This window comes from Mustela nivalis (genome assembly GCF_964662115.1).
Source record: "Mustela nivalis genome assembly, chromosome: 15".
In the NCBI taxonomy this organism is placed as follows: domain Eukaryota; kingdom Metazoa; phylum Chordata; class Mammalia; order Carnivora; family Mustelidae; genus Mustela; species Mustela nivalis.
In genome coordinates, this window is record NC_139034.1 from 88,992,734 (window position 1) to 89,130,910 (window position 138,177).

At 59.7% G+C, this 138,177-nt stretch overlaps 2 protein-coding genes and 3 long non-coding RNA genes across 22 annotated transcripts; 3 read left to right on the forward strand and 2 right to left on the reverse strand.

Moving 5' to 3' along the window:
- Positions 1-3,940: 3,940 nt before the first annotated feature.
- LOC309849025 lies at positions 3,941-7,299 on the reverse strand. Its single transcript, XR_014303430.1, has 2 exons — positions 7,219-7,299; positions 3,941-5,591 (listed from the first exon to the last, which is right to left on the reverse strand). It is a non-coding gene; the product is annotated as an uncharacterized lncRNA (long non-coding RNA).
- On the forward strand, positions 6,228-96,876 carry TMEM255B (transmembrane protein 255B; the record flags this gene model as incomplete). 16 transcript variants are annotated; one of them, XM_082701189.1, is made up of 9 exons in its annotated part: positions 6,228-6,453; positions 14,378-14,520; positions 15,789-15,851; positions 25,683-25,772; positions 33,233-33,313; positions 33,818-33,903; positions 34,980-35,139; positions 37,437-37,580; positions 51,742-51,891. In XM_082701189.1, exons 1-9 carry the CDS (start codon positions 6,408-6,410, stop codon positions 51,889-51,891), a joined length of 963 nt encoding a protein of 320 aa, XP_082557315.1. In that variant the 5' UTR covers positions 6,228-6,407. The 16 variants fall into 16 exon arrangements, 15 of the variants coding, with proteins under 15 accessions (XP_082557315.1, XP_082557320.1, XP_082557311.1 ...); XR_014303409.1 differs by lacking the exons at positions 25,683-25,772; positions 51,742-51,891 and adding exons at positions 41,362-42,032; positions 42,591-48,492 and having other exon boundaries at positions 6,326-6,453; XM_082701185.1 differs by lacking the exon at positions 51,742-51,891 and adding an exon at positions 96,528-96,876 and having other exon boundaries at positions 6,326-6,453.
- GAS6 (growth arrest specific 6) lies at positions 48,412-80,438 on the reverse strand. Of its 3 annotated transcripts, none has more exons than XR_014303394.1 (15): positions 79,751-80,438; positions 78,905-79,071; positions 69,063-69,087; positions 67,700-67,762; positions 62,491-62,613; positions 61,742-61,864; positions 58,836-58,958; positions 57,931-58,052; positions 57,413-57,531; positions 56,926-57,115; positions 55,412-55,576; positions 54,291-54,459; positions 51,311-52,765; positions 49,736-49,964; positions 48,412-48,855 (listed from the first exon to the last, which is right to left on the reverse strand). XR_014303394.1 is itself a non-coding variant. In XM_082701152.1 (15 exons), exons 1-15 carry the CDS (start codon positions 79,827-79,829, stop codon positions 48,701-48,703), a joined length of 2,025 nt encoding a protein of 674 aa, XP_082557278.1. In that variant the 5' UTR covers positions 79,830-80,058; the 3' UTR covers positions 48,412-48,700. The 3 variants fall into 3 exon arrangements, 2 of the variants coding, with proteins under 2 accessions (XP_082557278.1, XP_082557279.1); XM_082701152.1 differs by having other exon boundaries at positions 51,311-51,483; positions 79,751-80,058; XM_082701153.1 differs by lacking the exons at positions 48,412-48,855; positions 49,736-49,964 and adding an exon at positions 50,495-51,064 and having other exon boundaries at positions 51,311-51,483; positions 79,751-80,062.
- On the forward strand, positions 84,940-96,518 carry LOC309849019. The gene is made up of 4 exons (XR_014303423.1): positions 84,940-85,132; positions 92,645-93,382; positions 93,516-94,086; positions 94,639-96,518. It is a non-coding gene; the product is annotated as an uncharacterized lncRNA (long non-coding RNA).
- Positions 96,877-132,585: 35,709 nt separating the features above from the next.
- On the forward strand, positions 132,586-138,088 carry LOC309849024. The gene is made up of 2 exons (XR_014303429.1): positions 132,586-132,756; positions 137,360-138,088. It is a non-coding gene; the product is annotated as an uncharacterized lncRNA (long non-coding RNA).
- The last annotated feature ends 89 nt before the right edge of the window (positions 138,089-138,177 follow it).

Genomic DNA, 138,177 nt, shown 5'->3' on the forward strand with positions numbered 1-138,177 from the left:
TCCCGGGACCTACGCCAGGCACAGGCGAGGCCGCCATAGGCACAAAGGAAAGCAGCCCCGGGGGGAGTGGCTCTCCAGCCAGAGGGCCCTGAGGGAGCCGGCCCAGTGAGGCCGGGCCCACGAGGGACATGCACGGCCCTGTCCCCGGCGCCAGCACGGCAGAGTGGACCCTGGACCTCCACCCTCCCTCGTCCGCGACAAGGCTCTGAGCCCCGCACCCCGCGGAAATGAGACCCTCCCCACCCCTCCTCCCTGTGTCCCCCTGGTGTGGACAGTGAGAGGAGCAGAGAGCCGGTGGCCGCCCCCGTGGGCACTGTGTTGGAGCACAGCAGCACAGATCCCTTCCTGCAGGGAGACCCAGTGTTCCTAACATGGCACCGGAGGCCCAGAGTGCAGCGGACAGTCCCTTGCACACCATGACGCAGACGGACGTCTGGAACGGCCATCGCGTGGCATGGATGCCGGGACCACCCAGCACGGCCGAGAGTGTCTGCGGGCACTGGTGGCCCCGCATGTCCGGCCAACACCCGTGCTGGGCTTCCCAGGCCCCCTCACGGCCAGCGGGCGGCCGCTTGTTTGCGGTCTCCTTAGATTAGCTCCCTCGACCCCGGGCGCCCCACTGACGCCCCCCTCCAGGGCTCCCTCCTCGCCGCCAGGGAGCTCGCTCGGGCCGCCTGGCCCGGGAGAGCGGGGCCGAGCCCAGGCCAGGCCAGCGGACAGCAGGCGGCTCATAAGGCAGACCTCAACCTGAAAGTGCGGAATTAAACGCAAGCCTGAGGTGGGCTCAGGCGCTCCCCAGACCACGTAAGACGCAGACAAGGGGCTTGCTTTGGGTTTGTGAAAACCGAACCTCACCCCCAGTTACATGGAGAAAAGGTGTTTCTACGGTCAGGCTTCTTCCTCCAGGGTCAGCGGGGACCTCGGAGGCCGTCGGGGGCCAGGCTGTGACCCCCGTGTGATGAGAGGAGCCGCGTGGAGTGCTGCTGTCCGCCTTCCAACGCCCAGGCCAGGTCCCCGCTCGCCGTGCGGTTCCCTGGGTGCAGCCTCCAGGTTGGGGAAGCCGGGGGTGCGCTGTCCTTCCCCCGAGCGCCACAGCTGTGCCGGGAGACTGCCGCGGGCACGTGTACTTTGCAGGTCGTCTCCCCGAAACAGGGGACACTGGGCGAGCCTGTGTTTGCCGAATCTGCAGCGGGAAGGCCGTTCCTGCTCCCCGGACTCGTGGGTGGGCCTCAGGCTTCTGGGGTGGGCGGCGTGTGAGCGCAGGGACCATGAGACGGGAGCTCCTGGGGACGCAGGGAGCCTTCCTGCCCAGGTCGTTAGAGAGATAGTGCTCACAGGCCCTCCTGGCAAAGCCCGGAGAGTGTTTTTAATTTAAAAAATTCATGTGTCTGAGAAGGTCTCCTGTCCTGTCCCACCTCCCCCGTGAGGACAGACAAGGACTGACACCCGCGCTCGGCTTGCCGGTCTACATTATTCATTCCCCGAGCTTCGTTTCAGGGTCATTCGGTTACAGGAGGGAGTCGGGTTTTGCTGTGTGCACTTCACTCCCGGGAGATGAGAGCCAGGCTGTGTCCACACGCGGGCCCCCTGCCCAGGCCCATGGTTCTAGAGCCAATGGGAGGAAACAGACTGTCTGTGGATGAGAAAGGCGGCTCCGGGCTAATTTCTGTCTCTTCTCTATTTAAGCTGGGAATGCCCCACCCCATCCTCACGTCCTCCCTGCCCGCCGGCCCCGTCTGCTCCAATAAACTGCTTTTCCTGCCAATCAGACTCATGCGAGGTCTCCAGCGAGTCCTACTGCAGAAGACGGCCTGGCGGGGGGCCCAGCGAGGGGGGATCATGTGACCAGCACGCACCCCGACCTGGCAGGAAGCAGCGCTAACTGCTGTGCGGAAGTCACGTTTGTGCTGGCTTCCCTCCGCAGGTGCCCTCGGAGTGCCTGCCTCGAGATGGACGCTGCTCTGAGCCCACGACTGTCCGTGTGAACGGATTTCCCAGGAAAGCCACCATGTGCTGCGGTCACCCTGCGCCCCAGGGCTGCCCACCCCGCTTTTGTCCAAAAGAGGCAAAGCTTTTGGTTCTTGGTGCCTTTGAAGGCTGGTTGCCTGGGTTCTGAGCCCCGGCTGCCCCGCCGGGCTCCACGGCCATGCGGGGCCCCACGCTTCTCCTTCTCGGGTGGCCTGCTCATGTGTTTTTAACTCACTGAGACTGTAATTCAAGATACGAAATTCTGTTTTCTTCTTCTACTTCCTTCTTTGATCAGGATCAGCGGCCTCAGGGAGGGGCCTGTGGCAGGAGGGACGGGCAGAGACCCCCAGGCCAGGAGGGACGGGCAGAGACCCCCAGGCCTTTTCCATCTTTGCTCCGGCAGGGGCTCCCGCAGGAAACGGACCGGCAGTAAGAGAGGCGTGGGGGAGGTCAGCCGGCCCCAGCAGGACCCACACAGCCCACCAGTGCCCTCCCCCCACCCGGCAGGGAGGAGGTGGGTCTTGGGGACCGTCACGAGGGGGGTGACCAGATGCCCCCTGCCACACGCTGTCTCCCATCTGCACACGTCGGTGTGTACACACGTGTGCCCATGTGTGCGAGTGTGCACATGTACGTGTGTGTGTGTCCATGCGCGTGTGTGCACGCGGGGCCCCGAGGACGAGCCCCCTGCTGGGAAGTCAGGGGTGGAGGGGAGGTGTCCCGGGTCTGGGTTCCCGCGGGGGCCGGGGTGGGTCTGCCGCTGGGGCGCCGGGTGTCCCTCGCTGGACCCGTCCACGGACCCCTGCTAGCATGGCGACCTGGCCAGCGCTCGGACCATCGAGCGGATGGCCTGCTCTAGTCCTGCTTTCTCCGCAAGGCCGCCGTGCTCGGAACGCGCCGGTCGGCACGGCCCTTCTGTGCGGCTCTCCTCCTGTCTTGTGCACAGATGGACCCCAAGAGACCTTTGCTGGTCGTGGGAATGAAAGATTGAATTAAATGTCTGTAGTCAGGTCAATACGCCCTTTCCCTCGCGGAGGCTGAGATCCGGCTGACCTGGCTCAGATCTGGTTTCTGCCATTGAACAGATTCTTGACTTTGGAAAAATTATTTAAGTTCTTGCGGCCTGTTTCTTCATTTGTGAAATGATATTATGAAGATTAAATAAGGCCTCGGGGAGAAGCTGTGACCACGGGGGCGGGGGGCGTGGCAGGGGTGCGCGTGGCCCGGGCTCAGCCAGGGAGAGCTGCCGCCCAGCATGCTCGTGGTCTGAAGGGACACGGGCTCAGAGGGCTGCGGTGGCTCCGGGAGAGCCGCTCGGGTGGGGGGACTCGGGTGTTTCCGGGGGTGCACTGGGACCCGTGCTCGCGCAGGGGGAGGTCGCGGCGGGCGCGCCGAGGGCGCGTCCGCTGCAGCCACTGTCACAGGCGCCTTCGCACGCCGTGTGTTTTCCCTCACGACAGGGACTGATGAAATCAGCGGCTCAGAAAGCCTCGCCGGTGCCATCGTCACTAACGGAACACGGGGGCTCGTTCGCCAGCGAAGGGAGATACCTAACGTTCCAGAGCGCCAAGGAGACCCTTCCTCGGGGCCGGGACACCCCACGGCGCTTCCCTGGCCACGGACAGGTCCATCGGACGCCCCCAAACCCGAGCCCACGCTGGGGCTGCCGCCAGCAGGGCGCCTCTCCCCGGCCCCCGCGTCTGAGGGGCTCATCTTTCACGATCGAACCCCAGGCTCGTCCCTCCTGCTGCCGGACCTTCTGCACGGGGTCCTCCTCGCCGAGGGTCGAACGTCCTCACGTGACCGAGGGATGACGCGGTGCCCCCGCGGTGTGCACCCTGGCCCTTGACGAGGGGGCGCGGCGGGGCACGACCGTCTGCGCCACGTCGACCTCGCTCCCACCCAGTGCCAGCAGCCATGTGAGCGGCTTCAAGCGTCGAAACTCTCACCGGGGGCATGGAGGTTCCCCATCTTTTCTGTTTTTGTTTTTAAATATTTCATTTACTTATTTGACAGAGACAGAGAGAGAGACTGAGCGCAAGCAGGGGAGGGGCAGAGGGAGAAGAGGCTCCCGCCCAGCAGGGAGCCTGACGTGGGGCTCGATCCCAGGACCCCGAGATCACAACCCGAGTGAAGGCAGACGCTCAACGACCGAGCTGCCGGCGCCCTGAGCGGTGCCACTCTTAACGTTACTCACACGCCAGCTCCGTGTCCGCTTCGGTCCTACACGAAGACACAGAAGTGGCAGGCAAGGAAGCTGTGACACCGGTCTCGGGGGCGTGGGCAGCAGAGAAGACAGCGGGAGCTACAACGTCCTGCATGGCCTTCGGCGTCCCCACATGCCCTGCACGACCACCCCCGGGACCCTGTGTGTCTCCCATGACCAACCCCCAGATCCAGCGCCCCCCTGCACCCACTCCCTGGGACCCCAACACTGCCATGAGCCCCCCACAGCGACCCCACCTCCCTTCTTTCGTGCTTCGCTCCGCTGTGGCGCGCCCGTCAGCGAAGGCGATCGGTCTTGCACTTGCAGTGAAATCCGCACATCTGGGGCCGCGGAGGCCAACCCTGGGCGCCTTCCCTGTGGTGTGGTGTGTCCTCCAGTGACTTTCCAGACCCTGCGTCTGTCTCCAGGACCCGGGCCCCGCAAGTCTCCCAGAAGCCGCATTGCTGGCGGCAAATACGTCTTTGCTGATGCAGGGCCCGGCCCCTCATGCCTGTCGCCTTCCTGTCCTTGCGGCCGCCACCCCGGCTGCCTGGACGTCCCAGCAGGTCTGCCGTGGAGGGTGCGCCTGTGTGGCAGGACTCAGAGCCCCGCTGGCTGAGTCTGTGTCTACGTGATCTTCTTAACGTCAATAAGGATTTGTCCAGTCCCCTGATGATCTTCAGACGGGAAGAGGGCCGATTCCTCTTAATTGTCTTAGCAAGAGCTAAATTAAATGACATTTAAAAAAACCCTGATCCCAGGCCATTGCTATCTGCTGAGGTCAGCTTGCTGCGGGCCGCAGTGTCCCCTCGAGGTGGGCCAGCCCGTGGTCAGTGGGCACCATGGCACAGGAGCTAAGTCACACCAGGCGGGGAGGAGGTCCAAGGAGTGGCTTGTGGGGTCCCTCCCCGCAGTGACAGGTGAAGGGTTTGGAAGAATTCTAGATCTGCCCTTGGTCATGCACTTAGCCTCCTGGGGCCTCGGTTTCCCCATCTGTGCAAGGGATCAGCGTTGGGATTGCCTGAGGCCACCACAGTGTGGATGGGATGGGCTGTGTGGGCTACTGCTCCCCGCCAGGCGCCCGGGGGGCCCTCTGACCCCCTCGCTGGCTCCCCGGGCTGGGTCTGCCTCCCTGGCACAGCGTCCGAATGGTGGCCTGCTCGCAGGCGTCACCTTCACAGGGAGACCCATGTGGTGACCCCTCCTGCCGCCACTATGTCCCTATTTTGTCGGAGCCCCCCTGCCGATGGGAGCGCCCGGCTGTGCCTGTTTTGCTGTGGCCGCAGGTGGGGCCGAGCTGTGTGTCCGTGTTAGCGGCGGGCACAGCGTTGGCCCCCGGAGAGTGGTGGCCTTCGTCACAAATGGTGCATCCACAGAGTTGGGGTTGGGGGTCAAGGTCAAGCTCAGGGTCCCAGTTCTGTAAGACACAGGTTTTCGACGACAGCAGTGGGTAGTCTGGGCTCGTGGGCGCGTCCTTGGGGAGGAAGGGCCGGGACCTAGTCCAAGTCCAAGTCCCTGCCTCGCCACTGACCGGCCAACCCCGTGGGGGCACAGTGCTGCTTCCCACGACACTCCCCTGATTCCCAGGGAGGCCAGGAGCTCTGCCTCAGGGGCCGGCTCTGACACCAACGGTCATGGCACCTATGGTCTTTGCAAGACCCTCTCCTTGCCGCCAAGCGAGGCAATGGGTCCTGGAACCCCGTTCTCTGGCTCCTCCCATCCTAACCGGGGGTTTTACTCAGTGCCAGCCTGACGGGGGTGAAGGTGAGTGGGTGGGGGGTGTGACAGGGTGAAGGCGAGCAGGGGAGGGGTGTGACGGGGCCTGCATTCCTTTGTCCAAGGGGAGTGGCCCTAACCCTAACCCCTCTGGACAGGGGCAGGGGCAGCTGCGGCAGCCCGTGAGGGCAGGTGGGCCGGCCCCCCCGCGTCCGTCCCTAACAAGGCACACCCCGCAGCCCCGCAGCCCCGCAGCCCCGCAGCCCCGCAGCCCTGACCAGAGATCCTGCAGGAGTCCCCAGCTGGTCTCCCTCTAGCCCTCCACTTCCTCCCCCACCCCCATCCCGAGTATCCGGACCTGCGGCGGCAGGGGGAGGGAGGGAGTGCAGGTAGGAAGGAGGCGGTCCGTACAGAGAGGGGGCGGGGCTCAGGGCCTCCGATCCTGATCCTGGGGGAACCCTGCCAGCCCAGACAGCCTCCGTGCCCTGGGCACCCGGACGGCAGGCCCTCCCCCGGGATGCAGCCGCCGGCGCCTGGGCCCCTGGCCCTGCTGGACACAACAGGTGAGAGAGCCGCTGGCATCCTGGCTGTGCTGGGACAGGCCGCGGGCTGCAGTCCTGGGCGGGGGTTGAGGGCAGGGTCGAGGGACCTCCCTGTCACCCAGTCTGTTACCAGAGATCCTGCCCGCTGCCTCCCCTGCCCTAGCCCAGGCGTTACTAGACCTTGTTCAAGGGATGGTGGCGGCTGCCCTAGTTTGGCCGCAGCTCTGTTCCGACCCCCCACAGCCTTCTGCCCCACAAGTTCCTGGAACCCTGTTCTTTGGCCAGACCTGCCGCGGCCTGGAGGAGGCTCAGGGGCCAGAAGAGAGGGTGTGTTTTCCTCAGGGGGGTCCGGGCAGACTCTGAAAGGGGCAGCGAGACTTGCTTCCCAGTGGAGACCTGCAGGACAGGCCCTGTGCGCCTCCTAGGCTCCCTGCGGGGGGTGGGGGGGGTCCCACTGGACGTGCCCGGCTGCCTGTGGCACCTTTGGGGCGTCTCTTATTAAAAGCCAGAGGGGTTGATGTTGTTTGATTGTTAAATAATGAATGACAAAAGAATCTGGCTTCTTGGTTGAAAGAAACAGACGCACCCTACCCTCCACGCTCGGTGCTCCGTGAGCCTGTTTTCTCCTCCAGACCCCGCTTACTCCCTGGGCGCTTCCTTACCAGCGTTGGTGACAATGAGGGCTGTCACTGCTTGTTACTATGTCCTCACCCTGCAGTGACGGCTGGTTCGAAGAGCACTTCGTTTTCCCTCTGATGAGGGGTTCTACCGGGATTGGGCTCTTACCTAAAGCACAGACACTGGGGCAGCTGGCTGGCCTTCTGAGTCCTGTCCCTCGATGTTTCTGCAGTCAGCACGCTGCCCCTGTCCCCCATAAGATCAGGAAACAGAAAGCAGGTGGCTGAGTCGCAGGGTTCTGCACGGGTCTCTTTCCCCAGGGGACGTCACTTTGCCTCTGGGACCAGGTGTCCCCACGTGGCTTCTCTCCGGGAGGCCAAGGCCCTGTTTCAGGGAGACCGTGACCCGGGACGCTTCCCAGCTGCAGCCCCCGGTCTCCGGGACAGGATCTGCTCCGCCGGGATGCGGCCAGGCTTCCCCAGGAGCCGTGGCAGGGAGAGGGCTCGGGCAGGGTAACGGGGAGATGCCACTGGTGGCCTTCAGCGTCACCCCTCAAACGCCTCTCCCAGAGGGAGGAAAGCCGGTTAACAGCACCCGCTACCTGTCGCAATGTGCTCTCCACCCGCGATGAGCCTGTCCCGACCTCCCTGCGCCCCCAGCTCTCTCGTGCTCTCTCTGCCACTTGCAGCATTGAGGGCCGGGTAAAGCCGCTGGCTGTCACTGCCTCTCCTGTCCAGGGCAGGAAACTGAGGTCAGGGCCTCCAGGCCACACTCAGAAAGCTGCCTGTCGGTCTGAGCCGGGTGTGGGCTCCAGCAGCAAACAGGGCAGACAGATCCTGCTTCACGGGCCTCCCCCCCGGGCGGCTGGAGGCCACCCGGCCGGTCTGGGCAGCTGTCCGTGGGGTAGAAAGCAGACAGGAGAGATCTTGGTCGAGGTGGGACCCATCGCTCGTAGCAGCGCACATGCTGACAGTCTGGAGACGGGCAGGAGGACTCAGCGGCTGGTCTGGGGGCTCTGCGGTCTTCCTCCAGTGCAGGACCATTTTGTCTCCCAAACCAGATCGTTTTCGCATGTCTTAGGGTAATTATAAAGATGTCCTACCTTCCTTCCTTGAGTTTCTCTCTCGTTCCCTTATTTTTATGTCATGTCCTGTGTTGAGAAACAGTGTGTACGGCAGGAGTCTTCTCCTTGCTACCTGTGTTGTGCGTGGGGTCAGGACACCGCCGCTGGCCGGCGCCGAGCTTCCCGCCCCCGCGTGGGCCCCGCCGCTGTCCTTCCGGGCCCCGGCTCACCTGGGGACTGTCCGGGAGCGAGGCCGAAGCGGCGCCTCCTGGAGCCGCAGCCTCGGAGGGAAGGTCAGACCCGGGACAAAGCGGAGGGCGCGGGAAGGCCCGGGGAGCCGTGCTTGGCTTCTGGCTCCGTGAGCGGCCACGGGAGCGTCCCTGCGGGCTCGGACCGGGACGTGCTGCCAGGCGGGTGTGCGAGGCGCTGCGAGGCCGCGGCAGGTGCGCCGCAGGGAGCGGACGCCGGACCGTCAGACGCCTTGGGCCTAACGTGTGCGATACACAAACTGAGGAAAAAGCACCCGAAAGTGTTTGAGGAGGAGGACGTGCGTGTGAGCTCACGGGACGACTCGCTTCTGCGTGTGTAAGTCCCCGTCGCGGGGGCTGCACCTGGGCTTGCCATTGAGCTTCGTGGAGCCACCAGAGGTGTGCACAGTCACACCCAAAGCGTCGGGGGCGTCACGTGAGTGTGTGCAGCGGTCGGCCCGGAGTTGGGCTCAGATCCGCGGCCGCTCCCCCACAAACACACACGATGTTGACTGAAGAACTGGGAGTGCAATGAAACACCCGATTTTGTCTTTTCCTTTTTTATTAACATACAATGTAGCATTAGCCCCAGGGGCTCAGGTCTGTGAATCTCCAGGTTTACACACTTCACAGCACTCAGCATAGCACATACCCTCCCCAATGTCCATAACCCCACCCCCTCTCCCCGCCCCCCTCCTCCCTGCAACCCTCTGTTTGTTCTGTGAGATGAAGAGTCTCTTACAGTTTGTCTCCCTCCCAATCCCATCTTGTTTCATTTTTCCCTCCCTTCCCCCCAAACCCCCCACCCTGCCTCTCAACTTCCTCATATCAGAGAGATCATATGATCATTGTCTTTCTCTGATGGACTCATTTCACTCAGCTTAATACCCTCTAGTTCCATCCACGTCATTGCAAATGGCAAGATTTCATTTCTTTTGATGGCTGCATAGTATTCCATTGTGTATATGAACCACGTCTTCTTGATCCATTCATCTGTGGATGGACATCTAGGTTCTCTCCATAGTTTGGCTGTTGTGGACATTGCTGCTGTGAACATTCGGGTGCACGTGCCCCTTCGGATCACTGCATTTGTTATCTTTAGGGTAAATACCTAGTAGTGCGATTGCTGGGTCATAGGGTAGCTCTATTTTCAACTTTTTGAGGAACCTCCAGAGTGGCTGTACCAGCTTGCATTCCCACCAACAGTGCAGGAGGGTTCCTCTTTCTCCCCATCCTCGCCAGCATCTGTTGTCTCCTGACTGGTTAATTTTAGCCATTCTGACTGGTGTGAGGTGGTATCTCAATGTGGTTTGGATTTGTGTTTCCCTGATGCCGAGTGATGTGGAGCACTTTTTCATGGGTCTGTTGGCCATCTGGATGTCTTCTCTGCAGAAATGTCGTTCATGTCCTCTGCCCATTTCTTAATTGGATTATTTGTTCTTTGGGTGTTGAGTTTGATAAGTTCTTTATAGATTTTGGATACTAGCCCTTTATCTGATATGTCGTTTGCAAATATCTTAGTTGTCTTTTGGTTTTATTGACTCTTTCTTTTGCTTGGATGATCTCTCCATTTCAGTGAGGGAGGTGTTAAAGTCCCCTACTATTACTGTATTATTGTCAATATGTTTCTTTGATTTTGTTATTAATTGGTTTATATAATTGGCTGCTCCCATGTTAGAGGCACAGATATTTGAAATTATTAAATCTTCTTGTTGGACAGACCCTTTATGTATGATATAGTGTCCTTTCTCATCTCTTTTTATAGCCTTTGGCTTAAAATCTAAATTATCTGAAATAAGGATTGCCACCCCAGCTTTCTTTTCATGTCCATTAGCCTGGCAAATTGTTTCCCACCCCTCACTTTAAATCTGGAGGTGTCTTTGGGTTTAAAGTGAGTTTCTTGCAGTTGGCATATTGATTTTTTTTTTTTTTAATCCATTCTGACACCTTGTGTCCTTTGATTGGGGCATTTAGCCCATTCACATTCAGGGTAACTATTGAGAGATGAATTTAGTGCCATTGTATTGCCTGTCAGGCGACTGTTACTGCATATTCTCTGTTCCTTTCTGGTCTACTAATTTTAGGCTCTCTCTTTGTTTAGAGGAGCCCTTTCAATATTTCCTATAGAGCTGGTTTGGTGTTTGCAAGTTCTCTCAATTTTTGTTTGTCCTAGAAGGTTTTTATCTCTCCTTCTCTATTTGGTGACAGTCTAGCTGGATATAGTATTCTTGGCTGCATGTTTTTCTCATTTAGTGCTCTGAGTACATCATGCCAGCTCTTTCTGGCCTGCCAGCTCCCTGTGGATAGGTATGCTGACAATCTAATATTCTTACCATTGTATGTTACAGACTCTTGTCCTGAGCTGCTTTCAGGATTTTTTTCTTTGTCACTGAGACTTGTAAATTTTACTATTAGATGATGGAGTGTGGACCTATTTTTATTGAGTTGAGCGGGATTCTCTGTGCATCCTAGATTTTGGTGCTTGTTCCCGTCACCAAATTAGGGAAGTCCTCTGCTATAATTTGCTCCAATATACCTTCTGCCCCCCACCTCTTTCTTCTTCTTCTGGAATCCCAATTATTCTAATGTTGTTTTGTCTTATGGTATCACTTATCTCTCGAATTCTCCCCTTGTGGTCTAATAGTTGTTTGTCTGTCTTTTGCTCAGCTTCTTAATTTTCTGTCATTTGGTCTTCTGTATCACCAATTCTCTCTTCTGCCTCATTCATCCTAGCAGTGAGAGCCTCCATTTTTATTGCATCTCATTAATAGCTTTTTAAATTACAACTTGGTTAGATTTTAGTTCTTTTATTTCTCCAGAAAGGGCTTCTCTAGTATCTTCCAAGCCTTTCTCGAGCCCAGCAAGCTCCTTGAGAATCGTCATTCTGAACTCTGGTTCTGATATATTACTCATGTCCGTATTGATTAGGTCCCTAGACTTCGGTACTGCTTCTTGTTCTTTTATTTATTATTTTTTGTGTGGTTTTTCTGCCTTATCATTTTATCCACATAAGAATAGATGGATGAGAGAACAAAATACTAAAAGCGAAGCAATGACCCCAGAAAAATATACACTAACCAGATCAGAAGAGACCAAAAACTGGGGGGTGAAAAAAACTGGGAAAAAAGAAAAAAATATACATATATTAGACTGGTGAGTAGAACATAGCCAAACACTTGGTTTTGGGTATTTTGGTCTGTTAGAAGAAACTACCTCCCAAAATTTTAAAGAAAGAAAAACTTACATGTATGCAGAAGAAGAAGGGTAAACACGACGAGGGGATGGAATCTGACTGTGAAGATAAAAATTTAAAAAGATTCTAAAAAAGGAATTTATATATATGAAGTTGGTTGAAAAAGGAGTAAGAAGAGGGGTGTCTGGGTGGGTCAACTGTTAAGCCTCTGCCTTTGGCTCAGATCATAATCCCAGGGTCTTGGGATCGAGCCCCGCTTTGGGCTCCCAGCTCCACCAGAGGCCTGTTTCTCCCACTCACGCTCCCCTTGCTTGTGCTCCCTCTCTCGCTGTCTCTCTCTGTCCAATAAATAAGTAAAAATCTTCTTTAAAAATGAACAAAGAAAACAGAAAAAGAGGAAAGTATGTGATCAGGCTGGAGACTAGAACAAAGCCTTGTGCTACATTTAAAGTATATTTTGATCTATTAGAAGAAATTGTATCCCAAATTTTTAAAGAAAAAGAACCTATATGTATTCTAAAATAAGGTTAAATACAATGAAGGGATAGAATATGCCTATAACAATGGAAAGTTAAAAAGATTTCTAAAGATAAAATAATTTGAAAGGTTAAAATAGGAAAGAGGAAAAGTTAAAAAATAGAGTAAGCAGAAATCAAATTTAAAAAAATTTAACTGTGCAATACTAATGGATCATGGGAAAAACCATGAATTCTCTGCATTGCTTTCCCCAGCTCTGGAGTTTGCAGTTCTCCTTGATTGGTGAGCTTGGCCATGGCTGGATGTTCTTGCTGATCTTGGGGAGGGGCCCGTTGCTCTGATTCTCAAGTGTCTTTGCCTGAGGCGGAATTGCACCACCCTTGCCAGGGGTCGGGCTAAGCCATCTGCTCGGGTTCGCTCTCGGAGCTTTTGTTCCCCGAACAATTTCCGTAGAATTTCATTCCGGGAATGGAAATGGTGGGCTCCCTATCTCCAGCCAGGAGGAGGTGAGAGCCCGGGGCCCCCTCCTCTGTGCCCCTGCCGAGAGAAGCCGTCGGTCCCTCCCGTGTCCCTGGTCTCTGGCTGCGCTCTGAACTCCCCTGGTTTGTGACCGAGCGTCTCTGTCTCTGGCGCGCAGTCCCGTTTGGAGTCTCCAAACCCAGCACATTCCGGCCGCAGGCTCCTGAGCCACTCCCCCTGGGAGATCTGCCACCTGTGGGGTCCCTGCTTGAAGGGCAGTGGCCCGACTGTGCCTCGGGTCACGGTTTAAGGTCACCCTGACCTGAGAACCGACCCCTTGGCTCCCTCTCTGCAGCCGGCTTTCCTACTCTGATACCTGCGAGCTCTGCCTCACTCAGGCACCCCCGATCCTCTGGTGACCCTGTGGGACCTGAGACCATGCTGTCCCTGCGAGGGCTCCACTCTTCTCTTAGCCTCTGGAGTGACGTCCCTCCATGGAGCCGACTTCTAGAAGTTCAGATTTTGTGCTCCGCTGCTCCGCTGCTCCGCTGCTTGCCGGGAGCTGGCCCCTCCCCCACAGTCTATCTTCCCATTACGTTGGATTAACATCTCCGCACGTCCTACCTTACAGAAGGTGGTCGATTTTCTGTTCCTAGAATCGCAGCTCTTCTTCTCTTCGATCTCCTGTTGAGTGTGTCGGTGTTCAGAATGGTCTGATAACTGTCCAGCTGATCGCCTGCGAGCTGATGTCGTCTCGGTCTCCTGCCCCCTGCCACCCCGTTTTTCTTTCAGCCTGATTTCATTTTGGAATCACAGGGAGATAGTTAAGCTTTGAAAAAGCGAAACCCCAACAGCGTGTCTGCACTCGGCGTGGATTCTCTCCTGGCCGGCTGCCTCGGCTGGGCAGCCCCCGCTGCTGCGCTTGCCGTGGGTGCCTGTGTGTGAACGGTGCCTGGAAGGGAGGCCTCCCTGCCTTCCCCGAGACACACCCCAGGGAAGAACGTTAGATGAATGAGAAACCCAGACGTCAAGACTCGAGGCAGAAGGTCTCCTTTATGGCTGCTTTCCAGAGTTCCATGACATCTAGAATGATGTTTGCCCAGATCCTGGGACTCCCAAAGTGGTGGCTGTGGTCCGAGACCTTATTCTGCTTACGTGAGTTTGGAGGTAGACAGCCCAGGCCTGTCTTCCAGCTCCGCCATCCTGTAAGTGTGGCCTCCATTTGCAAGGTGCCCTCCGGGCCCAGAATGACCTCTGGGGCTTTATGGTCCTATTCCAGCAGCAGAAAGGCTGACAGGGACAAAGGCCGAGGGACGGGCTCCTCCGAGAGATTTCCTGCAGGTCCTAATGAACACTCTTTGCTTCGCGGGATGATAAATGGTCAGGCACGACCTCTGCCGAGGGCTTCCAGGATGAAGGCTCTGGGGGCATTGGTTTGGGGGTGAGCCCTGGGGGCACCATCTCTGAGGCAAGAGGGCAGGGCAGGGAGAGAACGTCCCCGCTCACCCTCCTGGGGTCAGCACTGGGGGGTCCGATGTCGGGTGTTGAATCCTGGAGCAACGGGGGCTGAAGGGAGTCGGCGGCCGGCGGCTCCCGCTTCCCGCTGTGGGAACACGGAACTGCGAGCGAGGCTGCGTGGTGCCGACGCGTGTCCTTAGGAAAGACATCCAGGAGCCGGGTGGGGACCTCTCATGTGGGGTGCGTGGGGAGGGACGCCCTGATTTCCTGCCCTGGAAAGAGGCATCCGTGTCTGTGGGTGGGCTGGGGCCTTCCAGAGGCCACTTCGGTCACCTGAGGAGGGAGTGGCCTGGGCAGAAAGTGGGTCTGGGGGGACCCCGCTCCGAACCCAACCTGTTGCTGATGGTTCCTCGTTTGTACTCCTTCTAGAAGGGTTTGCAAGGAGAAAAAAGGACGCCCTTTGGTTTGTGGGGTCTCTGCTTGGGGTCTCTGCCGCCATTCTGACCGTCGGCCTCGCCGCCACCACCAGGACGGAGAACGTGACCGTGGGGGGCTACTACCCAGGGATCATCGTGAGTGCTGTTGCCCTTGGAGCCTGTTGGGAGGGCCACGGGGGTTACAGTCTCTACTCCAGCTCATGGGGTTGGAGCGTAAGGCGGGGAAGCCACTGTGGGTGGTCGTGGTCAGCAGAATCTGCCCCCGGAGGCACCTGTATCCTCCCTGGGCCCTGTGGCTGTGCTGGCTGCAGGCTGGCCAGCCCCAAGAGACACCGTCATCCTGCCTCGTGTGGCTGGGGTGGCGTGAGCACGGGGGGCCCATGCGAGTGCAGGAGGACAGGTGCACGGTCGGAGCTGGAGAGGGGGGAGGTGCTGGTGGTGGAGGATGCCCAAGCTGGTCATGGCCTGGGCGCTCGAGCAGGACAGACCCTGGCCTGGACTTAGCCCAGGACCTCCGGATTGAACCCACCCCAAAACAGCTGACCGCACCCCGTCTGGGAGAACAGACACGCGTCTTAGGGGAGGCCGGCCGAGGAGCCCCAGCGGTGGTTGTGCCGGTCAGTCCCTCTCCTGGGGCAGCAGGAGGGCCGCCATCCACGCCGCACTTAGTGCTGCGGGCAGGAACGTCCCCGGCAGACAGGACAGCGACTGAGATCCCGCAGGAAGTGCTCCCAGCTCAGGATGGTCGAGGGTTGTGCATTCACGCGCACTGCCGCCGCAGCAGACTCCGCTCCAGGCACTGCCGCCGCAGCAGACTCCGCTCCAGGCACTGCCGCCGCAGCAGACTCCGCTCCAGGCACTGCCGCCGCAGCAGACTCCGCTCCAGGGTCCCCACCGCACCTCCTTTATTTTATTTACGATCTGCGGGATCTGCCCGTGCGGTGTTTGAGGCCACATACATGGAGTGTTTGTGCAGAGAAAGTCTCACCAGTGAAGGCTTCAGAGCTGCCTGTATTCCAGGGGCCCCACCTTTCTGCCGGGGGTGGGGGGTGAGGGGACCCCGGACACGGGGCTGTCCCCCCATGCCGGCTGAGGGAGCCCATGCGACGCTCCTTTCTGTGATCAGGACTTGAAGCAGTTGAACATGGAAGTTGAGACGCGTCAGGTTTTGGCAACCTCGATTCCAGTCACCGGCATAGCCTGAGCCCGAGAAGCCCACCGCAGTGGGCAGGGGCCTGTCTGCTTCTCCGTGGTCAGGGTGTCAGGGGGGCGGGACCAGTGGCCTTGTCCCTTGGCCGAAAGCCTTCTAAGGGTGACAATGTCCTGGGCGTTGCTTGCGTGAGGGCTGGCCGGCAGCTCGGGCGCTAACCAGAGGCTTTCCCCCCGTTCTTCTTTCTGGGCAGCTTGGCGTCGGAGCTTTCTTAGGAATCATTGGCCTCAACCTGGTGGAGAATAGAAAGCAAATGGTAAGAATGTTCATGGTTTCTTTTGAACGCGGGGTCATAAGGGTGTGCTCTGACCAGAGTGTGTTACGGCTATGGATGGGCGTCCTAGGAAAGCCGCCCACCCCAGTCCAGCAACCTAGGATCTGGGCTCACGTTCCCCAGGCTGTGCACTGCGCAAGTGTGGACTCAGGGATGAGTGGGTGCCCTTCACAGTTAGTCTGAGTGAGCGGGCTTCCAGGATCCTGGGTGCCTCCGACCACCTAGCCGCTGACGTTGAGGCTCAGGAAGAAAAGTTCAGGGTGTGGGGTGTGTTGGGAATGGGCTCTCCCCAGCTGAGGAGAGACGGGGAGTCGCTGGACAAGCAGAGGGGCCCAGGGCTGGGACGGGCTTTACAGAGGAGGAGAGATACGGGGCGTATGAATGCCAACCTCGATCAGTTTTCCGAACACTGTACCTTGATTCATGATTTCAGTGTCGTGTCTGTTTGCTGATGTGCTGTTCAGGGCCAGAGCCCCAAGAATAGTCGGTCACTTTCCTAGTCCACGGTGGCAGCGAGTGTTGCATTTTGAGAGGTTTTCAGAGGGGTTTGGGGCCACGTGGCTGTGTCTGCTCTCCAGCCACAGCCTCTCGGGCTCTCACGGCGTGCGACAGCTGCGGCAGAGGACCCTACATGTCCCTGCTCCTGGCTGACGGCGAAGGTCTGTGGCTGAGCCGTGGTGGCCACTGTCGTCACCCACACCGAGGGAACGGCCCCTGGGGCAGAAGGGGTGAGGGGCAGGTCCTGGGATGGGGCTGGGGAGCGAGCAGGTCAGAGAGGTCTGGGTTCTGGCAAAAACAAGAGTTTTATCCTTAGTATTGGGGTGGGCGGCACCTGCTCTGGGCCGCTGGCTGCACAGTGGTGGACAGGGGGCCCCGGGGCTTCTGTCACATGTCTGGGGGGCATGAGACCCCACCCTGCTTGCCTTGCACAGGCCCCCCTCTGCCCAGAGTCTCTCGCAGGTGGGGGGAGAGGCAGGACCCAAGAAACAGAAGCACCCTGGCTCCTGGGTCTGCCCAAGGACACCCTGGAGGGGTCCCCTAGAGATTCCCATGAGACCCTTTCCGTGTCCTCCCCGAAGCGACGTTTAAGAACCTTTAGCAGGAGAAACAGATTTCCTTCCGTGCTGAACCCCACTAACACGTGACTGTCCCTGGGGAGGTCAGAGGCTCACAGCTGCACGAAGGGTGTAAGGCACAGGGCTTGGAAAGAGGCTCCCGGCCACGGCCACGCGGGGAGAAGCTGCAGCCCTGGTGTCCGCTGTCTGGGGTCGCCGTCCCCTGGGGGGCCCTCCTCCGCCCTGCCCAGCTCTACCTTCCTGCCGAGGTGGCTGGCGTCGGCAGCCCCTGACCGCTTCTCCGCACCATTTCCCCATGGGCGGGGCTGGCTGTGACGCGGTGGGCGGCGGCAGCCTCGTGGGCCGAGCGGACCCAACCTGCTCATGGGCGCCTGTTTCCTCCCCCCTTTAGGAGAGCGTTACCGAGCCATAATTCACACATTTAATGTGCTAAACTCCGTGACTGTTAGCCATTAGTGGGTACGCCACTGTCACCAGAGCCAACGGGAGGACGTTCCGCCCTGTCAGCCAGAAACCTGCGCGGCCAGCCTTGGGTCCTCGTCCCCCATCTGCAGCCTCAGGCGCCCGCGACCAGCTTTAGGTCTGGACCGCACTGTACCCGGTTCCTGTCACGCAGGCTCAGCTGCTCTGTGGCCGTGTCAGGACAACGTGGCTTTGTGGCTGAGTCGCGTTCCAGCAAACGGGTGGCCACCGTGTACACCGTCATCAGTGATGGGCTCGGTGGCCATTGCCGCCTGGGGCGCTGGTGAACAGGCCGCTGTGGACGTTCAAAGACCCATGTTTTCGTGGCTAGGAGTGGGACGGCTGAGTCCATGGCAGTCATTGACAGAACCACCAGCCCGTTTCCCAGAGCGGCTGTGCCACCCCATGTCCCCAGCTGCCGCGCACGAGGGTTCCGGGCTCCTCAAGCCGGCCGACACGCGGGCTCAGCTGTCTGGTGGGCATGACATGGGGTCTCGTAGGTTCCACTGGTGACCTGTGGCTTCCTTCCTGGGCTCCCTGGCCTTTTCTCTGTGTAGGCAAATGGCCGTGCACATCCTCGGCTGATTTTGAAGTTGTGACTTGTCTTTGCATCACGGACTTGTCAGAGTCCTTCACATGTTCTCTGGGAACACCCTTCTCGTGCGCCCGGGTAGGTAAGGGTGCTTTCTTCTTTCCTGGTTTCTTTTCACTTTCCTCCGATAGACATTTTAAGCGTCTGCAAAAGTAGGCAGAGGAAGTAAGTGGACCTCGTGGTCATCTTGGCTCCCACCCCGTTCTTCCCATTTTGTTTGGAGCAAATACCAGACATAGTACTGTTTCTTCTATAAATAGTTTACCCTGTCGGAAGGTTCGGGGTAGAACCTGTGAGCGTGGCCTTGCCATCACCTCCGCCCGCCTCTAGTGAGTCTCCTGCGATGTCTTAAGAATGCCCAGAATGAGCCAGCTTTTCACATTTTTCTATTAATGGTGAGTTACTGCCTTCTCCTGCCCTGGACGGATGCACGAGTCATCGATTTCACCGCCCGCTCTGCCGTCCACACGGCACCAGAGCCAGGAGGACACTCCAGGGACCAAGAGCGCGTGTGAACCACCTCATCTGCCCCTGTACGTGTGAGACCCGTGCAGACACACAGACACACGTAGACACACACACAGACATGGCAGCCCTCCTGGGACCTGGTGTAAAGTCCATGGAACCCATCAGGCTTCTGGGAGTCGACATGCAGAGAAATGTCTCCTGCCGCGAGTTAGGACCCCAGGCGGCCTTCGTCCGGTCCAGGGGAGCCGGTCTTGCTGTGTCGTGTGATGGGGCCCCGGCTCCGCCCCTCACCTCTTCTGCTTTGGGTCTGGATAACGCGAGACCCCCGCCAGCCTTACTGGGGGGCGTCCCCTTAGCTCCGCACACAGAAGCCAAAGCAGCGGGTCCCCAGGACCCGCCTGGGACGCCCTTTGCGGCACCGAGAAGCCCGAACGAACATGGACACGGGAAGGTGCCCCGGGGGCGGTGCAGGGTGGACCCTCCCTGCAGCGTCTGACCGGCCCCTCCCGGCATGGGAACCCACGGCTCTTTCACCCTTCTCCTCTCCGACTCCTTGGGCCGTGTCGGGGGGTGGTTGAAGGACAAGGGTGACCACTTCTTCCGGCAGAGACGCCACCACCTACACCCTCCAGAAGTCTGGTTCGTGTTGGGAGAAGGGCAGGCAAGCGGGGGGAAGCTGCTGGAGCTGCCCCGACCCCCACCACGGGCCCCACGGGGGCTTGTGATGGGAAAGTAGGTCCAGCTCCGGTTTTGAAGCCCGGGAGCTGAGGCCTGGGACCGTCAGGACCTGCTTCCCAGCAGCCGTGATCACGTGAGGACTGTTCTGGGCGGAGCTGCCCGTTTGGGGCTCCACCGGGGCCACCTGCCAGCTCCACCCCGTCACCCCCCTCTGTGCCGCCTGCACGGCCTCCTTCTTCCTGCGCAGCACCGGCGGCAGGGGTAGGGTGCGGAGAGCCACGCAGGGGCTGCGTGCGTCGGGGGCTGGACGGCACTTGCCGCTCTAGAGGGAGCATCCCGCGACCCTTAGCTTTCCTGCGTCCTCCGTGACTCCCCCTCGCTGGCCCTGCGAGCCAACATCCGGGGTCGCTCATCCCGCCGACCAGACTGGGTGCTCCTGGGTGTCCGCTTCCACGGGTTCGTGCTCACAAAGGGGCTGGGATTTGTTTCCGCTGCCACGTGTCCCCACGACGCCTGCCTGGGAGATCTGAGTAGTTTCTGGACGGGTGCAGATATGTCCCCGTCTAGAAAGGGCCTGGGAACCTTCTGCTGGAGAGCCACAGCCGGTGTGTTGTGGCCGCCCGGCCACAGAGAGCAAGGGAACAGGCATGACTGATTTCACCTCAAAGCAGTCACACCGGCAGGAACGGCCACTGCTGCTTAGAGGGCATGGGTCTCCCTCGTGCGTCCTCTGTCCTGTGCGGGGACTTCTGTTTCTTGCCCTGCGCACAGCAGGCTGGGCACCGGGACAGGCTCCGGTCCCCATGGCAGATAGGGTGCCCGCTGGGGGCCGCGCTGGGAGTCGCGGTGGAGGCCGAGGAGGCTCAGAAGGGCTGGTCCCGAGGCTGGGACGGGGGGTTGGAAGTACCAAGTGGGCTGGAGCCGGAAGGTGAGCTCGCCGTGTGGACTAGGCCCCTGGGGCGGTGTGTGCCCGGGCTCTGCCCCGGGCACGGGTCCCGACGGTCTTAGCTCGGCCCCGTCTGCGGACCTGCTGGCGTCTCCCCTGTGGTTCCCGTGGCTGACTCTGTCTCACTTGGTGTGAGATCTGCGGTTTCCTCTCGCCCCGTGCGGGTGATTTCTGCTTCCAGGAATCGGATCGTCTCCGTGGCCACAGTTGTTGGCACAGTAGTTCTCCGGCTCTTCTTATAATCCCTGTAATTTCCGCAAAGTTGATAACGATGTTCCCAAGTTCACTTCTGATTTTAGTCATCTGGTTTTTGGCTCCTGTCCTCTGAGTTCAGCTACGGACGTGGCAGCTGTGTTGACGTGTTCAAAGAGCCGACTTCCGGGAACACTGCTTGTCGCGGCTTTCCCTCCCCGGGCTTCCTCTCCGCGCCGACCTCTGCCCTTCCCGCGGCCGCCTGGGAGCTGGCGTCCGGGGCCTGACCAGAGCCGCCTGCTCCGTCCGTGTGTTGGCAGCCGAGAGTCCCGCCGACCTGCGGCTGCTCCCTGAGCTCTCGATTTCAACCCGTTCACCTCCACCTGGGTCCGGCCTCCCTGCCGACGTCTTTGGCCCACGGCTGTGCGAGGCTGTGACGCTTGGCTTCCACGCAGGTGCGGACTTTCCGTTTTTCCACCGGGGGTTGATTTCCAGCGCCATCCTTGTGGTTGGAAACAGGAAGACGTGGACGGCGGGGTGTGCATGGCCTGCAGCCTGGGGGCACGGGGGAGGCGGGGGTCCGTGTGGCGACGCGCACCAGGGCGAGGCTCAGGGCCGCAGGGTTGCGGCAGCGGGGTAGATAGTACAGAGGCGACGAGGGACGTACGGGGACAAGGGACACCTGGGGGGACGGCCCAGGAATCCTGGCCCCTGCTTCGGGGTGTGAGGATGGCCCGCGGGCGCCCTGTGAGGCCTGGTGACGTCCTCCGGGGCAGGCCACGTCCCCGCCACCCTCGCCCACCGAGTGCCCCTGGGCGGCGGAGGGAGCCCCTGCACCTGCGCCGGGGGCCATCTGCTCCTTCTGATTAACCCCCTTCTGTCGGCACAGATGTCTCCCTGAGCCCGTGGCCTGACCACTCTGCCAGGCCCGTGTCCCCTACAGGTGTCACCCGCAGACCAGCCCTTGCTCCGCACCAGTTCCCAGCCTGGTCTTCACGTGCTGGGGTCATCGTCCCCGGGAGTCCCCCGTCCCCTCCCCACCTGCCCCCTTCCACCCCTGCAAACAGGGGGCTCTTAAGCCCCAAGGCCGGCCTTCACAAACCCTCCTGAGCGCGCCGCTGGCCCAGCAAGACCTGACCCCACGGCAGCCCTGAGTAGTCCCTGGGTGTGTCTCGTGCCCCGTCGAAGGTCTGTCCACGACAGGTTGACAAGCTCTCACCCACTTTTTTCTCTTTCTCCCGCATTATCAACACGACTTTATCCACTGGTGTCCGGTTTTTCATCTGGCTTTTCTATTGCCGTGTAACTCTGCAAGCCCAGAGGTGCCCTTCCTCTTCTCCAGGTGGGGGGACCAGGGCGCGGAGGCCCGTCTCCCCTGTCCTCACGGGCTCATGGCCCTGTGCTGAGGGTTTACCTCCGTCCTTGTGGGCTCAGGGCTCCCGTGCCAAGTGCTTGTGCCGTGGCCCCATGTGGTGTGGAGCGCAATGCTGGCCGGGGCAGTGACTTTGTGAGGGCGGTGGGCAGAGAGGCTGGGCCGGTCGACACTGATGAGAGCCTTCAAGGGACAGGGCAGTTTGTGGGAGAGCTGACCAGACGTGTCTGCTGGTGGATGGCCAAGGGCAGCCAGGCAGCGGCCAAGGGCGTCCTGCATGTTCTCAGTGGAACTGGGCAGAGATGTCGTGGGAGGTCACTGGGCCACCGTGGGGTCAGAGCCGGTCCCATGGCAGGACGTGGAGTGTGGCCTCCTCCGGGGGCTGCCGAGTCCGTGCAAGAGGAGCTCGCTGGGCAGTTGGCGACGCCTGCGGTGAGACATAGCGGCTGCCAGCGGTCAGGCGCGGAGCTGCTTCTGGAAGCTTCTCAGACAAGTGGCCAGTGCTTGGTGGATGTACTGGCCGGCACCTGAGCCCAGTGTGGGAGCACGAGGTGGGGGCACCCACTTCCGACAAGAACCCAGCAGCCAGGTTGTCCCCAGGCCCCACCGGACTCTAGGAGTGTCGTCACTGGGTACAGTCCAGCTCCTTGAGGACCCCAGAGTGGCCTGGGGGGATGGTTGGGGCTGAGAGATGCAGACGCAGAAGTGGGGAGGGTGCCACGGAAAGAGAGTTGATGCCGTGGCTGTGTGGCCCGTGTAGTCCAGGGTGCCCTGCAGTCTAGAGCACCATGGGCCGTGTGCTCAGGGGTGCTTGGCGGCATTCTCACTGGGGAGTGGGCTTTGGGTTTGTGTCAGGGCATCTGCCCCCCTTCCTGAGACCACAGGGCTTGGGAGACCCGGTGGAGGGCACAGGGCTGCGTCCCAAGGTCCTGAAATTGCAGGCAGGTTGGCCTACCCTGCAGATGACCATAAGGTCATAGCCGTCAGGACGTGATGGACACACGTGCTCACGGCCTGTGAGCTCGAAGGTGACACTGTTCATGCTCAGGCCCCTGGTTGGGGACCAGCCCCAAGGGACATGGTGGGCCCTTTTTGACAACGGTCTGTCCCTGGGAGCCGCAAGGCTGCCCCCGGAGCAGGAGCCAGGGATGGGGCCCGATGCTGAACGGGGCTGGGCCGCCTCGGGTTTCGGGCCAGTAGGAGCAGATCAGCCTGTCCTCCCTGAAGGCCCGAGCTGGGCAAGGCCAGGCCACGTTGCTCGGGGACCAGCCGGGCAGGCAAAGCAGGAAGCTCGAGGGCCCGGCTGTCAAAGTAGGTGTTTCTCGTTCATTCATTTATGTATTTTGGGAAATGAGGTGCCTGGCCTCCCTTCCAGGAAACTTGGAAACTGCCGGCTGTATCTTTTTAGATGTTTTAATGCACTTTTCACAGCAGCAGTATGAATGCAGGGAAATCTGGTGCCAGGTAACTTCTGCAGACGACGTGCCGGGACTTTCCCATCCTGGCCACTGTGCGCAGGAGTTTCCCGAGGATGAAGCCCTGGGGCTTCCCGGTCCCACCGGGACGAAGGAGGCACTCTTGCCTCTGGCCACCTTGCAGGGTCAGTGGGGCGACAGCGCAGCCCTGCCCGGTGCCACGGTCCTCATGGGCCCCCCGCTGGGCCTGGTCGTCGTGACGAAGCTGTTTGCAGGAGAGCTGGTTTAGGCGCCGCCCCGGGCCACGGTGTCACAGTTCTTTGTTGTTTGGAGGAACAGTGGGCCGCGCTTACTGCGCGCCCCCTCCCCGCGCCCCCCGCCCCCCCCCCTCCACGGGCCCGGCCTTCAATGAGTTCGTCACGGACCGTCAGCAACGTCGGACTGTGGGGACGAGCCGGCAACCTCGGCTTCGTCACGTCTTTGACAGAGTCCAAGGACACGCTCCAGAAGGATCTGTTCAGGCAAGAGTGAGTCGGGGCCAGCACCTCTGTCTCCAGATGGGGAAACTGAGGACCAGACAGTCACCAGCTCACCGGCCCTTGTGAAGTCAGGGAACCACTTCTCCTGGGTGCTGGCGGGGCTGGGATCCAGGGTGAGCCACAAAGCTGGCCCTCGCCCCGGCCCCTGAGTGGCCTTCCCGCCCCCACTCTGTGCCCTGGAGTGTCAGGCAGGTGGCATTTCATACCGGCTGCCTGGGCTTTGTTGGACAAATAAATAATTCAGGCTGATGAGGGCGAAGAGGCCGCGGGCCCCATGCAGCAGCGGCCGGTGGCCTGACTTCTGCCCGAAGCCATTCGCGCCACAGGGGGGCAAATGCACGAACAACCTGGGGAAGAAGCCCCAAGCCCACGTCTGGGCTGAGAGCCGGAGAGCCGCTCGCCAACGCTGCGGCCTGGTCCCCCCAACGCTGCGGCCTGGTCCCGCCAATGCTGCAGCCTGGTCCCCCCAACCCTGCGGCCTGGTCCCGCCAACGCCAATCCCAGCTCTGCTGTTCCTGCTCCCTTGAGGCAGAGCCCTGGAGCCAGTCCACGCACACACCCGCTGGCTGGTGCGGGAGCCGTGCTCGGGGAGAGGTGACCGGCCAGGGCTGGGCTGCGGTGCCGGTGACGTGAGTCCTGGGGAGCTGCAGGCGCAACCGGGGGCTCTTCACACCGTTTGTGTTCCTCGTTTCAGTTCGTTTAAAATTATTCCACAAAACATTCTAAAAGTTTAAAGAAATGTCCAACAAATGCAAGAAAAGGTTCTTAGCTGCATGGAAATGCAAGTGGAAATACTGGCGACCTGTTCGCCCTCAGACGGCAGCATCCGAATGGGTACTAAGAGGAAGCATCTTTCTGGTTTGGGGACACCCGTGCTAGACGGTGGGAGTAAACACTGGCAAAGCCTCTTTCATGGACAAGCGCCCCTTCTCTGACGCCGAGGTGCAGAGACCGGTGCGTCCTCCCTGAACGGGTGGGGTCTTGTGGGCTCAGGGTCCGTCCTGTGGAGAGTCCCTCACGGAAAACCAGCTTTGGACGCAGAACGTACTCGGGGTCTTTGTCACAGAGTTTGTAATTGCACGAAATTGCAGACCATTTAATAATCTGCGTATTCATGGGGCGTGTACAGAGGACCCGGGGCTAGAAGATCCCTGTCTACAATGTGGAAGAACTGGAAAGAATGCAGCCCCCTGGGTCGGCCGAGTCGGGGCAGGGGTGTGTAGGGGAGAGAGGCCCCGAGCCCCTCGTGTTGGCTGAGTCGGGGCAGGGGTGTGTGTTGGAGAGAGGCCCCGAGCCCCGGGTCGGCCGAGTCAGGGCAGGGGTGTGTATGGGAGAGGGGCCCTGAGCCTCCTGGGTCAGCAGAGTCGGGGCAGGGGTGTGTGGGGGAGAGAGACCCTGAGCCCCTCATGTTGGCTGAGTCGGGGCAGGGGTGTGTGGGGGAGAGAGGCCCCGAACCTCTCGTGTTGGCTGAGTCGGGGCAGGGGTGTGTATGGGAGAGAGGCCCTGAGCCCCCTGGGTCAGCAGAGTTGGGGCAGGGGTGTGTGGGGGAGAGAGGCCCTGAGCCCCTCATGTTGGCTGAGTCGGGGCAGGGGTGTGTGTTGGAGAGAGGCCCCGAGCCCCTCATGTTGGCTGAGTCGGGGCAGGGGTGTGTGGGGGAGAGAGGCCCCGAATCCCTCGTGTTGGCTGAGTCGGGGCAGGGGTGTGTATGGGAGAGAGGCCCCGAGCCCCCTGGGTCGGCAGAGTTGGGGCAGGGGTGTGTGGGGGAGAGAGGCCCCGAGCCCCGGGTCGGCCGAGTCAGGGCAGGGGTGTGTATGGGAGAGAGGCCCCGAGCCCCCTGGGTCAGCATAGTTGGGGCAGGGGTGTGTATGGGAGAGAGGCCCCGAGCCCCCTGGGTCGGCAGAGTTGGGGCAGGGGTGTGTGGGGGAGAGAGGCTCCGAGCCCCCGGGGCGGCCGAGTCGGGGCGGTGCAGGCGGGGAGAGGCCGGAGGCGGTGGCAGGGGCATTGGACCGTGTGCGGGCGGCGTGGCTGTCGGGGCCGCGTGACGCCCACTCGCTTCTCTGCCCTCTGCCCCAGCTGGTCGCGGCCATCGTGTTCGTCAGCTTCGGCGTGGTGGCGGCCTTCTGCTGCGCCCTCGTGGACGGCGTGTTCGCGGCCCGGCACATAGTGAGTCTCCCTCCTTTTGCTCTCCGTGGCTGTCGGGGCTCAGACACACCCGCAGAATCGCAGCCCCGGCCGCGGGCCTTGTGGCTCCTCCCTCCACGGCCTGCCGATGCCGGGTCCTCCTGCAAATGCGTTTCCTCGTTCCCTGCAAAGCGGACCCAGCACGCGTGTGCACGTGCCCGTGAGCGAGCACATGCATGCGCACACACATGCACACGACTCACAGGCACACACAGTGCATCACGCCCTTGTGTGTTTCCCACGCACACGGGCTCGTACGCACACTCACACGCACGCACACGTGCGCACACAGACACAGGCACACACTCATCTGTGTGCCGTGCACGCTCACACCGCGCACGCATACGTATACACCGGCACACTCACGTGCTACTGTGCAAGTGTACATTCAGGCACACACTCACGCACACATGCTCACGTGCGTGTGTCCACACTGACACACGCATGCGTACAGACACCCTGGCGTACACGCGTGCACACACGCGCACTGACAGGCCTCGGCATCTCGGCTGGGGTCCCTGTCTGCAGCTCACAGCTCTGACGCCTCTGCCGAGCACGTAGGTCTCATTCGTGTCTCCAGTGATCGTGGAGCATTTTGTCGCTGGTGCGGTGGCTGTGAGACCCGTTCCCTCCGCTTCCTGTCACAGTGGGAGGCCCAAGCTGAAGTGTCCGTCAGTGTCCCTTAAGGCACAGAAGCCCGGGTGCTTGCCGTGGAGCTGTGGCTCTCACGTGGCTGTGGCTCGGAGCCCGGCTCACTCTGTTGGTGACGATCAGGTTCCAAGGGAAAGAGAAGTCAGAGCCACGAGGACGATGAGTGGGACAGTGTTAGAGCCACTAGAGTCGGCCGGGTGACCTGGCGAAGGCCCACAGGACAGCTGTTGTCAGGGTAGGTAGGATCCTTCCGAGACCTGCCTGCCGGTTTACGAGAGCTTTGTTGCAATGTCTGGAAACGGCTCTTGCTTCAAACTGACCTGTCCTCGGCCCACATTTCTTCTGAAACAAGAGGCCGATCATGCGCGGCTGCTTTGACCTTGGCTGCTGGACACGGGAGCCGGTGGGGCTGGTGTGGCTTGGCCCCTACAGTCCACCAGGCGAGCCGTGTTGATCTCCCAGTGTCGTGTCCTGCTGAAGAACAACAAACTGCCGGCCGCTCCCTGAGACCCTGTGACAGACGCCTACAGCCTGAGGAGCACTGGGCGGGGAGCAGACAGACATCGCGTGCCTGCTCCCCCGGCTCCGAGCTCACCAGTGAGGACCCCACTCGGCTGCGGCGCTGGGACTGTGCCCCCATGGAGGGCTCTGTCACCACAAATCCTCATGTGGAAACCTGGCCCCCAGGCGACAGTGGGGCACAGCCTTTGGGAGGTCACGGGGTGGAGCCTCCGTGAAGGGACTTCCTCCTCCTCGCGGGTGAGCCCTGCTGTCCCTGAACCCAGATGGGGCGGCCCCTGACTTTGGACTTCCAGCCGCCAGTGTGAGGACCCCATGTGCGGCGCCCACTAACCCCCAGCTTAGGCGATTCATGGCAGCGGGCCACATGGATGGAGAGTGGGGTGCTGCCTGGGGTCCTCTGGCCGAGCAAGGCCCCTGTGGGGTGGGGGAGGCGCCCGTCCTCCGCTTCGGTGCCCTGGGGCTTGTGCCTCTGCCAACGGGTGCGGGCGGGGGAGGGGCCTCCCAGGAGAGCCCAGGCCTGCGGACATGGCTGGGTGCCCGCAGGGCTCACCCGCGGCCCCGGGCCAGGGGGGCGCTGCCGGCGTCTGGCAGGGGTGAGGCCAGAACCCGGCTGCAGCCCGAATTGTCCCTCCGTGTTCCCGCTTGCTGGGTGCTGACAGCTTTAGGTGTTTCTGTCTACTCTGCCCCAGACTTCTGCTTCTCAGTGTCTGTTCCTGGGGAGATCACTTGAGCTGTGAGGCCTGGCCGGGGTTGCTGCCATGGTTGTGGGGCACTTTCCTCGCGTAATCCGGATCTGGTTCCCACCCCAAGTCTGTGGCTGCCGTCAGCGGCCAGCAGCACTTGGCGGGGCTCCCTGAGCCGGGTCTCCCCAAGCCGGGCACCAAGGTGGGGGAAGGGCCTGTGTGTCGGGGCTCAGAACATGCCGCTGGGGTGCTTATTCCGAGTCCTTCTCCGGAGGAGCCCCCCCAGCTGTGCGCCCCCAGGATGCCGCTGTGAGGACGGGTGTGCGTGGGGGGCAGCGTCAGCAGACTGACCCGGAGGTCAGTGGACGGGACGCATGTGTGACCCCTTGAGGCCCCGCCTAAAGCCAGGTGCCGGGCTGAAGGGGCTGGCCGGTGGGAGCAGCACCGGGCAACTCCGGGCCGCGCGTCTGCCGCACAGGCCCATTCCTCTCCCAGCAGAGGTGGAGTGCGACCCGCCGGTCAGTGAGGTCCTGAGCACAGCCGTCAAGGTCAGCTGACTCTTCCCCCCCCCCACCCAAACCGAGTCGAGGCAGCTCCCGGCGCACAGAAAACAGCTTCTCAGAAGTTAAGTCCCTCAGGCTCCCCACCGCCCGCTCAGGGACGAGCCGGTCAGAGAGTTTAGGAATGTCGAGGAGCCTGCACGCCTCACGCGGGGCGTCCGCCGGGGGCAGAGTGGGGAGCGCCGACCGGCCTGGCCGCACACTGGGGCCAGCGGGTCCCTCTCTTCCAGGGAAGCGTCTCCCAGACTAACGAGCCTTCTTCAGAACATCATCCTGTTGCAAAGAGGGTGAGCGGTGGTTTTTTCTTGTGTGCCAGGGGCGCGGAGAGGGGCGTCTGTTCCACTCAGGCCCCGTGGGCAGAGAACAGTGTCCCTTGTGGGGAGAGGGCAGGCTGGCAGAGCCTGGGGGGGCAGAGGCCACCCTTCCCACCAGAGCCCAGCAATCTGGTCCGCAGGCCTTCATGGCTCCGCGGGGCCTCTCTGCCCACTGAGCCGAACACCGCCATGCTCGAGGCCTCAGAGCCTATATGCGGAAGGTTCTAAGTGCCCTTTCCTCTAAAGATGCACACCTGGCATATTTTGAGAAGAAAACAAGATGATTCCCCCTGTGGTTTGGGGGCTCCCGCCGTGCCGGGAAGGTCTGCATACGGGGGGCTCCCGCCGTGCCGGGAAGGTCTGCATACGGGGGGCTCCCGCCGTGCCGGGAAGGACAGGCAATCCCTGGAGGACGTCACCTCGCCCTGTGACCCAAGCTGCTGGCAGAAGGAGACCCGCAGTCAGCCCCAGTGGGGACACGCCCAGAGTCCCACGGGCGAAAGGAAGTGAAGCCTGACGGCAGTGAGATGTCCGAGCAGTGACTTGAGTCACCGGCCCGAGTGATGACGCGGAAGTGTTGTCGGGGTCACCGCCCTACACGGAGACTCTGAGCGCGTCTGTACACGGCACGGAGGCGCCGAGGCAGGGCTTACCAATAAAGGCGAAGAAAGCAGAAGTTTAGGAGTGAGTCGTCTGAGTCGTGCTCCCCCGGGGGGACCTGCTGGTTCTCCTGAACCCACCCACCTCGCAGGACTCGCCCCCTTCCCGGGGAAGACGCTTTTCAGGCGCTGACGCGGGGGACGGGTGGCACGTCCCCACCGGAGGTCGAGTGCTGGGGACATTCTTCGTCTCCAGCGCGTCCTTAGTTGACAGGACACCCGAGGGCGTCCGATCCCTGGGACCGTTTTCCCGCGCCGAGGACCCGCGGCGCTTCAGCCTTGCCGCCTCGGCACAGCGCCGTCGGAAGAGGCGGCCTGGACTCAGGAAGGGGAAGGTCTTGGGTCGGAGCCGCGCACCTCTGGGCGGCCAGTAGGCAAGCCGCAGACTGTCGCCTGGAGCCCGTGCGAGGGCCCGCGGCCGGGGAGTCTGGGAGTCCGGGGAAGTTCGAGGGGAGCGGTGCGGGCTTTTCGGCCAGAGGAACCCGGGCGCAGAGTGCGCGCTTGGGCCGGTTTCCTGCTTGCAGTGGGCGACGCTCCTTCCCTGGGGTGGGGTGGCCTGGACTCACGCAGGCCTTTTAGGTCTGTCAAGTCAGGGAAACCCACCCTGCCCTGGGCAGATCCTGTTCTTGACGTTGAAACGGGATGTGGACTTTTGGCGACCTGTAGGGAGTCTGGTCAGAGGGCTTCCCGGGCCCGACAGAGCCAGCAACAGCAGGGTCTCCCGAGACGTGGTGACATGGTGTTTGAAGACAGGGTCTCTTCACTGGGCCCCAGATCCTGCCTGGCTGGTGACAGGGGAGAGGTAGGGGCTGGGGGAGCGTGGACGGGGTCGGGCATGGGGCTGACACACCTCTCCTTGTTCGTCCTGAAGGGCGTTCCAAGAGAGGCACAGTGGCTCTGGGTTCCCAGCCGGAGGCCCAGCCGCCAGGGGTGGAACCAGTGGGGGAGCAGGAGCCTGGCGCCCCATTTCTGCCCTGAGAAGGCAAAGCCATCAGCACGTCCCTAAGGCTCCAACACGTCCTGCATAAACTTGAATGCTTCTTAGGTCTTTAAAAAGGGCCGACACCTGGTGTTAATCTGAGGCTGTCGAGTTTGCCTGTTCTTTCCACTTTTCCGTAAGTTTGCAATTATTTCTGAATAAAAGGTTTAAAATGCTAGGACCAAGCGCATGGCTTCACTCTCCCTGATCAGGGGCTCACAGTGAGTGCTGGCGGCGCTGTGGGCCCAGCCCCTGGGTTCTGCTGCCTCCGGAGCTCAGGTCCCCCCAGACGCCGAGGGGTCCTGCCGCGCCTGCGTGCACGTCCTTGAACTCTTCTTCCGTCCTCGGCTTGGTTTTGGCTGTCCTCTGGCTGCAGGTGGCCAGTGTCCTCGGGGCAGGCCCATCTGCCCCATGCGGGGCATGTGCATGGCGGGGGCAGGGGTCTCAGACTGGGTCCGAAGCCGCGGGGTTTGCATGTGTTCACTCGGGGGCCAGGGTGACTGTCCAACAAACGATAGAATCAACTGACCAAAGAATCAACTGACCACAAACTTGTCACCGGCTGTTAGCACTTCCCAAAGTCATGATTTTAAGATGTCCACAACCAGGGGGACAAAATGTGGGACCCCAGGCTGCGGGAGCACAGGCCCCAGGATGCAGGGTGTGGAGCCAGACACGGAGCCGAGGCCCAGCTGCATCCCGGCTGGCGGGGCTCAGGCAGGTCTCCTCCTGGCCTCTGGACCACCGGGCCTGCAGGCTGGACGCCCCTTCCTGCGCCCTGGCCCCTCTGGGCCCAAAAAATCCCTCGGGACGGGGGCAGCGTGGTGGGACCTCGAGGGCCGTGCCAGGGCCCACCAGGCACTGGCTCCCTTCCCCGGCCAGCCCGGCCTCGAGCCTTCGGTCCTGTGTCTGCGGCTCCTGGCCTCGGCTCCGGCTCCCCACACCCGGCCGCCGGCTGCGCTCGCTCTGGCTTCTGAGCAGACGCCGAAGGGCTTGGGTCAGGCGGGCAGCCTCGGAACCCCTGGCTTCACGGTTTGCCCTGTCAGTGGGTGTTGCTCAGCACATCGGAGAGAAATTTCCTTCAAAGCCACTTGTTCTGGGGGGGGGGGTCCCCTCCATCCCGCGCTGCAGGAGTCTCAAGGGGAGGCGTGGCCTCCTCCGCGCCTGTTTGCTTGCTCAGACGAGGGGATCTGTGGCCGGGGTTTGTCTTTGCAGGGGAGGCGCGACGGTCCCCCGTGGTCACTGCAGGCTCCCTGCTTCCCGGCCGGCTGGGCGGCTGACGACACAGAGCACCAGCCCCTGGGACTCAGAAGGTCGTTCCCGGCAGGAGATGGTCAGAAAGCCTGATTTCTACCCCGCGGGGCCTTTAGGCGGATCCTCTGGGCTGTGGGACTCGTGGTTCTGGTTTATCACGAGAGACACGGGAGCAATGGGGTCGGGGTGGACTTGTGGCTAATAGAGCTGCTTTGCGGTTGGGACTGACCATGGTCAGTCGGTGGGTGGCATGGTCCCTCTCCCTCCTGGGGGCCACAGCTCCCCATCCACAGCTGCCCCTGAGACGCCATCTCCAGGGTCATCGGAAACCCAGGTTGTGGGTGCGACTGATGTCTGTTCTATGTAATTCAGACTATTAAGAAGTAGTTCATCCTGACTGGACACTGAAGGTCAGACAGAAAATGAAACCAAGTCACCAGCGCTTCTGTGTCAGGAGAGGATTTACTGAAAAGTTCAAGTCTGACACCAATTCTTTGTCTGTCATGGCAGACGGCGCCCAGCGGGCAGAATGTCTGTGTCCCCAGAACGCGTGTGTGGTGGCCACTCTGCCCTGCCGTGGCACCAAGAGGCGGGCCGGCCCCTGGGACGTGGTCAGGGTCAGACGGGTCAGACGGGTCACGAGGACGGAGGCCGCTGTGGTCGGATTATGTCCAGACAGAGGGAGCCAGAGCCCGCGGTCTGCCGTGGACAGGAGGGCAGGACGAGGTCGGCACCCTGTCTCAGGCCGCTGCTTGGGCTGTGGCGACAGGTGTCCGTGGTTCAGGCTCCCCCGTGGCACGTGTTACGGCGGCCATCAGGCCAATGTAGACGCAGTGGCGAGACGTCCCAGACGGGGCGGTGGGCGCTCCCGTGGGGCTAGCCTCCGCCCAGGACAGGGGGGCGCGACGCCCAGTCAGAAGGGGTGTCTCCACGTGGGACGAGAACCTTGATGTCAGCAGCGTGGGTTCCGCCCGCAACCAGGTGGACACTGACTGGATCCCCGGAGGGAGAGGCGGAGCGGAATCGGCAGTCGGGCGGCGAGGGCTCAGGGTGGTCACCACGGGGCCTCAGGGAACCTGCACATGGCGGCAGCACCAGCCTCCCGGTGCCCGGCCCCGCACAGCCCTGCTGGCCGTCCTCTGTCCGTCCTCACGGGCTGCGGGCCGTGTCCCACAGGAAGGTGGCTCAGCTCTGCCCGGAGCTGGTCTGGCAGGTGCGGTCACAGGTGGTTTCCTGCGCTCTGCTTAGGGCCCGGCCAGGATCGCATCGCGCTGGGAAATGGGAGCCATGGACAATCAAAGTGACGGCCCGACCCTTGGCCCTGCTGTGTCCCCGGGGGTGGGCACCGTGTCTAACCCGGGCGCCTTCCTTGCTGGCACTGCGATGCTCTGATTCTCCGTGGAGGCTGGGCACAGACTAGTGGAGGGAGCACGGAACAGGGCTGGAGGTGGTGGACGTCTGTTGGGTGGTTGGTGGGCGGCCGGGCGGGGATGGTGGGGGAGGGTTGGCCGGCCCATGAGTAAATGAGCCCTTGTCCTTCCCCGTGGACACCTGTTTTGTTATGGGGGGGGGAGGGCACGGCAGCCTGCAGGCAGGTGCTCCCTGGCGTCCTGCTGCTTCCCACCCCCTGCACGCTGGCCCGGCTGCTCTGGGAGGAGCCCCAGTGTGTCCTGCCCCATGTCCCCCTCCCGGCCGACTGCAGCAGGCTTTGGTGTCCCTCCTTGAGGCTCCGAAACCCGGGGCAGATGGGTCTGACGTCACCCCGGCCCCTCCTGACGGGGGGACGCGACTGTATTCCACGCATGTGTCTTGGTCCCTAGGAGCCCAGGCCCCTCACCGCGGGAAGATGCCAGTTCTTTGCCAGCGAGGTGGGGTACGTGCCCGACGCCCACCAGATGGAGGTACGTAGGGCGTGCCGGCATGGTGGACCCCACAGGCTCTCTGTGCCCCCATCAGAATCAGAATCAGAAGGGTTTGCCTCTCACGTGCTTCCTGACCTGTGGGACACATTGTGCCTGTGGCCCTGTGGCTGCCGGCTGCCCCCGGTGACACGGCGGTGACACGGTGGTCCCACTGCCCACCAGCGGGTTGGGTGCGGCTCTGCTCTCTGTGCTCACGACCCCGTCTGACCCCGATCACTGTCCACCAAACGATGGCTGCCTGGACGGCCCAGCTTGGCCGAGCAGGCTCCTCGAACTCTCCCAGCATGAGGGGTCTGCCGCCCCCCCAAACCACCAGGCCTGGAATGGGTGCGGGGAGGGGGAGGTCCGGAGACAAGGCTCAGGAAGTGCGGCTGCCTGGCTGACCTGGGCACGTGGCCGGGTCCTGGCTCCCAGGGCGGCAGCCCTACCCACTCTAGGGTGGGGGAAGGTGGGGCCTGACGAGGTCTCTCTCTCCACCTGTAGGTCACCTGTCACTCCTCGAGCGGCGCGTGCCCCCTGAAGGTGAAGAGCAGCTCGTGCTACTGCTGCGAGCTCTATAGGTGCCAGAGGTGAGGGGCGGGGTCCCTGCCCCCAGCCCCCAGCCCCCAGCCCCCTGCCCCCACCCCGGCCACGGCCCTGCAGTCCGCCACCTCCTCTGAGAGGAAGGGGAGTTGATTCCATCTCACAGACGAGAAGCGGAGGCTCGCAAGGTTGTGTAGGGGTGCAGGGAGGGCCGTGGCCTCCTGTCCCAGGGTCGTGGCTCTGTGGGAGCCAGGGCCCCGGAGTTTCTCGGGGCTCCCTCCCGAGTTGGCCGGGGCCTGGCCTGGTGGCTGCGGCCAAGGCTCCCTTCCCTTGGGCTGGGCTGGCTGGCGAGAACACGGCCCTCTGGCCGCCTCTAGATGCTTCCCCGCCCGTCCTCTGTGCGCAGCGGAGGGCACGCTGCTCTGACAGGGGCCGGAGAGCCTGCCAGGCTGCCGGCGGCCTCCCCACACTGTGGGGGCCTCCCCGGGACGGGCCCGGGGCACCAATTAGGGTTCACAGCCGGCAGACCTACATTCCAACCAGTGGGGACCTCAGGGATTGCTTCTTGGGGACCCCTCCCCAGAATGGTTGAAAACCCCACGGCTTTAAGCAGGAAGCCTCTTCCCCCAAATGAGAGTCTCATCCCTTTTTCAAGCTCCATCGGGAGAAGGTGCACCGGCATGGGGCACGGTCGCCGGCCTCCCCCATGACCCCATGCACGGAGCCCCGTAGGCCGGTGCTGGGAGGACCCGGACGAACGGCCTCCTGTGCTCATGGCTCAGCCACGAGACCCGGTGCCCTGAGGAGACCCGGTCATCACCCTGCTGCCTGGGTCTGCATTTGGGGAGTGGGCTTGGCTGCTCCTTCCTGCTCAGAGGCCTGGGACCTTTCCCCGGAGGGATTTCTGGACGCCCTGGGGGACAGCCTTGCCCCCACAGCCCCAGGGAGCATCTGGGTTGGTTCCTGGGATGTGGTTCCCCCACCACAGCCCGGCCTGCGGGGTCTTCATGGCCGAGAGCTCAGCTTGCCGGATTCGGAGCTCACGCCGTGGCACACTGTGCCCCGCCCAGCTGGCCTGTCCCCTCCATGCCGGGGTGGGTGACACTTCCTTCTCTTTGGGCAGCACAGAGCACCCTCCCATCTACTACGAGTTCGTGGGCGTGCGCTCCTGCCGGGACGCGCTGCACCTGTACCGGCTGCTCTGGGCCTCCGCGGTGCTGAACGTGCTGGGTGCGCTCCTGGGTGTCCTCACGGCAGCTGTCCTGGGGGCCTTCAAGGACATGGTGAGTCGGGCCCCAGCGCTGGCGCTCCAGACAGCTCGGGGCTGGAGGCCGCGTCCGCTGAGCTGGGCTGAGTGCGCCTCCTTGTCTCCACCTCCACATGGGAAAACAGAAGCTGGTGTTAGCCCCAGGGCAAGCCTTCCAGCCATTCAGAGAAGTGGGTCATCTGAGGTGTGGGCTACCCCAAACCACGCGAGAGGGAGGGGCCATCGAACCTGCCCTGGTCAGTTCATCCCCCACCCCCTGCACAGGGAGCCCCGAGCCTCCTGCCTCGTACCCAGGGCTTGGGTCCGTACTTGCCCAGGTGGATGGGGCTTTAGGGCTGGGCACCCCGGCCGGCCCCGACCGAGCCGCCCCGCCGAGCCTCCCCTCGGGCAGCACCCTGCCCTGCTTTTCTCTGCGCGGGACAGCAGCTGGCCCTCGCCCTGCCTTACCCCCAAGAGCAGCCGCGCCACCCCTTCCTGAAGCCGGTCGCAGACTCCAGAGAGCTCCCGGCCCCCACTTAAGTTGGGGAGGCAAATGTGAGCACACACTCCAGCCCCCACAGGCCCCCCACACGAGCATCCACAGCCGGCGCCTCCCGAGTGCTCTGGGGATTCGGTCATGGCCATTTTCAGGGGCCGGTCCTCGGTGAAATTGCCGGACTGTTCTCCCGGGGGGAACATCGGTGAAGGCCACAGGGCCGGTCACAGCCTCACGCCGGACGGTTTTCTCTCTCAGACCCAAAGTCTCGGGTCTTTTAAGAGAGAAGGAAAGTGATTCCTAACCGTTCACACCTACTGAGTACCTTGTACACCTAATGGATTTTTTAATTTAAAGATCATCTTTAGGAATAAAGCCACTTCCTTAGACCGCCAGACGCTCGGCCCGGGCGCAGGGAGGCAGGGGTGAGACTCGGGGCTGTGGGAGGGTCCCCGGGGCAGGGAAGCCTCATCTAACCCACTCCACATGAGGAAGATAGGTGGAGAAATGCGGCCCGCGAGTCCCCACGCTGGCGGCTGGGCCCCGGTGACCCGACGCCGATGGGCAGGTGCAGGGAGAGAGGTCTGAGCCAGATGGGGCTCCTGGGGTCCCCAGCAGAGCAGAGCTGCCCAAGGCAACATGTTTCGCTCCTTCGTGGGAGACCCCAAGCCTGCTCGTCCCTCCAAACCCCAAAATGGCGCAAGCAGAGTCGGGCCCTGCGGTAAGGCCCCCAGGCCGCGGGATGTAGCGGTTCCCTCCGGCCGGGTGGCTCCCCCCCACACCAGGTCTCACGTCTTGAGGTGCCTCCGTGAACCTGGCTCCAGTCCCCCAGGATGGCGGGGAGCTCAGCCCCGCACCCGCAGGAGATGCTCAGCAGGGTACGGCCGTGACCGTGGCCGGGGAGCTGTGGGCCGTGACCGTGGCCTCCCCCGCAGCTCCCCGTCCTCTCTCCCAGCACCCTTGGTTGCCCCTCGGAGTGCCCAGAGGCCGCCCAGGGCAGGGGGCCAGGAGGTGACAGGTGGGTCCTTCTTCCGGGACGTGTGCGTGCAGGCAGACGTGGGTGTGCTCGTGGCTCCCGCGTGGCCTCCCCTCTGCGGCTGCCCCACTCCCCACTGCTCAGGACCCGTCTCCCCTTCCCTTCAGGGGGCAGCCACGCGTCTTCAGACCCTCCCTCTCTGCCGCCGAGGCCCCTCCCCGACACGGCAGGGCCTGCCCTGTGGTGTCCTTGGGGGAATCCAGGTCTGTCCTCGTAGAGAGGGAGGCCCCTCTAGTCTGGAGCCCCCTCTGGGGAGGGCTCCATGCCGCGCACCCTCGCGGGGTGACAGATGGGTGGCCCAAGTCCTGTTTCCTTTGGAGAGTGGAGTCACCGGCGAGCTCACAGGAGCAGGTCCTGGAAGGGCTTTGGTGTTCTTTGCCCTTTTCCAGAAATCCCTGCAACCGGGGGCTGTGGCCTCTGCCGCAGGGGTTTTAAGATTTATTATTTTTGTGGGGGCGAGAGTGTGCACATGGGGAGGGGCAGAGGGAGAGAATCCCCAGCAGACTCCTCACTGAGTGCGGAGCCTGACGCGGGGCTCATCCCACCACCCCGAGATCATGACCTGAGCTGACCTCCAGAGTGGGACACTAACTGACACATGGCCCAGCCTAGCGTGTCGGCAGGTCCCTGAGGCAAACAGAAAATAAAAAGCAACAATAAGCCCTGCTCTGAGCGGTTTAGTTCTGGCTCGAGAGTGACTTCTCCCTTGCAGGCGTCAGAGGAGCGTAGCGGAGGACAGGGCTCTGCAGGCCGTTGGCTCGGAGCCCAGGGTGGCCGGGCTGACACATGTCCGTTCTGGCAGGTCCCCCTGTCCCAGCTGGCTTACGGCCCCTCTGCTCCACCTCAGACCCTCTACGACCCTGCCCAGCAGATCCTGGCCTACGCGGGCTTCTGCCCGGCACCTGTGGCCCTCCCCACCTGCTCGACCTACCCTCTGCCTCTCCAGGTAGGCCCAGCGTCGCCCAGGGGAAGCCGGGGCACTCCCATCATGGGCGGCGGTCGCCCCCAACAGCCCTGGTCCGATGGGACACGAATGGGAGCTCGGTGGGGAGAAGAGGGGCCCCACGGCCTCCCCTCCCCCAGTCTGGTTGCAGGGTAGCAGAGCGAGGGGCTTGGGGACAATGGAGGGACGCGTGGCAGGCCTCTCCGCATTCCAGGCCTTTGCTGCGTGTGGCCCTGGTGTGTGCCGTTGTCCAGACCGGGAGCCTTTTCTGACCCAGGTCTGGGTCCCTTGGAAGTTCGCCTCGGAGGCCTGGCCGGGAGCCTGGGGCCTGTGAGCTGCTCTTCCGGGGAAACCGCAGAGCTTGCCCTCAGCCATGCCCTGCCCACGGCAGCGGCCACCTCATAGGGCCAGCGCAGTAGGACACATGGGCCTGGGGACCCTTTGGGTTGTCTGGTGGGGCTGAGACCTTGCTCCTGGAGTGGCGCCGGCCCCCAGTCCTGGCTTCAGCTTCTCCGTGTCAGCACAGCTCCGTCTAGGGCCTGGGGGAGCCACACACCACCCTGGCTGGTGCCCGGGCGTGTCCGTGAGGTGCAGAGGGGCCTCCCCAGTACAGCAGCACAAGGGGCTGGGAGCAGGTGCGGGAGGCACTGGGGAGCCCAGGACACGGGGCGCGGCATGCCGGGGAAGGCTGTCGCCTGCAGTCGGCCAGGGGAGGGCAGCTGGGTGTGCACGGAGTGTGCTCAGGCGTCCTGGCCCGGTGCCGCCTCCTCTCGCCTGGAAAGTGAGGCTAGCGGTGGAGCTCCCTGGGGTGGGCGGGGCCTCCAGTTCCCGGAGGGGACCCGCCACAGACGTCTACCCAACGTCTCCGTGGGGCTGTGCCAAGGGAGGCCTCCCCCTTCCCGGGAAGCGTGGACTAGGCCCCTGCGTGGGCACTGGCTCCTGGTCCCGTGGGGTCCATGGGTGTGAGGCTCCTTCGAGCAGCCAGTCCCCAAGCGGGGGAGGCCTGGCTCGAGAGTGTCTTGTCCACCTCCGTGACAGGGGAGGAGCGATCCCCCGCACCGCTCAGCCCCAAGGGCGGGCACATCCCACGTCCCTGGGCACAGCCTTCTCACCAGCCCGGCAGCCTCGCCTTCCCTAGAGCGGCACCACGTCTGCCTCCAGGCATCCCTCTCGGTCCCCACCACGGGGAGGACGACATCCCTTGCCCATGGCCTGCGTCCTAAGGGCCGTGCTGTGCTTCTCATCCCTTCAGTTTGCCGAGCCCAGACCGAGACCCACCACTACAGGGAGCCTGCCTCCGTAGCTCGTGGGCCGCCTTCGGGGACAGACCCTGGTGCAGGCACGTGGAGCTGAGTGCCGGCCGGATGGGCCCGGTGGTCACTCACTCATCCGCTCTGGGTTGCGGAGGCACGCCCCCCAGGGCTGGGCCCCGCATCCTGTCAGGACGCCTGCTCCCATCGGACGCCTCGCACAAGCTTGGCCATGCGAACGGGTGCACCCCAAGGGCCGTCCCTGACTCGTCCTGGGCACCCGCCGGTCCTCGGAGGTGGGCGTTGCTGGGGGCTCTTCGGAGCTGGGTCCTGAGCCGGGGCCCTGGGCGGATGTCCGGGGTCACAGTGCGTCTCCACGGGAGATGCGATCCCCGTAGGGCCCGGCGCGGTGGTGACCCGCATGTCCGCCCCATTCCGTCCTCGGCCACCGCTGCGGCCTCTGGCTTGTCCGGACACAGATGCCCCCTCTTAGGCCCCCAGGGCGGGCCTGGGCTTTCCTCCCTGGGCCTCCTCGGCCGCTCTGACCAGCGTGTGCAGGAGCAGCGTCAGCGACGCACGGACCATCGGATCGCGATGACTGGGGGGTGCCCTGCGTCTCCTGCGAGAGACTTGGAACTGGGGCCGTGCTTCCCTGACCAACAGAGTGGGAAGGGGGCGGTTCGAAGTGCTGCCACTGGCAGCAAATTACCCCCGGAGAGCGGAGAGCGGATGGCAGGCAGGGGCTGTTTGAGCCGTTCGAAGAAAGACAGATCTTAAAGGGGACCCAGCTTCCCTGCTCCCAGTGGCCGCCGGTCAGGACACGCAGGAGGGGCTCGGCGTCCTGACAGGCGCGAACGGATGGAAGCAGAAGTCCGGCTGCAGCCCAAGAGCGAGCGGTGTCGCGGTGTCTCGTGTCCTTTCCCTGCGGGGCCACCTGTGGGAGCAGCGCTGTGCCGGGGACAGCCTGGTCACCAGAGGTTTCCCTCCTGATTCACGGCAGTTTTCCTCATGGTCTGTGGTGGTTTAACCTGCAGCTCATGGGGGGCCACTCCGCGGCCTCTCGGCCTCTGACTTTGGGGGGAGAGCCGGGGACACGCGCGGCGACAGGAGCTCCCCACGGACCGGAGACAATGTTCTCTGGAAGTCTGGTCTGTCCCCCAAGGTCAGAAGGGAGAAACGGGTGGGCAGGGCCCCGGCCATCAGACTCCGAAGCCCGTGCTGGTGGCTCCCCGTGGCCGGGCCCTCGGGTTCAGCCGCAGCTTGTGAGGAAGTTCCCCTTTGAGAGCGCTGAGGCCCCCCCGGCCTGCTCGGTGGGGAGGGTCCCTGGCGCCCAGGAGGGTCGTGCCAGCCTCTCAGGGCCCCGGACGCCTGGCGGGGGCAGAGCGAAGGGACCGTGGCACCGGCAGGAGCCTGGAGCCCCCAAACACAGCGCACCTCCCGGCGGGACCGTCACGCACTTAGATACCGCGTTAAAGGAGGCGTTTTTAACCGTTCGAACGTGTGGGGAAGGAGTTTAAGAGGTTGTTGGCAGGTGGAGAAAGACTGGAAATTGGTTGATTTAAAATCCGCGCCAAAACCAGCATTTTCCTTCTCAGAATCACTTTTACTCGAGTCTGCGTGTGTCAGTGTCTCCCAGGGAAACAGATCCCACGGGACGTGTGCACGCGTGCCACGATGCAGAGACCGAGACACAGACACGGAGACACAGAGAGAGACAGAGACAGAGAGACACAGAGAGACACAGAGAGACACAGAGACAGAGAGACAGAGACAGAGACAGAGAGACAGAGGAGAGATATGGAGAGAGAGACAGAGAGGTGGAGAGAGACAGAGACAGAGGCAGAGAGACGGAGACAGACAGGAGGACGGATGAATCCCGGAGCCCCCAGGCAGCACAGGTGAGGCTGCGGACGCGGGAAGAACGGCTCCTGAGAGCCCAGTCGGTCTCGAAGCTGAGCCCCCTGCCCTGGGCACTCGGTCTTTTCCTCGCAAGCCCTTCGGGGACGGGGTTGGTGTGTGTGTCAGTCGCATCTAGAAAACACCTTCATATCCACATGCAGCTGGTGTTAGAGCCTCTGGACACCAAGGCCTGTCCGAGTGGACACATGAGATTAAACACTGAGCTGTATTGAAAATGCTGATGTCTTAATTTTCCCTGAAACTATGAAATGCTGGGGGAACCCAGAGGACCCCCCAGCCCCGATGCTCTGGGTGGCCTCTTCCTTGGACATGTCTGCACTTTGGGGCCGGACTCGCGCACAGCAGGCACACGGCGAGAAGCTGGGTTTCCGAAGGTGGGAGTCTCGGCAGGCGCCACACGTGCCACAGGTGTGCAGGGGAGGCCCCCGCAGACCAAGCGGGCCCCGCTCCGGCCACGCTGGTGTGGTCTGATCGAGGAGTCTGGGTCAGGTGGGTGGCCCCGGTGCAGGGGAGCCCGGGCCCCAGGAGGGCTCTCTCTGGGGTGCTGTCGTGCTCGCGTGGACTGTGCAGGGCTAGACCCTCCGCTGACCCAGAACACACTCTGTCCCTTGCAGCTCTGCGGCCACTTCCCCGCCTCGACTCCCAGGGACGCCCCTGTGTCCGAGGACGCGCAGCCTCCCAATGCCCCGCCTCTCCGAGTGCCAGCCTGCTTCCTCCCGGGGGTGAAGCCTCCACCTGCGCTCCCTGACACATGGGGGTAGATGGAAAATTAACTTAGTTTCGGTTTCTTAAAAAACAAAGCAGCCTCTGCACACCCCGCTTCTGTGGCCAAACTCCCAGAGACGTCAGGGGAATGTTCTGAGGTCTGCGCCTTCTTTCCCTCCTGGGCACATATGTGGGCAGAGAGGCGAAGACCAGCGGTGGGACAGAGCCCCAGGCGCCCAAGGCCCCAGGCAGCACCTCTGCTCGGCTGCCGCGCCCAGAGCGGACGCCAGACCCTGAACAGATCCAGCGCTCCTGGCCGGAGCCCCTCGGTCTGCCCTCACTTCCTGAACAAAAGTCACTCTCCCGCCATCTCCCGCGCGAGCCTGTTCTTACTATTCTGCAAGGGGAATACGGCCCCGTGTGCCCCTGCAAGGGTCAGGTTTTAAGGAGAGGTGCTGTATGTGTACATACGTACACCCGTGACCCCAGGACGCGCAGCCCTGCTCAGTGCCCTCTCTCGGCGGCTACTTGCTGGGGATGAAGAGACGCTTTGGCTCAGACATCAGATGCTGCTCGTGAGGTGCGTGCGTTCCCCGAGGTCTGCCTCCTTCCTAACCTGCCGTCATACCTGCAAAAACACTTGCTACCTGAGGCTGCGGGCTTCCTATCCAGGGCTGCCAGCGGCCGTCTCTCACGGATGGTTCTAGAGGCGGCCCGGTCTGTTCCGCAGGGAGCTCCATAGGCCCCCCCCGCCGCAGGGCAGATCGCTAGACCCCATCTCTCTGCTGCAAGTGGGTGGCTTCTGAGGATTCAGCTAGAGCCTGGGGGGCAGCTCGGCCTCCCGCTGACCCACTGCCACTGACCCAGGCACACCTGGAGCCCCGGGTGGGCACCCACCTGGGCAGTGATCAGTCCTGGTTGAGTGACAGGCCAGAGTCGTAAACTAGTCCCGGATCATGGTTGGGGGTAGAGATAAGATGGGGTGGGGGGTGGGGGGCGGGGAGGCGAAGAGAAGAAGGCAGGCAAGCAGACTCAGCCTCCTGCTCCCTCTGCTGGCGCGGACGCAGGTCCAACAGGCCCCGCTCTCGGGCGCTGGAAGGCCTCAGTTTTCTGGGCACCACGAACGCTCTCTCTGCAGAGGGTGAGCGCGTTCCCCTGTGGGGGCCGTGGCTGGAATACAGGACACAGGAGGCCGCGGGTCCAGCTAACTGACCCCAGGAAGGCCCTTTGTCACAGACGAGAAAGCCACTGGTCTAGCAGATGCCTTCCGTCCCGGCAGGGGCGTCGAGCTGAATTCACACTCTGAGCCCAGACGGTCTGGCCGCCCAGCCCGGGCCCGCGCGTGGCTTCCTCTCCACAGACTCCAGGTTTGCAGCCGGGAAGCAACGGCACGTTTGTCCAGAGGAAATCCCTCCTATCGTACAGGGCTGCGAACAGGGGACATGGAGGCCTCTGAGGAGGCTGCTCTGGGGTGAGGGTCCTGGGGCACCTCCGTGTGCGGCTCCCGCTTCGGGGACCCCACAACCCCCTCAGGGGCCTGGAGCTAAGGAACCAGCACAGCGTGGCTGAGGCCGGTGGTCCTGCCAAGCTGAGGGGCTGCTGAGCTCGCTGTCCCGTGGGGTCTGGACGGGGAAGAGGGGCCGGCTCTGGGGCCTCCAGGCTGTGCCCCAGACCCCCGCCGGCCCGCAGGGAGCAACCCGCTTCCTCCCAGGCTTGGGGCTGCTCCTCACAGGGCCCAGCCTGACGGAGAGCCGCTGGCAGCAGTGCGGCCGGTGCTGGGAACCGCACCACCGATCGCCGAAGGCAGCCAGATGCCAAGACACGGGGACAGCTTTGACCTCGGCACCCACCCCAGGGTCAGAGGCACATAGCAGTGTCCGTGTTTCCCAAGACTGTTGACACCAACGTCACCCAAAGGCACTTCTATCTCCCTGGGAGCCCAGAACTGATAAAGATATTAGACTCCCAGCCAACAATTCTGCTCTTGGCCACAAGAATGTCCTTATCCCCTGTCCCAGCCACAAAGAATGCCAACAATTCAACTCCCTCCTGGTGACGGCTCCGGCCCCTTGCAGTCCCCAGGACAGCTCCCCCACCCCTGGCATGTGGTGCCTGTTCACGCCAGGCCCGCAGTGTGTTGTGGGTACTATTCCCTGAGGGAAAAAAGTCTCTGCCAAAGCCTCTGCCGTCACAGTGACAGTCACTGGCCGGTCTGTACCCGAGTGTGGGTGCGCCGAGGGTCCTGGCCTGGCAGCTCTGATGGGCACCATGATGAGTGGGTCTCGGTGGGGCCTCTCCCTGAGCCCCGTCCTTGGCTGAGCTACCCCCCTCTTTCCCGACCACTGACTGGGGTTGGCACTCAGGGGACCCGGACCGGGGGCTGCTCACGGGTGCGGGGCTCCCTGTTGGGGGGCGGGAAATGTTCTAGCACGGGACGGTAGTTGTGGCTGCACAGCGTCACTATGTATAAAACCCACTGAACTGTACGTTGTTAAAGGGTGAATGTTATGGTTTGTGACTTGTACCTCAGTGAAAAGAGGGCAGGAGGCCGTATCAGCGTGTGTGAAGCCGGACCAGTAGAGCACGTGTCCAGTGGACAAGAAGACAGTCATCATTGCCACGAAGCCGGACCCCTCGCTGAGCAGAGAAGCCCTCGGAACCTTCGGGGAAACGTCGTCTGACCTACAGGAAGAAGAAAATGTCGAGGAGGCAAGGCCCTTACGCAGCTCGTGGCTTCGTGGGTGGCAAAAGTTAGAAATGCGCGTCTTTCCATTCTTCGTGTCTGAAGGTGATTTAACGATGAAGACGAATACATACACACGCAGAAAGAACGCGTAGAGCGAGGCACAAGGCGGTGCGACTGGCAGAGAGGCAAAGACAAGCGTGGCCCGGACGAGGTGCCCTCCCTGCCCTGCCCAGCACAGGGTTTGTGCGGACGTGTTCTCACCTCCTTCCGGTCAGTACCGGAGAGCGTGGTTGCTGGGTCGGACGGCAGGCGTGGGTTTGGCAGACAGCCTTCCAGGCGGCCACGCTGTCCTGCACTGCCTGTGGCGTGAGGGCCTGGCTGCTAGAGGGCCAGCACTCGGGCTGGGCGTGACCCAGACCATGGCCGCCCTGGTAGGAGGGCAGCCGTGTCTCATTGTCACTTTCGTTTGTCATTCTGTGGGGACGGTGCTGAGGAACCCCGCTCAGGTGCTTACTAGCCAGCTGGGCCCCTGCTTTGGGAACGTTGTCTGTTCAGGTCTTTTGCCCATTTTTATTTGGGTTGCTTGTTTTCTTGTTGAGTTTCAAGAGCTCTTCGTATATTTTGGGTACCAGTCCCTTGTCAGATGTGTTTTTGCAAATACTTTCTCCCCATCTGAGGCTTGTCTTCTCCTTTCAACGTTGTCTTCTGGGCAGCAGAGGTTTAGGCTTGTTGAAGTCCAGCTTGTCTGTCCTGTCCCTCACGAATGATGCCTCTGGTACCATGTCTGCCACGTCACCACCACCCACAGTCTCAGAATTTGGTAGTTTTCCCCTTTCCCTGTAGATACGTGACCTGTTTGCGGTTATTTGTGAAGGGGTGAGGTGTGTGGCTGGAGTCATTTCTCAGCATGTGGATGTCCACTCGCTTCAGCACCATTTGCTGAAGAGACGGTCTCCGCTCCGTTGTGCTGCCTCTGCTCCTTTGTCCAACCCCGGTGACCGCATTTGTATGGATCTGGTTCAGGGCTGTTTGTGCCACGGATCTGCTCATCCAACAACACCAGCCTGGACTGACTGTGGCAACTTTGCAGTAGGCCTTGGAGTCAGAGAGTGTCAGTCTTTTAGCTCTGTTCTTGACTTTAACGTCGCTCAGTATTTAAATCTTTCCTTTACTGTTAGAGCATTTTGGGTTCTTTTAAGAAATAGTTCTCTACCTTAGGTCATGCTGATACTTTCTCCTGTCACAGGGGATAGAGAGTCTGTACATAAAGGGTCAGAAGGTAAGTATTGTTGGCTTACAGCGTCAGTTAATGTGTGTTAATGTGTGTGACGACTCAGCTCCGACACGTGGACCGGTCCAGCTGTCGACGATGGCACGTCAATGGGTGTGGCTGTGTGCCAGTGAGCTTTGCTAACAAGGGCGGTGGAGCCACAGGCCCTTGGGGCGTAGTCTCACATGCTTGTCTGGGGCTTTATAGATTATTTTTAGATTTAATGATATATTCTACCTTGTGTCATGGGTGGTGAGGTCAGATTTCCTTTCTCTTTAATGCAGTGGCATTCAACAGGGCTGGTTTTGCACCTGGGGGACATTTGGCAATGTCTGGAGACGTTTTTGACTGCCATGAGTGCTCTGGGGGCTGGAGCATGGGCACAGTGGGAGCTGTGGGCACAGTAGTTCCTGGACGGCAGGGTGCTTCCCAATGACCCGGAAGAACCCTCTTCATAAAACACACACTCACGACCAACAGCATCCTAAAAACAAAACCCCAAAACAGCAAACAAACAAAATTATTGCAGCTCTTCTCTTGAAAAGCCAAAAGCAAATTAGACCATAACTCGGTCCACGGCGTTCTGTTCCCCGTGCCGTCCCCATAGCACAGTCTCCTGTCTGTCACCACTGTCCTCCTCCACCAGACTGAATCAGTCTCGTCCAGGGCCTCCAGCGGAGCGCACAGTCAGATGATGGGGCTTCGTCGGTCTCTGACTCCTCTGCTGCCAGCACCCCCGGCTGGACAGTGGTGAGGGTGCCGCCCTGCCTGGCACCAGTGGGGACTGTCCGGCTGTATTCAGCCCTTACAGAGTTTAGCTTTTTCACCACCGTAGTTCGTGGTACCCCGGTGCCCAGTGGAAATCTAAGGAAACCACAGCAGGAAACAGATTTGTGCCCAGCTCCCTGCACAGAGGATGGCGCGGGATCGTCAGAAGGCCCCTAAGCCAAGGCTGTGTGTGCCTGTGGGGTCCCGTAGCTGTGTGTGTGCTCTCTGCTCCGGCTGTCCCGGCCTTCTCGAGACACTGGGGCTGGCCAGGGGAACATTCCACAGGAACATTCCAGAGCTGCCTCCACAGAGAGGGAAAGCAGATAACACCACGGGGAATGGAGTGGCGACACGTTGAGAAACAGATCAGGCCTTAAAGCTGCTTTGGGTTTCTGATGTTCCCGAGGCCAGCTGGGGGGTGGCCTGCCGTTCTCCCAGGGGCTACAGGCTGGCCTCACTTCCCACATTTCTCAGAGCTGTGCTCAGGGGTGCTGGAGGTGGTCTGGGTTGGGGTGAGGCTTCCTGCTTATTGGGCAGACAGAGTCCAGGCCGTGGTCCTCCTGGTCAACATGAAAGGCCCCAGGAACTGAGGTTTCACTGCCCCGATGGACAATGAGGCTGTGTCCTGCAGCCCCGAGTCCCAGCTGCCTGGGAGCCAGCAGAGGGTGCTGGGTTTGGGGGTCCCCTTATGCTACAAGCAGATACTTGCATCCACCTGGCTGCAGACTGAGAGCGGGGACGCCCACGGTGCTGTAGGAGAAGGCCCTTCCCCTGGGACCTTGGCTGGAGATGGACGGCTCATGAAGATGTAGTCGGTCAGAGCTGCCCAGGGACAGCCCAGCACGTGCTCTCGGGGCACATGGCTTCCCTGCGTGCCCTGCTTCTCATGCACCAGCCTGGAAAACCACCTGAAGAACCTCTTAGACTAGTTTTCTCTAGGCCCAAGTCAATAGAACCTCCACACATCTCGGAAGATGGTGGACGGGACACAGCCGGGCAGGCGGTGGTAGCATCTGTGGGCAGGCCAGGGAGTGCTGAGGGCCTGGTGAGTATGCCAGGGACCTCTCGTCGGCCTCAACGGCCAGGCCCATGAGAGCCTGTGGGCCTTCCTGTGTCCATGCCCCGGCATCTGCCCCCTGCAGACGTCATCCCCATGGTGAGCAGGCTGGGGAGGGGTCCCTCCTGGTGGGGGCCTGTGATGGGCGGCCCCTCCAGAATCCTAGAGACCCCTTCAAGGACGGGCCAGCCGTGGCTGAGGAGGGATACCCAACTGCTCCCACCGGGGCACACCGGGGGCCCACATCCTTGAAGCCACAGGCTGCTGTCTAGAAACCTGAAAGGGACCTCCCCTCCTCTGTGCTTCCCGGCTCACTCTGCCTCTCGCCCTGTAGCTGTGGGTGGGCTCCTCGGGCTTTGACCTTCCTTCTGCTCACCTGCGGGTCAGATGGAGGCTTCTGGGCTCACAGTCCGCTGCCAGGCACCAAGACCCACGCTGCCCTGTGCCTGGCTGGTGCTGCCTTCACAGCTCACTCTGCACTGAGAAAGGACAGGGCTGTGGGATGCTTTGCCGCAACCCAGACCTGCCCCACGGCCTCAGGACATTCGAGGTTTGGGATCTAAGAATAGCTCAGTCTTGGAGGAGCTTTCCGGCCATCAAGCGCGGTCTCCAGCGGGTACCAGAAACTTGCACATGACTGTGACGGTGACCGCCGGCCATCCTGTGACCGTCGCCGCCCCGACACTGACAGCTGGCTGTTCCGTGACCGTCACATCAGGCAGACAGACCTGCCCTGCCGGATCTCCGACCTCAACACTTGTCCTCTCCGCCAACCCGCCCCCAGGACTCTGCAGCCTGTGTGTGCTGCTGGCCCTGGGGCCCCAGAGCGTTTTCCTTTTGTGTCCTCTTGGGGTCAGAGCGGCGTCTGCACCCCCCACCTCGCAAAGCGGCACGTGTACCCGCGTAACCAGAGTCCTGCCGCTCCAGCCGGAAGAGCCGCTCCGAGGCGAGAAGACGGGAGACTGAGAGAGGATGGGTTTGTGTAGGGAGACAGGTGCGAACCTGCCCTGTGTCAGGAGGGGCGGCAGGGCCCTCACCTCCAACAGAGCTGTGTCCACGGCACAGAGAGCAGGGCAGCAGCACCCAGAGCCGGAGCTGGGAAGGGGTGCAGGGGAGGGGCTGGAGGGGCTGCCCCGCCGCTGGGCACGAACGAGCAAGGAGCAGAGCCCGCAGCACAGTTAAGAAGGGTTCTCTAAATATTTTATTTTTCCATACTTTTGGGCCAGAAAGCAGCTTTGGTAATAAAATAAGAGAATTATTTTCCTGGGTCCGCTCCGGCGTGTGCAGCCCCGGTCTCCACTGGGGCCGGGGCCGTGGCTTCGTGCGGCCGACATCAGCTCCTCAGCTATGTACACGTATGTTACAGGCACAGAACAGTCTCGGAGGAACCTCGGCCCGCGGGGGGCACAATGTCCACAGCTGCTCTCGCTGGGGGTGGGGGGACCGGCCGTCCCTCCTCCTGCCGGCCTAGGGGGTAGCCTGCTCGACGGGGGGGCAGGAGTGGGACGTGATGTCGCTGTGCTTGTAGGCGGCCTCGTCCAGGTCCAGCACCTTCCGGTTGACCTCCAGCGTCATGCAGCCGCGGTAAAAGGCCGTGACTGGTGCTGCGGTCACGGGCACATCTGGGCCAGTGGGGAGAGAACACCACGGTTCACAGGCCGCTCGCGTCCCCCAGCACTGCGCTCCCAGGCACCCGAGGGCCCCCCCGGTGCCCGGCCTTTCTCCTCAGGGGCACGGGTCCCTGTGTGCCCAGACCAGCAGCAGTTCCGCTGCAGGGACACCTGCCTGCCCCCAGGAAGTGCACTTGGATCGTTAGATCAGTTAAATCGCCCTGATCTCCTTCTTGGCCCAAAGGAGTCACTCACGCTGCAGGGCTCCCCACACCCCAGACCCCCCCCTCTCAAAGGTTTGTCTGTGAAAACTAAATGGAGTGTGTGTCTGCTGGCCAAGGCAGGCGTCCCGGACCTGCACTGAGCCCTGGGGGCCGTGGGGTCGGGAGGGCTCACAACGGCAGCTGCCCTGGACCCCTTTCAGCCACTCTGCCCTGATCACTCATGGCCACTGGCCAGCTCCCCTCCCGCAGTCAGACACGAGTCCCCAGTCTGTAGGAGGCAGCTGTCCGCTGCCCCTTCCTGGGCAGCACGGAGGCTGGAGGGACTCTGGCCTCACAGGCTGAACATCGGGACCAGGGCACCCAGACCCTGGCACGGCCCCTGGTGGCCAGCCCTGCCCCACGGGCTCAGCGGAGCCTCTGGCTGAGGCACGCTCGGGGGAGCTCTTGGAGGACGCAGGGACAGCAGCTTCGAGCCGAGGCCTGTCCCCGGCAGGCGTGGTCTCAGCCTCAAGCCTGGAACTGCTAGGTGGGCACGGCGGGCACTAAGGCGGCACCAGGCCAGCCGGAAGTCCAGCCTACAGGGACCGCCAGGCTCCGTGGGGGACGAGCACCCGCACGGTCAGAGCTGCGGACGTCCCACCCCGAGGGCACAGCCGCGGGAGCCCTACCTGGCAGTCCGCCCACGAAGGTGAGCACCGAGCCCTGCAGGTGCGTCGCGAGCGTGGCCAGGAGCTCCTGCAGGCGCGCCGCACTCACTTCGCTCCGGCCCTTGGTGCCATCGACCTCCAGGGTGGCCTCATCCTTGCGCACGGAGACGGCCACACGGTGCTCCTGGCCGTCACAGACCTTGATCTCCATCAGGGCCAGGGTGACGCTCTCCACGGCCAGGATGACCAGCTGCGGGGAGACGCGCACCTGAGCACGAGGGCCTCCTGCCCCGCCCCCCTGCCCCCTGAGCCCTCCGTGGGGGCAGGGCCTCCTAGGGCCGGGTCTCTGCTTCCCGTGTGCACGGGGGTGAGGCTCAGTTTCCACGTGTGCAAGGTAGACAGAGAACAGTGGGGACAGCAGTGTCATCCCAGGCGCCGGGGCACTGCACTCTGCAGCCATCTCAGGGTCTATGCCGCCCACTCATCTGTGATCCGGAACACAGGACGCGGCCACTTCACGTCAAAATGCTACCAAGCCAGAACAGAGGGGCTGGCAGCGCGGGGCCAGAAAGGCCAACATCCCAGGAGACAGACGGCCACACGCACTGGGTGTTCATGCCAGACAGAACTCACCTGTGATAACGGGGGCCAGAAACACAGGACAGACACGCAGCACGCAGCAGGGGACGGACACGCAGCAGGGGACGGACACGCAGCCCGACAGCAGGGGACGGACACAGCAGGGGACGGACACAGCAGGGGACGGACACAGCAGGGGACGGACACGCAGCAGGGGACGGACACGCAGCCCGACAGCAGGGGACGGACACAGCAGGGGACGGACACGCAGCAGGGGACGGACACGCAGCCCGACAGCAGGGACGGACACACAGCCCGACAGCAGGGGACGGACACGCAGCCCGACAGCAGGGGACGGACACAGCAGGGCAGCTGGCCCAGCGCCGTTCACTCTCCGTGCCCTGGGAGGGTCAGCAGCGCCCTTCGGGAGCTCCGTTTGCCCACAGGTGCACATGGTGTGTGGACCGGTGCTCCGTGGAGGGGCGTCTGCTGCGGTCTTGGGGACCAGACCAGTCTGGGGAGCCTCGCGCAGCACTAGCAGGGGGCAGGCCAGCCGCTGTCCACACACACTCCTGGCCAGCAGGCCTGCCCACTTCGGACAGAGGCTGGTGCGTACAAGCTCTTTCCTCTGCCCCTTGGCTGTCCCTGAGCAAACTGTGGGTTCCACACAGCGGGTGTTGGCTTAGCTGGCTGTGCGGGGCCGGGGGTCTGCGGGCCCCTGCCTCAGGGCTCAGCCTGAATCTCCCAGGGGCGTGGGCCAGGCGGGCACATCTGGGCGCAGGAGAAACCGGAGTGTTTGCTGGGGAGACAGTCTGACACACGTGGTTCTAAACTGTCCAGTGGGACCCCCCCTTGGAACGGCTCCCAGGCCACCATCCACACAGCTCTGCCCCAGGCTGTCAGGTGGCCTCGGGCCAATGCTGTCCTCAGCCACGTGGCTGTGGGACCCGTGAGGGCCGCACCACGAGGGGACAGAGCTTCCCGAGGTAGGAGCGGGGACCCGCCCGGGACGGCTACCTGCTTTTTGAGCTTCTTGGTGGAGTGGTAGTCAACCAGGGCCACGGACAGGGCCACCACGTGGTCACCGCCCACCAGCGCGAGCAGCACACCTGTGTCCGTGGCAGGGCGGATCCGAGCCTTGACCTCTATCTGCCAGGTTGTGTCCGTGCCGGCGTCCGCGGGGGTCCGAGCTGCAGTGAGGGCAGCACGTCAGGAGGCGGGGCTGGCCGTGGTGAGTGGGGAGACAGCCCCTGGGAGGACCACGTCGGAGTGCCAGGGGCCTGTCCCCAGGGAGCCGATCGTGGGGGAACATGCGGGCCCCGGGGACGGCGGCCCTACCACGAGCTCCTGGCACGGCCGCCGGGCACACGGGCCTGCCGGGATGAAGGCAGGCGTGTCCCGGGGGCCGCGGGCGCCCTTCCCTGGCATCCCCTCTTCCTCTCCCGCAGGACACGCTGGAGCGCCTGGCCCCCTGCCCCGCCACGTCTCCCCGGCGCCCTTCGGGCAGCTCGACCAAGTCACACGTGGTTGGAAGCCCTCAGAACACGCCCTTCTCTGACCGCTCGGCTCCATGCCCCACTGAGCGGCTTCGTGCTTAGGCGCCTCGTCTACGCATGTGACGTGGACGTCCGAGGGACAGACGCGCAGGCTTCCCCTGCAGCTCCTGCACGACAGGTCCAGAAAGCACACTGTGTGGGGACGGCTGGATGGCGGTTCTCTGGGGGTCGCTACAACACCCATTTCTTCTGGACACGTGAATCGTCTGCTGACGGAGACGCCCGAGGACTCCCTCTGCCCCACAGCCCAGGGGCTTCTGTCTCAGAGACCGTTGAGTCCTGGGGAAGAAGCCCACCGGGCCGGTGATGCCGGAGCAGGAGCCGCATCCGCGGGAGCTCAGGGGGGTCAGCGCCGAGGTGGGGGGTCGGCGCCGAGGTGGGGGGTCAGCGCCGAGGTGGGGGGTCGGCGCCGAGGTGAGCCACGGCCTGGGTTCCTGATGGTTTCCAGTGGACCGTCAGCACCGGAATCATCTGTGGGGGCCCCGGACCTAAGAGGGTCTGCTACAGTCCATTTCCAATAGCTGTCCAGGGACTCGAATGCACGTTGAAACTGGAAAAAGCAGCCCCAAAGCCAAAAATAAAAGCAAAAAAACCACGGCCAGTGCGGCCTCCGTGTCTCCTGAGTTTTCCTGTGACAGGACCTTCGGCCCCGGCTGTGCTGCGTGACCCGTCAGCGGGGACGGGCCTCCCAGCTCCAGATGCTGCTGGGGGCTGACTCGGGGATGTCCCGAAGACGCTCCTCCTAGGGACGGTGTCGTCGGGGCTCTGTGAGAAATGCGGCGACTTCTAAACACCCAGTGGGCTTCATGACCGAGGCAGCCCACAGACACGTTCGCGGACCGTGGAGGGTGCAGGAGGAGACAGGGCCACCGTGGCTTCTGCCCAGGCCCGTGTCCCCACACAGGAAGTGTGGATGCTGTTGGAAGGAAAGGTCAGGAAGTATTTTTTACGATGAGACTTTATAGGAAACATCATGATGACGTTTGGACTTTCCTGTGTAACCGTGAAGACTGCAGGAGTAACACGTGTGTCACACCGGTGGTGCTCCTCCGAGAAATCCCTCTTGTGGCACAGGAACGCTTTGACAGTTAAAGCAAAGACAGAAGGGGCGGTGATCCCAGGGCTTGAGAGGACAGTCGCCGCACAAGGAAGGAGGAGCGGGCCCCGTGTCCCCCGCGTGGGGGGCCCCTATGGGCTGGAGGGGATATGTGGCTGTGGGGCCCGTGGCGGGGGGTGTGGCCCCAGCCCTCAAGGCCGACGAGCCCAAGGAGAGGGAGTGTGGGTGCTTAACCAGCCCGCCATCTGGAAGAGGGGCTGCGAGTGTCACCTGGAGAGAGACCGAGCCAGAGACGGTCCTGGGGGGCCGCGGCAGCCCCCCCGGGCCTACCTGCAGCAAGGTGCCGGCCAGAGGAGGGGGCAGGGAGGCCCCCGGAAGCCAGCACACAGGCAGGCGCCTGGGCCTGCACAGCCCTCCGAGACCCTGCAAGGCCGTGTGCCTGGGCGCTTGGCTGGGCCAGGTACCGGCCCGCCCCGGACTGCAGGCAGAGTGGCCAGTACGGGCTCCGGGGCAAGGGAGCATGAGGGAAACCGGTGGAGCCCAGAGTCGAACAACAGAACCACTGAGCCATCACCATGACCCGCGCCGCTCACGCCGGCATCCCAGAGCGGTGCTCCCACAACCCGGCAGTTTTGGACGTGAATGCGTGTCACGTGAAGGGTGTCTCAGTGACCGCTGCTTGACCAGCGTATCAGGGCTCTTTGTTTTTACTGTGAAGTGAATTTGATAATAAGAAAGAGACGTGTGCTCTGTGTGAAGGGAGGGCGGGCTCTGTGCTCCAGGGTCGGGAGGCCTCCCCCTGCACCCTGTGACTCCCCTCGCTACACTGAGGGTCGGACATCTGCCGCGCGTGGACGTCACGGGAGCTTCGGGAAGGGCTGGTCCCGCAGGCCTGGCTTCTTCCTCCTGCGCGGCCGTCAGCCCTGCTGTGGCCGGACCCAGCTCTGTGGAGAGCCCCGCGCCCCGGCCATGCGGCCGGCCACACCCCGTCCTGCTCCTCTGGGTCTTCTCTTCCTGCCAACCGTGAGCTCTGGAGTCCCGGAGGCGGCCACCCGCCCTCTCTGGACGCCGCCCCGCTCCACACCACGCCAGGCTCCGGGAAAGCAGCATCACGCTGGTTCTCCGCGGCTGCTCCGCCGACCGCTCGTCCTGTCCGAGGACGTCCCGCAGGTGTCCCTGCAAACCCTCCCCGTAGCTCCTGCTCCCCCTCCCCCGCCGTCCCGGCACAGGCACGGTGGACATTTCCTTGCTGGCTCACCCCGCGCGGCGGGCCCAGGGCTGTGGGGTCCTCAGCTTATCCCGGACACCGCCGTCCGAGGAAGCGGCTTCCTGCTCTGTCCACAAGTGTGGCCACGGCCGTGCCCACGCCGGGGCCGAGACTCACCGAAGTCCAGGCTGTAGAAGGCAAACCCGGTCCCAGGGTAGAAGGACCCTCGCGTGGTGGCAGAGAAGCACTGCATCTTGGGGCTGGCCTTCACCGTCTCCTGGATGGTGGTGTCTTCACCGTTGAGCCAGTTCCAGCTCCTCACGCAGCCGTCCAGACGGGGGTTTATCTGGGAAGACAGAGAAATCCCAGTGGCTTCTGGGGACCACACGGCCACGTCATGGGCTCCCACACAGCATGGCGGGAGGCTCCGTGGCTGCTGCCACGCTGGTCAGAGGAAGGGACGTGTGACTCAGGTGGTGGAAATCTCCTGGGAAAGGGACAAGTCGTGGAGGCTGTTTCCCGAAAGGGCTCCTCAGGGACAGAACGCGTGCTCACAGGGTCCCCAGTGGCCACCCTGGGTCTGCCCACTCACGCCCAGAGCGGGAAGTGGACCGTACACCGGAAGGACATAGACAAAGGCGCACATGGTGCCTGGGACCCCCCGAAATGTGAGTCTGGGGGCGGGCGGCAGACCCCAGCACCATGCCCTGCTCTGCAGCAAACCAGGTCTCCCCTGCCTGGATTTATAAAATGGGGAGGTGTGAACAGACCCTGTGGGACCCATGGGGGTCTGATGCCTCAGGTCATCTGCAAGACACCGTCCTCCACCCCTGCAGGAGGACTGGGCCAACACCTCCCACCATGGGGACCTCCACATGCCCAGGACCCTCTTCTCCCACTCGTGTGGGAGTCCCGCAGGTGCAGGGCTCGGCCTGGCCATCCCACGCGGGATGACGGAGGGCAGGGCCGAGGCCACGCGGGGCTTCGAGGGACGGCGAGTACTGACCTCCCCGTTAGTCTTTCTCCCCTGTGGCCTTCCCGGCAGGGTTAACAACCCAAATGTTCTTGGGAATGGTCCAAAAAACTCGACTGTTCCTTTTGTTAAAGAATAATTTCATTGTGTTTTATCTCCACTGCAAAACAGGCACTTTTGTTATCGCTTCCGATGAAAACCCAAGCGAGTCTCCCAGGGAGATGGTGTGTTGGGGAAATGGCTACCGACCCGCGGCGAGTGCTCAGCACGGCGGCTGGCGACCAGGCCTGTCCCCTGCAGGAGCCCGGGCTCCGAAGGTACTCACAGGCTGCACCAGGTCTCTCTCCTTGAAGGGAATGCCTCCCACGGTCAGGTTCAAGTGGTACAGCCCCCTGTCCGGCTGAAACAGATCCCCGGCCACCGCGATCTTCATGACCGCATCTTTGTTCACCTTGACAACCAGATTCCGATCCAGCTCCTCCACAGAGATCTGGAGGCGACCAGTGCCGTGAGGGGGGGACCTTTCCGAAAGGACCCCGTCGCCCCCGCGGGCCAAGCCACCCCCGACCGTGGGGAACGTTCGTGCCCTACACACCTCGCGGTCCCCCTCTGTGACACAACCTCCCTCCAGGCCCTGACGGTCCCCCCCGCACGGGCTTCTCCCTTCATTCTGCCTCCTCCAAATGGGGCCACTTGGGGCCACGACTCTGGCCCCATCCTGGAGCTTCTCTGAGCCGCCAGGAGCTGCGTCCAGGGGCCGGGAATCCCACGGACGTCACCACCTCCCACTGCGTGCTCCACTTCCCCAGGCATAGCCGCGCCCCTGCCAAGGCAGGAGGGCGCGAGGTCACCAGGTGCCTGGCACAGACGGGGCGCTGCACGCACGGACTCCGGAGGTCTGCGCCTTCCCTCCTCTCCACGCAGGAGAATTAAAAAACCCATCTCTCTGCCCTCTGTGCGTCCTGCTAGCCCTCCGGAAGGCCATCGGTTTCCCTTCCGGCTCACGTGGGAAACATGGAGGTGCTCGGGTCAGAGTGTGGACAGGAGCAAGAGAAGGAGGGGTCAGGAGGGGGAGGACAGAGGGGCTGCCTCTGGGCTGACCCTGCCTTGGGCCGCCAGTTCATGCCTTGGGTGCGGCCCCTCTGGGAATATTCGTGCTTTAGGGGCTGAGGAAAGCAGCGGGCCTGAGTTCACAGGAGGGAGATTAGCAAACGTCCATGCTGTTTGCATTCCGAGTTTCCCATCTTCTCTGAACTTCCAGAAGGAAAAATAATGCTTTTCTCTCTCAAGTGCTTACTTCTGAAAGCCCACTTCCTACCAGGGGCCCCTGAGCTTCTGGAAGGTTCCTGTGTGCCCCAAGCTGCCGTATTCTGGGCACTGGGGTACAGGTCTCATCAGGACCGACAGGTCAGGCTCTGGGTGACTAGGGCGTTCTCCCAAAGGAGACGCCCACATGGGAACACGTCTGTGGGAACGGCGCCAGCCCCAGGAGCCGGGTCCCGGGATGGTGCGGACACACGGAGACGGGAGCCTGGCCCAGACCTCAGCCCAGGGGCCCCAGCCCCATCATGGACATTCTGAACTGGACAGTTTCTGCGGCAGGCCATCCTATGTGCTCCCGGGTGACCAGCAGCCGCCACAGCTCCAGGCAGCTGTGACCAACAACCGTTTCGGGACAGACCGCAGCCCTCGCCCCATCGACTGTGAATGTCCCAGAGCAGGGCCTCGTGTGGTGGCCACTCACAGCTGTGTGTGCAAACGCACGGGGAAATGCCAGGCCCCCCCTGCCCAGGAGACCCCAACCCTGCCGGCCTGGGGGTCAGTGCGGGCCACGCTCACCGTCTGCCACATGCCGTGGTTGATGACAGGCCCACTGCTGGTGACGCGGCCGACACCATGGTAGCGGAGCTGCAGCTCCAGCCGGCCGGCCCGCAGGCCCAGCACGATCCAGGCGCTGTCCTGACGGCCTCCAGCGAAGAAAAGGACGCCTTCAGGGTCAAAGGTCCTGAAGTCGAATTCGGCGACCAGCCTAAGTGCCAGCACGAGAAACAAACAGGTGATACAGAGGCAGGTGGCTCGCGGCCTCCCGCCCCAGGGTACCCAGGACAGCAGGTGCACGGACAGCCTGGGACTCTGTCCTGGATGCCGGAGGCAGCACCCTGCGGAGGCCCAGAGCCAGAGCCCGGCTGCCGTCGCTGGGCAGGGACGGGGCCGGCCGCCGGGCCGGTGGGGGGCTACCCGGTGCAGGGCCGGGAATCTGCAATCCCGGGGAGCTTCAGGCTGGCCCTTGGGCCCCTGTGCACCTGCCTTCACTCCCGGCCCTTACCTGGTGGGCTGTAGCCTTTTGAAGCGCAGCCTGATCACGGGCGTCCCACTGAACATGCGGCCCAGGTACAAAGACTTCACGCTTTTGGCCACATTGAAAGGCACGCAGGGCAAGATATCCTGTGGAAAGGGAGTGAGGGCTGTCAGGCAGGGCATACCTGGGTGTAGCCCTCTCGGCACACAGGGTCAGGACGCAGAGGAGCCTCCCTCCCCGCTCGCCTGCCAGGCTCTGACCGAAACCCTAAGCTGTTACAGCTCGGAGACCACAGTAGTGTGCCAAGCCGGGGTCGGGCCGGCCAGTCGGGAGGCTTGGACCCCCACACGAGTGAGGAGCCTGAGCCAGCCGACAGGGAGGGCAGCACGTTCTGCGGGCGCAGGCCACCCGCTCCGCCGTGGGTGCGGAGCTGCCCTGGAGATGTCGCGCAGGGGACACACGCCTCCTGTCCTGCATTCCCACCAGCCCCGGGGACACTGGGCCCTCTCGCAGCCCCGAGAGGCACCGCTGCTCTGTGGTCACACCTCACAGGTGTTCATGTCCGGGGACAGCTTGAGGCCTCCGCGTCCGTCACAGTGGCAGGTGTAGCCCCCCGGGGAGTTGACACAGGCCTGCTCACAGCGGCCCTCGGCACACTCGTCCACATCTGTCGCCACGGGGGAGACGGCAAAGTTCAGCATCTCTCCGAGCACAGTCGCTCACCGTGAGAATGAGCTCCAGAGCATGTGACCAGGAGGCACCCAGCCCAGGCCGCATCCCATGCTCCGTGCTCCCTGCAGGGCCGGTCAGTGGTCTCTCCCTCAACTCCTTCTTGGGTTAGAGGAGGTGGTGGGAGTAGCCACTAGGTCAGGGCACAAAGCCCGTCTATGAGGGTCTGAAGGGTCTGCGGCCATTGGCAGGTGTCCCTGGGGCTGCTTCGGGGGCCCAAGAGACACCCCCCGGGGGTACGGAGGAGAGCATGGAGGGTGTGCAGGCGGGGGCCACCCGGCTTCGCGGAGAAGTGCGGGGCAGGAAGGCTGAGAAGAAAACCCGCCCTCTGTGCCCCCCTGACACAGGGCGTGCTCGTCACCTGCCCCCACGCACAGCAGGTTGACCTGAAGATGGGCTAGGGGTCCCTGTGCCTGTGGCATGGAGGGCCCCCCAAACCTCTACTGTGTCCTCGGCAGTTGGGGGAAGTGGCCCTGCTGCGTGAAGAGACACCTGGCATGCGTGAGCGCGGTACGCACACACACGAATGGACACGCGCTCCTGAATGTGCCCACGGCTGTGTGCACGTGCGTCACCCACGTGTGTGGCGCATGCACGGACGTTCACACAAACACGTGTGTTCACAAGGGTGTGTGCTTGTTACCCACGCGTGCCGTGTGCGCAGCTGTGGGTGCCGCTCACGGTGCGTGTGCTGGGGACAGTGGGCAGTGGGGGCGGGTACCTCGGCAGGCCTTGTCCGAGGAGCTGAACACGTAACCCTCGTCGCACACGCAGGAGTAGGAGCCCGGCAGATTCTTGCAGTGGGCCTCCCCGCAGGCGCCCCCCTCCGCACACTCATCCACGTCTGTGAGGAAGAGCAAAGCCCTTGACTAGGGCCGCGTTGCCGGTCGCCAGCCCATGGTCGGTCACGGAGCAGCAGCAGCCCGAGCCACTGCTCTGGGCGGTGCTGAGCGTGGCTCCCGGGCTGCTGCCCCCCCCCCACCCGCCTTGCTCCTCAGCCCCAGGTTCAGGCGTGGGGGCAGGAGCGTTTCCGACCGGGGTCCCAGGTGACAAGGGTGATCTCTGAGCCCTGGACAGAGCCATGTGTGTCCCAGGGTGAGCACGGGTGCACAGGAAGGTGGAGGAGGACCCCTGGGGGCCTTCTGGATGGAGGTGCCCCGTGCCGATGGCTGCCCGGGCGCCGCTTGCAGCGCACTCACACCCCGGTCTCCCTGAGGACAATCAGACGCCACCAGGGTCCACTGTCGAGGCTCTTCCTGAGGTGCCACGCACCCTCTCCCCTCGGTGAGCGGGCAGCCCAACCTCTGCGGTTACGACCTCGTCTCCTCCAGGGACAGAAGGGGCGTCTGGCACGTGCACTGATGATGTCCAACACCAGGGGCTCCTCACGGGGCCTCACAACTGCCCCCAACTTGTGATGACGGCAGCACACAGGCCCGCGAACACGGAAACCATAAGGCGCCCCTCATGACCGTGGGAAAAAGCCAGGGTACCACACGCGTCCTCCAGAGGCAGTGTGAATGCCACGGGATTCACGGGTCCATTGGCTTCTGCGTGAGTGCTTCCGACCCCACAGTCCAGCCCATGAGCCTGCCCCAAGTCTAAGAGCTCAGGAACTTTACTCCCCTTGGCAGTGGGGTTCTGGGGGGCCCAGGACAGCACTGGCCACACCGTGGGGACACCGCCCTTCTGGGCAGGTGGACACAGGCCGCCCCACACAAAGGATGCCTCATTGGGGCAAAGCTTTTTTTTTTTTTTGGTGCAAAGCTGTCTCAGCACAGCCTTCGGGGCACAGCCATGACAGCAGGCTGCCCGCAGCTCATCGAAGCCCCGTGGCACTCGCGACGGCCGAGGGACAGCATGGCCAGGGCCCGAGAACCCGCGTCTCCCCAGATCTGGGGCCCCGCGAGAGGGCCCGCGGCATCACCGGGGAGGGCCGCCTGTCCTTGCCTGCTTCTGGCACATCAGGGCGTCTCAGGCCAGGCCCCCACAGGGAACGGTGCACTGGGCTCCGGACCCCCCTCACACGCGGCCCCAGGCCACCTTGCCTTCTCTCACACCAGCCACGGCCGCAGAGCCACGGGGGTGGGGGTGGGGGTCCGTATAGCCAAGCGCCGTCCGAGGGTCTGTGACCCCAGCCAGCACCTCGCCAACTGGAAAAGCAGCTGTCCGGCTGCTTGTCACAGAGCACGGAGACGGGACAGTCCACGCTGCAGCGGGCTGTGGTGCCAGCCACGGGGCCCAGGGAGTCCACACCCAATCCTACTGGGTACACTGTGGCCACGAGGCCCTGTCCCCCACCCACCCTGGGGCCCTCATCGGCTCTCCTCCTAGGAGAGGGCCCACCCGGCCCACCTTTCTGCCACGTGGTGTGGAGCTCCCCCTGCAGCCACGCAGAGATGACGGAGGCCCGGATGCTGGGGTGCAGGGGTGCGGCATGACCCACTCCCTCCTTCCCAGCATCGCAACGGACAGAAAGGCCGGTCGGTCTCTTCCGTACCATAGTGACAGACCTCGTGCCCCACAGGGGTCCCCAGAGAAAGAGCGGACAGTTAAGAGAGAGGGTGTTTGTGTGCGGGTACAGGCAGGTACAGCCCGATTCCCGGCAGCGCAGGAGGGGCACCGCCCATCGTGGTCACGGGGTGTCAGCCATGCTACGGGAGCAGCGGCCCATGGCCCCCCGAAGCCGTGGGTGATAGCCCTGCCCCGTCGTCCGGCACACGGTGCTGGGGGCAAGGGCAGCGGGACGCAGGGAGCCCTCTGGCTGTCTCACGCCCCACGACTCGGTGAGTGGGCGGGAGGTGGGTTCCCGTCACTCGGCTCGCAGGGAGGCTAAGCAGACCTTCCTGCGCGGCCCCGAGGCCTTTCCCGGCAGCCACAGGCACCCACGCCAAGGGCTGAGAGAAGGGGGGGGCGGTCCTGGTGCGGCTACGCGCTCTGCTCAGCGCTCGCACCCGACGTGGGGTGCCCTCGGCTGCTCTCAACACGTCCTTTCCTCGGGCTGCGGCTGTGCAGGGTCTGGGAAAGGGACCCCTTGTTCTGTCCAACTCAGAGGTTCACCTGGGGCTCCGGCCACTGCGCGCCCTTGCTCCCGAGGCTGCTACTCCCTCAGCACCTCTGTCCCATCCCCCGGCAGGTGGGCAGCTTGTCCTCTGCGGCCGGGCTGGCCACAGCCTGCAGACTTTCTGGGGAGGTCAGGGCGTGGGGCCCCGGGGAAGTGCTCGGGGTGGGCGTCAGAGGCCTCGTCTGCTCCTGGCCCAGGCCCACTGTCCAAGCCCCGTCCTGGGCTGTGGTCACACAGACGCGTGGAGCTGCCCGCCCCTCCGGGGCGGCGGGGGAGGTCCCCTCAGCGGGGCTGGCCGGTCCACAGATCCTGGTGAATCATCCTGGGCCGGGGGCTGGGGCAGCTCCCCGCGGCCGCTGACATGCCCGGACATGTGCTCGGCTCCGCGTCCCTCCGCCCTCTTCCCGCCCCCCCCCCCCCCAGAGCCTCTGCAGAGGAACAGCCGACTGCCGACCTCAGCAATCTGGCCATCGGGCTGGGCCGACTCTGGCAGCTGCACAAACACGGGGGGAGGAGCCGAGGGGAGAGTGCGGAGCAGGGAAGGGCCGCCGCACAGGCCTTACCGTGGCAGGTCCTGCCGTCGGGGGCGAGCGCGTAGCCGCTGTAGCAGGCGCAGTAGAAGCTGCCCGGCTTGTTGGAGCAGATCTGGCCGCAGCCCCCGTTCTGCTGGCTGCACTCGTTGACATCTGGGCACAGGACACAGAGACCCTGGGGAGTGCCCGGAGCCGACACAGGACCCCCCGCAAGCGCATGGGGGCGAAGGGCAGACCTCAAGGCACTGCGGGCGGTGACGGTCCGTGGTGCCAGCTCCGTGGCTGCCAGCGCACCCGGGAGGAGGCTGAGGGCTGACGGGGGCAGACCTGGGCAGGCGCAGCCAGGCCAAGCCCCACACGCGCAGCCCCCCTGCCCTGGAGTGGCTTGGCACCACGGAGAAGGGGCTGCCCGAGGTAGCTGGGGCCTGGGGCATTTTTCCTGACCCCCCTACCCTCCCACTGCAGACACAGAGGCCGGCCCTGAAACTCTGCCGTCCCCACAGGCCGAGCCCCAGGGGTGGCCCTACACTGGCTCCTTCCTTCCAGTCCTGCAGGAGCCAGGCCACTGGCACCCGAGGGCTCCCCCAAACGGCCAGCACCCCGTGCTCAGGCGCCGGGCCTGGAGGGGCCCAGGGGCCTGCCTGCCCCCCCCACCTGAGCGGTCAGGGCGCCGGACAGTCCCTGAATCCCCCGGGGTTGGGTGGGCTGGAAGAGGGATGGGCCATAGCCACTGCCCCAGGAGCACCCCCCGCCCGCGTCCCGCAGCAGCGGGGCCTCACCTCTGTCACAGAGCCGCCCGCCCCAGCCAGCCCGGCACTGGCAGTAGAAGTTGCCCATGAGGTCCTGGCAGACCTGGGTCCCCTCCTTGTCACAGGGGTTCGGAGAGCACTGGTCAGGCAGGTCTGTGCCGAAGGAAGGGAAGAGGGTCAGCCGGGAGGGAGCAGTTCGGGGTGCGCACGAGGGGGCCGGCCCAGGCCGGCAGCGCAGACGGCAGCTCCAGGTGGGAGGGCCATCATGAACAGTCTGGCCAGACCCTCCTCTGGGGCCGGGAAATCCAGGCCGGCTCGGACGGAGTGGCCTCCTGCCCACCCGGCCTGAGGCAGCTGAGGAGGGAGGGGCCTGGCCGCTCAGGGAGTGGGCCCAGACCCCTGGCTGGCCCGAGGGGTTGCATGAGGTACACGCCCCCACCCTCCGGGCCGGGCGCCCTGTCCCCTCAAACCCTACCACCGACCTTCGCCAATACCCTCCCTGCTGCAGGGACACCGCCACACCATCACTGCGTGGGGGGCTGCCCTGGCCCTTCCAGGGAGGGGCACCTGCCCGCTGGCTGGGACCTCCTTGCTCGGCGGGGGCGGGGAGACCGTCTACCCAGCCCAGAGTGTTGATCACCAGGCAATTTCCAGCTGCTTTAGGGACGATGGTGGACACCGTCCCAGGGAGCCTTCCCGGGGGACGGGAAGAGCTGCTCGTGGGCCGCCGAGGCTCCTGATCCTAGGGACGGTCCCTGACTGCAGAGCCTGACCACGGGCAGCAGCGAGCTCCAGGGTGCCGGCAGGAGAGCAGAGCTCCGAGAGCCCTCTCAGGCTACAGCTGTGCTGGCTGGGCTGGGCAGGAAGGGACGCCTCTGTCCTGGAGCCGCTCCGGCAGAGAACCCAGGCGGGCTGGCAGGGTGGGCACTGGAGCCGCAGGTCGTCGGGAGAGGGCCGGCCCTGGCTCTCCGGGGCTCACCCCCCAGGGCTCCGGGGAACCTCAGAGAGGAGTGGATGCCTGACGCCAGCAGACGGTCCTCTGCCTCGTCCACCGTGCCCGTCACGTGGCAGAACCGCGGCTCCGATCAGCCGGCCAGCTGTCCCTCCAGCCCTTGTGTGGATGTGCTCGTGCCTCTGTTGCTTGACAAGCCGTGGCGGCCTCTCTGCAAGGCCCGTGCGGACCGTGAACAGCTCCTGGGGGCTCCGCGGGCTCCGGTTCCGTCCTGGGCTCCAGCAGACACATGCCTCTCCAGACCCTGGGCGGCATGGGGCCGTGGCGGGGTCCGAGCCGAGGGCCAGCACGAAGGGTAAGGTGGCACCCGAGGGCCCAGGGCCGCCTCGCAATCCCCGAGGCAGGTGCTCTTCAGTGGCAGTGACAATCGTGGCCGATCCGGCTGCTCTGGGTCATCATCACCCGAGGGCGACGAGGACGTTTCCCAGCAGCGTGGTGGATTGGGGGCTCCCAGGCTGCCGGGCTGAGGTCCGTCCCCAGACTCGGCGAGGGCCCACCTGCGGAGGGCAGGTGATGCCTGGCCTGCCACCCAGGGCCTGGCCTGGACCAGCCACAGGAGAGTCTCACCCTGTGTCCCCTTCTCCAGGGCCGCGTGTCCTTGGGCCCCTCGTCTGGCACAATTGCTCCCGTTGTATTTACGAAGTGACGGGCCCGTCGGGTTCCCAGGTGACCCAGGATGTGACAGCAGCCGGCTTTTCTCTCTGCCCGGACCTACAGGGCCACCGAGAGCCCAGCGCTCAGGCCTGTGGCCATCCCGCTGGCCAGGCAGGCACACGCCACCGACTCATCTCTTCTCTCTTAAAATGACCGACGTTGCCAGGCAAACGCCAGTTTGGGCTCCACACTGCGGCCCCAGGGCTTGCTCCTGGCCCGTGGCCGCAAATCCCCAGCTGAGCCGGGTCTCCGCCTCACTGGCCCTGCCACCCCGTGGGGCTCCTGCGGTCTCGACTCCGTCGGGCTATGACCCTTGGCCCCACGGGCTCTGGGACCTGTCACCAAGGGTCCCAATGTCAGGGACCTGCATGACGGCCTGCGTTTGAAGAACCAGACCATGTCCGTCCACGGCTTCTCCTGCGGCTGGGGCTGAGCAAACACAGTGTCCCCGAGGGCTGTGTGACACCCACATGGTTGCTCTTGGCAGGGCAAGGGAAATGCCTTCTGCCCGTAAGCGTGGAGGAATTGGGTGCAGGAATGAGGAAACCGGGTCTGGGAACCACGCGTCCCCCAGCTGCCGGGGGCCAGCGGGTCAGCCCTGTGGTCTCCCATGCCGCCGGACTGGCTGTCCGCAGTGCACTCGGGTGCAGAAGGGCCGGGGAGGGTCAGGTCGACACCACAGATGAGGGACCCTGAGGGCAGGAGGGGTCGTGTGGGGGCGGGGGCAGCCGCCGACTCACAGCAGGAGCCCAGGGGGCCCCCAGGGAAGGGCCTGCGTCTCCACTGGCCGTGTTGGTTCAAAAGCTGGTTGTTTCAGAAGCGCAAAACCGTGCATTCGGCATAAGGGCTGGTTAACTCTAGAATCTGCCTCGAACGCCCAACCCTCTCAGTAACCTCAGATCCCCGCGTTCAGGGGCCGCGACCAGCTCCCGCGGGCGGCACTCCCATGGGCTCCCGCAGAACACCCAGCCCAGAATAATCCACTGTGGCTGGACCCCGTGTCCTGCCCGGGCTTCACTTCTAGCACCGGAGGAGGGGGGACGAGCTGCATCGGGGTATCTGGCCCTCGGCAGGGGCCCCGCAAACTCCGACAGAAAGAGCTGACACCCTCGGCGGGTATGGATGAGAACAGACCTCTGTAGCCGAGGGCACCCATTCCCTGCCCGGAGGACATGGGGCTCCCCTCATCCTGAGGCGGCCGTGCTGCCCGTCGCGGGCCCGTGGACCCCACAGGGAGCCTCTCTCAGCGGCTGCTGATCCCCAGCCTCGAAGTCCGAGGGGGACAACCCGTTCTAACCTGGATGACAGGCTCCAGGTGGCGCCCAGGGGGCCACGGGGATGGGGCCAGCGCCCTGAGGTCTGCCAGTGAAGGTGAGACGGTAACAGGAAGAGAGCCCCGGGCCTGGAGCCCAGCGGGGTGAGCGCCGAGAGGCTGTGGCGTCGGTCTGACGGTAACCGACAGTAAGCACTCAGCTGCGCCGCGCTGTCTTGTGGCCCCCAGATCAGAGGGTTTTCAGGACAGAAGTGATGAAAACAGCGTGACGTTGCCAGCGCTGTCCTGCATGCACTGAGGCCGGGGGTCTGGCTCCGGGGGCAGGGGGTGGGCAGGGTGTGCATCCTTCCTGAGCCACGGGCCTCGGGCCCTGGGCCCCCGTGAGGGTGGTGCTGCATGGGGGGGTGCCTCAGGCTCCGGAGAACTGACCGGCACAGACAGCAGTGCGAGAGCATGTGCCTGACCCCCGAGCAGACAGCTCGAACTCATTCAGAGCCAGTCCTCGCTGGTCACACAATCGGAACCCCTCTAAGGCCACACGATCTGTCTCGTGGCACAATGTGGGCCAGACCGCTGCAGCCTCCCTCGGAGCCAGACCTCGATGGTTCTGCGGGAGCGCCGTTACAACAGGGGCTGCCGTCCGGAGCGGGTGCTGTCCGGAGGCGTGAAGCACCACATAGCTTTGTATGACCTTTGGAAAGCACAACCCAAACCCAGCAGCTAGAACAGTCTAATCGACGAGGCCACATGATGTAAAAGAAGAAACTGGTTTAGCAAACTGACATCCTTAAAAAAATTGCTAAAAACAAAAAACCGAAATGATACGAACCTAAACTGCTACGACCCCACCCCCTAATGTCTGCCTCAGGCCCCAGTGAGGTCACCAGGCCCCTGGAGAGAACAAGGTCACAAGCCGACCCCAGGGAGGCCGAGGGAGGGGCCTGCTCCGGTTTGCCCACGAAGCACGGGCACAGGTTCTGGCACCCTGAGTCAAGAGGTGCTTCTAACCCAAATCAGAGAGGCTGGTCTGCTCTGTACCTGTGTGGGGCTGCCCTGGGTCAGAGCGGAGCAGGGGCCTGAATGGCGGCACCACTCTCCCCTCCTCTTCCTGCGTTAAATCGATCATTTCCTCTGCTCGTCCGGGCCGGGACTCGGGCCTGTGACCGGCGGGTGGATGGGTGGGTGTCCGGACTCAGGGGCGCGTGCAGCCAGGCCAGCTGGGCCCCATGAGCAGGACCGGGTGCTCTGACTTCTGGGCAACCCCAGAGGGGGCAGGTCCCACGTGAAATGCAGGAAGGGCCACCCCGCGGCGGGACCGTGTACTCGGAGCCTGCCTGCGACAGGGGCAGAGCACGCGGACACCTGGCTCGGGGCCGCGGGCAGCTCGCAGCTCAGACCCCAGCCAGACGCGACAGACAGCGGCAGAGAGTCCGCTCTCCTGCGGGACACGTGACGTGACGTTACCAGCAGCACGGAAGATGCGTGAGGAGCTGAGGGAGAACCGCGCTACTTTTAGGACAGACGGCGAATCCAGAACTCCTGCAAACCGAGAGAAACCGGCGGAGCCAGACACGGGTCCCTTGCGGGGAAAGAACACAAGGTTCTAAGCATGTGACTGTCCGCCTCACTCGCTAGTGAGAAGAACAAGCAGAAAGGCCAGCTGCACGCCTCCCCTTTGACACTGAAGGAGACCAAAACGCAGAAACACGCGCAGGCCCGGCACCATGGGGGCGAGGCTGGTCACCCGGCTGGTGACCGGTCTGCATGGACGTGAGGGGCGGTGCAGGCCAGGGCCCGTCCCGCAGACACCCTCCACCGTGTGAGATTTGTTTGTGAAAATAAGAAACCAGGAGGAGCCTGGGAGGCGCACGCCGGCTCCTGCGGATGCGCCGGGAACCGGCAGGCGCTCTGAACGCAGGGACGTCCTGCTCGGGGGGCGGCAGAGTGGGGTCGGAGCTCGTCTGCGGTTAGCCAGTGTTTGTGCAAAACCAAGAGACTGTGCGTGTGAGGTGACAGGTCTAGGACTATTCCGGGAGCCCGGCTGCTTGACTAGGAGGCAGACCCAGAGGTGTGCTCGGCCCCACAGCCCTGAAAGCGTTAGCCGTCACAGGGCTTGCGTTTCTGCCTATTTTTAAAAAACCAAACCTCACTTGCTTAAGGGAGAAAGTCCAGTGGAAAGGGAGCAGCGCTCAGGCCAGTGTTCCACCCCTTTGGGGGGACAGCCACACCCAAGACCCCACAGCAAAGCCTGAGGTTACCCTGACCCACAGGGCTTTGGGGGACAGGAAGGACACACTTACTTTGAACGCACGAAACGAAGTCGGGGCTCTTTGTGTACGGAGATCCGTATTTACTAATGCAGTCTGCAAGAGAGAGAGGGAAGCCCGTCATTCTTGTCGTCAGAGACAGGACAGACCTTAGAACTCGCACGTTGGGTCGGAGACCCTCTGGAAAAGGGTAATATTCACGCTTCCTGGGGCTGAAGCAACAACACAGTCCAGATCCCTTGTACACTGGCAAGCCAAAAAATGCCTTCACCGAATGGGCGGTACTCTGTGTGCCAAGGTGTGTCTCTCCGCAGACGCCTTCGGCTACAGCCCCGAAGGATCACTGCTCACATTCAGGGAGTTTCCTGACCACAGCCAGAGGGTTAAACTTCAGTTTCAAGTGGACCCCCATTTGGAAACACTGCCCTTGATCCGAAAGTCATTCTGCTTTGGGAGCGTCGCCCCGAAGCCCCACCCACCTGACGAGCTGCGTACACATGGGAGCAGGGGAAGGTGCCTGGAAACTCGAACCTGAGCACAACAGTGTTGAGCCACGTCCCGCCTTCAGCAGGGTCCCCGGGACTACACCACGCCCAGGTGGACAAGGGCCGGGGCCGCCTGGAGGGGGCCCTGGGGTAGCTGGTCACCCTTCGCCTCTAGAAGCAAACCCCAGTACCCGGGAGCCAGGCCTCTGAGGCCGACAGGGAACCCGGGAGCCAGCAGGTTCCTGTCTTTTTAGGGCCAATTACAGGTCTACCTGGCTTCTTGCCAGATACCAACCCCGAGAAGGAACCCTAAGAGGATATAAGGCCAATGGAAAATTTACCAAAATGCACTTCACAAAATTAAAAAGGGAGACCCTGGATTAGATGCCTCTGTGACAAGCGATATGCATCCCAAAATCTCTTAAAATGAAGGTCAGGGCCTCTTTCCGATGGCCGTTTGGCCCTTCACCTTCTCCCCCCAAGTGCGCAGGGGCACCTGACGGTGACGTCCCTACTCGGTGGCCGGGGGTGTCCGTTCATACACTCCTCTTGTTCCAATGAAACAAAAACGTTGTTTACTGTTCTCAGTTCTGACTGGTGACATGGCCGGTACCAACGCGTGCAGCCCCCACGGACAGAAGTTCTCTGGGATCTTCAGTCATTTTGGGAGTGCCAAGACCCGGAGACCAAAATGTCACAAACCCAAGTCAATCCCAGTCCCAAACAGGAAGTGAAGCCTGGAGTCCGAGCAGAGAAGCCGTTTGCCAACAATGGCGCTGGACGGAGGCTAACACGGACCCTGGGGCGTGAGAGGCACACACAGGTCCGGTAGGTGAGCTCCGGGAGCCGACGCAGACGCGAGTCCCCCTCTATTCCCTTACGACGACCGTAGAGGCAGGGACTCAACTTACCTAAGTATCTTGGATAGAAATAGTCCTGCAGAAAAAGAATAAGGGGCAACAGTTTACTGGCACGGTACGAGACTCCCCAAACAGCCGCCACGCAGCTGGCCAGGGACCTCGCCTTCCTCCCCAGCGGGCGGGAACAGACGCCTGCAGAGGCAGGTATCTGAGGAAGGTGGTAAATCCCCACAGCTGGCCCCGTAACAGCCGGTGAGAACCACCCAGAAAGCCACTCTCTGCCAGAAGACCACGGCGTGAGGAGGCCAAGTGGCAGGGCCCAGGCTGCTCACGCGGCCTCTACAGGACGTTCTGCATATGACCGCAGACATGATCGGACCTTCTGGAAGCAGCACAGTGATGTCATTTACGGGACCTCGGTGGAGCCGTGTAACATGTCTCACAGGACAAGGCGCGTCCCAGGTACCGTCATCCAGACCCTCCCTGACCCAGGCCCCTCCCAGAGCTGAGCAGACCTCGATGGGACAGTCGCTGCACGGCTCTGATTTGCATCCGCTCTATTTGTAAAAGAAAGGGGCGCTGGATGAGGCACGGAGGGTGTAAACGGGGTCCTTCTGTCTGCGGGCGCAAGCTGGCTGTCCGGCGCTGGGACCACCTGGCCCTCGCTGGCGAGTCCGGGCCAGGGTCCATGGCCCCAGCCACAGATGCCAGGCCACGGGCCACTCAAGGCAGCCCCCACCTGTCCACTGTGGTCTCCCACGCAGGGCCCGTCGTGGAGCGGCTTGACCCTAGACGACCCCCCCCCCATGGAACCGAGTGATGCGGGAGCAGCCCCCACCAGCTGCTGGGTCAGCTGCACATGAGTGTCCGCTGATCTGTCCAACCCATGCCACCACGGTGAGGTCGGTTAAATGAGCCCTGCTAGTGGAGAGGAGGAGACGGGCATTCACGACATGCTGTGGCCTGTGCCTGAGGTCAGGAAGCCAGGACGAGCTCTGGACAGCACACGGTCACCCGAAACCATGCTGACGAGAGCTGGCTTGTGTTCGCAGTGACAGGCAGAGGGGATCCCGGGGCTGCCCACGCGCTGGCCCAGCTCAACCCCACGTGTCCCCTCCCCCACCAGTTACCGCAGCCTGGGCCAAGGTGCCAGGCACACTGTTTTCAAAAAGTCAAGTTTTAGTAAAGATGTGGTTTAAACAGACACATAACTGCTTTAAGAGAGAAGTAATGGTCAGAGCAAGTTTGTTTTTCAGCCTGTGTGACAGTGAAGGGGCCGTTCAGGCAGTTGTGACGGAGGTCAGGACTGGCCAGGCAGGGACGTCCCCAAACACCAGTGTTTGGAGGCCCCGACCTCCTGGCCTCACTTCTTTGTGCTGCTTTTAGTTACGGACTGGCAGCCCCCAGACAGGAAGGCCAGGCGAGGAGGGGTACTCTGACAAAGATCCAAGAGCTGAGGTCACGCGAGCCGTGACATCTTCTGGGTCTTGAGGGATAACTCAGGCCACAAACTCTGTCACAAAGGGAAAGGCTCTGGTTCTGAAGGAAAGATTTAGGGTGGAAGCGTGACACACCCACTCAGGAGACCAAGAATCAGACTGGAAACAACACAGAACCATGAACAGAGTACCCCAAGTCTTCGTAAATGGTGGCATTATCACAGTTTTCCAGAAAGCTCTATCATAGTTTCCAAACCATGACTGCTACTAGTTACGTGTTGTATTTTTGATAACGAGGTCTACGGTGAGAAGCATCACTGACCGGAACACCGTGCCCATCCCCTGCAGGCAACCACATCCGCGGGAACGCGGGTTCTGAGACCACAGGCCGTAACCTGGTGAGTTTATCCTACTTTGTGTGCTTGATTTACTTGGGGTGGGGAGAATGCTGATCCGACTGCCCGTCTGGGGACAGGACAGACGACCTAAAACCCCCGTGCACTCCCCCTGGAGAAAGAGACATTTCCAGCTGTCCTTTGACGTTCTCACCAGAGAGCAGGAAATCTCCACATGCGAAGGGCACCAAACACAGAACGCGCAGCGGGTCCCACCTGCACCACAAACCGGCCCCAGAAGCCACAGCCTGAGGTTCAGGAGCTGGGCTGGCTCTCGGCGGCGTCTCCCACAGGGAGCCACAAGGCCCGGCCACAGTTCAGAGAGCTAGATTCGAAACCAGGGATCAGTGGCCTACAGACGTACCCTCTTTCTTGTGACCACACGAGGAGCAAGGCCCGGTGTGGGGCTGCATGCGGGCTGGGGTGGGGCCAGGAGCAGGGAGTAGCCAGGACCACCGGGCTTGGAAATGGGGCCTTTGTCATCTGGCAATCATTTGTCTCACGGGTTTGCTTCTGCTTTAAGCAACTAAAGATAGAAGAAGGGAGTGAGCAAAACTGTAGGCCTCTGAACTCTAAGCTGAAGCTCCAGAGGGGAAGGACATGTGTGCCCAGTGCCTGGCCTGGTGCTGAGTGGTCCCCTGAAGGCCCTCAGGAGCCACTGCCCAACAGGTCAATGAATGATACATGAATGGAAGGGTGAGTGAATGGACAGACGGACGATGGACGGATGGATGGGTGGGTAAGGGGGTCAATGGGTGGATGGATCGGTGGGCGGACGGACAGATGGATCGGTGGACGGACGGACAGATGGATCGGTGGGCGGACGGACAGATGGATCGGTGGGCGGACGGACAGATGGATGGTGGATGGACGGACAGATGGATCGGTGGACGGACGGACAGATGGATCGGTGGGCGGACGGACAGATGGATCGGTGGGTAAGGGGGTCAATGGGTGGATGGATCGGTGGACGGACGGACGACAGGTGGGGGGGAGGATGAATGAACAGGAACCAGAGTCCTACACTTTTCCCTGACTTGAACAAAGCACTGAATTCTTAATTTTATTGATGACATCAATAAGCACACTGGGGGAAAACATCTTAATCAATGCTCTTAGCTTGTCTCTGTCCACACTTGGAAGTAGCCGTACTATCATTCCTCCGGCTTCTGAACTGCCAGTACGTTTTTTACACTCAGAGCCTTAGATTAACAGCCATTTGCCTAGCTTTCTTCCGCCGGTCCCTCCAAGGGCACACCCTCCCAGGGGGAGACGAGCCAACGTGCATGTGAGACTCAACAGCTGAGCTGTCCCCACTCCTGGCCGGACGGCCCCTGGGCGGAGCAGCCGTGTGGGGAGCTCACACCCCATCCGGGGAGAGGGCTGGTTCCAGGAGGCTCAGCGTGTTGGTTTTGGCCAAAAGCCACCTGCCAGAGCTCATCCCAGTGTGCACAGAGCCAAGCGCTTCAAGGAACCCAGCCTTCCCGGCAGACGCCCCTCTCCCCTGCTCCTGGTCCCCAGGGGCTCACCAACACAGGAGCTTGTGCCCATGGACAGCCTCTGCCCACCTCCGTCTGCTGTGAGCTGAAACCACAGTGTTTCTGTGACGGGACCTCCCCGTCTCTGCTCCCTAATTATGCTGTCACCAGATCGCCCCTTCACTAAGAAAGGACCACAGGAGAGGGCCAGCAGAGGGAATCCTTGAGAATTCCCGTTTGTGGATAGAAAATCCCGTCAGCCTCTGCCCTGCACGACCGCTGCGTCCCCAGTCTGCCCGGCGGGATCTGCGCCCCCAGCGCCCCCAGCGCCCCCCATGGGGCCAAAGTCAAGAGCAGCAGGGAGCTGCCCACCCTCCCCACGGGGCAGTCGCCTGTGTGCGGCCAACCTGCCACCCGCCTCCGTCTCCACCTCAGGACGGTCCCTTCCGCAATTCCAGCCGAAGCGGCACCGGTGACCTAGGCCAGCTCGCTCGCCCAGCCCATCGCTCCGGGATCCCCCCCAGGGGTCACCCTGCACACTTCTTCCCCTGGGCCTCCTCCAAGGCTGGGTAGGGTCTGTGGTCGTCTCCCCCCAGCTGGACTGTGCAAGCAGATCTGCCTTCCGAAAATGGTCGGGAACCACAGCAGCCTCGTCGGCCCACATGCGCATTATCAAGACAGAAGCATGACCTGGCCTCAGCGTGTGGACAGAGCACGGCCACCCCGGTGCAGGTTAGAAATGGGACCAGGAAGGGATAGCTCATAAGGACCTTCCTGTCCAAACCTCCTTTAACCCTCTGAGCTCCTCAGAGGCCAGGGAGGTCCTTGCAGGGACGCGGTGAACCAGGGGAACCCAGGCAGCGTCTAGCATTGAGGGTGTGTCTCCCCGTGGGCGCCGCTCTCCGAGAGTCCTGCCCCTCACGGGCCACTCACAGCCAGCCTGGCTGAGGCGCATCCCCTCAGCCGCGCATCACACACACCGAGGGCTTCTGCGTGTGTCACTGCAATTACACGCTGCGGCCCGACACGGGCCACTGTTTCTCCGTAAATTAAGACTGTGCCACGTCCTTTGATAAGTAACAGCCTGAAATTTTGCTTCCCCAAATTTTAAACTATTTAACAAAGCTGGCTGGGACTTGTGTGTCACAATAACTCTGCTTATTTACATGACACAAATAGAAGGCATTTTCCATGAGAAAGAGTCAAAAAAACCTGAATAACCTTTGGCCTCAGTGCTGCCTGTTGGTAAACATGATGTCCTTCTTGTCAAACCCACTGACAACTTGAGCTGCTCGTCCAGAGGCTTTTGCTTCCAGCTCCTGCCCTGACTGGAGGAACTCACGGCCAAGGTCTCGCTGTTCCTACAATGGCTCTCCGGGAGAGTCCCTATCTGGGCAGGCGAGCTCTGGCCCCTCAGCCTGCACAGAGGCTCCGTCCCCAAGGCCAGCATCTGGGGAACGCGACTGTGTGGGCACGTGGCGCAGACCCAAGACAGTCCTGGGGTCTGCCACATGATGGCGCGGGGGGGCAGGGCACAAACTCACACCCTGGCCCCTGACAACCGCCAACAGCAACGTCCTAACGGGTTCCTCCCTCTTGGCCGGAAGCATCGCGCCCCCGAGACGCACATCCAAATCAGACGGCTGCCCAGGGGCCACACCTGCAGCCACCAGCCATGCCCGCTGTGCCGGAGGGACGTGCCAGCCCAGCCTCAGTGGCCCCCATGTGGACACGCCCAGCTGCAGTGGTGACCCCCGTGGGCCCGTCCCCAGGGGCTGCCTGAGTTCAGCTGCGTGATTTCCCCACGGAGCTCAGTGTCCCGAGAAGGGGCCCTCACCAGCCGGGTCTAGATGGTAGGTTTGGGGGGACACAGGTGGACAAAACGTGTGTTATTACCATGGGCACGGATACCAGGAGCAAACAATTCTCAAGTTCGCCAAACAAAGTCTGAGAAAGCAAACACTAGCACCACACATCACTGTCTCATCTGGACAACACGCTTGTACTTGGCGGATCACTTGAAGCCTGATGTGGCTCCCAGATTCCTCCACTTCCAATTGCTCCTGAAAAGTCATAAAACTTGTAACAAGCTGCACCCTGTAGGGGTCAAAACTTAGATGCACACGCCCCAGGTTTGCAGGGGGCTCCCGGATGCACGCTGTGGAAGCCCCAAGCACTGCGGATGTCCTACAGCACACCTGAGCCCGGTACCTGCTGCGCACAGAAACAGCCCCCCACCTCCAGCCCCAGGGACGAGCAGAGAGTGGGGCGCCTGCCAGCGGTGCCACAGCAAAGGGACGGCCGGGGAGCGTTCGGAATGGCCTGGCCCCAGCTACCCACGATCTCAAGAAACGGGCCGTAAGCCTCCGATTCTTCAAAGGCTCTTTTGTTCCTAAATAACAAGGGCAGACATTCCATGTTTTCCAAGACCGTCTGTAATTGCTTTCCTGCAGATGCCGGGCCTGCTGGCAAGGGTGACGTGCCATCCACAGGGCCTGCAGGGTGGAGAGCCCAGGGTCCCTACAGACTCCTGGGAGAGAACAAGTGGGGCAGGAGGCCTGCTGGGGCCGGCCCCGCTCTCACCAGCCCAGCGACAGGCCTCGGAGCCAGGCGGGAGCCCACTCAGGCAAAGCAAAACCGGCCCCTGGGATGGGCATGGTCTTCCGGGAGCGAAAGCCCACGAAGCAGAGGGTCCAGGAGGGAGGCCTCCGTCCACAGGGATCAGCGGGGCAGGAGCTGCTTCCCTGAGAACCCAAGGAAGGAGAGGGGCTGCGCCTGTGCAGGGTGGGGTATGCCCGTACCCCAAGGTCGCACAGGGAAGAGTGTGTGTGTGGCTGCACTCAGAGCAGTTGGGGGGGGGGTCGTGGGGGGGCAAGGAGGCAGCTAGAGGCTCTCCTGTAAGTCACAGCGAGGGTGTCACCTCCCCAGCCAAGGCAACTGCATCCCAGAGGCAAGTCACTGGGGGTAACCAGGTCTCCGTCCTTCCTCTCCACCCTCTTGCCGGGCCCTCCTGAGACCCCTTGGGGCCACCCTAACAAGAGCCGACCTGTAGGAGAGGCTTTCATCTCCACAGGGATGCCTGTCCCCAACCTGTCCCAGGGAAGAGGGGGTTTCAGGAAGACAGGTGTGCTTGGAGGCTGGTGTGCAGCACTCCGAAGCTGACTGGACCCCGAAAGGCCCCCCTGCCACCACTGGGTCGCCCCATACCTGAGGACAGAGATGGAGGGAGACTGGGCAGGGTGGGCCCCTGTGAACACAAGCACAGCCAGGCGTCGCACACCTACACCGTGAGGCCCTCCAAGTGTGCCTCTGTCCTGTGCCCTGAGAGCTGTGAGTGCTGTCTGCAGCCCCAGTGAGTCAGGTGCTTTGTGAAGAACCGCGCCTGGAACTTCCCTGCACCGCAGGCTGCAGCTGGCCGTGAGGGCCAGGCGCCGGGAAGCGGAGACGCGGCTCTGTGCAGCAGGCCAGGCCGGGCCGGGCGGGCTACGTCTTTTGTCCAGAACCCTTTCCGGAAGCAAAGCCTGATTACCGAGATGGCATCCGGCGTCTGGAACCCGCCTGCCTTAAAGGATTTAAGTGGAAGGTGACTCCGCTGGGCTGGCCTCCCGGAGCTTAGGAGAATCGCAGCACAGACAGCCGGGGACCGTGTGGGACGCCGCACCGAAGACAAGCCAAGGAGAGGGAAATGCCAGGCAGGGGGAGTAACCGCGTGAGAGGAAGCAGATAAGGAGAGAATCAAACCGCCGGAGCCCTGCAGAGGAGGCTTTGTGGTGGCAACAATGGAGAGCCTGGCCCAGGGGAGTGTCAGGGGAAGGCCGTCTGCCCCCAAGAGGGAAGCAGGTGGGTGGCCAGGATGCCGGGGAGTCAGGAAGGCCCCCCAGGTCCCCTTCCTTTCCAGCATAGGTGTGTGATGACCCCTGGAACCAGGAAGGAGCCGCTGTGCTGGTAGCTACCTGCTGTGAAGGTCACGTCCCGACCCCAAGAGAAGAGAGCCCGTTCTGGAAAAAGCCAAACCAAGCAGGAACGCTCGGCCGGCAATCCCAGCTCCCGCAGAAGCCTCTGAACACCAGAAAGGACTCGGCGGGGGGAGCTGGCTCCCGGTGCTCCTGCCCACCCAGCCTGGGGGACGGGCCGAGCTCTCCCGCGGGGACCTTCCCGTGGCTCGCTCAGCAGGGAGCCCCCAGAACCCAGGAATGGGCCAGGAGGGCAGCACTGCCTTCTGCGTCAGCAAGAAATCAGCAGGAAAGAGCAGCGTTGGAAACTCCACCAAAGCCAGAGCTGGAGCCAGGCTGGAGGTCGTGTGGGGCTCCCGCCGAGCCACGGGAGACAGGCCGCTCCCAGAGTCCCCCCCATGGTGGGGAGGGTGACCGCCGTCCCTAGCCTGGCTGCTCCTGCCTTCCACACGCCAAAGGCCAAGTCCAGACCACAGAGCAAACATCCACACGAGAACAGGTTAAAATGAGGGGTCTGCAACCCAGCTGACCTCGACAGAAGACACCGAGAGGTCGAACCTGGGAAGCGGGTAACTGAGGGGAAGGACGGGCTCCTGCCGCTGGGGCTGGTAAGGAGGAGGAACCTTGGGAAGGGAGGGTCGGCTCTGCTAGGAGCGAGGGACAAATCCCCACTAGGGATACAGGCAGGGGTGGCCAGGACCTCCCAGGCAGGAAGGCACCCAGAGGGCACTGCTTTGCATTAAAATCAGGGATCTTAAGCAGGCTTTCCTTTTCTTGCCTGTGTAGCAGACATTTGTAAATAAAGTTATAATTAAAACATAAAAGCCATTAAAACCAGGGAAGAGGTGAAAGCTCTGGGGAGGAGGACACTATGGTTAAAGCACAGTGTGTCCAGGCAACAAGGAAAAGCCAGGCCAGGGCCTTGGTGAGTGCAACCTGACTGGGCAGGGACTGGTTGGGGGTGGGGTAGCCCCGTCTCCCCGAACTCCTGTCACCTGGACGCCCTATCCCATGGTCTGGGGACCCCAGCACCTGTCACACAATTCTGCAGCCGTCTGGTGGCCAGCCTCACGGCCCTGCCTCTGGGCCCTCAGCAAGCCTCTGCCGGGAATGACTCATGGGGCCACCAGGATTCATCAGTCCAGAAACCGGAAGAGAGGCCGAGAAGATCAGCAACCCTGTTCCTTACAGCCACAGTGAAACTGCGCTGCTGTGCGCGGGCAGTGGCCCTGTGCGCGGGCCTTCCCAGAGCGGCCCCACGGAAAGGACTGGCCCAAGGAGACCCGTCGTGGCTAGCCATCCTGGGAAGGCTGTCTTCAGAAGGGGCTGCAAAGGGGTTGTCATGCCAGTGGATGAGAAATACAAGTGAAACTAGAAACCTGTACAGGCCACACACGCCGTCCATGTATCGCAAGGTTTCCTTCAATCCCAGAATTCCTTAGAAGAACCATTCGGGAGAACCAAATCTTGCCATCACCCTGACCTCACGGTACAAGGTGCATCAGTTTCCACACTCCCAGCTTCCAAAGGCATTTGCCCCGGAACAGATATGCACGCAGGGTCCCGTGGGTCCCCTCCGGCAAGACGGCAGACTCCTAAGCTGATGCCCAGTCCACACTTGGGCGGTTCCCAGTAGCCGGCTGCTTGCCGCCCCACAGTCCCCAAGGACATTATTAATAGAAATGTGTCCTGAGCCAGCACAGTCCAGCTCCTGGAGTAACCGGCTGCTTCGAGAGAGCACCTTGCTGAGAGGTGTACCACGCCGGTCGCCCTGCCCGGGCCCCCTGACCCCAGCCCTCCTGCCCAGCCCTCCCACATATGTTCTGGTCCTATTCCTGTCGGGGTATTTTGGGACCTGCTGTAGCAAGCAGTTCCAGACTCCGTATCTCTCAGTTCCCCTTTCAAGCACACACTCCGCCCCCCGCCCCAGGCGGCTGGGGACTGTGGGCAGCCCACACCTCACTTCCAGTCCAGCTGGGGCACAGGAGTAGAAATAGGGTTAGGGTTTGGGTTTTTAAACATCGCAGCTGTTTCACGTCTTAAAACCCAGAGGGGCTGTGTGCCTCTCTTTCCCTCAAAGGGCTGCCTTCAGGGGTGCTGGGGCAGAGCAGCTGTGATCCGCCTCTTGTTTGTTAGGGTGGTGACTTCAGGGTCCTGAGATCAAGCCCCAGCAGGGCCCCGGGCACAGCCGGAGTCTGCTTGACATTCTTTTTCTCTCTTTCTCGCTCAAATAAGAAAATCTTTGAATAAATAAAGTGGCTGCCTCCAGAGGCCTGCTGGAGGAGGTAACTGAGGACCCACTTACACACCCGCCAACAGCTGTGGGAGCGCCCCGAGTCACCAGGAGGCCTGGGGCTCAGAAGCCGCGGAGGAGGCTGGAGGGTGGGGCTGGGGGACCCCTCTGCCTCTGACCCTGCGCGCCCACCATTCCTGAAGGCTCCTGGGAGGGAGCCTCTCCTGCGGCGCGGTCCCCCCACCCCGACCTAAACGGCTCCCGGCGCAGTCGGGGAAGGGAAGCCTGCGTGGGGAGCGGCCCGAGGCTCCCCGGCTGCGCGCACGGTCCCTGCGTTCCCGGGGTGGCGCGGCGGTGCCCAAACCGAACCGACCCCCAGGCGCCCGCGCACTCACCGTCTCGGGGTCGTTCTCGAACACCTCGCGGGCCTCCTCCTGGCTGCACAGCTCCTCGACGCACTCCCTCTCCAGGTGGCCCTGCTTGGCCTCCTCGAAGACCTGGTAGGCGCGTCGCTGCCGGGGCCGCAGGAACTGCGCCGCCTCGCGCGCCCGCAGCATCACGGCTGCTGGGACGCGGGCGGGAGGACGGCGCCGGGAGAGAGCGGGGGACGGAACCGGGGACACGCGGTCAAGCCCGCCCGCACGCGCCGGCCTCCCTCCCGGCCGCCTGCCCCGGGGATGCTGCTGCAGCGCGCGGGCCCGGGGTGCGGGGGGAGCGGGGGGCCGGGACGCGGGGTGCGGGGGGCGCGGGGCCGGGACGCGGGGTGCGGGGGGAGCGGGGGGGCCGGGACGCGGGTGCGGGGGTCGCGGGGCCGGGACGCGCGGGGTGCGGGGGGCCGGGACGCGGGGTGCGGGGGGCGCGGGGGGCCGGGACGCGGGTGCGGGGGGCGCGGGGCCGGGACGCGCGGGGTGCGGGGGGCGCGGGGGGCCGGGACGCGGGGTGCGGGGGGAGCGGGGGGCCGGGACGCGGGGTGCGGGGGGCGCGGGGCCGGGACGCGGGGTGCGGGGGGCGCGGGGGGCCGGGACGCGGGGTGCGGGGGGAGCGGGGGGCCGGGACGCGGGGTGCGGGGGGCGCGGAGCCCGGCGTGCGGGGTGCGGGGGGCGCGGGGCCGGGACGCGGGGGGCCGGAGGGCGCGGGGAACGGGCACCCGCGCTGCCCGGGCACGGAGGGCGGCGGGTCCTTGGCGGGCAGGGAAGCGGACTCCCGGGCAGGCCGGCGCTGCGGCCCCGCTGGGAACTCACTGTGCGCGGACTCGGAGGCCAGCAGGAGCAGCAGCAGCGCGGTGCCCAGGGCGGCGGCGGGCCCGGGCGGCGGCGGCATGGCTGGGCCAGGCCGGGCCGGGGCGAGCGCGGGGCGAGGGCCGCGGGGGACGAGGGCCGGGCCGGGAGCGCGCGCTCAGAGCACCCGGGAGGCCGTGGCGAGCCGCGGGCGCCGCGGGGCGGAGGCTCCGGTCATCCCGTGCGGGCGGCTCTGAAGGTCACATCGCGGCGGCGGCGGCGGCGGCACCTCTGCGCTCGCGGCCGGGGCTGGGGCGGGGCGCGCGGGCAGGACCGGCCTCGGGGCCGCGCGGGGGCGGGGCGCGCCGGTTTCCACCCGCGCCAGGCGCCGGAGCGGGTTTTCGCGGCGGAGACCCCCGGGTGCCCCGGACGGGGCTGCTTCGAGCGGGGCGTCCCGGGGACAGAGCTGCCCCCCAGATCGCGGCGCAGGTCATTGGCTCGGGGCGGGGACCCGCGGGGCGAAGTAAGAGCGAAGTGCGGGGGGGACCGGCCGCCCTCGCCCCCAGCCCTCGCCGGCGCAGCGCGAATGCCCCGCATCGTTTCTGGGGTCTCGAGACTGAAAACCTCCGAAGAAGAGAGACGCTGAGGTCACGCCGAATCCCCGCGAGGTCGGGCGTGAGATGGAAGGAGCCCCTTTTGGGATCTGTTTCCCATAGCGACGACACCGAAAACCTCGAGGCTTCCCAGTACGCAGCTCAGCCGAGAGCAGCGCGGTGCCGGGACTCCGCCGCGTCAAGGGCGACACACACGCGCGCACACGGGGTCGGGGGCGTTGCGGGGCCCAGCGGGCGGGGACCCAGCGCGCGGGAGCAGAGGCCTGGACACCGCCCTCCCGGAGCCCCGCAGCGCACCTGCCCCCACCCCCCCATGCGGTCATTGTACTTGAGGGCTCAACACTGAGAGTCCAGACCTCAGTTTCTCCTCACCTTCTGTAATGGGGGAACGAAAGGTCATCGCTCTGGAGGCTTTGAGGTCAAGGTCTGGAGGTGGGGTTAATGAGCATTAGTATGTTAAATTCCGGGAGGCGAACTTTGATGAGAGGCTCTCCAAAGCGCATTAACAATTTAATAGGTAGGTCGTGGGCGCCTGTGATCCCAGCTACAAAGCTCTCTCTCCTCGCCCGCAGGTGATGAAAGGGTTAGCTGAGCCTCGGCGGAGAAAGAACAGTGCCTTAGTTTTCCTGCCTCTTGTTCTTAAGGAGAAGCGCTGGTTTCGGGAATCAGGGTGAGGCCGTACATTCTCCAGTGCGTATTTCCGCAGATCTCTGGTTAGTTAATCGCACGTCTGTTATTTCCCAGAGTTCCAGGCCTCCGGCCCATGAATAGATTACTTCTTACTGGTGTGTGTTTGGTGAAGAGAGTTTGTAGAGTTCTTGCAATTCGGAGTCCGATCCCAATGAGAGGGAGTGTCATGGCCTCTCTGTGTCCCTCTGGGAGGGACACTGGGTGTGGACTCACCGCTTCAGGTGACCACGCATCAGCGTGGTACCTATGGGAAGGGCCTTTACCTGTTGGCCTGGACCTCAAGCCCCTCCTGCCCCTTCTTGTTCACCCCTTGTACTGAGTTGGTATCTCCAACGCCGACACCTCCCGTTAGGCAGAGACTGGGTTTAATAAAATGCCTTCACAGTCACCCATTTTGGTCACAGCAGAAAGCAAATGCAGGGGAAGAGTGTCTGACCCAAGCTAACCCTGTTACTGATGTAGAAAATCCGCTCTAAGGCAGAAATAGAAAATAGGTAAGAAACAACTTGGATAATGATTTCCAAAACTGGAAAGAGCTGTCAGGCACTCTGTCACATAGCCTGAAATAACAAAGATGCCGTGGCCAGCTGGCCTCCCCAAGGGGCAGGTGACACACCTGGCAACAGACCTTCCATATGGACCATCGGCCGGTCTGTGGTCAGAGATGGAAAGCCAGTGGTCCTCTAGCCAGGGATCGAGTGGGGTCAAAGTGGGGGTATTTTTGGGAAATAGAAGTTCCTCCCTCCCCTTTCCACCATCACATCTGTGGGTGGCGATGGCTTCAGGGCACTAAGACCATTCACTTACATATCCATCAATGAATCGAGTTGAGTCCTTGCCATTTTGTCTTAAAAGGCAGCGAGCTGGCCGATGACCAAACCAATCAGACTGGGTTTTCGTGGCTTCTCAATCAGCCTTACTGAGGCGTACAGAAGTATACTAAGCTGCACAGTAAGTTTTGACATGTGTGGTGAACACGCACACCTGTAAAACACCCCCACGATCGAGGTGAGAACAGAGCTGTCACCTCAGAACCTTTCCCAGTTCCTCTGAGCCGAGCGTCGCGGCCCTACCTCACCCTGTTCTGGGCACAATCACCGACCCACGTCCTGGCGCTACAGAGCACCTCGCCGTCTCCGGACTCTCGCTCAACAGGAATTGGACAGAACGTGCTTTTTTGTCTTGCACGAGGCGTACTCACTCGCAGACTCCCCTGCAGCGGGCCGCATCAGGTGCACACTCTCTTTCCTTCCTTGGTCGGTAGTGTTCCGTGGGTCGGGTGGGTAAGCGCCCGCGCGCTGCTGGCCTTCGGCTCTTTTCCAGTTGTTACCGACAGAGCGGCTGCGAGTGTGCGTGTGTAAGCTGTCGTGGGCGCATAAGCTCTAATTTCTCTGGCGGAAATACCGAGCACGGAACATTGGACTGTACCGTAGGTATTTGACTTTTTAAGAAACTGACAAACTTTTTCAAAGCGAATTACCATTTTGTGTTTCCACCAGAGTGTCAGGGGGTTTCAGGACATCTCAGACGCACTTGCCACGGTTGGTCTTTTTTATTTTAGCCGTCCTAGCCGGTCTGCTGTGGGATTCCCTTGTGACGTGAATTTGCATTTTTCTAATAACTAATTATGACCAAATTTTAACGTACTTACTGCCATCCAAATATTTTTGGTGAAATGTCCATTTTTATTTCATGATCTTTTGTCTTTTACTTGGGCTCTTTGCTTTTCCAATTATTGACTTATTTTCTGAGTTTTAAGAGTTCTTTAAATCTTCTGGACACAAGTCCTGGGTCAGGTTGTGATTTGCAAGTATTTATTCCAGACTGTGACTTGGTTTTTCATTCTATTAAACAATCAAGCTCTGCGCGTTCTCTTCTTAATTTTGAAGTAAAGTTTATTATAATTTTTATTATTTTTAATGAGTCTGCTCTTCAAATTATATTTGCCTAACCCCAGGTCACAAATATTTTCTTCCAGAAGTTTTATAGATTTATATTTTACATTTAGAACTGTGATCCACTTTGAATTCACTCCCATATATTTCATATTTTACATCCTATTATAAATGGACTTTTACAGTTTCCATTTCTGAGAGTTTAAATATTTGCTTTTTCAATATTTATCTTTTGTCCCACAACTTTGCTTAATTAAACTACTAGTTTCAGTGTTTTTAGGTAGATTCACTAGAATTTTTCACATAGACGATCACGTTGTCTGTAAACATAGCAAGTCGACTTCCAATCTGGGCCCTGTTTCCGTCTTTTCTTGTCTTACTGACTGTCTAGCGACCTCCACGGTATTGACTAGAAATGGCGGCAGAGGACCCTGATGCAAACAATTCAGTGTGATGTTCGCTATAGCTTTTTATAGAGGCTTTTCGTCGAGATGAGGGTCTATCTGTAATTTTCTGAGTTTTTTTCATTAGAAATAGATATTGGGTTTTGGCAAATGGTTTTTCTGCATCTGTTGAAACGATCATATTTTTTTCTTTTTCCACTCATTAATATGTGAGTCACCTTGATTGATTTTCGAATGTTAAGTGTCATGGTGTATTGTTTTGCTAATAGAGGAGCGTCTATGAGCGTATTTTCTTTTCCTGGGCTGTCTTTATCTGGTTTGACACCCGAGAAGTTCTGGCCCAACAGGACAAGTTAAGTGCTTCTTCCTCCTCCGTTTAAGGGGAAGAGTTTTGTGGAATTGTGTTATTTATTCCTTAAATGACGGACGAAATTCATCCGGAATGCCATGCAGACCTGGAACTTTCTTTGTGGGAAGGTACGAATTCAGCTTCTCTATCAGACTAACGGGTGTTTGGGTTACCTGTTTCTTCACGATGGGGTTTGTGCGGACACTTGCAGCTCGCCCAGGTTGTTGACTGCACCGGCATCAAGTTACTGGTGATAGTCGGTGTATTCGTAGAGCTGCCGTGATGACATCTCTCTCGTTCTCAGTAATGATAATCTGTGTCTTCTCTCTTTTTGTCTGCATCATTCTGGCTAGAGTTTCGACAGGTGTATTGATCTCAAATAACCAGCTTTTGGTTTCATGTTATTTCTCTATTATTTTTCTGTTTTCTATTTTATCATTATCCAATCTCATTTTTATATTTTTTCTTCTGTTTACACCGCATTTCATTTTCTTTTCTTTATCGAGTTTCTTAAGATAGAAGCTGAGGTCATCGATTTGAAACCCTATCTCTTTTCTAATACAAATCTTCTTCAATTTACAATGGGGTTTTGCCCCGATAAACCCAGCATACACTGGAGATACCATAAGTTAAAAATGCTCGTAATACACCTAAGCTACTGGCCCTCGTAGCTGTAGCTGAGTCTGGCCCTCCGTCGTCTCTTTGTGAGGACCCCCGGAGGACCTGGGGGCCGGGTCTGCACAGGCCACTGCTCGGCCGGCTCCTTCTCCAGGGGGGGGCCCACAAGGTGGTCTCGCCGCACCCAGCCGTCTCACCTGTCTGTCCCGAGTGACCTTGGCGATCCCAGGGCGACCTCACTTCCTTCCTGTCCCTCCTCTGTTGTCTGATTCCCAGTTGTCGCAGGCAGGGCGCACTCGAGTCTCTCTGACACTATCTTGTCCAGGACAGAAGTCCCCAGGCATATTTTAATGAAGGGTTTAAAAAAAAATCATGTTTTGCGACCCACTGGTTTAGTGGTCTTTTGTTTTCACAGATGCTATTTATTTATTTGTTTATTTATGGAGCCTGCGAGGGTTGGAGGGGAGGCGGAGAGAGAGGGAGAGAGGCCCCCAGCAGACCGTCCACGGAGCGTGGAGCCCAGCGCGGGACTCGATCCCACGACCCTGAGACCACAACCCAAGCGGAAATAGAGTTGGATGCCCCGGCGGACTCAGCCACCCCTAGTGGCACCCCTGGTGGGTTTTTAACTTAACAGAACTTAGTGTCTTGTTAACCAGTGGTTTTTAATGAGCCAGAAGAGCACAGAGGCTCTCCGAGTTTCACTGGATGTGAGCTCTTGATCTCTGCCATAGCTGGTTTTGTGAGTGTGGACCGCATCACCATGTAAAGTGTACTTATTACTGTGGACTGTGGTCAGAGCGTTTGGAGAACACTCCTTCGCGAGGTGGATGAAGGTGAGCAGCCCTCATTAAGGTGAAAGTCCTTTCGTGGATAAGTCGTCTGGGCTCTTCCTTAAGGGGGACCAACTGGTTCCAGTTTTTCAGGGATGTTCCCAGTTTTAAAATCAAAAGTCCTTGGTCCCAGACCCCGCCAGCCCGGGGCATCCCCAGATGGTTACTGCCTCCTTGGGGTCCCTTTGCAGCCTGTGACTTACAAGGGGTTTTGTGGCAAGTGTTCCCACAGAAGTTGTTTTGTGGAATGCCACAGAAACAGCGTGTATCCAGGTAAGGTTGCCTGTTCCAGCCCGGTCAGCTCCTTCGTCGGAAACATACAGCGTCAGGCTCGCCTGAGACCCAGGCCTGGTGCTGGTGCGTGTGCAGCAGGCCGGGCCGGGAGGAGGTGCGTGCGGAAGGGAGAGGGACCTTGGGCCCAACAGATACACGGACCTCCTCCATGAAGAGAGATCTTGCACAAGCCACTTCTCCCCAGAACTGCCACATTAGCAGCCGGGACAGGGGAGCCTCGTGGAGGCTGAGGACCACGGTGAGGGCGCGGGTGCTGCCGGGCAGACAGGGCTGCTGTGCCCAAGACAGTCGGGTGGGGTCACCTCCGGGACCTGCAGACCCTGGGAGGAAGCATCGCAGAGCCTGCCTGTCTTGCCTCGGTCACCCCGACGCACTGCCCTCTCTTGTCACGGCCCAGAGCTGCGCAGAGACTGTGCCTCGCAGGGACGTGTGCCGCCTTACACAGACCCGGCACAGGTGTGCTGCGGGTGGGGACGTGCTGTTTGGGTCACTGGCCAGCCTGGCCTGCACTGACCTCAGGGTTCTGGCTACACCAGCCCCAGCCTCTCGTCATCCTGCGGGTCACGTTGCCCATGTGAGCGGCAGGGACGGTGCAGCCGCCAAGGCTGGCAACATCCTCGTGCCCAGCGGCTCCTCGGGCAGGCCTCGGGCTGCGATGGCGGCGGAGTCCCCACTCCCAGCCTGGCCCCGTGAGCACGCACCTCCGGCTGGGACCGTCCTTCAGGGCGGGACGGAGCTCCGGAAAGGGAAAGTGCGAGGCAGGCAGCATGCAGTGGCGCCCCTCATCTAGAAGACGAGCGTTTGGTGTTGGAGGTGTGCGTCAGTGCATTGTAATAGGAAAGCTGGTGTTTTTAGAGCCTCTAGAACGATAATTTTTTCAGAAGAATTTCTCCCCACTGCTGATATAAATATTTTTGGAGAAGTGCAGAAGTTGGTGTAATGACCGGAAATGTGGCATGATTTTGTGGGGTTTCTGCTGCTCTTTCCGGCAGAGACCGTCCGACAGCATGACCGTTTATACAGCTTCCTCGCCCGGCTTCTGCCCTGCCCCACACACACTACGCGTGTGCTTCCCGTGTTTTTATCGTGACAAAGATACACATTTGCAAAGCCCCGTCGAAAATGTTCATCTTTTTATACCCAGTTAGTGTCTGCAACAATTACGTTAGCAAGTAACTTTTTTTTTTTTAAAGATTTTATTTATTTATTTGAGAGAGACAGTGGGAGAGAGCACGAGAGGTGAGAAGGTCAGAGGGAGAAGCAGACCCCCCACGGAGCTGGGAGCCCGATGCGGGACTCGATCCCGGGACTCCGGGACCGTGACCTGAGCCGAAGGCAGTTGCCCAACCAACTGAGCCACCCAGGTGCCCCGTTAGCAAGTAACTTAGCAGATGCTGGGCTACAGCGTGGTGGCCCCTCAGCCCCGGGAGTGGTTGGGCCCCAGCAGTTCGTGACGGCTTCCATTTGCACACATCTCCACATTCCCCAAGACGGATGGATCCTGCTGTTGGCCGTGGCTCCGTGGACAGGAGGCAGGAGGATGTGGGATTCTCCCCAGCGGACGGATGAGAGACCGGGGCCCGGGGCCACACACACGCACTTCCCTGTGTCATTAGCAACCCAGAGCTCCGGGGCACACTGACTTCTTGACTTCCAGCGACCCTGCTCTTTGTGCGGTGACCGGGACAGCTTTCTGCCGTGTGTGTTGTTTTACCTCATGGTCCCGTGATGCACGGCCAGACTCCTTCTGCCTCGTCAAAGGCCTGTGTGCCGGTGGGCAGGCGGGACCAGGTCCTGTGTCTGTGGGACCCGCCTCTCCCCAGCTCAGTGTCTCGGGCTGTGAAAGGGGCCCACGGTGCTGTGCTGGGAATGGCAACAGTGAGTGCAGACGGAGCCCGCGGCGGAGGGCCTGGGTTCCGCACTCACCACGCCACCCGTTCCGGTGACCACTGTTCTGACCGTTATTGTCACACTGACCTGCTGTGCAGGCTGGTTTTAGGGATTCTGGCCACAGCGATCATAAGGTAAATAATGGGGAAGATAATCCAGAGTAAACCTCAGTCTCTGGCTCTGAAGAAAGCCTTTTTGTTTTGTTTTGTTTTGTTTTGAGAAGAGGCGGGCAGGGGTGGGGCAGGGAGGGAGGGAGGGAATCCCAGGCAGGCTCCCGGCTCAGTGCCCAGGCCCACCCAGGGCCAGATTCACCACCCCGAGATCACCGCGGAGGCTAGAAGCGGGATTCGGGAGTCTGCAGCGGAGCCCCCGGGGGGCTGGACCGGTCCTGCAGCACAGGGCGGGGCCCTCGGGGCAACAGCCCTCTCCCCGCCCCACCCCTGTTCTCTGCAGTGTGGGTGCAGGGATCTCGGTGGGGGGCCTGAGGGCCACACGGGGTGTCTGCAGGGGCTCTGAGTGTCATGCTCCTCAAGCTGGGTGGGGGGCAGGATACGCTCCGCACCCTCTAGCGCCCGGGAGGGCCCACCCCAGCGGATGGCCCGGCGCCAGGCGGGGTGTGGGTGGGGGCGAGCAGTCTGGCCCCCAGCTTCTGGAGGAGGCCCCAGCGGCCCGTCTACACAGGGCCACGGAGACCCCCGTTACTGGGAACTGTGGCCGAGGGGGGTGCCGTGTCCTGAGAAGCTGGGACCAGATTCCTCCCTGCAGAGGAGGACGACCCTGTGGGGCCGCGCTCGGACCGTGGCGTTGGGGACTCTGGCTTGGAATCCCAGCCTTGTCTTAGAGGTGAAGGGGCTGCGGGCGCAGGGGGCAGGGCCACTTCCCCGTGTCTCTGTGGGTGCAGCCCGGGCCCCGTTCTGTTTAATTTCTACCTTAGTTTCCGCGCGTGTCCGTGACGGCCTCTGCTCGCCCGCCGTGCGGGGTCTTCTCGCGAGGGACCAGCCGACGTCTGTCAGGAGTGCGTCCCCCCAACCTGCCTTTTCCCTGTGCGCAGCGGGAGTCCGTTCCTCTCTCCGCGCCGCACTTGGTTGCGGACGGGCCTACGTCTCCCCCCCGGATGTGTCCGCTCCAGCAAGGACGTGCTGACAGGTGCAATGCAGCAGGAAGGGCTCTGAGGCCAAGAGAACTCTGTGGGGCCCCCCGGGGCCTCCCCACCCACAGATGGGGGCGCACTGGCTACCTGCCTGCCTTGCTTCTCCCGGGCCAGCAGCACGCCAGGGCCGTCCCGAGACCGGAGATGCGTCCTGGCCGGCTCACGGCTGGGATGTGGGAGCCGAGGAACATCAGAGAATCAGGGGTCAGGGCAGGAAGCCCAGAGCACTGCCAGCCACACGCCCGGGTGACCCAGGGGACTCGGAGTCTGTGCTCATGGGTGGGCTCAGGACGGCTTTGCCCGAGGCCTCCTGGCCCAAGGTGCTGGGAAGAGGACAGTGCTTGTCCCCCGAAGAGGCCACACGCCATCATGCTGGGTGTAGACAGCACACGGGGGCTTCCTGATAATGTCCTGAGGACCAGACGCTCCTGTGGATCCTGGGGATGATGACCTCGGGATGCCCCAGACGAAAGTCAGATCACTGCTTACCCGAGTCTGCAGCCCCCGGGGATGGACTCTGAGCCCATGCTCCGTTAGTGTTTGGGCACCTGGCCTGCGACCCGGATCTCCCAGGCTGGGCAGACCGGAACACACACACACACACACACACACACACGCTGGATTTGTCTTAAGCCGAGGTTTGCAGGACCTGCAGCCCCCAACCCCTGAAGCCCCCTCTTCCCCACCCCTCCGACTACCCGCCCTGCCTCCCCAGGTCCCCCTTCCCATTCCACATAGTTTTCCTCTGGGGGTCGGGGCACGATCGGGGAGAGAGGAAGGGCATGTGTGCGGACAGAGGCCTTGTGGAGACACCCAGAGGGACCCCAGGGGCGTCACTTCCCTGTGGCTGTGATTCGAGGACAGAGGCAGGGCACGGGACACCCCGCCTGACACTCACAAGCCGGCCCGTGTGTGTTTGCGGCTGAGCTCCGACGAGGAGAAGCAGGGACGGAACGCCGAGGGGTCATGTTCCCAGTGGGGGTGTTTGGGCCTTTTGGGGGGCATGTAGGGCCCCCAGCCCACCGTGGGGACCGGAAGCACTGTGGGGACTGTTTTGGTTTGGACGGAAGATCCTTCCAGCCCCAGCCCCACTGTGACAGAGCTCTCCATGTGCAAAGCACAGGTGTCGTCCCCGCAGGAATTCACTGTGCACGTTTCTTCGAGGAGCCACGAGGAAGGAGACAGACCACCTCCCCGCCCAGGTGGGACAGCCTGTACGGAGTGCTGGAACCAGCCCGAGGGGGCTGTGAGGGCTTGTGCGGTCCACCCAGACGGGCCAGGGCAGGACATGCCTGGACTCCTGTGGGGACTTGGGCTTACAGGCCTGAGAGAGACGCTGTATTGCAGGGAAAGACCCTCCTGGCAGTTGGCCCTGAGCAGGTGTTTGTGGCAGGGAGTCCGGACTGTGGCCTCAGAATGCAGGGCCGGGGCAGAGCAGTAAGAGCCGGAGTCTCGGGACGCACACGTGAGCCCTGAGCGTGGGGACCATGGTCCCCGGGGCCTGTTCACAGGCTGCACCTGCTGCGCTGTGCGCACATGTCACGGCCATCCCAAGCCTGGCGTGCGAGCGTCTGCCAGCCCTCCGAGGCTGAGCACGGGCTGTGGCATGCAGAGGGACATGGGCAAGGCACAGCCGTGAGGAGGCCCCATCCCCTGAGCGCTGCGGGGGCCCCACGGCGCATCTGCCCTGGGCGGTCCCTCCTGAGGTCCCTGGAAGGGAAGCTGCGTGCCCATCCCGTGTGCGACACTGGTGACGTGGTGGGCGTCTCAGGCTAAAAAGGCCTAATTGCAAAGGTGATCAGGAGTGTTTTCTTTGCTGGGAGAATCACTGACTCCTTTTCCATGTTTGGCCATCAGGAGCTTTGAGAGTCACGTGACCTACTTTAGTCCTCTAGGAAGTCCTGCCAGTACTCAGAGAGCCTCTAAAGACACAGACCGTTCATTGACTGTCACAACATCGGGCTGATTTCCGATTTTTCTGCAGAAAGCACCGCAGGGAGTTCGGAGGCCAAGCCCAGGGCGGGAGGTGGCTGGGTGGCTGGGGTGCTATCACCCTCCAGCATCTCTGGGGAGGGGGCTCGCGGGGAGGGGGCTGGCTGCTTACCCTGGGAGAGTTAGGGGCCGCGAAGCGCTCTCTCTCTCCCAGTTTCCCCAGTAGAAATGAGGGAGAGCGCAACCACCAGAGACTTACCAAGTCCCCGATACTCTCAAAAGCCTTCTGCTTCGTCGTCGTCTTTTTAAAAAGATTGTACTTATGTATTTGGCGGAGAGAGAGAGAGCTCGCGAGCATAAACTGGGGAGAGGGGCAGAGGGAGAGGAGGAAGCAGGCTCCCCACGGAGCAGGGAGCTGACACAGGACTCGATCCCAGGACCCTGAGATCATGACCTGAGCCGAAGGCAGACGCTTCCCCGACAGAGCCCCCCAGGCACCCCCAAAGCTTGCTTTCTTTGATGAGGGAGAGGAACCAAGTAGGCGGGCCTGTGGCGGGAAGGGGTCAGGCCCGTCTGGGAAGGAGGTGCCGGTGTCTGGGGACTGAAATCAGCTTGGGCCTCCCTCTGCCCGTCTCCCTGGCCCGTCCTTCCAGGGGGAAGAGACTGGCACAGCTCTGCAGGGGCAGCAGCCGTGCCCCCCTGGCTTCAGACCAGCACACAGCGGAGAGCACGCTGCCCAGGAGGGTCAGAGCAGTGCCGTGACCTCAGATTTGAGGACACTTGGGACAGAAGTTGGTCACTTCGCTTCAGCAGAGACCGGGCGAACTGAGGTACGTGTCCACACGGGGGCTGACACTCCAGAGCCTGATGAGCTTTAATTAAAAATTCCTCTGACATCGGGCTTGAAAAGATCTCCAAGTATCACTTTAGAGAGCACCAAACACGCGGAGCAGCCGTAGGAGGCGTCGACGTGGACCCGGCTGTCCCCGCTCGTCTCTGAGGCCGGCCATCTAGCAGGGACGTTCCAGGCTGCTCGGTGACCTGCACCCCTCTCCACGGGGCCGTCCGGGCTCTGAAAGGTCGTGCACACTGACCTGCCAGCATCTTGGGGCCAAAATATCGCCTTCCAAGTGTCCAAACCTGATGGTCCCACAAATGCAGAATGAACAGTGTCAAAGATCTATTAACTCATTAATGTGGGCATCCGGAAGTCGGTCCGGCTCATTCGAACGTGAGCTCGGGAGGCCCAGGGAGCCCTCACTTCCACAGAGGGTCTGTTTATTGGAGGCTTAACAGAAGGAGACAGGGGATTCTTGGCGTTTCCCTTTGGCAGCCGAGAACAGACATGCGGACTGCGGTGTCTGGGAAACAGCGCCAGATGCGACCAAAGAGTCTGGTCTGGTTCTTAGAATGTACCGTGAGAGCCGTCCCTGTGACCCCTGACCCTGTCACAGCTGAAGGGGACACGGCCAGTGAGTTAGAGTCAGGCAGAGCTGCCCAGCCCTGAGTGGCCAGAGGACAGAGCTGGGAGGCACTGGGGGCCGCACCGCCGAGTCAGCTAACGACGTCCAGGGACTTCGGGCCCCAGTGCCAGGCCCATCTGTGACCTTTGAGCTGCTCAGTACGTGTGAGGACAGCAGAGGCCGGAGCCTGGGAGCGAACGCCAGCCTCCCCTCCTCCGGGCGCGGCCGATGCCTTCCTGCAGGTTGATCAAGGCTGTGGAGATGCGGTCGGGGGTCCTGAGAGAGACGCGCGGCTGCGACTTCCCACGCCCGCTCACGCACCTTCTCGTGTTCTGCGCCCCCGTGTGCTTGTTTTCCATTTCTTTCCAGAGGCTCATTTTGAAAATATTATGGATTTCCACGCCATTAAATCTGATAAAGTTAAATGATAAAAATTTTCTTTTTCATTTAAACTTAACCTCCTTTTAAGTCATTCAGTATCTTCTCAAATACTTCAGTGTCCCAGAAAAATGACTGAAAACGTGCATCACGGTGTCCATACGGGTGCACGCTTTTCCTTTGGTCTCAGGTCCCAGCATGGCCTGGCCGGCACTGGTCAGGGCTGGGTGTCGGGGCCCCAGGGTGGGGGGTATCCGGTGGACCCCCCTGCAGTGAAAAGTCACCACCATCGTAGCGATGGTGGTGATAATGTTGTCTGCTAAGGACGGTGGATGTTTTCTCAGCGCTCCGTAAGGAGTCGTGATGGACAGTCCTAAGGACACTTTGCTCCTGTATTTATCTGACCAGGACGGAGCGGGCCGCGTGCTCCAGGCTGACCGCGCACGGCTGTGGCCTCCCCTGCGGACCTTCACCCTCCCTCCCAGGTGCTCAGGACTCTGTCGTCAGAGCAGGTCTGGGGCTCTTGACTCACCCTGGGTCCCGGGCCCTGAGCAGCCGCAGGGAGGAGGGGCAGAGGGCTGGTCCCCGGGGTTCTGACCTCTCTAGACTTGGCCCTAAGCCCACCCAGCGGTGGGGGAGGTGGGGCATCTTTGACGGCAAGGCACAGGGTCCTTCCTCTGGGCCGTGGGGACCCCCGGGCAGCCCCTAGGCCTCTCCCTTAGGCTTGTGGCCTCTGCCCAGGTGCACAGTGCAGAGGCCTTGCCAGGGAAGCTGCTGTGGGGTCACTTGAGGTCAGGCCTGCCCACCGGCCTGCGAACTCTGGGCCACATCCTGGGTGAGACTGTGTCTGAGGCTTCCCTAGCCTGGTCCTGAGATCGGTCCAAATGCAGCAGAAGGCGGTGAATGGGGTCCCACTGCCTGGCTGACACTCGCAGGGCGCCCGGGACAAAGGCCACACCCCTGTTCTAAGGCCTGCAGGTGCTGCCCTGAGTCTGCTGTCTGCTGATAGTCCTGGAGTCCCCAGGTCGCCCAGGCCAAGCCTCACAGGGGATTGCCGGCCAAGGAAACGCTTCTGTCCAGCCTCGCGTATCTGATCTCAGCCGCGGGTCCCACGATAACAAGTCGCTTCCCCTGTCAAACAGGCAGGTGTGTTCGCAAACACGGTGGGGGCTCCTTCCCCGGGGGTCTGCGGAAGAGGACCCTCTCTGCTCGGGGGAGGACTCCGCCAGCTGGCCGGCGCCGGGTCCCGTGTCGTTCTGGAACCTGCGATTCTCTCCAGCCTTTCCCTCAAGGTCGTTTGAAGTGCATGGTGTCCTCCTGCGTTCCCTCCGGGGCTGGCCCCCAGGACCGCAGCCTGAAGAGTGACCGGCCTCTAGCACAGCAGGGGGGAGAGTCACACAGAGCAACGGACACCGTCGAACGCTTGCGTCCCCCGAAGGCCTGTGGTCTAGACCGTGGCAGTCCCTTCTGTGACCTCCCTGCCCTTCCTGGGGATGGAGGCTGAGCCCCGGACGCCCGGCTCAGCCGTGGCCCCCGAGAGACCTCCGCAGGGAACTCACGGAGCGCCCGGGGTCCCCGCGTCTGTGAGGTTCTCACGGAGCCTTCAAGTCTGCAGGGAGCAGCGAGGTAGAGCGAGTCCTGTCGTCCCGGGGCCCGGCGGCGATGCCAGCCCGCACCGGCCAGGTTTGTGTACACCCCACCCATGTCCTCACTGCGTATTTTAAGGCAGTCCCAGACATGATATTGTTTTACCCCGAACACTTCAGAAAGTCTTCATAAAAGAAAAGCAGCACAACTCCGTGTTTGTGCCTAGAGGAACGGTCAGTGCCCCCTCGAGGTCACGCTCCGCTGTAAGTCGCTGGGATTCCACGGCCTCCCAGTCTGGTTGATCCCGGGCTCCCTTCCCCGCCCATTCTTTGTGATTTCTTTGTCTGCGGTGGGTGGGGTCGGGTGGGAGCAGGCCCTCCCCCGGCTCGGCACCCCCACCCCCTCCCCGCTGGGCCCAGGCCGCAGGCCTCTCCTCGCCCTCCCCCTGCGTGACACTCCCCCACCTCCACCCTCCCAGACCTGGGGTTCCGGCCTCGGCAGCTGCCGGCCTGGGGCCCCCCGATCTCGCTGGAGGGGCTGCACGGGACGTCAAATCGCCTTCCTCGGGGTCTCATCATTACCGACCACTTCTCTGAGCACAGAGGCCCTTCCTCCATGTGTGGCCCCGGAGGGCAGCCCGTCAGCCCGTTGGGAAGCGTGGGGTCAGGCTCCCTCCTTCCCCGTGCTCTCATGCTGTACCAACTTTCAGAGGGGCTGCTGACTGTCTTAGCATCTGCCAAGGGGACTTGAGGTTATTTTGAGCGTCACTGGGATCCCGGTTTTACCGCGGGGATGTGCTTCTGCCTGTCACACAGGCCAGAGCAGACCGCGGTGGGGCTCCTGTGCTAGCGTCCACCACTGCGAGCATCCACCGCGCCCCCGTGTCTCTCCGCCCGGGGTCCTCAGCAGGAGCTGTCGGAGGGTCAGAGGTCGAGCTGTTCTCCGCTCAGGACCTGTGGCACCGGTGGGAGCTCGTGGCAGGTGGGGGCGCCTGCCGAATTCATCTTCCTCTGCGGTCACAGACCTTCGCCGACCGCCTGGGGAAGAGGCCCTCCGAGCTGTGCTCCCCAAGGCAGAGGACGGCCCCTCCCTGGGCCCTCCTGTCCTGCCCACAGAGGCCTGGGCACAGCGAGGCAGTGGTGGGAGAGGGCTCCCCGGCGCCGCGGGATGGGTATCCGTGAACACGGGCAGAAGGACAGGAGGGGCCACCAGAGCCGGCCGGCCGGCCCTCCGGATGAGGCGGCATCGGACAAAGAAAGGAGGAACAGGAGGAAGGGAAAGTCTTCCCCCCACCCCGGGGATCTGTGCGCAGAGGAGCAAGCAGCCCCGTGCACCGTGCAGAGTCTGGAGACGCCCGTGGGGCCGCCGGGTGTCGCTACCTGGAAGGTTTCTTCCCAAGGTCTGCGTGTTCCTGCCTCTGGCCCTCGACGCACTTGCTGCCTCCACCCAGCCCCCCACGGAAACCCAAGACCACACAGCTTGGAATTGAGTCCGGGACAGGCTGTCCTGCACCCACTGAAAGGCGTCTGCCTGTGACCAGGTGCAGGGACCTCCCCGGTGTGCAGGGACCTCCCCGGTGTGGCTCACGTCTCTGGCACTGGCTCGGCGCACCGCGGACATCCAGCCAGCGCTCCTGAAGGCGCGAACAGCACAAACGCGTCATCTCGTGGCTCTGGAGGCCAGAGGGCTGAGAGAGGGTGTCGGGCGGCTGCCTCCTTCGGGGAGACCCGTTCCCTGCCTTTTCCAGCCTGGGGGCCCCTGTGTCCCTCAGCCCGCAGCCCCTTCCCTCACTCCAACCAGCCTCTCTGACCCTCCTGCCTCCCTCCCTTCCTCTTAAGTACCCGCTCAGACACCCAGGAGCGTTGCCCATCGTAGCATCGGTCTTGTGGGAGGGCGTCGCGGTGGGGAAGGGCGTGGAGGTCTCGGGGGTGTGGCTCTGCCGACCACATAAGCCATGCAGAGGCCATCACCTGTGCACTCTCTCTCCGCCTCTCCGTGCCCCTTCCAGACAGAGCCCGCGTGGACCTTCGACGCAGGCACAGAAAGTGCACGACGGTAACCCCGCGGGTCTGTGCGAGAACACAGCCGTCGGGGCGCCGGGCTGTTTCCGGTGTCCGTGGTCTGTCTGCTCAGGGCAGCGCCAGCCGGGAGCTGCCTTGCCTCCGTTCCCAGGTTCTCAGGGCCTGTCTGCTGGGGCTCCAGGCTGGGGTGGGAGGCGGAACCCGGGGTCCGGGGGTCCCAAGGAGGCTATATCGCCTCTCCCTGAGGGTGGGCGGCACGGTCCCCGGAGAACTGGGGGCTGCCTGGCCTTGTTCCGCACTCAGCCCTCGAGCCGGGACCACCGGCTCGCTGGACCCCTGAGACTGGGGGCTGCACGACCACCCCCCCCCCCGCCGTGCCCTGGGACCAGGCAGACCCTGCCCTCAGCCTGAAATCCCTGCGGGTTCTCTGTGTCGTCCGTCTGCTCAGTGAGGATCCTGCGGGAGCCGAGGACCCGGGTCAGGGTCCCTCTGGACTCACCCAGCTCGCGTTCCGCATCTGTGGGGCCCTCTCGCACCAGATCCAGGACCCGGAGCCACTGTCAGTAGTTTTCGGATTTTCCATCTGCCCAATCACGTCATCTGCAAACAGAGATAGTCTCACTTCTTCCTTCCCAATTTGTATAATTTTTACTTACTTTCCTTGTCTTAATTGCAACCCCTAGGACCTCCGGTGCCACGTTAACTAGGAGTGGAGATGGGGACCTCCTTGCCTTGTTCCTGACCTTAGGACTGAAGCTCTGGTTTCCCAGCATGAAGCGTGATGTTAGCTAACGGTTTCTGTAGGCAGCCTTCATCAAGTTGAAAAGTTCTCCTCTGGGGACACCTGGGTGGCTCAGTCCTTAAGCGTCTGCCTCTGGCTCAGGTGGTGATCCCAGGGCCCCGGGATCATGCCCCGAATCGGGCTCCCTGCTCGTCGGGAAGCCTGCTTCTCCCTCGCCCACTCCCCCTGCTTGTGTTTCCTCTCTCGCTGTGTCTCAGTCAAATAAATAAATAAAATCTTTTAAAAAAAAATTTCTCTTCTATTCCTGGTTTGCTGAGGCTTTTTCTCATAAATGAGAGTTGGATTTTTGTGAAATGCCTTATGTCACTGTGGTTACAATCGTACGATTTTTTTCCTGCTCAGCACACGCAGGTAAATGCCACTTGGTCCTGGTGCGCGGTCCGTGTGCGCATTGTTGAATTCAATTCACTACTACTTTCTTGCGGATTTTTGCACCTACGTTCCTGAGAGATGGTGGTGTGTACTTTTCCTTTTCTTAGTTTATATCAGGGTAAAGTTTGCCTGATATTTGAATGAGTTCGAATGTACTCTGCTCCTAGTTTCTGGGATTGCAAAGTATCGGTATCATTTCTTCCTTAAACATTCGGCACAATTTGCCAGTGGACCCACTGGGTCTGGTGTTATTCTGGAAGATTATTAATTATTGACTCAGTTTCTCTGGTGTATATGCACATATACCAGCTGAACCATCTGATTCTCTGCGTGCGCGCCACTGGGCTGTGTCTTCCGCAGAATTGGCCCATTTCAAGCGGGCAGGCTCAGACTCGTTCCTCGTGTCCCTTCACGTGTCCGTGTTCTGGAGTCAGCGCTCATGGCCCCGGTTTCTCTTCTGATGTTAGCAATTTGTGTCCCCAACCCCCACCTTGGTCTGGCTGGAGACTTATCAATCTTCCTAATCTTTCTGAAGAACTCGCTTTGGGCGTTGTTGATTTTCTCTGCTGTTTTTCTGGTTTCAATCCTTTGATTTATTATTTCTTTTTTTCTTCTTCCTTTGGGTGTGATTTGCTCATCTCTCCAGTTTCACAATGGAGAACCCAGATCACGCACTCGAGACCTTTCTTCTGGAACCGATCTCAAGCCCCCAGGCATCAGCACGGCGCTCCCCACACACAGGGTGTGGTAAGGGGCATTTTCTTTTCACTTAATCAAGACAATTCCTCATTCCTCTGGAGGCTCCTTCTTGGACCCATCGATCCAGATGTTCTGGGCCCCGCCAAGCCTTCCCTCGTCGCCAGACCGAGGCCGCCCGGGTGTGCCTGGTCTCCACGACCCTGTGCGTCTTGTCTTGCGTCTCTTTTTTGTTCTTTCTTGGAGTTTCCATCTCTCTGTTTCATTATTCATTTACTGTTGTGTGTTGTTGACATTGTTCGTGAGAGCCCTTGGCTTGTTAGTGTAGAGATTCTAAATGACTGGTCCGATCCCTCCAGAGTCCCCACTGGGCCCCGCGCAGCTGGAGCACGTGTTCGAGCTGCCTGTGGCCACCTCGTGACTTTTCGTTGGAAGCTGGACTGATGGATGAGGCAAAGGGAGCCGAGACGCCGCGTCCTTCAGGCTTTGGTGTGAGGTTCTTGCTTATCTGATGTTCTTTCTGGCCAGGTTTCTCGGACTATTATCTCCAGCACATGCTGGCAAGAGTTGGAGCCATAATTCTCCAGTTGTTTCTTGTCTCAGCTGGAAACTGGCGTCTCGCTGTTACCATCACACCAGCTGTGTGTTTCTGAGTGACCTTGGTTCTTCTCGTGTGCTGGTTTTTTAAATTATGAATATTTGCTGAATTTTGTCAATTGCTTTCTGTACATTTGCTGAGATGATCAGATCCTGTAAATTACAAAAATCGATTTTTAAAATTCACTCTTTTAAAATTTTGAGATAATTGAAGATTCACACTCAAATCAGACAGATTTCATGGCCCTTTCCCAGTGTCCCTGCAGTGGAAACAGTTTGCAAAACCGTGAAATGGTGTCACGTGTGGGGTGCCGGTGCGGCTGGGCCGGGGCACGGATGGCTGCCACGCGGGGACCTTTGTCAGCCCCACTCCTCCGGGCAGCGGGTTTCCACGCTCTGTCCAGCACGTGTGGCTGTTATCTGCGGGCAGGCTGGCTCGGGGTCCTCTGCCGGCTCGGGGTCCTCTGCCGGCTCGGGGTCCTCTGCGCCCTCTCCACGTGATGAAGGCTGCCGCTTGCCGTGTGCACAGAAAGCTTCCGCAGCTTCTCCTTCATGATCATGTTTACTCCGTGAAGAGTTCCGAGTGTACCAGACGCGCTTCCACCCGCCTTTCTCCCAGCGCCCCCGGATTTTGCATCCGGAAGGTCCAGACCCTCCGGTGCTGCCTTCTTTGTCCTGAGTCACAGGAGTGCGTCCATGCCGGCTTTCTTCCCGGTTCTGTGGCATGTAAGTCCTTGATCCGTCTGAAATGTGTTTTCTACATTTCTACTCTGCATTCCTACTACAGGGAATGGAGATGAAGAGGAGGAATATTATTTTACCCCAATGGATAACCGGTAGCTTTAATATCATTTCCTGAGTAATTTATCACTGACACGTTTTATTTGGAGTCTTGAGGGTTCACCCTTCAACACAAGTGTTTCTGTCTTTAGTTCACAGACCAGATCGGTGAAATCAAGTTAGGCAAGTGACTCCAGGTCACACAGCGAAAAGCTCTGAAAAGCCGGAATCCAATCAGGGTCGCGGAGCCCACGGCCCAGGCTCTTCCATCCCAGTAGTAAACGCCCTTGTCTACTCCCAGGACACTGGGGCCGTGGGGGCTTGTCTTCGGGAAGCCCGTGTCTGCACGAGCTGCCCAGCAGCACAGTCTTTGGTTTGGGGCTAGCGATGCTTTGTGGGAACCGTTGTCTAGGGATGTCTCCGTAGCACTGAGACAGCCAACCCCTCCCCCTGGCTGATCCGGCCCCCCCCCCATCTACACCGCATTGACCACCGTCTACACCACACAAACAAGAGTCTCCTGTCAGTCGCAGAGTCACTGCTGCTCTTTGAGATGCACCAGCTAGACTGAGGTGGAAAAACTGAAGAGGAAGATTCTGCTCCAGAGAAAGCTGGCCGGCGGCTGGTCCACTTCCCTGTACCCCTGAGTTTTGTGGTGGGAAAGAGCTTTGCTGAGAGGTGAGCAGGAGGGAAAGCCCTTGGCTGGGAACCAGGACAGACTCTTCCCAGCCGGCCCCGGGGAGGGCAGGCTCGCCTCATTGCCTGTCACACTCCACAAAGGGACATCAGCAGGGGAACAGTGACATCGTGTCCATGTCTACGAGCCGCTGAACAGTTCCGTGGCTCCGGACCTGGGTGGACACAGGCACAGGTTGTCCTAATGCGGAGCCCGGGCTCCCAGGGTCACCACCACGTCACCCATCCCTGGGGCCCCCGGAGCCGGGCACACAAACACATATGTGAACGCCTACCAGGTGCCGGAGACGCGCGGGTCCTTGTCTCAGAAGCGCACACTAGTCGGGCTAAGGAAGGAGCCCAGCCGGGCGGGTGGCTGGCATGCGGATCCTGCAGTGTGGCGCGGCCAGGCAGGGAGGTTAGTAAGCAGCAGGGGCCGTGTCTGGTGAGCTGAGGGGAAGCCGCAGGAGGCTAAGCGGAAACCAGCTGTCACCAGAGGTGACGGTGACCACGAAATGTTGCAGACAGAGGAGAAGGCTCCGCGGCTTGCTGGCAGGACTGCGGGCCCCGGCACAGCTTCCCCACGGCTCCCCGTGGCCCTCGGGGTGGTGGGGTGGGGCCCCTCCTGTGGCCCAGGGGGTACATTCCCGGCACGCGGCCGAGGAGCGCAAGGGCATGGAAGCACCGGGGTAAGCTGGGGAAGTTGCCCATTGGGTGGGACTAAAGCTTCTCCTTGGCGGAAGAACCCTTCCCAGGGTAAACGCGAATGAGAGAAAGTATTTGCAAATCACAGTTCTAACACAGGACTCGAACCCAAAATATACTCTAGATCCAGCTGTCAGAAACAACCAAGCCAACTAGAAAATGAGCAAAAGGTCTGAACCGGCGCTTCGCCGCCATCATTCGCCACGAGGGAAACGCCGATCAAAGCCACGCGGACAGCAGGGCACCCCCGTCGGAACGGTGGCGAGGCCACCTGCCGGCGGGGAGCGCGGGAAGCTGGTCTCCCACCGGCTGTGGGAGGGAGGTCAGGGTGCGCAGGCCCCTGGACCACAGCCCCGCGGCCCCTTCTAGAGTCGGGCGCACCGTTGGTGTTTATCGGGGAAACGAGATCGTCCACACAAAAGCTGGTCGCGGTGGCGGCTTTCCGTGGTGTAACCGTGGGCCTGGAGAAGGCTCGGTGCGGCCCGGAGTTCGAGCAGGGGTTGACCCCGGCCTGGCGTGACGGCCGAGCTGGACTTCATGCTTCAGGACTTTGTGGGGCGGCCGGCTTGTGGGGAACGCCAGTCCCTTGGTTGGCCCGAGTAGCTCAAAGCCCGGGGCCGGCGCTGGCAGGTCCCTGGACATGGGCCTCTCCACTCAGACCGCTCGGGCCAGGGGGGCCCCGAAAGGAAACCAGGGGCTGCCGGAGGAGGCCGTCTGTGCAGGAGCACAGGGCACGGGCCACACACACCCCTGTCCCGCCCGCAGCCCGCAGTCCTGTCCGCAGAGCTGGCTTCTAGAGCGACACCCGACCCGGGGTCGAGGTGAGCTCGGGCGGGGCCTGAGGTGTTGGCTCTGGGCCTTCAGGGAAAGGCCCCAGAGAGCACAGCCGCTTGGATGGTGGAGCCGGGCTCTGCTGTGGGAGGGCTCGGCCCAGACCCGGCCGGGCCGCCCCACACGCTCGCTCTCCCAGCCGTGCCCTGCTTGCCCCGCGGCAGCGAAGGCGGAAGGGTCCGGCTCCACCGGCTGCGAGGCTGTCACACGTCTCCGTTAGGAAAAGCCTGGGCCTAAGTAAATAGAGCAAAGCTGGGGAAGGGAGGTGTTTGGTGGGAAACTGTTTCCAAGGAATTCTGACGGTTTGGAGCGATCAGCAGAGTCTAGTTTGGGTTGAGAGAAGCCAACCAGGAGGAAAGAATCCCAGAAATTCTTCGCGGGCTCTGAGTCTGGGCATGTCACTTCGGCGCGGTCACAACGGGCTCTCCTGGGCTGTTTGTCCTGGAGGACGCAGGGCTTTGCAGGTGAATGTGCACGCGGTATGGCCGTGACGGACTGACCATCCTGTGTGACCGCCACCTCTGTGAGACACGGGAGCTCTCCATCTTGCCGAAGGCCCCCTCCCGCCCGAGGCGGCCGCGGTGCTCGATCACGGCCGCCGATCGGCTTGTCCCCTTTGAGCTCTGTGCGGACGGATGCCTGCTCTTTGCCCTCTGCGTCGGCGTCTGTCCCTCTGCGGGCAGGAGCGTCCCCCGCACTGTTCTGCCCCACGCTGTGGCTCTCTCCGGATCGCGCATCATCTCCTTCCCGGAAAGACAGGCTGCCCCATGGCTGTTTGGCAAGATGCAGACGAGTCCCCTGTTCCGTGGGGAGGGGGCTTGTGTCCGGGGAGAGGGGCCCCCATTTCCTGACCGCTTCTAGATGGAGAGTGTCTGCCCCCTCCTGCCCGTGACCCTGTCTGTGGCCCTGGGGAGGCCTGCGCCAAAGGCCCCCACCGCGGTGACAGGAGTCACAGACTGAGGGGGCCCGAGGGAAGAGCAGAGTCCAGGAACCCGGGGTCGCAGGGTTTCTTGCGACGTTCCGAAGGCCCCGCCTGTAGCAGGTGTCGACGAGGTGGCAAGGTCGGTGAGCTTCTCCCCCGCAGGACAGGACGCGGGGCCGCAGGTGGAGGGCCGGTGGGCGGGCTCCGCCGGGGAGCTCCACCACCAAACAGCAGTGTGTGCGGCCGGCACTGGGCGCTTGCTGCTGAGGTTTTGTTTTCACTCAGGAGAAGCAGGAATTCGGCTGCTCTGAACCACCAACAAACTGAAGGTTGTGGCCTCGGGGCAGGGGAGGGGCTCGGGGTTCTTATTCCAAACTTCAAAGGCCTGAAATCAGACTAGGTGATCACTGGTTGGACCTCGGGCTCCAAGCTGGTGAAGCCCGGCTTCATGGTGGCCACCCAGGGCTGCGGCAGTGAAAGCCAGTCCTCTGGGAGGAGGGGCCACAGGCCAAGTTGCCCGGGGCGCAGCCTGCTGGACGCCAGCCCTGCAGATCACAGGGTCTGAGTCTGGGGGAGCAGAGAGGTCCCACTGAGTTCCCACCCACCTCTGCAGCCCCAGCAACCCCCTCCCTCGTCCCGCTGCCTGGAGCCTGTGGAGTCGGTTCAGGAAACAGATACATGAAGCCATCCAACCCGGAAGGATTGAAAAATGGAAAATCAGAGCCAATCATCCGGGAAAAAGATAAGGAATGTGGTCCTGCCGCTGGAGAGTCCCGTTTCCTGCGCAGCATGAAGAGCGACGGGGAGAAACCGCGGTGGGCTGCCAAGGCCTTCTCGGCTGCTCCGCTGCCGAGCAGTAGACACGCTTTGAGCCTCTCCGGGACCCCGGGCCCGCCCATGCGTGCCACCTCGCCCCAGGCCAGCTCTGTGCGACCCGGCAGGCGGGGCTCGGCCGCCTGGAGGGTCTCCTCCAGAATGGAGCGCCAGCCTCGCCACCACGGGGCCGGAACTTCCCGGAGGGGCCCCGTGCCACCCGGAGACTTGGACCCGTTCTTCCCTCACGTGGTTCCCTGCTTCGGGTGCGGACAGTAGGTGCTCCTGACTCCCGGGAGGAACAACCCTCACGGCACAGCCCCAGCGAACACCGAGCGCGGCGCCCCCTGGCACTGTTTGCGCAGCTCCTCGGGGCGCGGAGCGGGCGCCTTCCCGCCGCTCTGCAACGGAGCCGGGGGTTCTGGCGCTGGACGTGTTTTATGTAACTGAAAGCGCTCGGTGTGAGTTCAGCAGGTAACATGTGTCAAGAGCCTTAAGACTGCCATATCCTGTGCCAACATCGTACTTCTGGGAAAGAAATTCAAAGGAAAAAATTCAAAAAATGGAAAAAATCAATATACCCCAAATATGCATCTTGGATAGCCTTATCTGTTTATTTATTTATTTAGGATAGCCTTATCTGTAAGAGCAAAAAATATCAACACCCTGCGTGCCCAGGAGGGAGGCTGTCGGGAGGGCTGCGTGGCCAGCCCTCAGGCCTCAGGCGCTGGGGCAGCGACCTGGTCAGGAGCTAAGAGAGGCGCTGGCCTACCTGCAGCTACCGGAGCGTTCTGCTCCAGAGCCAGGAAGAGCGCAGGCGCACGTGAGAACAGGAGTGTTCCTCGCGCTACAAAGAGGCTCAGCATGGTTTTCTCTGGGTGATGAAACTAAGTGATTTCGTCTTGTTTTTTATTTCCCTGACTTCCTATAACGAGTGTGTCATAATGGAGAATGCCCAGCACGCTGTTGGCTTCCTGTGTTCACAGCTTCTGCCCGCGTGCGTGTCGACCCCTCCCTTGTGCGTGAGCTCCTCTCACACGGCACGTTGTGCACAGACCAGCGAGGACCTGAGGTCCCCGGCGGGGCACAGGGCTCTGCGCACTGTCACTCCCCTTCCTGTCTTCAAAGCAGGACGGATGACTTACCTGCGTACTTCCCCTCCACACAAAGGGCACAGAAAAGGATGTCAAGTTGTCAAAGTACACGGTGCGGGGGGCCGAGTCCCCCCCACATCCCACGGATGAACTTTGGCAGGGGAGTCAATGTTTGGTCTGTTAATATGACTCCTGGATGGAATGCAAACCGTTTCCAACACCTCCACTGTTCCTGTGCATACTTTCCCTATGAGGTCGCCTGCGGTGGCCAAGGGATTTGCACGCTACGACAAAGTCCTCATGAATTTCCAAACAATAGTCTCTGGTGTCTGTCTCTGGCTGAAGGACAGACATCGCAGTTTTGGACTCCCTTTCTCCTAACACACGTGCTCTTGAAGACAGGGCCTGTCAGTCCTCAACAGTCAGGATCTTACTGGAATGGGTCCCTTTGGCGGCACCTAAGAAAAGCAGACTTTCAGGAAAATGGGCAGAAGGACCGCTTTCCCTGGGCTCAGAGCTCAGACAAAGCGAGGGTAACGCCCCAAATAAAGGACAGCCAATAAAGTGCAGCGAGGGGCTCTCTCAAAATAACGGGGAGATTCAGAGGAGAAAGACCATCTCTGGTCCGCTGACCCACACTTGCTCCGTGGGCGGTGGGGAAGGTCGAGGGAGAGGACCCCGGGACTGGGACAGGAGCGCCGCCGAACTGTTGCTCGAGTGCGTCTGGACTGACACAAACTGCTTTAAAAAGTGAAAAAGGTAAATGCCTGTAAAGGCAAGACATGTTACTGCTATTCGAGTACGAAGCTGGTCACCGTACGAGGTATTTTAGAAGTTCAGGCGAGACGCCGTGTGGACCGCAGTGCAGAAGCCAGAAAGGACGAGAACTCCGAAGGCGCCGGAGACTTGGGGAAAAGGGGTCGCAGAGGTTCCCTTGCCGACTCAAGCCCGGGGCCAGCAGCGACACCCATCGCGGGGAATAGCCCCATTCACGGTGCGTGTGCAGACATTGTCCCGTGGAATGTCACCAAACCCAGGGAGGCAGGCGACGTGCGCCAAGTGCACAAGGAGGGAAACAGGCTTGCAGAGACGCAGTGTTCGCACAAGATCACACCACGGGCAAGCACGGCCACGTCGCAGCCCAGAACTTTCGAACCCTTACAGCAATGTGGAAATGAATAATTCAAAAGCGAATTCCAGAAACTCTACAGACCAAGAGTGAACCTTGGCGCTGAAGCTGCGCGGTGAGCCTTTTGCCCAAGAGCAATTTTATTTATTTATTTAATTTTTTTTCTTTTTTTAAAGATTTTATTTATTTATTTGAGAGAGATCACAAGTAGGCAGAGAGGCAGAGAGAGAGGGAGAAGCAGGGTCCCCGCTGAGCGGAGAGCCTGATGCGGGGACTCGATCCCAGGACCCTGAGATCAGGACCTGAGCCGAAGGCAGAGGCTTGACCCACTGAACCACCCAGGCGCCCCGAAATCGTAATATATTTTATTTTAAAAATTCTGTTGTACTTTTTACAGGAATCAAAAAAAATCCTTCATTAATACTAAAACTATTTTCAAAACATATTTGCGGTTTGAAGGTTACGTGCGCTGAAGAAGTCCAGTGATTCTCGTTAGAAAGATTCGACAGGACAGTTCAGAGCTACCGAATGTGACTTCATTTTCAAAGGTACGAAGATGTACTTCTTTTTCCTGCTAAAGATTTTTTAAATTAATATAATGTATGCTTTGCCCCCGGGGTACAGGGCTGTGACTCGTCAGGCTCACGCACTTCCCCGCGCTCACCGCAGCACCGCCGTCCCAGTGTCCGTCCATCCTCCCACCGACCTCCATTCCAGTGTCCCTGGTTTTTTTTCCAAAGTTTGAGAGTCTGTTATGGTTTCTCCTTCTCTGGCTACATCTTGTTTCATTTTCCTCTCCTTTCCCCTGTGATGCTCTTGTTTCTCAGACTGCCCTTACCAGGGAGATCACCTGATGACTGTCCTTCTCTGATGGACGTATTGCACTCAGCATAATACCCTCTAGTTCCATCCACGTCACTGCAAATGGCAAGATTTCATTTCTTTCGAGGGCTGCATAGTATTCCATTGCACATATGAACCACATCTCTATCTATTCATCTGTGGAAGGACATCTAGGCTCTTTCCATAGTTTGGCTGTTGTGGACATTGCTGCTGTGACCCTTCGGGTGCACGTGTCCCTTTGGATCACTACGTTTGTATCTTTAGGGTAAAAACCCAGTAATGCAATTGCTGGGTTGTAGGGTAGTTCTGTTTTCCACTCTTTGAGGAACCTCCATGCTGTTTTCCAGAGTGGCTGCACCAACTTGCATTCCCACCAACAGTGTAGGAGGGTTCCCCTTTCTCCGCATCCTCACCAGCATCTGTCATTTCCTTACTTGTTGATTTTAGCCATTCTGACTGGTGTGAGGTGGTAATTCATTGTGGTTTTGATTTGTATTTCCCTGATGCTGAGTGATATGGAGCACTTTTTCATGTGTCTGTTGGCCATCTGGATGTCTTCTCTGCAGAAATGTCTGTTCATGTCCTCTGCCCATTTCTTGATTGGATTATTTGTTCTTTCGGTGTTGAGTTTGATAACTATTTTGGATACTAGCCCTTTATCTGATGTGTTATTTGTGAATATCTTCTCCCATTCTGTCAGTTGTCTTTTGGTTTTGTTGACTGTTTCCTTTGCTGTGCAGAAGCTTTTGAACCTGATGAAGTCCCAATAGTTCATTTTTGCCCTTGCTTCCCTTGCTTTGGCAATGTGTCTAGAAAGAAGTGGCTGCGGCTGAGGTTGAAGAGGTTGCTGCCTGTGTTCTCCTCAAGGATTTGGATGGATTCCTGTCTCACGTTGGGGTCCTTCATCCAATTGAGTCTATTTTTGTGTGTGGTGTAAGGAAATGGTCCAGTTTCATTCTTCTGCACGTGGCTGTTCAATTCTCCCAACACCATTTATTGAAGAGTCTGTCTTCTTTCCATTGGAAATTCTTTCCTGCTTTGTTGAAGATTAGTTGACCCTAGAATTGAGGGTCCATTTCTGGGTTCTCTATTCTGTTCCATTGATCTATGTGTGTTTTTGTGCTGGTACCATGCTGTCTTGATGATGACAGCTTTGTAATAGAGCTTGAAGTCTGGAATTGTGATGCTGCCAATTTTGGCTTTCTTTTTCAACATTCCTCTGGCTATTTGTGGTCTTTTCTGGTTCCATATAAATTTTAGGATTATTTGTTTCCTTTCTTTGAAAAAAATTGATGGGATTCTGATAGGGATTGCATGAAACGTGTAGATTGCTTTAGGTAGCATAGATATTTTCACAATATTTATTCTTCCAATCCATGAGCATGGAACGTTTTCCCATTTCTTTGTGTCTTCCTCAATTTCTTTCATGAGTACTTTGTAGTTTTCTGAGTACAGATTCTTTGCCTCTTTGGTTAGGTTTATTCCTAGGTATCTTATAGTTTTGGGTACAGTTGTAAATGGGATTGATGCCTTAATTTCTCTTTCTTCTGTCTTGTTGGTGTATAGAAAATGTAACTGATTTCTGTGCATGGATTTTATATCCTGACACTTTACTGAATTCCTGAATGAGTTCTAGCAGTTTTGCAGTGGAGTCTTTTGGGTTTTCCATATAAAGGATCATATCATCTGCAAAGAGTAATAGTTTGACTTCTTCTTTGCTGATTTGGATGCCTTCAATTTCTTTTTGTTGCCTGATTGCTGAAGCTAGGACCTCTAGTACTATGTTGAATAGCAGTGGTGATAATGGACATCCCTGCCGTGTTCTTGACCTTAGTGGAAAAGCTCTCAGTTTTTCTCCATTGAGAATGATATTCACTTGGGTTTTTCATAGATGGCTTTGATGATATTCAGGCATGTGCCTTCTATCCCTACATTGTGAAAAGTTTTGATCAGGAAAGGATGCTGTACTTTGTCAGATGCTTTTTCAGCATCTTTTGAGAGTATCATATGGTTCTTGTTCTTTCTTTTTTTAATGTATTGTATCACATTGATTTGGGGATGTTAAACCAACGTTGCGGCCCTGGAATAAATCCCACTTGGTCGTGGTGAAAAATCTTTTTAATGTACTGTTGGATCATATTGGCTAATTTTTTTAAAAAGATTTTATTTATTTATTTGACAGGCAGAGATCACAAGTAGGCAGAGCGAAGGCAGAGAGAGAGGTGGAAGCTGGCTCCCTGCTGAGCAGAGAGCCCAATGCAGGGCTCAATCCCAGGACCCTGGGATCATGACCTGAGTCGAAGGCAGAGACTTTAACCAACTGAGCCACCCAGGCACCCCTGGCTAATGTTTTAATGAGAGTTTTTTGCATCCGTGTTCATCAGGGATATTGCTTTGTGATTCTTTTGGTGGTCTTTGGTTTTGGGATCAAGGTAATGCTGGTCTCATCAAATGAGTTTGGAAGTTTTCCTTCCATTTCTATATTTTGGAACAGTTTCAGGAGAATAGTTGTTAATTCTTCTTTAAATGTTTGGTAGAATTCCTCTGGGAAGCCATCTGACCCTGGGCTCTTGTTTGTTGGGAGGTTTTTGATGACTGCTTCAATCTCCTTACTGGTTATGGGTCTGTTCAGGTTTTCTATGTCTTCCTGGTTCAATTAGTGTGGCTACTTTAGATGGACCATCTGTCCTCATCTCTGCTGCCAACTGGTTATTGCTAGCATCTGGAAGCACCACTGGCTTCTTGTATTAATTTTATTGTATGTCACTGTAACTTCTTCTCCTAGTTTTACTAATTTGAGTCCATTCTTTGGGTGTTTTAGGTAGGTATTGTGTCTCCAATCTCTGATTCTGAAGTCAACCAGACCTGTGCTTGCATTCTCCGTCTAGATCCACCGTTTAGATCTGGGTGTTGGACAAGTCATTATATTCTCTTTTTCTCCGTTGTATTGAGATATAGTTGACAACACTGTGTAAGTCTAAGGTGTACGACTTGATGATTGTGTATATATATTGTGAAATGGCTACATTAAGGTTAGTCAGCACATTTATCATCTCACAGAACTACTGTGTGTGTGTGTGTGTGTGTGTGTGTGTGTGTGTGTGTGTGTTGAGAACATTCAGGATCTACTCTTAGAAAATTTCAGGTATGTAATGTAGTGTCATGAACCATAGTCGCCATGTTGTGTGTTAGATCCCTAGAACTTAGTCATCTAATAACTAGAAATTTGCATTGCTTGATCAGCATCTCCCCATTCCTACCCACCCCCCGCCCCCGGCATCCACCAATCTACGGTCTGTCCCAGTGAGCTGGACTTGTTTCGACTTCACATACGTGTGAGATCACGAAGTATGTGTCTTTCTCTGGCTTACTTCCCTTGGCACAATCTCCTCGAGGCTCATCCATGCTGTCGCAAATGCAGGATTTCCTTCTGGTTTTCGTGGCTGGATAGCTACCCATGATATATGTACATGTGAATATCCATTACATGTATGGACATGTATATATCCATTATGTATTTGTACATGCACACGCATGCATGATGTATTGTATGTTGTACATATATGACCATTATGTATATACATACATACATGTAACTCCTTTGGGGTTAATTTTTGTGAGTGGTGTAGGGGTCCAAATTCATTCCTTTGCATGGACATTCGGTTTTACAATGCCAGTCACTGTCTTCTAAAGGTCTCAGGTTTCATTTTTGTAAAATGTACATATGCATTTTGTAAAATGTGCAATGAGGTGCACTACCTCATTGAAACGGTGTCACAGTGACATGAGATAATGTTTTTAAGACTGTATTATATATGCACTTATATGTATGTATTACATATGTAAATATGTATTCCTAGACATGTCATGTGCAAAATGTGGTAGTTTTGTTTTTGGATGTTGTATCTCTTTTTTCTTTTTTTGGTCTTACTACCTTAGGTAGATCTTCTGGAATGCTGACTAGCAGGACAGAGAGAGGGTCTCCCTGCCATCACCCAGTGATGCTGGGAAAGCTCAATGCTTTACCACCAAGGGCACTGGCACCTGCTCCTAGCTCATGGTCCTTGTCAGGAGCTCTGCCAAGTACCAAATTCATGCCTGTCTCCTCTCCCAGATTTTAAGAGCCTGAAGTGCTTCCATGACCAACATGGTCTGGGAGCACTACTAAGGCAAAGTCAGGGAGTCTTTCGATGTCGCATCATTCAGATGTTCACTTAAGCACCTTATAATGATCTTGCTTGGCAGAAGTCCAAGGTGGTCTCCAGACCAGCTGGGCCCAGGGTCCAAGACTCCTGTCTGGTTCCAACAGTGAAGTCTGCCCCCGCTGGTGCTCTCCACTTGACAGTGCTTGCCCTGCCTTCCCATTCTCCTAGGAGGATGGTCTGTTCTGGACAGTTGGCCGAATAACACAGTATGAGTTATCTCCTCCTCCCCACCTTTCCCCTCACTTATCTCAGAGTCTGAGGAAGTGTTGAAATGTGCTGGGCAAACACAGCTGGGCAGCTTCCAGGTACAGGCATCCTGTCTTCATGCAGAGGATTTATGACTTTAGATGCATAGCCAGGGAAGGAGAATAAACACTGGCATGTAGAACATATTCAAAATTTCCCATCAACTTAGAGGAGCAAAAACATGAAGGATGTTTCCTTCTTTTTCTGTTTATCAATATTTACTTTTAAAGACTCTATTTGCTTTTTTCAGAGAAGGAAGGAGAGAGAGAGCACGAAGAGCAGAGGCAGAGGGAGAAGCAGGCAGCCCAACGCGGGACTCGATCCCACGACCCTGAGAACACAACCTGAGCCGAAGGCAGTGATTCAACTGACTGAACCAGCCAGGGTGTCCCTATTTATCAATATCTGATAAAAATATTATCAGATAAGTTTGCTAAATTATATCAGTGCGTTTTTAGCATAGGTGGAAAAAAAAAGAATTGTCCTTTTTTTTTTTTTTAATCTACTTCTTTTTTGTTTTCTTGAGGGTGTCTTTCCAAAAAAGTACAATTTATTAAGTTTTCCTTTTATGGGTCATGCCTTTTGTGTCCTATCTAAGAAATATTTGCCCACTCCTAAGCTTCAAAGGTTTTTCTCCTACAAGTTATAATTTTACTCTTAGGGTTATAATCTATTTTGAGTTAATTTTTGTGTATAGTGTGAATTAAAGGTCAATGTTGCATTTTTCCCCTCTATATGAATATCTAGTTGTCTTAGCACCATTTGTTGAAAAGACATTCTTTTCTTCATTGAGTTATCTTAGCACCTCTGTTGAAAATGAATTGGCCACATATATGTAGGTGCATTTCTACGGATAAGATGCAGTTATCTTTTTTATTTTATGCTTGAATCCTGCAACATGGCCAAATTCATGTATACTTCAGTTGTCTGATCAAGCATGAATAGGTGTTGATTTCAAGTTTTTTTCTTCTCAATTGATATGATCATGTGATTTTTCTTCTTTGGTCCATTAATATGACGGATTACACTGTATGATTTTCAGATATTGAACCAGTCTTGCATCCCTGGAATAAACCCCATTTATTCATGGCATAGAATTCTTTTTTTATGTATTGCTGAATTCTATGTATTAATGTTTTGTTAAGGATTTGTGCATCTAGATTCATGAAAAACATTGATCTGCAGTTTTCTTTTTTGTACTATCTGTCTGGTGTTGATGTAGGCTTAATATGAGCTTCATAAAATGAATTGGCAAGTTTTTCCTTCTCTTCTTTTTTTCAGAAGACATTGTGTAAAACTGGTGTTAATTCTTTAAACATTTGGTACAAGTCTCCAATGAAACCATCTGGGTCTGGAAATTTATTTTTTGGCAGTTTTTAAGTTACAAATTCAATTTCCTTAATAGTTAGTTATAAAGCTATTCTAGTTATCTAATTTCATATTGGGTGAGTTGTGGTAGTGTGTGTGTGTGTGTGTGTGTGTGTGTGAGTGTGTGTGTTTTATGAATCAGTCCATTTCATCCAAAGTGGTCATATTTATGTAGAGTTGTTTGCCCTCATTTAGTCTCTTGCTGCTGTCTGCAGGGTCTGTGAAGACAGCCCCTGTTAGTTTTGATCTTGGTAATCTGTGTCTCTTTTCTTTGTCAGTCTTGCTAGAGATTTGTCTACTTGTTTTTTATCTTTTCAAAGAACTAGTTCTGTTTCATTGCTTTTCTCCCATTTTCCTGTTTTTAATTTCATTAATTTCTGCTCTTACCTTTGTTATTTCTTTCCTTCTGCTTCTTTGGGTTTATTTTGCTCTTCCTTTTCTGGGTCCTTTGGGTAGGAGTTTCAACTATTGTTATGTTATGAGACACTTCCTCTTTCCTAATGGAGGTAGTTAGTACTAATTTCTTTCAACATTTCTTTCATTGTATTCCTCAAATTTTGACATGTTGTCATTCAATGTGATGTATTTATAAAATTTCTCTTGAGACTTTGTGACCCTGGGATAATCTAGAAATTCAATGTTTAGTTCTCAAGTGTTTAGAGGTTTTCCTGTTATCTTTCTATTATTGATTTCTGTTAATGATTCCATTTGGTCAGAGAACACATTCTGTATAATTTCAATTTTTAAAAATTTGTTGGGATTTGTTTTATGGCCCAGGATGTGGCCTACCTTGATATATTCCCAAGAGCACTTGGAAAGAAAGTGTATTTGGTGTTGTTGGCCGGATGTTTGATAAATGTTAATTCTGTTTGTTGATAATGTTGTTGAGTTCTGTGTTCTTGTGATTTTCTGTCTAGTTGTTTCATCAGTTGCTGAAAGAGGCAGGTTGACGTTTCCAACTGGAATTCTGGATTTTGCCTGTGTTGCCTTTATTCCATCAGCTTTAGCTTCACTTATTGTGTAGTTCTGTTGTTTTATGCACACACATGTAGGATTTCTATGACTTTTTGGTGGATTGAGATTTTTATCATTATATAATATCTCTTTTTCCAGCAATTTCCTTGCTCTGAAGTCTATTTTATCTGATATAATATAGTTACTTCTGTTTTCTCTTGGATAGTATTTGTGTGATATATCTTATTCCACTTTTAACTTTCAACCTGCCAATAGTGTTATGTTTGAAGTGAGGCTTTTGTTGGATGGCATATAGGTCCCAGTTCTTAATCCATTCTGCCAATCCTTCAGGGTATTTCCTTCTTAGGCCATTTACATTTAGTGTAATTATTGATATGTTAGTGCTCCCATCTGGTATTTTATTTTATTTTATGATTGTTTGTTCTATTTTTCACATCTGTTTTCTTTTTTCTGCCTGTGGATTACCTGAACAATTTCGAGAATTCTATTTTGATTTATCTGTAATATTTTTAGCATATTTCTTTGTATAGCTATTTTAGTGGTCCCTCTAGATGCTAATTTATACATGATTAGCTTATCACAGCATATTAATGTCACCATTTTACCAGTTCAGGTGAAGCATAGAAACCTTACCTTCCTCTATGTCTTTTTACCCTCTTCAGTCTACAGTGTCATTGTCTTATTTCCTCCACATCAGACAGTGATATAATTTTTGCCTCACTTGTCAAACACAATCTAGAAAACACAAAAGGACAAGGAAGGCCCATTGTATTCACACATATTTTTGTTTTCCATGTTCTTTCTTCCTCCTTGATGTTCAAGTTTCCTCCTTGGATCATTTCCTTTTGGTCTACGGAAATTAAAAATTCTTTTAGGGTAAGTAAGTGACAAATTTTCTTAGTTTTTCTTCAAATGAGAATGACTTGATTTTCCCCTTCAAGCCTGAAGGTTATTTTTGCTGGATACAGGCTTCTAGGTTGACAGTTCTTTGGGTGTTTAAAAATACAGGGCTACTTCCTTCTTTTCACTATGCTTTCTGATGCGAGATATGCTGTTATTTGAATTGTTTTTCCCCTATGGGTAAAATATTGGTTTATTTTGTATTTAGTTTTCAGAAGTTTGATAATTCTGATCTTTTGGTGTGGTTTTCTTAGTGTTTATCCCATTTGGGAATTTCTTCAGCTTCTTAATTTTGCAGGTTTAGGCCATTTGCAAATTTGGGGGGTTTTAATCCATTATATATTTATTTACTTGTATTTTTTTCAGCCCCATCTTGTCTCTCCTCTTCTTCTAGGACTCTGATGTCATCAAAGTTGGATCTTTTGTTAGAGTCCTATAGGTCTCTGACTTTTTTAAAAGTCTGTTTTCTCTTCATTGTTCAGATGGAATGATTTTGTTTTCCTTTAGTTCACTGATTCTTCCCTCTGTCCCCTCCTTCCTTTTCTCTGTTGAGCCGATCCGTTAAGGTTCTTTATTTCCATTCCTCTTGTCAGTAGAGCTATTTGCCTGGCTGGTCGCATGGCCTGCTGAGTGTCACCTGTCTGGGCATAATCTGGAGCTCAGCTTATGCAGCTGGAACAGGTCACAGGAACCAGGTTGTGTGGTTAGATGCCAGAAGGTCAGGACTAGGTTCTGGCTGGCTCAGTGTAGGCCAGAGTCTTTGGCAAGTCTATCTTCAGCTCTAGAAGTAACTAAATGTTCAGACAAAACTGGAGAAATGCCAATTCGAATAACATTCTGGACGTCCCTTCTTTTTTCAGCTCCTTGACTACCACGGTGGCTGCAGCTTCCCATATAGACCTCAGACATGTGCTGCCCCAGGAACCCACGCACTTGCCCCACCCTCCTTCCCAAAGGGCTACTTCCTAACACGTAGGCAAGCCACCTGGGCTAGGGCCACATGTTGTTGTTGGGCTGCCTGATCTTAAATATCTCATAGACTCACAAGAACAGTTTCTATGTTCCGTTTTTGGATAAAAGATCTTCTTTGTGTTCTGGTCATAACACGCACAATCGCAGTGACTACAACTTTGTATTCTGCTGACACAGTTCCTGTATTTTAGAGGCATCAACTCAAGTCCCTGTGCTCAAGTGCCCTTTGAAGTTGTTTCCACAGATGGCAAGGTCAGGTGCCTCACCTGAAATGCCGTGTTGGTATGAGGTGCAGGATCCCCACTGAGCCGGTCTAATGCCAGTCTTAGGCTTGCAGCCGTCGTGATCTGTGCTGACCAGTCCAACACCTTGAAGGCACTCGTGTGTGGGACCTACACGCAGCACCAGCCTCAGCAGGAGGGCCAGTCCTGCCAGAATGAAGGCCTTCGGGCTGCCGATTACCCACCAGCAGCTTCTGAGCAATACGGTTCCTCCTCCTGCCAAGCATTTGGACTCTTGGCACATCAAAGAGTTAAAGGTGTCTGCTTTTGGATCCACAAAATAAACATAGCATATTTTCCTAATCCCTTTCTCCATGTCTGTACATGGCATTTATGTGCTAATTGTGTTTAATGGAAGCAGAACTCATGCTTGGTTCAAACAAATCCTTAAGTTGGAAAGAATGTTCTCTCGTGTGGTAGAGAAGAATGCAGAGTGAGTGCTTGGGGAGTCGGGCAGCCCGGGTGGGAGGACCAACAGGCTGGCACACCACCAGTGTCGGCCGGCACAGACTTGCTGTTTGGGTGTTCAGCAGCGCTCACAGCATCTGCGGAGCCTTCTACAGACACACCGTCAAGGGCATTGACTTCCGGGCCGAGCATAAACCAGTTAGTTTTTGTGTTTGCACTTAAAGAACCACCCAAGTGTTCCCCCTTGGTCACAGCCTCTCCTCCCTTGAGGGCACAATTCCGAACATTTCTAGCTCGCAGGGCAGCGAGCATGTCCTGATATACTTTCCATCAAGATGTCTTTCCTAGCGTCACAGCAGCCAGTGCTGGTGGCTCAGAGGAATCGCGAACGGACTGCCTCACTGACTGTACCCTTCCCAGACTGTCTGGACGGCGGCTGAGGTTTTGGCCCGTGACAGGGTTCAGCAAACTACAAGAGGATTTTGGAAGCCCACCATGTCCTTGACTAACAAGTTAGGTAATCCTGCTGTGTTGCCATGACTTTCTTCTTGTGGTTTCAAACTGTGGAGCAGTTTCCTAGGAAACAAAGAGCAAGGAGGGGAAAGAACACGGGGGCCCATTGGTGGGTTGACACGGGGTGGACGGCCTCACTGGGCAGGTTCACCGCACATTCTGATGTCCGAAGCACGGTGTTAAGCCGTCTTCACTGATGTGAAGTTACTGGAGCAGCTACAACGGCAACAGGCCCTCAGAGATGCCACTCCTTCAACATCTTATTTATCGTATGGAGAAAGTGCTTGTAAAATCTGGAAACTTCGAAGCAGAGCTTAAGAAGTCTTGCTAATACTCAGAAGTCCCTGCTGAGCAAAGCCCAGGCCTGCAGCAGGGCTCGATTACCCAGTGGGGGGTTTCGGGACAGTTACACCAGAGGGGACAACAGAGCTTTGTGCATTCTGTTTTATATCCTGTCTCTGCTTTTCGCTTTCTCTGGATCCAGCAGTTGAAAACTGTTTCAACTAGCACTTGCGTTTATACAATGGCCCGAGGACCCTGTCATTTCTGAGAGGGGTTACAAAAACGTCTACTAGCCTCCATTGTAGGAAAAGAGAGAAAACTCCTTAATTTTGCTATTTCTAGACATGTCAGGGCCCAGGGGATTGCTATTTTTTTTTTTTCAGTTTCTTCTCCACATGGTGAAAAGAAACCTCACACTGTGGGCTTGATGTGTGGGAATGAAGAGAAAAGGAAAGAAAAGCAGGTGCCGCAGAGCCTAGAGGCAGAAGGGACACAGTCCCCAGGTCCAGGGCTCCTGTGTGGCCAGGCCCCCACTGGCCACCTGGGGGAGGGGCTGGGCTATGGCTGGGCCCAGGGGTCCCACCTGCCTGGGATGAGGCAGCGGCCAACCTTCTCAGCAGAGCCCACCTCGGAAGGCACTCCAGAATGGAATGACCTCACTACCCCGAGGTCTGGATGGAGCTGGGGTGGGGGCCCTTTGGAGTAGTTCAAGCGGAGAGCGGGCTCTGTGGAGGCAGAAGTTCCAAAGCCACAGTGATAAGAAGCCTGGTGTCCGGAAGGAATGGCTTGGCCGCGCTGCGCCCGCGGCAGGAAGCGCTGGGTAAGGGTCCAGGCTGCCCTCTAGTAAATACAGACAACCATTGGCTCCCAGGCGAGCTCCTTCCCCCCACCTGGGGACAGCTACCCACAGAGCTGCACACACAGGGGTCGGTCGGTCTGTCCTTCCAAGGACTTCCACTTCTCCCCGCCGCTGTGCTCAGGTTGGTTTGGCTGTGGGACTGGTTTAAGCGGATGAAAGGAGTCGCATCAGAGCAGGTTCCTTGTGACCAGCGCGTGGCCCACCAGGGGCCCTTCCTCTCCACTGGGGCCCCCCCTTCGCTGCAGCTGAGGCCCCTTCAGCCTGAGTCTCAGAAAGCAAGCAGGTAGGAACAGAGCCCCATCTGACCCCAAGCACACTGTCCGTCACCAAGCACAAGCCAGCTCGGGCGGCTTTGACTCGAGGCCTGGGTCCAAGGCTGACGCTGCAGCTCAGGAGAGGCGCCCGAGGCCCCACAGCGAGCAGAGGGAAGTGTGGCCACCGGCCTCTGACTGAAGGAAGTCGCGTGTTAGGGCAGCGACCGTTTGCTCTGGCCTCACTCCCAGGGCTGGACTGGGGAGCCCTCCCCAGACCCCACTCCCCACCCCACCACACTCCGACCCCAGGGCTGCACCGGGGACACACTCCCCCGGTTTACCGGAGACAGCCATCTGCCGGGCAGTCCACCCTGCGTCCACCCCGCATCTGCCGGTCTTCCGAAGCTGGAGTCCCGCCCCAGAGAGGAGCCCTTCGAAGGACTGGAACAACCCGGCCCCTCCATCCGTCTTTGGTGCCGAGGTGGACGTGTGGCCCAGCCCTGCCATCAGGGAGCCCCTTTCCATGGTCCCAGGGACTGGTGGGCAGCGGGGCCAATCGGAGCATGGGGGGGCTCGGCCCTGTGGGCTCCTGGGCTAGCGGAGGGCGCCAGTGGCCCGTGGGTGAGCTTGATCACGCTGCGCCTGCTGCCGCAGGTGTGTGCCATAGTGGTGACAGGTCCGTTGTTTCTCGGTGGGGGTGGAGTGGGCTGGTCCCCGTCTCGGCGGCGGAGGGTCCCGAGATGCCGTCAGCTGCTGGGTCGTCTCACCTGCAAGACCCAGGCTGGCCGTGGGGGAAGCCAGTGCAGGGGTGTGGGGCGGGTCCGTGCCAGAAGCAGTGCTGCAGCCCCTGCTGCAGAGGGACGCAGGGCGGCCGGGCTCCAGGCTGCTGGTGCTCCTCCGGTGCTCGCTGGGGCCAAGGAACTGGGTTCTCCAGCGTCCTCGGGGCCATGCCCCGGCAGGTCCCCGTCCCTCTGGGTATGCAGCATAAGGGCCCTAAAGGTCATGGCCCCAGAGGCCACCTTGGTCAGCATCCCCACCGTTCGCAGCCGCGCCAGCCCAGGTTACCGACCCTCCCGCTCGTTCCTCCTCCAGGGCTACCCCAGGGCCGCTGGTCAGGCTGTAAGGGGGGTCCCGGCAGGGGCGCCGGGGCTCTTACCTCTCTCTGCCGCAGCTTTGCGGGTGGAGAGCGGCCCACTTCCTGCGTGGCCGCGTGGCTCAGCGCGTGGTGGAGGGGCCTAAGGGAGAGAACTTGTGGAAAGGGCTTGTGTAGTGCTTGTCACAAATACTCAGCAAATGCCAAAGAGTACCCCAATAATTCCATCGCTGTTGAAGCATTTAAAAATGCGTCTTGGAGCACCTCCAGCAAATGGTACCCCCAAACCGGGTTTTAAACTCTGACCTGGGAGCCAGCCCACTGAGGGCTCTTCTGCAGGACATGGCCAGGCCGTCTGGGAGAAGCTTTGGAATATTCTGGTCAGTTCCTGGGGCCCGGCCAGGAGCCCTATACCCCGTGTCCCTGGGGCCAGCAGCCCAAAGTGGTGGGTGGGTGCCCAGACAGAAGCCGCAGTGCTAGCGAATGTCGACATCCCAGACTCTACACTGAGGTGATCCTGGTGCCAAAAAGCAGGCATGACTGTTCGTTTGCCAGGAAAACCCGTTTTAAACACAGCATGTCGCAATACGCCTCAATTCTCTCAGTGCTGCCCGCCCCCTCCCCCAGCTTCAAGTAAATAGTCACATGTCCCAGGACAGAGGCTTCTGTTTTTGCTCACTGTGAAATGTGACCTCCTGGTAGAGCCCCACCCACTCTGTTTCTCTTCTTCCTTAGAACCCCCAATCCTCCAGGGCCTGCTGTGCCTCAGTGCCTCACCCCAATCTCCAAGAGGGCAAACCACCCAGCAGGGCCACTTAGGAAGAGGCTCTATCTAATTAAACTTTAAAATGCATACACGAGGGGCGCCTGGGTGGGTCAGTGGGTTAAGCCGCGGCCTTCAGCTCAGGTCATGATCTCAGGGTCCTGGGACTGAGCCCGGCATCGGGCTCTCTGCTCAGTGAGGACCATGCTTCCTCCCTCTCTCTCTGCCTGCCTCTCTGCCTGCTAATGATTTCCATCTGTTAAATAAATTTTTTAAAAAATGCATCCATGAGAGGTTTCATCCTTTAGTTTTTACTGCTTTGTAGAAAACACACATCATTTCCTAAATGGAATGTGAGTGCGCCCCTTCACCTCCTCCGGGAGGCCCACCAATCCCTCTTCTGCAGCCCTGCCCTGGACAGCCTGCCGCTCAGGCCACCACTGTTAAGGTCCCTGTGTGGCCACCTTCATGTTTCTGTCACCGCTCAGGCCCGCCCGTCAGCTGGCCTGCAGGAGGAGCCCACCACGAGAGGACAGGCTTAGGGCAGAAAATCCACCTGAAATTTTCTTGGTGTCTTTGTTCCTGGGTGGCTGTGGGGTTTAACTGGATGGATATTTACTAACTGACTATTAGATCCCATAGGAAGGTGCTGGGGTTCATCCTTCTGCAAGGGAGATCTAGGGAGACGCAGGGATGTGGCTCTACGGACACAGAGGAAGGATCAGCCTCCCCCAGCTGGAGCCGGCAACCTGGTCCACCCTACCCACCCCATCCATCCTGTGTGACCCCCCCACAGAGCACGGCAGGGGCAGGGGCGCCGGTGGTGGGAAGAGTCCCCAGACTCGGGCTGAGCAGGGCCCTGCTTCACCACTGTCCACATTACCCTGGCCTCCTCCGCCAGAGGGGGGCTCACTCGCAAGCAGGGTGGACGACGGGGGCGAACCAGGGCTAGTGAGGGGCATAAAACTCCGGAGGCGGAGACTTCGTCTTCACGAAGGGTGAGGCCTCGCCCTTCGTGATGACGTGGAGGGACATCCACCGAGGTAAGTCGCACAGAGGCGGACGCCACAGGCTCTCTCTCATGTGGGACGGAGATGAGTCTACAGGCAAAACCCGAGCTCAGAGGGACAGAGAAAGGCAGCTGCTGGCGGGGGAGGAGCACAGCTGTTTGTGCTCACATAAATAGAATAAAAAACAGGACATCTCGGGCACCTGGGGGGGCCCACCAGATAAAGCTTCTGCCTTCAGCTCAGGTCGTGATCCTGGGTCCTGGGATCGAGGCCCACGTCGGGCGCCCTGCTCGGCGGAGAACCTGCTTCTCCCTCTGCCCCTGCGGCTCCTCTTCCTTGTGCTCTCTTGCTTGAACTCTCTCTCAAATAAATAAATCTTAAAAAATAAAAACCAGGGCATCTGGAGATGGTTGTAATATTCTGTGCTTGGTGAGTTGGACAGGAGTGGAATTACAACTTTGAATTTTTACTCCAGTTAATTCCGTTGTGATCACAAGTTGCCTCTTCTAATGGATGGAGTTACTATGTCACATGTCAGCTTTAACATTTATAGTTCAATGAACAGGACAATTTTTAAAAAGATTTATTTTATTTATTTATTTATGTATTTATTTGACAGAGAGAGATCACAAGTAGGCAGAGAGGCAGAGAGAGAGAGGAGGAAGCAGGCTCCCCGCTGAGCAGAGAGCCTTATGTGGGGCTCGATCCCAGGACCCTGAGATCATGACCTGAGCTGAAGGCAGAGGCTTAACCCACTAAGCCACCCAGGTGCCCAAACAGCCTTTCCCAACAACAGCGAGCTCCCTCGGGGTCCTGGAAACTTTGCTTCCAAAATTCCTTAGAGACTTACGCTCTCCCTAACCCCCTCCCAAGTTGAGAGGGTCACTCCTCGTGACCCCGGTGCAGCCCTTTCTACCCACAGGTCCTGACCCTGTGCTCTCATGAGACCACCTTTTCGCACCAAAGATGTCTCAAGAATGCTTTCTTGACTGGTTGCCCCCAGACCCCACATTTCACATCAAAGGGGCTGGCAGATTTGCTCCCACCAGGGAAGCCTGTGTCCTCATGGGACGGTGAGTGAGCTCTGGTCTCCCCACTTCCTGTTAGGACACTGGTTCCCCCTTGGCCTGTGAACTCGGAGAGCACAGTTCGGTCCCCAACAGCAGGCTCTCAAAAGTGGGGCTTGTGTCTCTGTCACGGACTCCTCACCGAGGTTCTGGGTCCGTGTGACAGCCGACAGTGCTCACACTGTCCCGTGTCTGCCAGCGAATGGCACAGCTCTGGGCTGGGGCCGGACGTGACAAGAACGGACCAGGCACTCACAGAGCTCACGCTGAGCCCCCAGGCCCTGGGGCCCTGGGGCGATCCTGCCTCACGTGCCCGCACCTGGCCATGCTGTGCAGATACGAGGTCCTGCATGCGTCCTTCTACCAGCAGAAGACTTAAAATGGACTCAGAGGTCTTTCTTAAGGCTCTTCACAAAGTGGGTATATAACTTCAGCTTACATTCCGCAGTCAAGTTCAGAGCATGCCATTGAACTTGGTCCCATGGTCAGTGACAGAGTTCTCCAAGACGAGCTATTACTTGCTGAGAAACAAGCGCATCCTTTCACGGCCTCCCAACATTCACTCCTGCTGCGGAGAAAGGACAAATCTCCCGGCAGCGAACTCTCCTGAGTCCCCGCAGACACTGGGTCCTTTGTTGACGTGGCTGTGTCCCGCACTAGTGCACACCCACCCTGGCTCTAGACAGGTCTGCTGGGAGAACCTGCCTCTCGGTTGACTGGTCTCACATCTCCAGGCTCTCTCAAGTAACTCAAATAGACAGAAGTTCCCTCCACAAAGCTTGCTTGCACTGTGCCTACCGAGTACAAAGGCATTACAACTGATTTTTCCCAAACTCTTCCCAAAAATGGAAGAGGGGATGCTTTATAATACATTTCATGAGGCCAATATTACCATTATGAATTTAGAAGTAAAACTCCTCAACAAAATATTAGCAAACCAAATCCAACAGTAGGTACAGAGGATGAAACTCCATGACCAAGCAGAATTGATCAGGAACATAAGGGAAGTGCAACGTAAGAAAACCCATCGATGTAAAACACCATGTTAGTAGAATCGGGGGAAAGGCCCACAGTGTCTCCATACAGAAAAGGCATTTGACAAATTCAACTCCCTCATATTTCTTAAAAAAGCAACACCACGCAAGTTAAAAATAGAAGGCGGGATAAAGGGTATTTACCAAAAAATCCCACAGCTAACCTCGTATTCAGTGGTAAAAGACTGAAAGTTTTCCCCCAAAGATCAGGAACAGGACAAGGCTGGCCACAGCCACGTACGAGACGCCCCGCCAGAGCCACCGCGCAAGAGGAAGTCATCAAAATTAGGAAGGAAGAAGTAAAACCATTTCTGTTTTCAGGTGACATGATTCCATACGTAGAAATTCTCAAATAATCCACAAAAAGCTACTAGAACTATTAAATAGATTCAGCAAACTTTTAGGGTATAGGATCAACTAAAAAACGAGTTGGGTCTCCGTATACCATCCATGAATAACCCAAAAAGAAAATTAAGAAAATGATACCACTTGTTGTACCAAAAGAATAAAATACCTAGGCATAAATCTGACCCAGGAGCTGGAAGATGTGCAGGCTGAAAACTGAAATGCGTTGCTGGAGGAACTAAAGAGGACGTCCTTTCAGTGAAGAAACACTGCAAAGAGGGTGGTTTACAGGCCCAAGACAACCCCGCGACACACACAGATTACAAACATTTCAATGTCCTTTTTTGCAGAAGTAGAAAAATCCTCAAATCCATATGGAATAGTGAGGGGTCCCAAATGTCCCACACAGTATTGGAAAAGAAGCACAATGTTGGGGCACTTACACTTCCCAATATCAAAACGGAGACGAGCGGCAGTCGTTCGAACAGCGTGGTACCAGCCTAAGAGCAGACCTACGGCCCGGGGGAGTAGAACCGAGAGCCCAGAAAGAAGCCCGAATGCTGAGGACCGAGAGACGGACAGGGAGGGTGCGAAGACCATCCAGCTGGGCTAAATGGGCTCTTCGAGCAGCGGTGCTGGGACAACTGGGCAGTCACATGCCAAAGAATGAGTCTGGCCCCTGTCTGACTCTCTCTAAAAAAGTCACTTGAAACAGACGGACGACTGAAATATAAGAGCTGACACTTGCAAAGCTATTAGAAAGAAACAGGAATCAATCTTCATAACCTCCAGTTTGCCTGTGGATTCTTATATTTTACAGGAAAGCAGAGGCAACAAAAAGAAAAACCGGTACGCATCCCTCCTGAAAATTAACACTGCTCGTGCGTCACCATGGACGGGACTGGAGGAGATTCTGCTGAGTGAAACAAGTCAAGCAGAGAGAGTCAATTATCATACGGTCTCACTTACTTGTGGAGCATGAGGACTAACACGGAGCACGTGGGGAGATGGAGAGGAGAAGGGAGTTGGGGGACATCGGAGGGAGATGGACCATGAGAGACTGTGGATTCTGAGAAACAAACTGAGGGTTTGGGAGGGGACAGGGGTGGGAGGTTGGGGGAGCCAGGTGGTGGGTATTGTGGAGGGCACAGATTGCACGGAGCACTGGGTGTGGAGCATAAACAGTGAATTCTGGAACACTGAAAGGAAGTAAAATAAAATTGAAAAAAGAAGAGACATCATTAAGAAAGTAGAAAGACAACTTATAGAAGAGTGGAAAATATCTGCAAATCGTGGATTTGGTCACAGTTTCGTGTCCAGAGTATAAAGAGCTCTGACGACTCATCAGCAAACAATTTGATTTTTATAACGGGCAGAAAACGTGAACAGACCTTTCTCCAAAGAAGATACACAAAAGGCCAGCGAGCGCATAAGGAATTTAACATCGTTGGTCATTAAGGAAACAGAACCAGAACCACAACAAGATGCTGCTTCACACCCTTGAGGCCCGCGGTAGCTCTTTTCAGTGGGAAAAGCATCCACGTGCGACAGTCCTTGCGGGCACCGCTGTGGCCAGCGGTTTGCGCTCCTCGGAGAAGCCTGGCATGGAGTTCACGGGACCCAGCGGCTCGGGTCCCCGGTGTGTGTCCAGGGCAGACAGGCCCACAGTGTCCGCGCAGAGGCCCGAGGGGCACCGCTCACCTTGGCCAAAGGCAGGGGCCGCCCGAGTGGCCGAGGGCAGGAGCGATGCCAGGCGCTGCGCCGGCCGCTCGGCTGGGAGACAGCGGGGGGCGCCCACGCGGCGAGTGCGAACCTGGAAGACAGGCCCAGCGGGAGGAGCCCTCAGGAGGGCCAGACCCACAAGGACCGCGCGGACCTGCGGGCGGGGCCGGCCAGAGCCGCTAGGAGGTCTGGAGAATGTTCCAGAAGCAGGGAGGGCTGCTGGAGTGCAGGCGGGGAAGGCGTCCACACCGCGCTAACAGGTGGCGGTCCAAGAGGCCCCTCGGTGAGCCCCTGTCCCCGCGAGGGCCTTGCTGAGTCACGGACGTCGTCTAGCGAACCGCTCACACCTGCTTCCCCACCGGCCCCTTCTGCTTCTGCTGCCGGGGAAGGCCCCAGGGACGGGGTCGGCCCCGGAGGCTGGGGCTTGTGGAAGAGCGTGTCCTTCCTCACCTGCCACAGGACCCCTGAGCAGCCCCGACCCCCTCTGCCCGCGTCGTCTCTGGGCCTTCAGCCTCGGGGCGAGGTGGGGGCTGGGACCGGGCCGCGGGCCGTCACTGCCGGCTGCCGGAGGCCGGCAGGGTCCCGTGAGGCAGAACGCCGGTCACATCTCCCAGGCATCGCTCGGAGGGCGTCGCTGCTCTGACCAGAGCCCACGGACGCGGCTTTGGGCCGCCTGCCGTCACCCCCGGGGGCTTGGAGGGCTAACGGCACGGGCAAGCCGCTGGCCTGTCGGAGCAGACCGCGAGGCCTCGGGGTGGGAGCGGATCACGCGTGGACTCACCCGGGCTCCTCCCACAGGGCCTCCCCTGCCGGCCGCCGGTCCCGGCCCCGAAGCACGAGGACTGGGTCTTCTCTCCCCCCACCTCTCCTCCACGTGTCCCGTCGAGGGCCTCAAGACACGCACCCCGCGCTCGCCCCCACAGGTCCCCCCTCTGTGGCAGGACGGGCCCCCACCACCCCGTGGTGGGGAGCAGCAGTCCTTCCTGCACCAGGGGGCCCCAGGCCATGGGCGGTGACGACTCAGTCGGCGGACTCGGTCGTGCCTGAGTTTGCCGGAGCCAAGGGCAGCAGCACACACTGGCGTCAGCCAAACGGGCCCCGTGGGCGTCTCCAGGCCCATGTTCCGGGCTCCATCCGCCTCGGACGGCCGCCGCTCTCTGTGTCCAGCTCTGTCAGCACCGCAGGACGCTCCTCCGGCCAGTCTCTGGGAAATGCAAGCACGTGGCCCTCGGAGGAAGGCCCTTGGAGCTACGGTCCCCTTCGGTCTGGCTCCTGATAAAAGCTCGTGGGACACGGCGCAATGACCCGTGGAAACTCTGTGAGGCTCTTGGAAGGAAAATGGCCGAGTTCCTCCAGTTGCTCTGAAACGTGAGCTCTGAACGTGGCCCAGAGTGGTTCAAAGGGGAGTGGAACTCTGGTTTATTCTCTGGAGTGATGACTGCTTGTCACGTCTTTCCAGCCACAAGCACACTCAGAGCCGCCCCAGTGCCCGTGAGGCTCGAGGGCTTCTGGCCTGGACCCAGCAGAGGCGGGGGTTGCCGTAGGGCCGGTGGTCAAATTCCCGGCCCGAGAGGCTGAGGTCACTGTCCTTAGGCCTTGTTCAAGGGGCTGAGCTGCGGATGGAGTGACCAGTGGGGACGTTCATCAGCCTCGTGGGGTCCAACTCAGGGGCCCAGCTCTCTGTAGCAGCACAGAGGCCACATGGGCCCCCAGGCACCTGTAGGCTCCTGCCCCTGGTCAGTGCAGTGGACGCGGGATGCTCACCAGCCCCAGGGGACACCCAGTGCGGTAGCACAGTCCTGCCACAGACAGCATCCCGACATGGGATAGCACCACGCTCAAGGGAGCCCACACCCTCGGCCTCCCCAACCCTGCCTCGAGCCTCTGCCCTGAGTGGTCCGTGTTGACACTGAGTGCTGTGTCCTCTGGGTCACCATGCCCCGCTGCTCTGTCTGGGATGGGAAAGGGCCGGCGCCAGCGAGAAAGCCAGCATTTGGTCAAGGAGAGGTCTGGGGCCGGACCTTCAGAGGAGTAGAACCGAGAGCCCAGAAAGGAGCCTGAACACTGAGGACCAAGTGACTTACCGGGAGGGTGTGAAGACCACTCAGGGAAGCTGGCCAAAGGCCCGGTGCCCCTGGCAGGGCAGGGCTGCCGGGGGAGCCCACGGCCCCCCGCCCGATGCGGCGGCACGGAGAGCAGGGCTTGCTCTCCTGGAGACCCTGGGCACGTGTCGTGGCTTTTCCCTGTTGCCCAGAAGGAATGACGTCTCCCGCCCAGCCGGATTCATTGACGAGTCAGTTTGTTTCTCATTCACCAGACCACGTAAGTCACCAAGGCTGTATGTCTCTTCCCAAACGTTGGTCATTTCCTTGTGCCCTTGAGGACACTCCACGTGTGCTGGACACGATGGCTGGGCCACACGCACCTGTCTCTTTCTGGAGATGCTCTACAGGGTCCCCGTGGTGCCTGAGGACCAAGGGGTTCCATGGTCTCCTGGGGCTGGGGTCCCAGGGCTCCCTGAACCCCAGACACAGCAGCCTCCATTCATGGACCGGATGACCGTGCCTCTCTCCAGGGTAAGTCCCTCCAGTTCCTTGTTACTGGGGGAGCCTGAGCCCCAGAGCCCCAGACCCGGGTGAGGACTCCTTAGCTGCAGCCCAGTGCCAAGAAGGGGAAGATGCCGGCCGGGCTTTACCCGGGATGACCCTGGGGAGGCGAAGCCCAGGTGGGCCTCGAGGGCTGGCAAGTCGCCAGAGACGGCCGATGGCCAGACGCAGTGACCAGGCCAGGAGTTCCCCACACGCTGGCTGGGGGCCCGTGAGCGCCTCTGGGACACACTGGGCGATCGTGCGCTGTGGGTAGGACCCAAGAAGCTGTCGGGGGAGGGCCAGGCTCAGACGTGTGTGCTGTGTACGGATGGACTGCACGTGTGTGCTGAAACACGGCATGCGCGTCTGCAAGGCCGCGGGAGACTCACCCCAAGGCCACTCTTGGCAAGTTTCCTTTCAGCTGTCCTGAGCCTTCGCGCAGACAAGCAGCCATGCTCTCCTTGGGTCTGGCCTCTCCCGTCCTTACTGCTCCCCGTGTGATGAGCATTGGCCTGTCTTGCTGGATGGAGTCCTACTGGGTGGGGTGACGGACTTCCAGCCTCCTGTCCCAGGTCGGGGACTCTCGGAATGGTCCAGGAGTGAGAAGGTGGGACCTTACCGGTGCGAGAGACAATGGAGGCGAGACAGGAGAGGCTGCTCCTTTCGTGGGGAATCTCTGAGCTGGTGGGCGAGCGTGTCTGTCCCAAGAGACCGACGAGCCCAACCTTGCTACTGACACCGCCTCCCAGCAGTGACATAAAGTGACTCGTGGGTCCGTGGCACAGTCAGTGTCTTCTCACCCTTGTTCGGTCGCACAGAATAGAGCTAAACTGGTGCGTCGACATCGGTCCCCAGAGACGATATCTTCCCTTCAGGATTCGTTCTCCGGCCCGGAGCTCCTCTTACTACAGCTGAGTAGGATTTGACGTAGATGTTGTAGGTTTTTAAAATCCATGTTCAGCTTTATTGAGATGTAGCTGACCATTACAGTTGGTAATTTCTTTTTTTTTTTTAAAAGATTTTATTTATTCATCAGAGAGAGAGAGGGAGAGCGAGAGCGAGCACAGGCAGACAGAGAGGCAGGCAGAGGCAGAGGGAGACGCAGGCCTCCTGCCGAGCAAGGAGCCCGACGTGGGACTCGATCCCAGGACGCTGGGATCGCGACCTGAGCCGAAGGCGGCTGCTTCACCCACTGAGTCCCCCGGGCGTCCCCAGTTGGTAATTTCTGACCATGTGCCCACAAAATCCTTCCTGCAAGCAAACCGTCACAAACCTGCCCGCCACCCCCCATACGTCCGTCTGCCCCACCCTTGCTCCTCTGGCCAGGCGTCCCCGATGCTTCTGCTGCTAGAGACAAGTTTGCATGTTCTGGAAGTTACTGTAAGTGGAACAACACAGGCACGCCCGGTGCCTCACCCTGTTTGTGCCGCACGACTGTTTTCAGAGGAACCCGACGGTTCCTTTCTTCTTAGTGCCGGGTAGAGTTCTGCTGCGTGAACATGTCGTCCTTTGTTGTTCTGCTCACCTGCCGGTGCGTAATTGGGTCGCTTCTAGAATTTGGCTCTTAAAAGTGAGGCGGTTGTGAACACTCACATACCAGGAATGTCTGGATCACATGGTCGGAGGTTTAAGTCTTACCCAAGTATTTTCCAGAGTGGCTTTGCGGTGTGGCAGTCCTGCCTGCGGCAGCTGGAGGAGCAGGTGCCCCGAGCCTCGCCAGCCCCGGGCCAGCCTGCTCCGCTCCAGCCGCTCCTGTGGTCGGGCTCAGTGTCCCGCTGTGGGTGTGTTTTGCATTCTCCACGTACCTGCTCTGATGAAGTATCCGTTCAAATCATCTGCCTGTTGTTGTTTTTTAAATTTTTTTTTGGAAAAGTTTCTTTTTATTTTTTTGAGAGAGAGAGAGAGAGAGATCACAAGCAGGCAGAGAGTCAGGCGGGGGGTGGGGGGGAAGCAGGCCGAGCAGAGAGCCCGATACGGGACTCGATCCCAGGACCCTGAGATCATGACCTGAGCCGAAGGCAGACGCTTCACCCACTGAGCCACCCAGGTGCCCCTCATCTGCCTGTTTTTCAACTGAATTGTCTTCTGGTTTGGTTATTGAGTTGTGAGAGTTCTTCACAAATTCTAGGCAAAAGCTTTGTGTTGTATGTGAGTTTGCAAATACTTCTTGTTGTCACCCTTTCATTTTCTTCGGTGTCTTCTGAATGACAAAGCTTCCGATCGAAGAAACTTGATTTGTTGCAGGTTATCACATAGTTTGAACTTTTGCATTGTATTTAAGAAATCTTTCCCAAACTGAAGATAACTATGCTTTTGTCTTATATTTGTACTTATATTTGTTTATCGTTATAGTTCATACATTTAGGGTTATGATCTGTTTCAAGTTAACTTTTCTATTTGGTGTGAGGCAAGACTTTTGGGGATTTCTCTGTGTTTTGTTTTGTTGCATAGGAGTGTCTAAGTGACAAGCTTCATTCATTAAAAGTGTGTTCTTTCCCCGTGAATTGCCACTGCACCTTTTTCAAGAATCAGTTGACCCTAACTGAGCAGGTCTGTTCTGGGGTCTCTGCTCGGTGCCACAGACCTGCCTACCCATCCCAGTGAGGGCCTCACAGCCCGCCGCCTTACTAATAAGCCTGGAAATCCACCTGTATAAATTCTCTGCTTTGCTCTTTTTCATGTTTGGTTGGTTAACTTTAAATTCTTTACATTTCTGCATAAACCTTAGAATTAGTTTGTCAATTTCTGCTAAAAACCTGCAAGGATTCTGATAGGGATTGTGTTGATTCCAGAGATTAATCTGGGGAGACTGGCATTTTAACAATTTTAACAACATCGAATCTTTCCTGCCATGAATACCATGGTTCCTCGTTAGATAGGTTTCCTTAACTTCTCTCAGCGGTGCTCTGAAATCTCAGTATTAGGTTTTGTGTCTATCTTTTGTTCAACCTGTTTGTGAGTATCTGCATTTTTAATTCTGAATTTTGAATGAATTATAACTTCACAAGAAGTTACAAAACACTTCAGAACGTGTCCACATAACCTGCCTCGGCGGAAACGTGCGTGAGGTGAGCGTAAGTTATGAGCGATGAGAGTGAATTATCAGGCCAGTGACTCGACGTAGGTACGACACAGTTAACGAGCCAGCAGCGTTGCGTGATTTTAGACGTACGCGTTTGTTTGGTTGTGTGGCTGTTTGTGATTCTGTGATGTGCAGATTCCTGAAACCACAACCACGCTCAGGACACAAAACCGCCCCATCCCACGAAGGACTTGGGCATGCTGCCCCTTTGTGACCCCTGGCACGTCCCAGTGTCTGCGGCATCGCTGGGACTTGCTGTTTCAGGAACACTGTGTACGGGGAATACAACCATCTTTGAGGTCGGACGTCTAGCCAGCGCAAGGCCCTTGAGATACACGCCGACCGCGTGCGTCAGAGTCAGGTCCTTTTTATCTCGAAGTGATGTTCCCCTCTCTGGGCGGCGGCGGTCCATGTAGTCACTGCAGGACCCTGGGACGTTTCTGAGATTTTGCTGCACGAATAAAGCTGCTTGGTGTGCGGTGTGCGGTGTCCGGTGAGACTTCCGTTTCTCCAGGGTAAGTGCCCAGGAGCGCAGTCGCTGGGTCACCCTGTGGGCACACATCTCACTTTTTAGGACACTTGAAGGAAGCGGTGTGGTTGGCTAAGCCGTGGAGGGGAAGGCGCGGAGGGGGAGGCGCGGGCGGAGGGGGAAGGCGCAGGGAGGAACCTGGACAAAGAGTGGAAGCAGAATTCTATAATTTTCAGTTGAAAAATCACTTTTGAAAAAAGAGGCAGACCTACGTAAACATGGTAAGTTAATTTTCAATATTGATGTCCAAACAACTCTGTCGGAAAAACAGTTTTGTCCCCAAGGTGTTGGACCCTCTGGGTATCTCGGTGGGGAGGCTGATCTCACGTGATACACGCGCTCAATTAGCTGAACAGGGATCACCGTCCACATAAATTCCCAAACTATCAAACTCCTGCGAGGAAACGGGCATCGTCTTGTGCTCGGGTGGACAATAATTTCTTAGAACACAAAAAGCATGAAACAACATGCAAATGGCTACATTTGCCTTGGCTGAAGTTAAAAAGACAGAAAGAAGGGACGGCCGAGCACATACACGTGCACCACGGTGCAATCCAACCATTCCACGGGGAGACCTTTACCCAGAAGAAACAGAAAGGCAGTCAGCACCTGGGCGTGTGCAGGGAACCACGGCAGTGCCCGTGCCCACCGCCCCGCAAACCCGTACGGCGGAGTCAACTCTGCAACAAAAAGGAAACACGTGTAACTGCCCGGGTGAATCTCAAACATGAGTCCACACCGTACAGTCCCGATCACACAAACCTTGCAGCGTCCAGACTAATCTCTGGTGACCAGGGCAGATGACCAGCTTCTGGGGACGGCTGGAGATGGGTGATGGGAATGTTCGTCGCCTCGTGAGGACGTTTTCCGGAGCCTACGCACCTGTCCAAAAGCAACTGAATTACACACCCTAGGTTGGCGCAGCTTCTTGTACTTTAATACAATGAAGTCATGCCAAAGGAAAAAGCCGTTTAAACACCGTGGCTGGAGGGCCCAGGGTCACCTCCTCCGACCATTCCTCGGCTCCCCGGCGCTCCATGCGGGAAGGCCGGCGTCCGTCCCGGAGCTGCTCAGCGCTAGGTGTCCTGTGGGTTCTGCCCACAGGTTCCTTCACGGCACCACTTTCCACCAGAACCTCCCTGCTGCCAGCTCAGGGTAGAGCCAGTTGTGTGGTCCTCCAGGCCCTTGGGCGCCTGGTGCTAGTCTGATGTTTCCACCTGATCTCCACGCTCCCTGGCTGACCCCAGGTGCAGCCAGTGTGACCGTGGGGGCCCCTGACCTGCCCCCTCCGGCTGCAGGGTCCCTGTCTGAACCCAACCTTCCTTCACACCACTTGGACTCAGCCTTCCAGGAGGCCCTCGTGTGGGTTCCCCCCTCTGCACAGCACCCCTACCTCCGGCGACCACCTCAGGCCCCAAGGTCCCGGCAGAGTCACGCATGAACGAACTGAGCTAACTGACTGGTCCTGTCGTGGAACTCTCCAGAACCAGCTGGGAGGGGCTGTCACAGGGAGAGGACCCACATCCTAGCGCGGGACCTGACCTCCACGGCCCTCCAGAGGGAGGATGAGACACAGTCCCGGGGGACCGTCTTTGAAGCGAGCCGGCTTCCAGGTCCTCCTTCCTTGCCAGGCCGAGGGACCAGGCCTCTCCCCTCTGCCAGAGCCCTTCGAGGCTGACCTTCGAGGGACCGTACGACCCTCCTGCCCGCCACACCCGAGGTCCCGGCCCTGCGGCCCCTCATCCCGGCGGGCCTGCTCCTCCCTCCCGAGCCCCGGGGACCATCAGCCACTTGGCCAGAAACAGGAAAATGGCCGGGAAAGTCTCCCTCGGCTCGGGGCCCACTTGGCCAGAGTGTGCGTTTAAGCAGCAGCCCTTTGGCTGGGGTCCGCCTGCTGGGAAATAGGGCCCCAGCCGGCCCAGAAGGAGCGGTGCCCGGGCCTGGCCAGCCTCCCGGGCGCGCCGCCTCCCTGATCCCACCAGCCCTTGCTTTTGTTGGATTTCAGACCGTCCCCCAAGTGCCTCTCGGAAGTTAGGCTCCTCCTCTTCTGTGAGGAAGTCCCGGCGGAGAGGGTCCCCCCACAGCCCTCTCCCCTGCCGAGAGCCGCTGGCTTCCAGCTTTCCTGTTCCCGTGGCAACCACTGTTTGGGGGTAAACGGTACGTGCCCTCCGGGGTTCCTGGTCAGCTGCCGTGGCCTGGAGCGCTGGCTCCTCCGGCCTCCTCTCTCTCGGCCGGCAGAGCCTGGCAGAGCGCCGGGCACTGAGCGGGGGCCACTCCGCCGCCGAGCCGGGCCGTAACCCGCGGCGCCTCCCTGCCCGGTGCTGGGCCGCGTGTCCGGGAAGAGCTCCCGCTCCCCAAGCCACACTCACAGCCAGTGTGCATGTGACACCCAAATGCTGTTAACTTGGGGCCGTCCTGTGGGCCGGCTGCCCAGGAAAGGCAGGGTCCCTGAGTTCGTGGCTGCTGCCGGCTGGACTCTAAAAGCCTTTTCCAAAAGCTCCAAGTCAGGAAAGGCAGACACACACTTAGGAGCCGAGAAATGGAAGTCACCGGGGGACCGGCCTGCGTGGGCGCCCCTGGTTCCTAGGTGGGGACTTGGCAGGGTGCGTGCACGGACCCTGAGCCCCTACTCCCGGGCCCCTGCTCACGCCCGCGCAGCGGCTGCAGGGCAAGAACAGGCCCACGCCACGGCCACAGGGCTGGTGGGTTCCCTTGTGGTGGGACAGGTGTGTGCCTGAGGCCCGGCTGCTGCCGGAGGCCCAGACTCACTGACCACGGACTCACCCAGAGGCCTCCCCTCGGTCGGGAGTGGGGGACTGCCCACGGCTGCTCCGAGCCATCGCACGGATGTAGGCGTGGGAGCCTCTGTCGTCTAATCAGTGCGAAGGGCAGAGCCGGTGAGCTCGCCGGGCCCCACCGTCCCCTCCTGGAGGCCCTCACGGACTCGTGGAGGCGCCACCCTCCCTCTCTGTCTACAAGCGGCACCTTCCGTCTCCCTCCGCCTCTTCCCACCTGCCCCTGAAACGAGGCCCCCGGGATCACCATCCAGGGCAATCTTCCACCTGAAGTTCCTACCCGAACCCCCGGCCCCTCCAAGCCCTTTTACCAGGGAAGGGACATGTCCACAGGTCCCTGGACTAGACGTGGGTGTCTTGGGGGGGAAGTGAGCCCATGGCCGGCGACACTGGGCTCACGGTCCTCCATGTCCTCAGCTTGGACGACATCTGCCGGGAATCAAAAAGCCTCCTGCCTTACATCTGGGCCCAAACATCCCCGCTGCCCAGCACCCCTCCCCGGCTGACCCTGTGCCCTCGGAAACTTGGCTTCCCTTATAGCCAGGGAGCCTTCCTGAACCTGCCTGGGGTGCCGGTGCCATGATGGGGTCACCTTTTAGAACAGGGGGCGTCGGGGTGCACCACCCAGAACGGGAGTGGGGGCAGGCCCAAGGGACTCCTGGGCCTGAAGCCTTGAGTGGGCCTTGGCTGCATTTCACCTGTGACGTGCGCACAAACACACGTCCTAGCCCCGGAGAGGGGAGTGGCCAGGCCCTGATCTCATGGCCCGGGGCCCCAGGCTCCCTTTCTGCGCCATGTGTCTCAGGCGGGTACCAGGCTCGCGATGGCCTGTCATTTGCAAAACAGAGCTGACGGCAACACCTGTTTCTGAGGCTTGACACAGGACCAGGTGGGTCACAGACTGAACCCCGTAGGTGTCAAAGGTGGTTCACTGTGAAAGGGTTGGGCTGCAGCCCTGCAGGGCCTGGCGCTGGGCAGAGGGGCCTGGGGGCAGGGCACGCAGACCCCGTGAGCGAGCAGACAACGGGGTCATGGCTCTGACACTGCGGGGACCAGGCTCCAGCTGGGGCTCTCGGCCCAGTCCCCAGGGCCGCCTGCACGCTGAGTGGGATCCGCAGCCCTGGAGACACGGCGGCTTCCACGAGTCACCCCTCCCGGGCCCGGCTATGACGGACGAGGACTCAAGAGTGCGGGGCACGGGTGGGGGCTGCAGCGAGCCTGAGTAGAGCCTGGAGAGGGGGGAAGCAAGAGGGGCCGACCGGCCGGTCGGAGGATCGCTGCGCCCCGGAAACAGAGTGCGGAGCCAGCGACACCCCCGCCCCCCAGACAAGCGACCCTGAAGCAGAAGACCCTCCTGTGTTCAGCCTCCCCCACCCCGACCGAACATGCTGGCCGGGACTATGCCAGCCGAGCATTTCCTTAAGAAGGTTTTCTGGGGCCCTGGACGGACGGACGGCCTCTGCGAGAGGAGAGAGTCCGTGCATCCTGGTCTGGAAATGTGTCAGGGCCTGACCTCCGTCGCCCCGTCAGCTGGAAAGGGCAGCTTGCACCTCACAGAGGGGGACCTTGAGAGCACGTGCGGCCCGGCACCGTCTGCAGTGAAGGGCCTGGCCGCGTTCCTTCCGACCGTCTCCCAGCCGCAGGCTTGGTGCGGCGGCGGCCTGAGCCTGCTGGCCTGCGGAGAGGGCTTTGCCCTCCACCCCCACCAACGTTCCTCTCAGGATGTCTTCTCCTGCTGTCTCCGTCTCCTCTTGGGGCTTTGACGTGTGACTGGCACCGAGGTCCTTGGAGAACTGGCGGCTCACCTCTGGCTGGTGCAGGGAGACGGCACGACGGGCTTGGAACGTCCTTGGGGATGAAAGCCAGGAAATGCTCCCGAAAGTAATTAATTAGAAAAGTCAGAGCTTGTTGAAGGACACAGGGCACAGCCTGAAGGTGCCGCGGGAGGGACCCTGAGAGCGGCAGCCAGCCGTGCGGTGACGGATCCGGACTCTAGCCCGCGGGGTCAAACCCACATGCTTGCGATCGTGCCAAGGGGACCAGTGAAGACATCAGTGGACACCTCTTCGTTCAGAAGGGCGTCGGTCAGCCAATAGTTGTGGGCGTGGGAGACAGCGAGCCAGCAAAGCCACAGAAGCCATGACCACTGGGGGACACCAATCCCTGGGGAACAGTGTGTGGAGACTCGGGGCTTGTGCCCCAAGAGGACCGTGGGCTTCGGCGTGAGACTTGACAGCCAGTCACCCGGACCCGAGGCCGACCCCCTGGGGCCTCTCTCCCTGGCTCTCCAGCGGTCCAGTCACGACAACAGCGTGACCCCACAGGTGCTAGGACACATGCTGAATGGGCGCCACAGCAGGGGGCAGGGGAGGCCACACGCATGTGGGTCAAGGCCCACACAGCCCTCTGGAGCCATGTGATCTGGGCGGCTCCTCAGGTTTACACAAGGTCTGGGAGCCCTCACGTGCACGGTGCGGCCGGGCCCTTCTCTGGGGCGGGGGGGTGGCCTGAGCACGGTGGGTGCTGCGCAGCACAGCACCCCAGGCGACACACAGCACCGTCCGCCAGAGAGCCCCTCCTTCTAAGGGACAGGTCAGGTGGTCAGCAGGATTCAGGAGTCTTCTGGGTGGGCAGTCAGCTGGGTGAGATGCTAAAGGAGCACTTGGCCGGGCCAGTCTTTGTCTGGGGCTGTCCTGCTGCGCCCTCTCCGGGAAGAGGTGGGAGCCAGAGCACGATCGCTACAGAAGTTCCCAGGCCCAGTGGCCGCTCTGGAACAAAGGCCGCTGGAAGGGAAGCCTGTGCTGAGAGAGCGTCCAGCCGCTGGGCCAGGCAGGGCGCAGAGTGACGACGGCACCACGGCTGCGGCCGCTGCACCCTTCCCAATCCTGTCCAGCAGGGGACCCGCTGTCGTGGTCCTGCACTGCAGGCCAGGCCAGGGCAGAGGCGGGATGGCGGGTAGGCAGGGGCCTCCGAGGCCGGACACAGAAGCGGTCGGGCTGTGCTCGTCCATGCGTCCCTCCTCTGTGCGCTGCGGCGGGTTCTCTGGAGGAGCACCAGAGCACGGCCCAGAGGCTGGGTCATCCGAACAGGTGAGGAGGCCACTGGGCATGACGGTCCGACGCAGTGCTCAGAGGAAGGTACAGGGAAGACCATGCCTGTCCCCCACTCTGCAGCCCTGAGCAAACAGGAGGCAAGAGGGCTTCCGGGCTGGAGCCGGTGACCTGGGGGCACCACCCAGGGCTCAAACACGGGGTCCTGCATGGGCACATCGGCGGGGGGGCAGCCCCTGGGGCCCTGAGAAGCCCAAATCCCCAGCCAGCTGGGGCGGACGCGGCTGCCGCCGGTGGCCGTCTGCGGAAGCAGGAGCGAGGGTGGCGGGAGATTTTTCCCTGCTCGTGCGGCCACCACGGCTTGGGCCGGTGACTCCCTGGGAGCTCAGAGTCTAACAGGCCTGTTCATTCATCAAGGCGATGGGACCCAGGACCGTGAGAGCTTGCCCAGATTCGAGACGTAGCTGCCTGGGGGGCTGAGAGGGTCCGGCAGAGCCTGTGTGCAGGGGGACCAGGGCCAGGACAGGGAGAGACGCGGCGAACAGGCCAGGCATCCCCAGCAGGCGCCCCGGCTACTTGCTGGCTGTGGCCCTGGGCATCCCTGGTTGCGTCTCAAACTTCCAATGCTGGGCCCGCCCGGCTCTCCGGCTGACAGGGGCAGGTCCCTGGACACGCCGTCACGTGTGTGAGCAGGCGGCGGAGGGGTAGCGGGGTACGAGAAACCCAGAGCAAGGCCACTTTGAGCACCATCCTCCATGCTCAGCTTGGGGAGGGTCCCAAGCTCTTCCTCCCCCAGCGGGAGGCCCCTCTCCTCCCCAAGCTTGTGCAGGACCCCAGGGTTGCAGGGATGACTTGTGCCTTCCTCCCCCGTCATTCTGGACTGTCAGCCCAGACTGCTCGTCCTGCCTTTTCCAGGATCACACGTCACGCCGCGGCATGCCGGCACCCCAGAGCACCAGAGCAGCCATGGGGCAAGGCTCAGGCTGGCTTCAGACGTCCCGCCGTGGAACCTGGAGCATTTCTCATCACTCCTGGGAGCCGGTGTGAGGTTCTCAAGAACCCGTCCAAGTTCACATCTGTCGCTGGAGCGCCACACGGTGACTTAGAGGGACCCCTGCCCGACGGATGGTCCAGACACCACGTGGCTGAAAACGCCCCCTGCTTCTCCAGAGAATGGGCAGCGCCCGCAGGGGCAGCGGGCACCTGCTGCAGGGGAGGGGCCCCAGGACAGCGAGGGTGAGGGCAGGGGCGAGGAAGAACCGAGAAGGTACTGTTGGGGGCGTCACAAGTCGTCGGATACCGAGGCATGAATGCGATGCCGGCACGAGACGCGCACGTGGCGAACCGGACCGCTGACAAACTGACCCCTGCCGAGCCGGACCGCTGCCGAGGGACTCAGCGGAGCCAGGCACGCTGAGGGCTTTGTCCAGACCCAGGCATGGAGCTCGAGGACCCGCGCAGGTTCCCGAGGGAGAGGAGCATCTTCTGCTGCTCCCAAGGACCCTTTCTACCGCGCTCGGACTCCTGGCTCCTAGCCAGCTGAGTGTGACCCCTGGCCTCTGACCTCTGGGGAGCCAAACACCAATGGCCAGTGACTGGGTTCATTGTACCCACACAACGGAGATAAAAACGTTTGGACAGTGAGTTTCACCGAATCTGCTTTGTGTGAGTAAAGACACTGGGGCCCCCACAGCAGCCGGCTCCGGACGGGGGGTGCTTGGGGGACGGAGCAC

What these genes read in the sequence shown, in the direction of transcription:
- GAS6 (XM_082701152.1), bottom strand. Translation starts at nt 79,829, where the DNA reads ATGCCGCCGCCGCCCGGGCCCGCCGCCGCCCTGGGCACCGCGCTGCTG. An exon ending in CTTCGTTTCGTGCGTTCAAA is followed by an intron (nt 62,614 to 67,699) that starts GTAAGTGTGTCC and finishes CCTTCGGCACAG; the next exon opens with ACCTGCCTGACCAGTGCTCT. An exon ending in ACCACGGCATGTGGCAGACG is followed by an intron (nt 55,577 to 56,925) that starts GTGAGCGTGGCC and finishes GGTCGCCTCCAG; the next exon opens with ATCTCTGTGGAGGAGCTGGA.